Consider the following 144,179-nt stretch of genomic DNA (forward strand, 5'->3'; position numbering starts at 1 on the left):
GAAATTAGGTTGGGTCCAGGAGGTACTATGTTCTAGGCAAAAGGCAATCTCGAGGGGGGTAGCCATCATTGTTAAAGCAAATAAGGGGATTAAGGTTCTGAAATGGGACACTGATCAGTCCGGTAGATGGCTGGTGGCAGTCCTCTCCATAGGTAGTTCTCCCTATACATGCGCAGTGTATTATGGTCCTAATGAGGACAATTCCAGTTTCCTTCTGAAATTAGGGGGTATGTTATTACAACACACTGCGCCGGTAATATTAGGAGGAGATTTCAATTTAGTTTTTGATAACCAGTTAGATCGTACTTCAAGAGTGAAATACCGTGTGCCGAAGAACTCTTTTTTAGCTCTTAGGAATATCATAAAGGACTTTAATTTGCAGGATGTATGGAGAGCTAACTATGGAGCTGTAAGAGAATATTCTTTTTACAGCAAAAAATATAAACAGTATACAAGAATCGACTATTTTTTGGTAGACCGTGTTTTAACGGCAGACATAGTGTCGGTATCTCATATTCCAGCAGGTTTTTCCGATCACTCAGTGGTGGAACTAGTAATTAATTTTAGGACTAGGACCATAGAGGTTAGATGGACTTTAGGCAGAACACTCTTGCTGGACGAGGAAATCAAATCTAAGGTTAGGGAAAGCATCACTGAGTATTTCCATTTCAATATAGGTACAGGCACAGAGCAATTAGTTTGGGAATCCTTTAAGGCCTACTTGAGAGGTATATTGAGTTCACAGATGACTTATAAGAGAAGATTAATTAAGAAAAGAGATACTGATGACCTTGAAGTTATAAAAAAGAAAGAATTACAACTACAGGCAGCAGCCCTCGCGGATAGGGACAACATCCCGAGGTTGGAAAAAGAACTCTTAGAACTTCAATCAGGATTTAAAGCAAGAAGCGATAAAACAATTAAGGACAGGTGGGAGGTTAGCAGACTGAAGAATTTTAAGTACGGGGAGAAGTGTGGTGCTCTCTTGGCCTGGAAGTCGAGATCAGAGAGGAGTATGAATAATATTGACTCATTAATCCAGCGGGACTCGGGGGTATTGTTAATGGAGGAAGAAGAGATTAGGGAGGAAGTAAGAGGGTTCATGAGGGGGTTATATCAAGAAGATAGCTGTTGTGGTGTCGAGGATGTGGAGGCTTGGTTAGGCTTGAGGGATTTGCCCCATCTGTGTGAATCGGATAAGACTTTGTTAGCTAGTGAGATCTCAGAGGGGGAGATAAGGGTGCAGCTGAAGAAGATGAGTCGAGGGAAAGCCGCTGGCCCTGACGGCTTGCCGCAGAGGTGTATGCAGACAACTTGGAGGAAATATTGCCCGTGCTCATGACACTCTTTAATAGAATCTTTTTACAAGGAGGTGAAATTCCCCCTTCATGGCTGGAGGCTACTATTGCCCTAATAATAAAACCAAATAAAGATCTTCAAAAGATAGAGTCGTATAGACCGATATCTCTCTTAAATTCCGATTTGAAGATGTTCTCTGGAATATTGGCAACTAGATAACCAAAAGTCATCAAGACAATCATTCATACAGATCAATGAGCTTACGTTTCAAGTGATTGGGGCAATCGATGTAGCAGAGGAGAGAGGACTGCCATTCACCATTGTAGCGATTGATGCTGCTAAAGCATTCGATCAGGTCAATTAGGTGTTGCTATGGGAGACTATGACAAGTTTTGGGTTTCCTTCTATTTTTATAGAGGGAGTTAAATCTTTATACAGGAGCCCCCGGGCCAAGGTTCTGATTAATGGTGGTCTGACAGACTGGTTTAACATCTCCAGAGGTACGAGGCAGGGCTGTCCCCTGTCTCCTCTCCTGTTTGATGTATACATCGAGCCTTTTGTCTGCTCCCTGAGATCGGACTCCGTTATTACACCCTTCACAATGGGCGAGTTAGAACTAAGAGTTAGAACTAAAAACAGCTTTATATGCAGACGATCTCCTCCTCTATACTGCTAACCCGGCTGAGGCTATTCCTAGATTATTTAAATTAGCTGAAGACTTTGGCAGGGTATCAGGATTTAAAATTAACAAAGAAAAAACTGATATAATGAGTTGGAATAGCGCAGCTCCGGTACAGGGGGCCAAACCAAAAATTAGATATCTAGGTATACACCTTACACAGAAATTAGAGGATATTTCTAAAACTAGCTGGCATACAGTGGTGAAGGAAGTAAGTAAATTATTAACCAGGTGGGGGGGTCTGTCCCTGAATATTTATGGAAGAGTGAACTTAGTTAAAATGACCATCCTCCCCAAAATAACTTTTTTGTTTAATTGCATACCCCTAATATTTAATCCCAAGGATATTGCTAACCTCCAAGGGAAGATCGGATCATTTATTTGGGCCACAAAATCTCCTAAGATAGCTTGGAGGAAATTGAGAAGGGGGTTGAAGTTGGGAGGCTTGGCTTTACCTGATCTGCTCTTTTATTGCTATGCCTTCCAGTTTAACAATTTTCGAATACTGGCCAATAAGCTAGATTCCTCTTCGCACGGCCGGCTTTTTCAGGCAATGCTATCGGACAAGCCTCAAGGTCTTGAATTTTTCCTCTATAAATTTGGGGACCAAAAATTTTACAAAAAGGTTTGTTTGAAGATCTTACAGGCGGCACTTAAAATCTGGCAGCACATTCGGAAGGTTCTGGGGATCCCCTACTATAACACACAAGCTCCAATATGGGATTCCCCAGGTACTCCTGACTGCTTGTTGGATAGGCTGGCACAACCACTGAAGGAAGCAGGCTTGGGAAAGTGGGGGGACCTCTGTGTTAACACTCTGCTCCTGGATTGGGAATCTTAACTAATCTAACTGGTGGGTCCCTCACAAGATTCAAGTATTACCAATTGTCCTCATGGTGGGAAGACAGTGCTGGGGAAAGGATTAGGAGATCCAGACCCTAGATTTTATCAGTAGAGGGAGAGGATGGAAGCGGGAGGTCGCCTTCTGGTATAAAATTTTGGTGGATGCAAAAGATAGTCTGGATTCTGAAATAATAAGTCTTTGGGGCAATTCCATAACTGAGAATGGAGAGGAGCTACAGGAAGTCTGGCCTGATGCATTTACCATGTCACAAAAGATAATCAAACCAGCAAACCTCAGAAGAAATCACTTATTCACTGCTTACAGGGTATATTGGACCCCTGCTAAACTATCTAGGATATCATCTGAAACTTATCACTGTCCGAGGTGTAACCTTCCGGCAGCGGACGATTTACACATGTTTATGGATTGCGCAGAAATTACCAGCTACTGGAGGCACGTGTGTGATTTCTTGGAGGAGGTTTTATTAACACCAATTACCTGTTCCTTCAGGTTGATTTTCTTCAGACTTCCACAGGGGTACTTAATGAATAATTCAGCCACACAGTTTTTGTTTTATGTGGTGGTTATTGCCAGGAGGGAAATAAGCAGAGAGTAGAAGTCTAAGGCCCCCCAAAGATTTGCTGACTGCTTAAAGAATATTATAATGATCAGCCAGTCGGATAGGGTGTGTGGTGGAGAGAGTGCCATTAAGATCTGGTCTGCGCTAAAAGATTGGTCAGAAAAATAACTAAAAGTCCAATGATTATGTCAGAGGTTTGTGGTCCGGTCCTCCCTGGTAAGAAGGTAATAGGGATTTGGACAAGGAGACAGCCTACCTCTGGGTGATTTCGGTAGGCTGCGCACACAATCCAGGGGCGCAATCTAAGTGTATGCGTGCGAAAGGCTCTGAGATATCCCATCTAGAGCAGATATCTTCTGGTGGCATGTATGAGGACAAAAAAAAAGAAAAAAAAAAAAGAATGCTAACGACATGCTTTGCCACTTTCAAAACGCAGGGCTGCACCATACTTGCAAAAATATGGTACAGCCAAGCTTTTCCCCCTGCGCTGGCACAAACTTTAGCTGCCTAGCGTCAACATGGCACCCTTGCACCACAGTGCAAAGGTGCCTGTGATAAGGGGAAGATTGTTTATGTGCAGGAACATCCCCTTTCCTTCACATAAATAATGTTTAAATGCTGTTTTGTAAATTCTATGTGCACACATAAAAGTTGCACAACTGCAATTTTTTAATTATTGTTTATGTGCAAGAAGGGGGACCTTCTCTTCACTCTGGTTGGTTATTTGAGGTCACTCAGAGCTCCTCTGTGAAAAACATCCCCATAATTCACTATTTCTCATCTATAATTTTATATTTAACGTATGTTGATTTATTAAACACTATTGTTATGCTCATCTCAAAACTTAGACAGACAGCGCCACCATGTGGTGGACTGTCGTTGGTGTCTGTGTTGAGAATTAAGTGCCAGTGCTAACCACTGGAAACCACTGGCTCAAATTAAGTACTGATGCTCTCTCTGATGGTAGAATGTTGCATGTTCCATGTCCAGTAGACTGGTGTCAATTTGTGAAAGGGGCTGTATGGAGAGCAGAACAGCTCTTCAAGAGGCTATACTAGCATAGCTTAATCCTGAAGCATATATGATAAATTAATACAGATTCCATACATTTCTACATGTACTGTCTGTTATTGCGCACATTTAAAGAACTGGCTAAGGGCATGCAGACTGGGACATTTCAAATAAATGCTCACACGAGTTCTCTAAAATTAACAGACTGGGACGTTTTAATTAAATGTTCACACAAGTTCTCCCAAACCAACAGTTTATTTACACACAAGTAACATTGAAGGATGCAACATTGTTCATAACGGACAATACAGATGCGACATAGTTATTGTTTGGAGCTGAAGGGGCAGGACCATCTGCTAGCCAATCAGGATACTAGCCTGTCACTAGAGATCAAAAAAATATGGCTTCTGAGTCGCACATTTCAGGGGGATAGACTCAACGCTGGAATGCAACATTAAACAGGCAGACTGCACACAGAGACAGAAACGAGAGATTTTGCTGCATCATGATTCAAGTTTTCGCAGCTACAGACACAAAGACGAACACAAAAATTCAATGCCCCTCATACATTTTTTTTGTTGCTGACTTTTTTTTATTTGTTTTTTCTTCTTTTTTTTTGCTTCCCACCCTCCCCTCACATTTTGTTCATATAACAGGCATGCTTTAAAATTCCTTGGGTAGGTATGGTGCTCAATAATAAAACATAAACTGTCTTGGTGCCTGGTTGGCTATGGATAAATATGTTATAATCAACCTTCTGTACGCCTTGGTGCACTGCCCCAGACTGGGGCACAGAAAACTTCTGATCCGTGCCATGTACAACATGTTCGAATAGACAATGTACCCCATAGAGGTCAGGTTCAGCGTAGTGTTTTTTCAGCACATAGGGTAGGCACTAGTGACGTTATTTCGAAAACCTTTTTCTAACACCTAACCAAGGTCAATGTTACAATCATTGCTTTTAAGCATAAGGTGGTGGGAGTAGTACTGAAGGCAGATTTGGACTCAATATTGTTTTGAAAGCATTCAGTTCATGATTTAAGCATCTGGGGTTGGAGGGGTAATATTTTTATTTTGATCATTTGGGTGGAGTCACTAATGGGCTAATTTGAAAATCATTCAGCACAGCTGAAAGAAGAACTTGCACCCTAAAAGTGGAACCAGTATATGGTCTGTGAATGGGGACAACAATGACATTGAAAACCTATACTGTTTCCTAAAGTTATTGACTACTGTCCTGCTCATCTAGAAGCATAGCTTTCAGCACATGGTGTGAGCATGCAGTGACAGCCTCATTACCAAATGGATTATTCTGGGTAAAGATTCTTAGGAAATGTAGTTTTCTTACTTTCTTTGTGGTTTTCTTTTGTTGAAAGATATCTTGACAACTGGTCAATTCCTCCATCTGACAGATGTGCATGATGTGCATTTGCAAAATTGATTTAGTCTTGATGATGGGCAAATATCTACTAAAATACATGCCCTCTCCACCCACCACTGTGAAAGAATTTATGGAATATAGTGGATGTGAGGATAAACCTTGAAACGTGTTTTAAAATGAGTTTCTCAGGTTTATTTGTTTACTGAGAACATCATCACAGAGAATTCCCCATTACGACCCTGTACAGAACACTGCTGCCTCAGGCTAGGTTCATGGTATACAAATACCATTTAGATACAATGAACTCCACAATGATTTTAGATAACATTATTTTGCTGCAAGTAATTGTTCTGCAACAAAAACAAATTATCACCCAAATTCACTCTAACCTTATCCTGACCGCTTACCTTACACTAACTTATACTATAACCTTTGCACTAACTCATAACCATATTCATAACCTTGATGAAGTCTTATACTAAATCTTAATATGGCCCTACACATTAACTTAGCCATCAGTTTTTATCTTCTCTTAATTATAACCCTGATCATACCCATCAACCTAATTTTAACCTTTAACCTATCTGTCACACTGTCAATAACTGTAACTAAAACCATGATTGAACTCTTTACCTTACCTACACCAAAAATAACCCACTTACTTCCATGTTTAAAAAAACCCTGTTCTAATGGCTTAAGGAAACTGCTCTTTGAAGGATTTTTCATTGAGAGGGAGGGATTTCTCTGTAATGAGTTTCTGGTCTTGGTCTTAAGGGCATTGAGAGAATTCCTAACAAATGCCCCAGATGGGCCAAGATAACTGGTAAAGAGTTCAATGAGAGGCACTCAATGATCGAATGCCTGCTGTGCTGCCTGAAATCATCCTCCAATATCAACTTGGAGTGCAAGTCACTCTCAACGAGCAGGGCCGGACTGGGAACCAAAACCGGCCCCGGCAAAGTGCTCGGCGGCCCCCGGGGGGGAGGTCTGAGCTCTTTGCCGAGGCCGGTTTTCGGCCGATTTTGTTGCAGGGCCGATTTTGCAGCTATGCTGCATAAACGGCCCTGTAACAAAATCGGCCCCCAGGGGCCCAAAACAGGCCCCCACCCTTGCGGCGCACCGGGGGAATGCCTGGAGCCCGCAACGGCCAGTCCGCCCTGTCAACGAGTGACATCATGCCGACACGCTGGTCCCTCTTTTTTCCTGAACAAGTGGTAGGAGCGGATTCAGCATGCGAGCAGGTCTAGTGTCCTGCGATGTGAAAGGAAGTCTTCAGCTGGTGAAGTGTGGTGTGGACACACCAACAATATTTCTTTTTGGGTACGTGTGTATGGCACATTCACATGCTGAAACGTCACTGCTTTTGAACCTGACCCCATAAAGTGTCCTCGCAGTAATAAGGCAATGCTGTTTAGACATGACCAACCCTTTGGATGCCCCCAGGGGTGCTTGGTCGCTTTTTGACCAGACTGCCCCCCCCCCCAAGTCCCTATTTATTGGGTAGGGACCCATCAACATATAATATAGTATCTAAAATACCTAGAGCAAGAGATGGGTGATCAAGGATGAAAATGCAACAATTTCACTAGACCTTAGCTCAAACTTGCTTGAATAACAATTTTATGGGATTGAAAAACGAAATTATTGTGTTATTTGTTTTTTTGCCCCATCCTTGGGGATATAAACTGAAATATTGCCCAAAAAAATAATCGTACCCCCTTCTAACTTGATCATCATTAGAAAAAAAAGTCAACGTGTTTACGCAATAGAGTTGGTCCAATTATTTAGTTCAATTTATGAGCTGGATGTGATGTAAGACAGAAACCACATCATTGCAGCAGTGGTGTACAATCCTCATGATCCCTCAGCAGAATTTCGAAAAAACATGAATCGCTGCATGGAATCACCATTCGGATCAGAAACTACTGGGGGGCTTTTTTCCATTTGACATATTTGAGGAAAGACATCATAAGACAGGTTCTCTGATGACATCAACAGGCAGAATAAAAGCTATAGCTGAGCAACATTTTATAGCCGCTCGGCGACTGTAAGTGAAGGATGCTCCAATTTGCATTGCGTTCCCTAATTCTTGAAGGGAATGTCTTTTGATTGAATGTGGCCATCTCCAATCACATAAGAAACAACACTTTTCAAACTGTAGACCCCTTCCCTTTTTAACAAAAGTTAATAGCTATTTTTGCCCTTTTCACGGGTCAATTGCTCTTAAATATTTAAATACATAAACACAGCAATAAATAAAATATCAGTAAATAAATACATGTAAAATGAGGAAATTAGAAGATACCAATGATGGAAGGAACTAGGCTGTGCATTGGAGTGACAGGTGGGTTAATGGGTAGGGGCAGAAGAAGAAATCACCAGCACAGCCTAGACCCATAAGAACAGGTGGCGCTAGAGATACATAGAGCAACCGCGCGCACAGGGACCCCAAGACGGGTACTAACAGGTGAGCCACACACAGGTCTGAAAGATTGCTTTTCCATGCTACTATTTACATAGTGCGTCATGCAGTATTCAAGATTTTTAAATTTTCCATATATATGTGAATCTATTTATATATATTTATATATGTGTCTATATATATACATTGTATTTATTTGTAAAACTAATCGCATCCACACACACACACACCAAAAGGTCTTCCAATTTGGAATCAAAGGAGTCTCAAATGGCTTCAGTTTGCGTTTTACCTTTTTGAATTTGTTTTTTGTTTTTTGTTTTTTTGTAAAAAATAAATACTAGCACTAATGAGTCGATGGCGCTAAAGTCATAGTCTCTGCCCCTTAATATTGCAAGTGGCCAGAAGGATGCCACGTCTTATATGTTCCAGGCTGATCCTCTGGCTGAAAAAATTTGGAACAGCTTCCAGGAAATGCCAGCGAAAGTCTATCAGCGGTGCAGTCTCATGGCGTCCTCTCAGCGAATGAGGCAAGTGAAAGATGAAAAAAAAATAGCCTTGTTGCAGTCTCCTTTATCTGTTGCACACAGGCATCGAGGCCTTATTGTTCATTCCACCCCGTGTTCTGCGTCACGTATTTCTTCCCCTTCGCTCTTGCTCATCACTCTGGCAGCTGGCTATTCTATCCCTGTGATCCCTTCTCTGTTTACACACAAGGGCTCGTGCGTGGTCCATTTGCTGAACGTCCCTGCCTCTGCAAGCTGCAGGATTTGCAGCAGGAGCCCCCTCGCCAAGTTGGTTTCTCAGTAGGCTGGTGCAGTCTTTTTAAATCTCCATTCTCACAGCGCTGCCACCTTGTGGCAGATAACACAACTGCAGCATAGGAACTGAGCATGCATAGGATGGGGCGGAGACACGGCACATGGCACACCCGCCCAACAGGGACTCGGAAGGTGTCGGTGTAAGTGGGGTGTAGGAGAAACGTCACTGGCAGCAGCACATAAGACAATGACAAGGCCTCTACTCATGGTTCTCTCCCCTAGGGACAGGAAGGGGCGCGAGCCGGCAGTGGTGTTTCCTCTACTTTCATATTAGCCTACAAGATGACAGCAGTGCTTCAGATTGCATTTGCAATACAGAAATGTGAGGAATGTTCTCGAAGCGGTAGTGATGCCTTTGTGGGTTAATGCGCTATTTTCCTCGGCTTCTGTCCCCCCTCCTCCCACAATAGATGTTGATGTTGATGAACTCCTTCTGTGGAAATTACTGACAATTTAGATCAGTCACCGAGAGTTCTCATGGGGGCCAAATTGACCCTCAAATTGTTTCGAAAGTTGCATCCCCAGCCCCTCAAAGACCCATGACGTCCTCCTGTGAGTTACAGCCCCCCTCGCATCGCTGGAGTGCACAGGTTCTGCGACTCCAGTGCTCAATATTCCAATATTCAGTCTAAATGCACTCCTTCTGCTGACTCCAGTGCTCAATATTCAGTCTAAATGCACTCCTTCTGCTGACTCCGGTGCTCAGTATTCAGTGTAAATTGTAAATGCACACCTCTGCTGACTCCAGTGCTCAATATTCAGTCTAAATGCACTCCTTCTGCTGACTCCGGTGCTCGATATTCAGTGTAAATGCGCCCCTTCTGCTGACTCCGGTGCTCAGTATTCAGTGTAAATGCACCCCTTCTGCTGACTCCGGTGCTCAGTATTCAGTGTAAATACACACCTTCTGCTGACTCCAGTGCTCAATATTCAGTCTAAATGCACTCCTTCTGCTGACTCCAGTGCTCAATATTCAGTCTAAATGCACTTCTTCTTCTTACTCCGGTGCTCAGTATTCAGTGTAAATGCACACCTTGTGCTGACTCCAGTGCTCAGTATTCAGCCTAAATGCACTCCTTCCGCTGACTCCGGTGCTCAGTATTCAGAGTAAATGCACACCTTCTGCGACTCCAGTGCTCAATATTCCAATATTCAGTCTAAATGCACTCCTTCTGCTGACTCCAGTGCTCAATATTCAGTCTAAATGCACTCCTTCTGCTGACTCCGGTGCTCAGTATTCAGTGTAAATTGTAAATGCACACCTTCTGCTGACTCCAGTGCTCAACTTTCAGTCTAAATGCACTCCTTCTGCTGACTCCGGTGCTCAGTATTCAGTGTAAATGCACACCTTCTGCGACTCCAGTGCTCAATATTCCAATATTCAGTCTAAATGCACTCCTTCTGCTGACTCCAGTGCTCAATATTCAGTCTAAATGCACTCCTTCTGCTGACTCCGGGCTCAGTATTCAGTGTAAATTGTAAATGCACACCTTCTGCTGACTCCGGTGCTCAGTATTCAGTGTAAATGCACACCTTCTGCTGACTCCAGTGCTCAATATTTAGTCTAAATGCACCCCTTCTGCTGACTCCAGTGCTCAGTATTCAGCCTAAACGCACTCCTTCTGCTGACTCCAGTGATCAATACTCATTGTAAATGCACACCTTCTGCTGACTCCAGTGCTCAATATTCAGTCTAAATGCACCCCTTCTGCTGACTCCAGTGCTCAGTATTCAGCCTAAACGCACTCCTTCTGCTGACTCCAGTGATCAATACTCATTGTAAATGCACACCTTCTGCTGGCTCTCTTGCTCCCTATCCGTTGAATAGACAGATCTCCTGCCCACTCTAGTGCTCCCTGTCCAGCACAAACTCATACATTCTGCTGGCAGCTGCGGTCTGATGCACACACACACTTGCTGACTCCTGCTATTCCAGTCCATTGTTAACCACTACCTTTGTTTGTCCCAGAGGCCCCCATGCAGATTCACTCTCGACTTAAACCGATTCTGGCGCTCCCTTTCTATGGATACCCCAAACACTGAGCTGGCCTTGATGCCATAGTCCAGTGTGCATCTGAACATTCTGGTAGACTTGTACCCTAGAAAAGCATTAACCCTCGCATCCCACTACCTCTGAATGCATTACTGGGTGCAACCCATACATTCCACCGGTCCCAGAGCCCCTATACGGTGCTAAGTCTACACAAGAATGTAGGCAGATGATAATATGATGGTCTGGGGCTCTCCCCTAAGCATCGAAATCTCACAATGTGGTGCGTGAATGATGACAGTGTAACCACTCAAACTCTTTGCAGCCTAGCGTCCCTCTAGGCTCCCAGAAATGGCTTCATGGGTGGCTTATTGGGCCAGGTGTATCTCTGTGGTGGATTGGAAAAACGATGCCGTAAATTACAATCTGGGTAACTTTCCCAATGGAGGCCATATCTAGCCTGAGTGTGTCCTATACCGCGTCTCATCTTTTATTCACCAGCAGGCCAGCTCCATCATATAGTCTCAATAACTGTGCACACGTTTCTGCGGTTGTATAATAGTCTCACTTTTGAAGATGCAAAGCTGTGTTTCAGCAGTCTCAAATATGTTTTGCGTTTTTTATGAGTTTGTATCTACTCGCCAGAAGGTCACAATTGATGCTCCTAAAGTCAATCGGGCACCACATTCTTGTTGGCTCCCTAGCATGTCTCCAAGTCTCACCAGCCTTGCTTTGCATGCCGCGCGGGTCGTTAGCATACATCATGCCATGGTTCCAGTAGCTTGTGCCCTGGTTATAGCATCGCATGATTCTTTAATATTAATAAGGAGTCGAAAAGAGCACACCGAAACCTCCTGGTCATGCCTATGCATCTGGTGCCTATGTATCTTTAGAATGAGGTTGCTAGCACCTCAATGGACGACTGATGACCACTGCCATTTCCAGGTCCCAACATGGAGACTCGCAAAGAAAGCTCAGATGACCCTGACCAGCAAATCCCAAAACAGGCACCCGTCACCCACAAACCCAATAGCATGTACATCTGACTCCATTGTTCTACGGTTGACTCAAGTGATGTTCATGTCCATGAGTAGGGATGAGCAGGACAACGTAGACCATTAGAAGGGGCTAATTTATGCCAAACTTCCTAAAGCCACGAGAGTGGTCTTGCTGGGAAGAGGAAAGCCTAATGAAGGGAAACTTCATGCTGATCCGGAAGTCCTAATGCAAAGGTACACCAAGAAGTGAGTCATTCTTCACAAACACACTTTGGAAAGTCATTCTACACCCCCCTCTTATCCAATCTTAATATACTTTGTTCTGATGCACTTTTGCAACCTCATATCATGCTTGCGCTGTTTGTTAGTACTCTAACCAACAGGTATTACGGTTACCCATGGTATTAGTAATACGTTTACCAACCCTGAACAGATGGAAGGCTGAGTTGGTCTTGACAGGATCCACGCTTGTAACCTACATCTCACAGCAGATGTGAATGGGAAGAACTAGCTAAGTGAGCCGTTTTGATGTTCAAGTAGTCAGTCGTCCAGACGTTTTGGACATGTGAGACATTCTCATAGGAAGGAAGTATGTGACCTTATAAATCTTATAGGGCACACTGCTGACCTGGAAGTCCTAAAGTCGGCACATCTGACCTGAAAGTGAGGACCACACTCCTGACCCGGAAGTCCTGAAAGTAAATGCACATGACCTGGTAGTCCTAGCATGAATTTTCATCTGACCTGGAAGTTGTAGAGTGAAGTCATAACTCACACAGCAATTTCCTTGCACACACACATAGAGCACTCAACTCCCAATTTTACAACTCTAGAATGAGGAGAGTAGAAACTTTGCAAAAGGACAAGCAGTAGCGTATGTTCCATAGTGTCTGCTTTCTGCTCTTTGGGCCCCTGCTGAAACACCTAGGAATAACCCTACTAGCAAGAATGGCATCACGCTTTGTTTGCCCAGCCTTCTGTGCCACCAAAAGGAGACACTCTATGTTCTAGTGGTCTGGAACTTTGATTTCTGAAAAAGTCTTAAAGTAGTCAGGTAACACCAGATCCTTAGGTATTTCTTCTCTTTTTCGAAGGTGTTCAGCTCACCAAATTTTTTAAAACCACTTTGTGTTGTGTTTTCTCTCAAACAAAGTCAGACAGTGCTTCAGATACTTCAAATTTCCCATTGGAAAGCCTTCCCGGAAGGACTTCATCTTGGATGTGTGCAAATAAAAGGTCAGTGCTTGGGCATGGATGAAAGCCACCCCTCATGAGAGGTGTCCTGGTTGGGTGGTCGATTCTGAAACAAGCACAGTGTATCTGGTCAACTTGGATGGTTGGGCTGTCTTGAATTATGTGGCACATGATGCGGCAGGGGAGAGTTCAAGAAACAAGAAGCATTGCCATTTAGCAGGGTCAGTTGATAGGCTTGGGTCAACATAAGTGGAGAGACGAGAGGGAGAACCTACAACGGGAAACATTCTAGAACATGCCGCTAAGTCTTCCGCTCCTTGTGAAGAATGGATTGGACAGCGCCAACCTGCACCAGGTCCACTTGACTCCCTCTCAGAATCTGTCCACTCTCTTTAAGCTGGAATATTTCATAATCAACACGGAAAAAAACTCTAACTTTGCATAACTGAGGTATCAATAGCTCTGGGTCGCTTAAATGTCTTTTAGGTTATGCTGGACTGTGATGTTCTACTTTTTGGCGGAAAGTGCCTGGTCCACCTCCTCTTCCGGCTTCAGTGGATGCCACTGTGCAATCGGCCTTCTGGGGTTTGCCAGCATGTCTGACCAATGGCGGAGCTCTGTGCCCGAGGCACTGCAACCCACAAATATCTTCCCAATTGCTTCGTTCTTGCCCAGCTTGTCATAATCCAAGACGGTGATGACCACCTGAACTTTCTGCAAAGTGAAAAAGAGAGAGTTAAGCAAAGAGTAAGTTCTGCGTTACCTAAATAGGATATTTACTTAAATCACTTTACAATAATGGTAGGAAATCACAGCAATCAATGTAAAATATCAAACAATGGGGGCATGACTAAGTCGTGGAGAGAGAATGTGAAAAGAAAGAGGCATGTGCAGAAGATAATGTTTCACAGAGATGTTGAATGGATCAGGTTTGAGGTAGAGGGAGGGGAGACACAGTAAGCTCACGCCAGATGCCTGGCTCTGGCTCAGCTTGAGGTCCCTTTGGATAATTCAGCCCAAAACAAGCAGGCTTTCACGTATCTTCCGCCTGCCACCCCCACCTAACCTTAGGAGCCAAGAATTAAAGACAAGGCAATGACTTTTGATGTAAAATGGAGAAAGGAGTGTAAGAGATACCCACTGTGTGACTGAACTGCACATTATGAAACCAAATTCATCTCGGCTTCTTCACTTCAACAAACTGTGTGACCCAATGCAAATATGTTATTTCCCAGAGCCTCCTTTTTCTTTATTATTACATATGAGAGCGCACAAATGTGTGAGTTCAAGATGTGTGCTGTATGAGAACCTCTTGTGTTTGATTCAATGGGCTATAATGTGGCTCCATGTACAATGGGAATCTAGACTATGGGTACACACTGCCTATCAATGAAATGCAATGATGTAATCTGGTGGACTAGTGTGAAATGCTTCCACATTTTAAAGAAATCCAAACTTTGGAATTTTGTAGGGACTTTTTCATATTTTTACATGCTGTTTGTTGCAGGATATATGTGGCAAAAAAAATCAAGGCTCGGCTCATGCACAGGCTCTTGGAGCCAAGACAGGCCTTTGTCTCTGCTCCGGCTCAGCCCTCACTGTTAACTTCTTGGCTTGGCCACCTCTAGTTTGAGATAACCAAATCTCAAAAAATAGGGTTTGATTTATAGTTTAAACTTTAAAGGGAAAAAATATTCCTCCATTTCCTGAAGGAAACTCTAAACACGGAGTGCAACACACCAGCTGGATGTCTGTGGGAAATCAGAGACATTGGTGGCTGTGCTGGTGCTGTTTACCTGATAGGCAGGTGAGCAGAGACAGTCAGACTCCGTAGCTGACTTGAAATGTGATCTGGGGGCTGGACCAGTTGGGAACTCCTTCGATTTCCTCAAAAGTGTGCCGACCTTTTCAGGTGATTGCTTTTAATATGGACGCTCTGATGCTTGACCCGTAATCCCATCATTCTTTGTAGGCCCGGACACAATGATGATAAATGATTAAAAAAATACTCTCTACTTGTTTGTACGACCGTACGACACGGGTAATTACTTTACATGCCTTTGCCACACATTTTTAGCGCACATATTTTTACCAAGACTATGCATTTACAACGTATGCCAATACCACACATTGTTTTTTGATTTAAAAACAATGTATTTGCGTTGGGTGACCCCCAACTTACTGTGGTATTGGCATGCATTGTAAATGCATATTCGCTGTAAAAATATGCGTGCTAAAAAATGCCTGGTAAAGCAGGGGCGGTGGGTGAGATTTTAAAGTGGGGGGGCGGAAAGTGATTTGCATACAGCACCGTAGCGAGCGAGCGCAGCGAGCAAGCCCGAACCTCAAAAGGTGGGTTTGGGGGCGTTTCCCACCCAAGAAAATTTTGAAAAAAAAGAAGAAAAATCGTGCATTTTCAAGCAAATTTGAGAAAGCAGGAAGGTTAATAAAGACTGTTCCCATGAGGCACAGGCTCAGACTGATTTGCATATAGCCATGTCTGAACTGGGGTGGCAGAGTGGGCTAAAGAATGGTGATGGATTAAACCCAGATCTTTTAACTGGGTGTGATTGTTTGATTGGTTCAGATGCCCCGTCCATCACCACCCCCTTTTGTACCGCTTTTGGCCGCCATAAGTGTGGCAGGGTATGCTCAGACGTGAGTCCCTTCCTCACTTTGCCACTGGATTCAAGCAAGCCGGGCTGAAGAAGGCTGCAATGCCAGAAACCGTTCCTCGGATGCTTGTCTCCGGTCCAGGGAAGGCATGGCTTGGCAGTTCGGGCTGGACTGTTCCCATGAGGCACAGGGTCAAGACTGATTTGCATATGGCTGGGTTCAAACTGGAAATTATTAAGCAAACTCTCCATTCTTTCCTATGGGAACAGATATCCTTGCAATAGTTAAAAACGAAATTGGCAGCATTTCACTATCAGGACATGCCACACACACCAGGGCACGTCCTACCTTTCACATACACTGCACCCTACCCACAGGGCTACCATGGGCCTACTTTAGGGATGACTAACATGGAGGAAAAAGGAAGGTTAGGGCCTGGCAAGTGGGTGCACTTGCCAAGTCGACATGACAGTATTAGACTGTACACATGTACTGCAATGACAGACCTGAGTTACATTTACAGGCTACTTATGTGGCTGACACAACCAGTGCCGCAGGGCCTCTAGCAGCATTTGATTTACAGTCCTGGGCACACACAGTGCACTGTAGAAGGACTGACTAGTAAATCAAATAAGCCAATTATGGAAACACCAATCCATAACAACAATTTACAAAGAGAGCACTTTGGCACTGGACAGCAGCAAAGTGCCCAAAGCATCTAGACCAGCAAAACGAAGTCCAACACACAGCAAAAAAAAGAGGATTCAAAGGCAAACATACAGGGGAAACCCACGCCAATGATGCCAGGTCTAACAGGCCGTATTTGTGGGGACAGTGTGTGGTCAGAAATATCCATATCAACAGATATCCCAATTTGGCTATTCTTTTTTGTCTCTGTAATGGGGGCATTTCCCCGCTATGTTTCGCTTAACGACCATCTGACCCAACGACACCCATGTTCTCTCTTTACTACCCAAATCCCGTTGGTTCACATATGTTTAGCAGACATCTTTTAGCCTCGGGTACCAGTCTCTCCCCCAGTACCTTCCCCGTGCATAGGACGACATCACTCCAATACCAACTAATGTGCAAGCACTCCGAAATAATATGTAAGAATGTGCCCTCCTGGCCGGACTGCCTTCTGCAACTATGATCTTCTCTATATCCCATCATGACCAACGTTGGCCCAGTGATGCATATGCTATGCAATATTTTCAACTGCACTTTTAGTTTAGATTAAATTGCTACCTCCTTGGGTGATGCCAGTGCTTCCAGCCAATCCTCCACCTCCAGCCCGACAAGTCACCCTCCCATTTTTTACAGAGCTGCGGAAGAGGATCTGGTGAGTTGTTGATCAGTTTTGAGTAAGTCAAGGAAGTTGCTTTTTTGGGCATATACCCATCAAGAAGGCTGTCCCTGAGAGGTGAGGCCTCTGGAGGGGTTTCTCTTTTGGCGGATCACTGAAATAATATCGAGGGACAGAATATCGACCAACAAAAATATCGTTGACAAAATATCGAGAGACAAAATATCGAGTTTCTATCTACAAACAGGTAAGTACAAAAATATCGAGTTAAAAATATCGTTTACAAAAATATAGTTGTAAAAAATATCGACTTTAATAAAAACAATGTTTAATTACATTAATATAAAAAATTAATTACTAAAATATACTTAACAATACTTAAAATAACTTTTAATAATTAAATAATTAATGAAAGTAAAAAAATAATATTTTTTTAATCATATTTCTTAAAACATATATATATAGTAACAAAATTTAATTAAATAATAGCCAATATTATTAACGTACAAATACAATAGAGTAAAAATTACTATTCCCACTCCAGTGGGTGCAACAGTAGGGAAAGCGTTGGATAGCGTAGGGGTTAAAATTACTATTCCCACTCCAAGGAGTGCAACAGTGGATATATGACGTTACAACGCAACTTTTACAACGCACTACCATTACAACGTAAGTATTGGTAAGTATATAATAATGTTTATAATTTAAATTATTTAAAATTAATTTAATATAATTTAATTTAATTTAATTTCATTAAATTAAATTAATGTAAATTTAATTTTACTTTATTTTTACACTGTACCCCTGTACCCCAAAAACCCAAAACTGACCCTGAACCCTAAAAAAACCCTTTACCCAAAACCCCAAAACTGACCCTGAACCCTAAAAATACCCCTTTACCCAAAAACTAAAAACTGACCCTGAACCCTAAAAATACCCCTTTACCCAAAAACCCAAAACTGACCCTGAACCCTAAAAATACCCCTTTACCCAAAAACTAAAAACTGACCCTGAACCCAAAAAATACCCCTTTACCCAAAAACTAAAAACTGACCCTGAACCCTAAAAATACCCCTTTACCCAAAAACCAAAAACTGACCCTGAACCCTAAAAATACCCCTTTAATTTAACATAATTAGCAATTAATCAATTAAATTAAATTAATTACCAATTACATTTTAAATAATTAACAAATATTATTTAATTACCAATTAATTAAATATTACTACCAATTAATACATTTACGTATTTAATTAATTATAATTAAATTACTTCCCACCCTATTCCCCTATAAACCCACAACCCGCTACAGGAAATAAATTATTTTAATTTACATAATTAGCAATTAATCAATTAAATTAAATTAATTACCAATTAAATTTTAAATAATTAACAAATATTATTTAATTACCAATTAATTAATTATTACTACCAATTAATACATTTACATATTTAATTAATTATAATTAAATTACTTCCCACCCTATTCCCCTATAAACCCACAACCCGCTACAGAATAAAATTACACAATAATTAAAAAAAAATCATTAATTAAAAATAATTATAACATAAAATGACACTTTTCACACATATTATAACATAAAAACACTATAAATATTTAAATATTATTTAAAAAACGATATTTTTTACTATCTAGATTATATACTTGGATATTTTCACTTTCTATATTATTTACAGTCGATATTACTTCACTTACCTTAAAAACGATATTTTGACTGTCGATATTCTGTCCTGTCGATATTTTGTCCAAACGATATTTAAAACTCGATATTTTGTCCAAACGATATTTTGGAGTCGATATTATGTCTGTGCACCTCTTTTGGCACATCGCTTTCCCAGATTGGAGAGTTTGTATGGCTTGCGCTATTTCTTCCTGCGTGATGTCGTTATCCAACTAACCTAACTATTTGGCAATGGAGGTATTTATGGTATATGGACTCGGACTCTGCCGCAAACTAAGGAAACCTACCAAACCTAGACATTTTTTAAAACTAGACGCACCAAGTGGTCCAGTATGGTGTGTCTTGCAGGGATCACATTATGTTTTCTTACCCACAATGTCCTACAAACTTTAAAACTTTATCTGGAATCACACATGTTCCTTACATTTCTGAGAGAGCAACTTCTGGAACTGTGTGGACTAACAAAATTCCTAAAACCCAGCATATCCACACTTCTCCTGATAAAACACTACCATGTGTGTGGCTGGGCCTACCAAGAGTAACACAAAAGGCTCCAAAATGCAACATGGAGACATCTACATTTCCTGTAAGAAAATTACCTGTTTTGGGAATAGGGGTAGCTGCAATATTTGTACCCGGACTTTCCCATCACCCAAAAAAAAAATACCAAACCCAGACATTTCTGAAAGCTGGACATTAAGGTGGGTGATGGTGTGACTTGTGTGAATTTCAGTATGTTTTCTTATCCAGAATGTCCTACAAACTTCAAACTTTGGCTGAAATCCCACTATTTCCTCACTATTCTGTGAGAGAAAGTTCTGGAATCTGCAGGAACCTACACAATTCCTAACACACAGTGTTCTCACATTTCTTACACTAAAAACAGTATCTGGCTAGTGTGGCAGGGCCTACCACCCGCAGAACTAGATCACACCAGCAGCCACTGGAAGACAATATTAACTCCCATGTTCCCTCAATTAAGCTGGTGTTTGTTCCCTTTCCAGCTCTGCCTCTCAGGCAGAGAATTATGCTGAGAGGGCAGAGGTATACCCCGTGGCACTCATCACAATTGAAAGTAGACACCGAGATTCACGAGGGCTCTTTTTACTTTGTTTTGTTGTGACATCAGTATACACTGCGTGCACTGATGAGCCTGGGACAGTCTTCTTTCTCCCTTGCGTCTCAACTTTAATTTTCAAAACATAATGCATCTGGTGTTTTAACTAGAAGCATTTTCTTTTCTTGTGCAGCCATCAACATTTTCCTGAGGCCTGCACAGTAAAGGGTGACTGCATTTCAGAGGTTATAGTATTTTCAAATATTCGAGCGAGCAGTATGCAATGCAAACAAGGAGAACACTGACTTTTTATTTCGAAAAGTGAGGGAAACAAATATTTCAGTGGTGCCAAAACAACCGAAAACACATTATATTTGCTTTATGTGATGCATTCAAGGTTACACTGCTAATTTATTATTTCTTAATCTTAATGTTTCCCTTTTTCATTTGAAATTAAAACAATGCCAAACCCCCACCAAAAAAGAATTGAACTCTTTGATATAACAGTGCCATCCGACGTATCATTATAAAAGAGTGTTATTTCACTTATTTCATATGTATTGTCACTTTTTATACCACGGTGCACAATATGTTTGTGCATTACGTTTTTTTAAGTTTTGAAGAAAACCCACATATGATGTATTTTGAACCCATTTCAGGCAAGGTTTAACCGTTTCCCATTGTCACGCAAATACCAGCGGTAAACGCATTGTTAAAAACGTGTGAACGTAAACAATAGGGGTATTCTATTTGCTCATGCCACGCTACGTATTTTAATAACCAATTTTGGGGAAATATTCAGCAGTTTCTAATGTTTGATATTGGGTTCTTGATTTAGCCCTTGATCAATATTATGCTTATATTAACGTAGTCACTTTGAGCATTCACCAGCGAATTCAAATGTTTGATGTTGGGATTTGCCTCCTGATTTAGCCATATGCTCTAAATGGTCACTACTGGGCTTCTTTTAACTTTGTCATTTTGAGCATTCTGATTCAATGTATCATTTAATATCATATTTTTGAAGCCTACGGTATATTTCAGTACTTCAAGATATTGTGAGGTCTGTGTAGATGGTGGCCCTAGTGAACTATGTGCAATTAACCATACCTAGCTACTGAGAAAGAGTCTTCTCTTGGTCCATCAATCCTATCTTTAGATGAATTGAGGTCTATGATGTACGTAGGTTCTTGGATGTATACAGCCCACCAACCTCTGCACATTTTTAAGTGCCCCAATAATCAACACAAACCAATGTCTCCAGTCAAGATTTGGGTATGGAAAAATATTTTGAACACGAGTGCAGAAACACATGCACAACATATTAATAGATGACAGACTCTTCTCAATGTTATTGGAAATAGTAATTGATAGATACTACAACCTTAAGTATGCATACTACCATACAGAGAGATACATTGCCCATTTAAGGTACATCTATCCCAATCCTCTTGGGAGATGGGGTAGACCCTTTCAGTAAGCAAGTGGCAGGCTGGGTTCAGTTCACGTTACCATCAACACTAGTTTACATGCTCGCCCTAACACTTGCAGGTATCAGACTAGTTGATGTGCAGCATGGCAATCAAACAATTGTGTGGCACAACAAAGGACCAAAGCTGAAAAGACTCTACTGGTGCTGGGTCTGCAGCAGTATTACCTTATAGTTACCAGGTCATTCCATGTCATTGTTTAACAAAGCAGTACATCCTCTGAATCATGTTCTTCATTTGCTTTCAATTCACCCAATTGGGCAAACACACTTGACAGCAATAATTTGTAATGGGATACTACTGGAAACCAGAAAACCTGCCAAGATGGAACAGTTTGGCAACCCTAGGAGGGGACACACGCCTAGGCCTCCATCCTAACTCCTGGGTTAGAAACTGTCGAAGACACAATATCTTTTATGTTTAGCCTAGGCCCAATATTACATGAATCACATTGTCCTGCTACAGCACTGAGGGAGTAGCACAAGGGGGTACCATTCATACTGGGGCAGTAGTATTTCAGATGGCCATATTTGTCTACCACAGAAGGGATTCTCATGCTTTTACAATAACTTAACTTGCTGATGGCCACTACTTCTACAGGAATAGTATATTTGCCGTGGCTCAGTGCTCACAATGGACACAAAGCAGTCAAGAAATGTTTGTAACGCAAATATAATACTTTTGGAGTTTCAGAGGAGTGGTGACTACTAATTGCTTTGTGATCACACACATTTTTCCACCGCATTTCTTGAAAGACGAGATCGTTTAACTATAATACGCAGGGAGACGGGTGGCTTGAAGCTGTTATATCACCCTGTGATTGAGCAAGGGGTGTGATGGTGTGAAGTGTATGGCGCCCGTCATCTGCATTCAGGTATTAACTGTGCGCCCTCTGCAGCTTCACTGCAATGACAGTCCCCCCTTCTACTAGAGAGCACGCAGCTGACATGAGCTGCTCAGCGCGCTCGAGGCCTGCTGGTTCAGGATCCCATACATGTGAGGAAAAATACCCTTGATTTTTCCAGACGCTTCTTGTAAAACAAAAGTATTCCACCCAAAGGTTCCTGCTAAACCAGTTCACAACTTTTTAGAATTTTTAATCAAACTACTCTTATTCCCCTCAAAGCAATCAGGTTCCATCCACCGTTTTTTTTCTCCGTTCCTCTTATTTGGAAACTTATCTGCTTCTACATTCATCTTACCGAGAGTCGGAGGTTCTGGCCTTAATCTTGTCTAGGCTTCAGTACTGTACCATACCCCGGCACTGGACACACAACAGCTCCTCGGTAGCTCGGCGGGGTGGACCGGTAAGGGAGTCTGCTCAGATTTTCTCCCCGGCTCCCCTCTGTATTTCAGCGCGGTGGGCCCCAGCCAATCCTGGCGCTGCATAAGCGCCAGGATTGGCTAGGGGGGCACACAGTCACTCGCCCTGGCGCCTTCTCAAAAGGACGGGGCCCAGCAAAAGACACACCCCTCTCCCTCTCAGTCAACTTGACGAAGTTGACGGCTAAAGCGCATGCGCGGGGAAGTTTCCTCCTGAATTCCTCATGCGCAGCCTGAGTAAGTGGAGTCAGACACTAACCCAGCCCCACCCCCTGCCAGACAGTAACCCAGCCCCATCCCCTGCTCACTCCCTATTCCTTTGGGTCTGTCCCAGTCGGAACACCCGATGAAGCGCTGCATTTAATTATTTGCTGCTCTCTCTCTGCTGCAGCCGCAGGTGCGTCCACCAGGTTTAGTGGGGCTACGCCCCTACGCCCCAATGGACGCACCGCGGCTGTGGTAAAGGCACAACAAGGTAAAAACCTTGTTGTAAAGGCTGTTTCCCCTCTACTTTTATACAACAAATTGTGTACGGCTCCCACAAAAGAGCGTATGCGCAACCCTTGAGTTCACAAGCTAAGTATGGCGTGTGCCTCTGGAGTGTGACACTTGTCACTTACATAGGTCCTCTTCTTGACCTTGAACGACCCAGTGCTACCAGGATTATCATTTAAACATTCAGGCGTATCAACTCCCACAATGCAGACTTAGAAGACACCATGTGAGCCGAGGTGCTAAAGATATTGCATCCAATTGCCACATTTAGCCCTACTTAAAATGTTACCAGGTTGCAGTGCTAACAAGGAAACCACACGTATTCAGAAATGTACATCAACACCAGACTTCTATCAAGAAGCTTTTGGGTTTGAGAGGTGCCATCGTGAGGGAGAAATATGGAAACTGTTCTAGAGGTCCCTGTTGCTGTGTTATGGCATCAGCCAAGTTTCCATGAATCCACCCGCTCTTCCAGCAGAGGCAGATGGTCGTCCTTGAATGAACACACCCTTTTGTACATTTGGTATTTTCCCTCTCTTAGTACAAGGGAATATCTCACCTGTATCTGCTCGAAGGGAATCTCAAAGCTGAAGGACTCATTGAAGTAAGGGTTGAGTGTCTTGCTTTTGACAGTGGTTTTCTTCTTCTTCAGCCGCTTGCCATTCTGCATCAGGTAAATCTTCACGTAGGGATCTGGAAAGAAAAGGGTGTAGGCCTCTCAGTTACATTAGGTATACAGTTCTCAGATTGCCATCATCTTTCTAAGGAAGCTGAGTTGGAAAGATATAGTCCCCAAATTATCCTCATAGCAGACGGCCCCAGGCAGCTCCAGGGCTGCTAAGAGGCCTTGCTGTGCACTGATGATAGTGGGGATTGTACTTTTCTAATGCCCTACACCATAAATGATCTATTCCCATTTTGTTTTACTTGTGGTAACATTGAAACTACTTAAGATTAAAAACAGTATAGTGCAATATTACTATGAAGACTAGACATTTACATTATCTAAAAACACTTTCATTCAATGTAATCTTAAAGCTAACTTAGTCAAAGTGAGCTATGGCTCTGGCTCAAACACGCAATACCACTGAAAATCAGCAGTTATGGTTATCAATGCACACAAACAAGCCAAGACTCACACTTCCCACCATGTTGTAATCTTCACTATTTTTGTGTGTTTGGTCATTTTGAGATTGGTGTTATGAGGATGTTGGGTAGTGCAAGATTGGTGTGTGTGTTTGGTGTGTTGATAACGATAACTCATGATTCAAGTGATTTTACATGTTTCAGCCAGAACCATAACTCACTTCTTAACTTTGTTTATTTCAGTGCATTTCTTTGATTTTCTTTTTGTTGCACTTAATTTCCAATTCTCCTGTTGCGAACGGTGAGTTATGGTTGGTGGTGCTGGCTATAACTTTCATGATAGCCAGAAACCGGTCCTTGGATGCTTGATTCCGGTCCAGGAAAGACATGGCTTGGCAGTTCGGGCTGGACTGTTCCCATGAGGCACAGGGTCGAGGCTGATTTGCATATAGCCATTTCTGACATGGGGTGGTGTGGAGTGCAAAAAAATGATGGATTTAGGCCCAGATCTCTGTAATGGGGTGAATGTATGACATTGTTCTGCATTCTGTCCATCAATTGTTGTTTTTGCATTTGTCACCCGAGTGGGATGGGTATGCTCAGACGTGAGTCCCATGCTCTCCACACTACTGGAGTCAAGCTATCCAGGCTGATGAAGGCTGATAGCCAGAAACCGGTCCTTGGATGCTTGATTCCGGTCCAGGAAAGACATGGCTTCGCAGTTCGGGCTGGACTGTTCCCATGAGGCACAGGGTCGAGGCTGATTTGCATATAGCCATGTCTGACCTGGGGTGGTGTGGAGTGCAAAAAACGATGGATTTAGGCCCAGATCTCTGTACTGGGGTGAATGTATGACATTGTTCTGCTTTCTGTCCATCAATTGTTGTTTTTGCATTTATAACTTTCATATCTCAGTGATTTTTGGTTTAAATTCATAACCATAGCTGTACATTAATTGAGATTTTTAAGAGACATTTTGAGGTTTTTAAAAACATATGTTGAGGTATCATAACCAAAGATAACCACAACTTCATCGAAGCCATGTTTTTTCAGTTAATGTTTAGTTTTTGTTGATCATATATGGCATCCAAGACCCACTATATGATCAGCTCTTATCTTGGGAGGTCTTCACTGTCTTGCAAGTTTCCGTACTCTGAGACCCATATTTACGAAGCTTTGGCGTTGTCCTTGCGTCATGCAAGGGGACAAAAAGACAATACAATGGAGTCAGTAATATTTACAAAGCCACATAAGGCTTGATTTGCATGGACTTGGATGGCTTTGTAAAGAAATATAACGCAAGGCAGCTGCTTGCATTGCCTTTCATTACATTTCAACTTGGGAGGCGTTCCACACATGGACCATGGATGTTATCATGCATCCACCCATGGATTTCACACATTAACAGATTTACAAAGACTTGTACACCTAGGAAGTGAGGTGTAACCAGGAGAAATATCATTGGGGCATATTAGCAAGAACCTTGTTAAAATTATCGCTGTTTTAGCGGCAGGAAACTGCCGCTAAAACGGCGATAATGGGCTTGCTAATATGCATTATAGAATTCCAATAGAAGCCCAGGTTAGATGTCCTGCACATCTTCATTTACAAATAATTACAAAGACATTTGCACACCTTGGGAACGCAGCCAGGGATCTCAGGGGGGCATGTGCCACACAGTTTAAAGCCCTCTGCTCTAAGGATTGTTTTTGTACAAGAAGGTATCCCTTCCTGCACAAAAAACCTGCCTGAAGAGCAGGCACTCTTGTGGGGTGCCTGCATTGGCGTTAAGCTGCATACAGTGCATCAGCATCAACTCTATATGTTCTGCCTTTTAGGTGTATTTCTGCTTTGTTTTATTCTATGTCACTTTTATTCACTTTCGTCCTTTGCTAACTTGTCTTTATTTGCTCCAAATCCTGAAACTGCAATGCATTATCACCTGGGAGGGCATCTTGGTACTGAGCAGGTGCAAGTCTGGCACACCTAGAGCCTAGAGGGACTACTCAAAAAGCCAGGTCTTCAGCTTCCTGCGGAATTCGGGAAGTGAGGAGGAGGCTCTGGTGTAGCCGCAGATGGATCCATGCTTTAGGAGAAGGCTCAACAGCTGGATCTGGTTTTCTCTATGTGTGGGATTTGTGTAAGTAGGAGTCTGGATGCGCGGAGGTGTCTGGAAGGTTTGTGAAAGCCGATGCGTTGTTAAGGTTTGCTGGTCCAGTGTTATTTTGTGGTTTGAAAGTGTGTGTGAGGAGTTTGAATTGTGGTTGTTTGTGAATGGGGAGCCATTGGACCTCCTTCAGGTGTGGTGTGATGGGAGTGCATCGTGGGAGGTTAAGAGTGATTCCAGTCGCCGAGTTCTGAATGGTCTGCAGCTTTCGGGTGAGTTTTCTGTGATCCCAGCATAGAGGGTGTTTCCGTAGTTCAGCTTGCTTGCGACCAAGGTGTGCATAACAGTTTTCCGGGTGCTGATTAGGAGCCATTTGAAAAACTTCAACAGCATCTTCAGGGTATGGGAGCATGAGGCGATGACAGCATTGCCTTGGGCGGCCCTGTTGAGTTTGCTGTTGATGATTATCTCGAGGCGCTTGGTGTGAGTGGTGGGGTTGGGAGCCAGACCTAGCTCTTTTGACCAACAGGTGGAGCACCACAGTGATGTGCTCTTTCAGATGATCACAAATTCGATCTTGTTTGTGTTGAGCTTTAGACAGTTGGTCTTCATCCAGTGGGTGATTCTAGTCATTAAACTTGATCAGTTTACTGGGCTTTTTCTCAGCGAGGGACAGAATGAGTTGTGTGTGATCAGCGTAGTAGAGAACGTTGATATAGTAAGAGCAGATGATTCTCACTAGAGGGATCATGTATGTGTTGAAGAGGATCGGGCTCTGGGAGGATCCTTGCAGAATTCTTCAGATGAGGTAATGGTCATTCGAGGTGTACGGTGCCAGGTTGGCTTACTGGGTCATTCCAGTCAGGAAAAAGATTCATTGGAGTGCGTGCATTATGTAGGCACTGGATGAGAAGGGAGGGGGGAGTGGACTGTGCTAAGGCTGTGGAGCAGTCCAAGAGAATGAGAGCAGTCATGTCTCTACTGTCCAGAGTTATGTAGATATTATCTGTGGCAGCAACGAGGGCAGTTTCCATGCTGTGGTTGGGTCTGAAAGCAGACTGATTGGTGTAATTGGTAGTCGTTGAGGTATTCAATGAGGTGTCAAGGAGATAGGTTTGTAGTTGGTGAGCGTTGAAGGGTTCGCAGAGGGTTTCTTCAGTAATGACTTGACAGTTGTGTTTTTCCAATCATCTGAGAAGGTTGCAGAAGAGGTGGAGGCATCCAGTGTGAGAATGGTGCTGATGGGTTCCAGTCTTCTGGAGTAGGCATGGAGAAGACAGGGATCCAGTGGGGCCCCTGAGGGGATGTACTTCATGGTCACAGAGGTCTCATCTGGGGAATGACAGTCTGTGTGGTTAGCATTGATCCTTTGGATAAGATCAGGATGCGTTTGGAGAGGTCTGTCATGTCCATTTGCTGGCTGAAGTTTCTGTAAATGATGGTGATTTTGTTGCTGATGAATTGAAATGGATTTTTGCAGAGGTCCTGCAGGGGAGTGATCAAGTTGGAGATGTTCGATGGTTAGGCGAAATCCTTCACAATGACAATATAGTTCATTTTGCACATCATTTTTCTCACTTAATCACTCTTTTACATCCTATGATAACATTTTATCATATTTTTTTTATGGATCATTGATTTTACGTAATGAGTGGAATCTTTTCCACTATTCCTCTAAGATGTGAGGACTACCCTGAAGAGTAAATACATTTATTTATTTTTTGAAAATGTGTTTATTGAGTTTTCTATGCATGTCTGACATATAAGAATGTGATACACAGGAGTAGGAATCCCTGGGAAGGGGGGGAGGTTGGGGACCTGCCATAATCAGCCCACAAACAGAAGCTCAATGACAGATATAGGAAACATAAGAATAAACAACACAACTCCAGGGTTGTCACATGCCCACAGTAGGTGCGGGTGAGAAGTATGGCAATAACAATAATCATTACATTTTCTTATGTGGGGTCGGAGGCAGGAGGGGGGAAAAAGAGTGGAGAGGCAGGCGCATTCACAAAAAAGGGGGGAAGAGGGGAATGCACACCAAACCATTCAATTTCTGAACTTACAATCATTGCACAGGTGCCGTAGCTCATGTGTCTCCTCCCAGTCAGTACTGACCGCAGGGCAATAGTATGTGCCAGTGGGTCCCATGAGCTGGTTAGGGGTCAGCTGGGCTGCAGGCAGCATGGACAGGTCATATGGTTCTCCCTCCGATAACCTGTCGCTGGAGACGCCATGCAGGTTTGTAATCATACTGCCCCAGATCTCAATGTCCCGCTCTGTGTTACCATTTGTATGGACCCTCCGGAGCCTACATTCCTCAGCTACCGCCCACTCCAGGATATCTGATACACATTTAGTCCATGACGGTGGAGTTGGACTTGCCCAGCGTATAGCTATGTTTCTCTGGGCTAATCTAAACCCTAACTGGGCAAATTTGTACTGCATTTTTCCCCCTTCTTGGGGAGAGGCAATAACCCTAACAGACAGTGACAGATCGTAAGGTTGGCAGTCACAAGTGTTACCATGTGCACCTCACCCAGTACCCCTTCCCAGAACGGGTGAAGCAGGGGACAGATCCACATGTCCGAAATCCGCCAGTATCACATTACAGCGAGGGCATCCCGTTGGTCTCTCTGGGTAGACCCTGTGCAGGCATTGCAGTGTCAGGTAAGCTTTATATATATAATAGAATTGCGTCAGCTGAAACCTGGCATTACTAGCCGCCTCATGTACCTGTGCCAGGGTCCCGAAGAGTAACTACATCATTTTTTTTTTTTTTTTATGTAAGACGTTTATTAGTAGCATAGAGCAGTACACAATGCGGAGCCTACAGCCCTGGGGGCCGGCTGCAACACTTCAATGCATAGGAGAAAAATAAAATAAGGAACCGAGAAAAGGGGAAAAGGAACAAAGTAGTGAGTGTACATACCTCTACTGACCATAACACCAGGTTAATTGGCATTGATTGCGTCATATGCATTCTGCATGCTCACTGTTCAATTACACATTCAAATGACGTCTCGTTTTATCTTTTTTAGAACCAAAGAAGTTAACTCTGTAAACTCAACAGTTCTTATCCGTTTGTCCCTGAAAGTTCGCTATAATGTCAGGGTAACTTACTGGTATTTGCTGTACGGTTATTCATGGTAGTCGCGGACAGACCCTGTGAGTGTGTCATGTGGATAGAATTCGTTGATGCGTGAGTTTTCTCTAACCGTACAGAGGTGTATATCGCCTACATAGAATGGTGTGCTTCTACCAATGATCAACGCAGTAGGTAAATTGTAACATTAATAAATAGTATAGCCTAATTGCACACTGAGGAGTTTTGACTTCCATCAGGAATAGTAGCAATGAGGTTTGAGCAGATGCGTTCCGCGGTGATGCAGTATTGTGCTGGTCTTTTGTATCTTCGTTTGTAGGTTTACGTGTTCTCAGGAGATTGTGCATTGGCGTTATATGGGAGGTGGCATGTATGTGTGTCCCTTACGTGTGTCCACCTCATGTCTAGCTAACATAACGTGATATCGTTCAGCACGTCGCATAGTCCGGGGTTTCGAGCAGGGTATGCGTCTAGGCCCCTATATTATTACATTCAGCATCGTGTCTTGTATGGCAGTTTGAACCTGCCATAGCCATGTCCCAAACCGGCTCCAATCGGGGAATAAAGAACCCAAGGGGTAATCAACCATGAAGTAACAGTACTGATGTGTCAGGTGTCGTCACGTGTGTCCCGAGTGAAACGATTATGGAAGAAATAGCTGTATATACGAGATTGGAAGAATGGGAATAAATGAGGGGATATTACGCGGAAGAGCAAGGGGGGGAAGAGCGTATCTGGGGGAGTGTGGTTGTGAGAAGAACCAGGAGATTGTCGTGTCATGTCATGTACTGTTGGAGCATCGCGTGGGAAGGGTGCCCGGACCTGTGGCTAGCGGGTGGGAGGTTCGTTACAAGCTTTATGCAATGTGGCGGGGGGGCCAAGCTCCTACTGTCTTGCAGGCACCGTGTCTCCATTGCCTCAGTCTGGCGGGCGTCATGGGGGGGCATCGTTGTCTGAGGCCTTAGTGTTTCCACACCTACTCTACATGTGTCACCCCGTATGTGGTAGTTTTGAAGTGAACCCTCTGGTCGGGCCTTCCGTTGGAGGGAGCCCAATGTGTCATTCCAGAGTTGCGCAATTGGGAATTTTCTTAAGCCCGCTATTTGTAGTTCCACGCTTTCCGCCCTAGCCCAGTTGGTGAAGGAAATATACCAGTACTTAGTGTGTGGTGGTTCCTGCCTTTTCCAGTGCTTAGTGAGCAAACGCTTGGCAGTGATAAGGCCTAAGTCCCAGAACCTGGCTTGTATTTTATTCAATTTGTTTCTTTTGTATAACCCTAGAATGCAAGCTTCCCATGTGTGTGGTAGGCCTGAGCCAGCGCTGTGCGTCAAGAGAGTTGTCACCTCATTCCAATATAGAGCGAGAGATGGGCAGTGCCAGATCATATGTAAAATGTCCGCGCCTAGCAGGTCGCAACGGGGACAGGTAGTAGTATTGACCCTGAAATATCTATTGATTTTGTCTGGCGATAAATATGCTTGATGCAGTATGTAAAATTGTATTGTTTTGAAACGGGAGTTGCGTGGGATATTCACGGGGTTAGCCAGGATCATGGCCCACTCCCTGTCTGTCCAGTCCCTCCCTCGGAGGGCCGCAAATTCATCTCGCAGCGGCTGCGTGGGCCGCTGTGTGTGTATGAGGAGGGCCTGCGCCAGCCAGTGGATGATGTGGGAACCGTTGCCCATGACATGTAGGTATTGCACTAGGTGGTGTGTCGGCAGTTCCTCCTGCACGTCTCCCCAGGCTTCTGTGTAGGCGCGTATAATGGACGCATGGAGTAGGAACGGCCCGGCTGGTAGTCCCGTACCCTCCACCAGTTCTGCAAATGGGAGCATGGCTCCATCCGCATAAAGGTCGCCCGTGGTGTCCACCCCAGCCGTGGTCCAGCTCTCCAGGATGCGCAGTGTCACTGTTCCGCTCCTCCTGGGGGTACCCAACAGGGGAAGCACGGGGACATAAGGTTTCGTTTCTCGGGTCAGTTTTAGGCTACGGAGGAAGCATTTGCGGGCCACTGTCACATGCATTGGCAACGGGCGAGGTCCCTTAGTCAAGGGGTGAAACAGTGCACATACTTGCGTGTGGGTCCACATGTAGTTGGCAGTAGCGGTGTCGTCCAAGTGTGCGCCGCTCAGCCAGTGCGTCACCCATTGCAGCTGTGCCGCCAGATAATATAGCTCTAGGTTGGGGACCGCTAACCCTCCTTCTGCAGTCGGGGCATAGAGTTTTGCCAGTGCTACCCGAGGGCGTCCAGTGTTCCAAATCAGGTTCCGTATCAGTGATTCTAGGTCACGGAATACCCTGGTAGGGACATATAGCGGGATGTTGGTGAAGTGATAGAGCAATCTTGGTAACACTATCATTTTGGAGAGCGCTTTCCTACTGGGTACGTTCAGGGGCAGCGTCTTTGAGAAGGTCATCTGGGCATGCAGCGAGAAAATAGCACGCATCAAGTTGCCCTCCAGTATGCTCTGTGCATCTCTATAGATGTGCATCCCAAGATATTTAAACGTAGTGGGATACCAAGTAAGCCTGACACCCCTGAGGTGCACGTTGCATTCCTGTGTGTCCGAACTGAACGAGTACACTCCGGACTTGGCCCAGTTGACCCTAAGTCCCGACACCTCCTCAAATGTCTGGAATAGTTCCGACAATAAGCCCGGTACTTCAGCGAGGTCACGTATATACAGAAGTAGGTCGTCCGCGTAAAGCGAGACCACGTGCACGCCGTCAGCTAGCGGGATTCCCCATCCCACTCCTCTCGACCGCAACAGCACCGCTAGGGGCTCTATGGCCAGTGAGAAGAGAAGAGGCGACAGGGGGCAGCCCTGTCGAGTCCCTCTGCGCACCTGTACTGGCTCCGAGAGCAATCCTCCCGTTCGCACTCTCACACTGGGCCTTTGATAGTGTAACCCAACTATGTCAACATACGCATCACCCAGGTCGAATTTGTCTAGCACCGCCCTGAGGAAGGGCCATTCCACGGAGTCAAAGGCTTTCTCGAGGTCCAGAACTAGGCATCCCGATCTCGGCCAGTGCAACGTGGCGGCATCCTGTATTCGGAAGAGGCGGCGGATGTTGCGAGAGGTGCTTCGTGCAGGCACAAAGCCATTTTGATCGCTATGGACCAGAGCCGGGACCCCTGTGGCTAAACGTCGGGCTAATAGAGAAGTGAAAATTTTATAATCGGTGTTTAACATGGCTAGAGGCTTGCAGGAGCCCATACATGTTTCACCCCTACCGGGTTTTAGGAGCAAGACCGGGGTGGCTTCATTGAGAGTGGCTGGGAGTGCCGAGTCTTCTATTGCGGCATTGTACACTTTGAGCAATTCCGGGACCAGGATTTCCGAGCATGTTTTAAAAAATTTGGCGGGGAGGCCATCCGGGCCAGGTGATTTGCCGTTAGAAAGAGCGAAAATAGCTTCGCGCATTTCTTCCGGCTCGAGCGGCGCCTCTAGGTCCCCTTGTTGTGCACTCGTAAGGGATGGCAGCTGAATACTTGTGAGATAGTCTGCGATGACTTCTGACGTGACTCTCAGCTGCGACCTGTACAAGACTTGGTAGTGTTGCACAAAGGCCTGATGTATCTTGCTCTGCGCATACACTACCTCCCCCTCCGGTGTTCGGGTGGCAGACACCGGTGCTGTACGGTTCTCCTGTTTGACGAGCCAGGCCAATAATTTCCCGGGCTTATCACTGTATTGATGCACACACGCAGAGTGGGCAGCGTAATTAAGGTGGCGTAATAGCTCCAATAGTGTCGCGTGCTCCTCACGGGCCTCGCACAGCTGGTCATCTGCTCCCGTCACTGCTTCCTGCTCTCGTTGGAGCAAGTCTGTCTCTACCCGGCGCAGGTCAACCTCCAGCCTTTTCTGCATGCTCCTCTGTGTGCCCAGGCAGTGTCCCCTGACTACAACTTTGAAAGCGTCCCATTCGATCTGTGGGGAGGACGCCGTGTCTGAGTTGTCTGTGAAGTATTGTGCTACGCAGGCCTGTAGGGAGTCTCTAAAGGGGGCATCCAGTAATAGGGCAGGTTGTAATCGCCATGTGGGGATAGGCGGGTGTGGGCGGTCCCAGGCTATGTCCATTGTGTGTGGATGGTGGTCTGAGTGCGTTCGGCCAAGGTATTGAGAGTCCGTGACGTGTGGCAGTAGCTCCGATGTCACCATGTATCTGTCTAGGCGTACATGTAATGCGTGTGCTCCTGAATAATAGGAGTATACTTTAGTGTTGGGATTATGGGCGCGCCATGCATCTTGTAAGTCCCACTGTGTCGCCCACTGGGTGAGTGCCCTCGTTGCTCCTAAAGAAGAGGCATCAGGCCTGGGTGCGGCCAAGCGGTCTAGTGTAACATCCAATACGGTATTGTAGTCACCCCCGAGAATCCAGGGGACTCCATGCCAAGGCGCCAATTTCTCCAAAAGGCGTGCCTGGAAGTCCCCCTGATCTGTGTTGGGAGAGTAGATGGACGCCAGAACCACGGGCTGCCCATCGATGCGGCCGTTCACTAGCACATACCTGCCCTCCCGGTCAGTGTGAGTGTGTGTCGCAGTGAAGGGAGTGCCCGGCTTCACCCATAGTAGCGCCCCGCGGGCATATGAGGAGTACTCGGTGGCATACAGTTTTCCCCTCCATCTGCGGCGCAGTGCGGCCACTTCCGCCTTGTTTAAGTGTGTTTCCTGCAAGAGTGCGATTTGAATCTGGTGCCTTTTCAAGTATGTGAGTATGTGATAATGGCACGCTGGCGTGTGCATGCCCCTAATGTTCCAGGTGCAGATTTTTAGCGCAGACATTTTATCAATTCGGGCAGTCTCCCCCCCTGTCCATATGCACTAGCCGGTCCCAGGCCCATTGCAACTCCCCACCAATTACTTCCACGACCATATCCATATCCATTTATACACTCAGCACATCCCAGGAATACATAAAATGTGGGGGAAACAGTCAACAAAAATAACCAACTGTGGGTGAACCATATTTGAATGCCAAAAGGGCAGTAGCGAAACATGCCACCGTCCATACTCTCAATCGAGAGGGACAACCATTCAAGTCTAGGGGGTATCATGTGCTAGTCACAGTCTCGGCGGCTTACTTATTTGAGCAAAGAAGGAAATCGTTGTCCCTCCCCGGGCCACATGTTATATGCGTCTTGCAGCCAAAGTCATTGCGCGGGGATATGGCGCTGCCTCCTGTGCAGGGGTCTCGGTCTGGCCAGCCATGTAGGGGGAAAGTAAAGCAGGTCACATCTCCCAAGCCTCTGGCATAGTTAGTTCCCTGTGTGTTAGGGCCAGCGGGCAGTGGGGAGGAAAGGGGGAGGACCGCAGGGTGGCCCCATCATTACAGTACCTTTTCAGCGACTATGTGACTGGGGTAATACTCACTGCGTCAATGTTCCTCTGTCCATCTTAGGGGCAAGGGGAGACACTCCTGACGCCGCCCAGCTCCTGCGACGCCTCAGCATCCATCCGGCCCCCCATCGCTGTCTCCGCTATTATAGCAGGGTTTGCTAGGACTCCTCGTGCATATTCAGTGGAGCAGGTCAGCTGTCTGCGGTGTGATATCCGGCAAGTCCACCGAAAGCTGAGAGTCCGGTATTCCGTAGATGGCCTCATCGTCGCTTGGGACTATCCGCGGGCTGGTGTCCTGCGCGACGTCAGATGCTGGAGAGCTGCTCAGCTGTGAGACCCTTCGGAGTGCATCTCGTTGCTCCTGTAGAATTTGATCTGCTGGCGGGGAGCGGTGTGACGTGCCTCCCGGGCGACGGGTCTGCTGGTCCCTGTTTCTGCGACGATGTCTCGGTCCACGTGTCCGTGGTCCTGTCTCATGGCCCTGTGTTTGCCTGGGGGCCGTGTCTGTGCCACTGTCGAGCCAAGCGCTGACTTCTTCAGGATTATTAAAGAAGTAGGTCTTTTCCTGTGCCACCACTCTTAGCTTCGCGGGAAAGAGGAGGGAATATTTGAGGCCTGCTGTGTGGAGTCTTCGTTTTACCTCCAAGAAAGAGTGCCTCTGACGTTGCACTTGGATGGTGCAGTCCAGGAAGAACATCACTGTGGCATTGTCTATACGAATCTCCCCAAGCCTTCTAGCTTCCTTCAGGACCGTGTCTCTGTCCCGGTAGTTCAGTATCCTAAGGAGTAGTGGTCTTGAGTTAGAGACCGTGGGAAGCAGTCTCGTGGGTACGCGGTGCGCCCGTTCCACCACTAAGTAGGGTGAGAGTGTGTTTTCCGGCAGCATGTCCCTTAGCCAGTCTTCCACACGTTGGGCAGGGTTGTTGCCCTCCCATTTTTCCAGGATCCCTACGAGTCTGATGTTATTGCGTCGCGCCCGCCCTTCCGCATCCTCGGCGCGGTCCTCCAAGAACTCCACTCTGTTCAGGAGGTCCTATACTTGTTTATCCGTTTGGGTGACTTGGGGTTCAATTTCCGCCATAGTTCCCTCTATTGTCTTGGCCCGATCAGCCAGCTTCTTGTGGTCGTCCCTCAGGTGGGTGAGATCTATGGCGACGCTGTCGATTTTGGATTCCAGTGAATTTCTGGTCGATTGGAGCGACTCTTCCAGGCACTCCATGGCCGCGAGCACGCTATCCAGTCTCGTGGTCACCTGATCAACATCCATCTTTTTTAGCGATTTATCAGTCGTACCTTTCGGGGGGGGGCACCTCCAGTTCCAGTGCGTGTCCTTACCCCTCCGGACATGAGCAGAGCTACCTGGCTATCAGTCCCGCCGGGTCTACAGGAGGATGCGACGGCTTTAGGCTCGTGATCTTGCGGGGTGTTGGTGATGTCCGAGGTTGGCGGGACAATGGGGTGTGTGGCTGCCCCAACGCAGTTGGCCAGTCGGCATCACACGTGTCTACACCGACTCTCCCTTAAGCAGGCAGGTGCATCAGCATTAAGCAGCAGGCGCCAATCATCAGCTCTGACTCTGCTTGTGTTTCTGGCAGGCAGCAGGTCTCACGGCAGCAGGCTGTCCATTGTTAGCGGGGGGTCCTCGTCGGGTCCCCGGTGTCCTCTCCTCGAATTGCCTCGGGGGGGGGGGGCGGGCTCTCACCCGTTGCAGGAATGGCGTCTCAGCGTTGTTGCGTTTTCTCCAGGCGCTTCGTACCCCGCCAGGTCCGACGTCTCAACTCAGCGCCCCCTGTGGTCTCAGCAATCCCAGTCCCTCAGTGGATGCTCATACCAGTGACCCTTTCCGGCTGCCGGTCAAAAAAGGCACCGGAGGGGGGGGGCCCGCGTTGACTGGCCCCAGGCGTTGTCTCTGTCAGCAAGATGTGCTCCGCACTCCCGTAATGGCGCTCTCGTGGGCCTTTAGCGCCTCCCAAATGCGGGTCTTCACGCCCGATCCAGGTTCTCCGCGGGCCCCTGATGTAACGGGTCCTGTTGCGGGTGCTGTAAGTTCTCGCCGCGTGCTTGCGGCCGCTCTGTGACTCCCGGTGAGGTGCCCCCTCTCCTCCGGTGCTGCGCTCCCAAGTACCCGCCCCCAGTAGTGTTCTGGGGGTGCCCCGCGGACCCGGTCTCGGCAGTTAGTAGTTGGGCAGCAGCTCCCCCGGCCGGGCCTCTTACCCTCGCGTCGGGCGACTACAGCTGATCCGGTCCTCAGTCACCGATTCAGGTGTTTGCCTTTCTGCTACCTCTCGTTGACGCCGCTGATACCGTCTCAGGGCAGTTGGCGGGCCTCCCAGCCCCGTCTACGGCAGGCGCAGAGGTCGGATCCAGCAATAGGCAGGCCGCGTGTGTGGGCCTGCACGACAGTTCAGACCACGGCCTTGCGTTGGTGCCTCAGCCGGCCAAGCTTCAGGAGGCCCCGCAGGAGTCCCTCAGGAAAGGTCGGTGCTGACCGGTGCGGACCCTCCGATCAAGATTTGGCCAGCAGGGTGGTGGTAGCTGGATAATGCTCCGCCTGCAATTTCGGGCGGCTGTCTGGAGAAATGACGGAGAATCAGCCCAGGGAAGGGGAGCTTGACACGGAGCTCTACCCTAGAGCGACCGTCGCCATCGCGTGCCTAGCCACGCCCCCCAAGAGTAACTACATCATAATAGAGTTCCAGCCACGTGATGGGCTTCATTTCAATACCTTACAGAAGATTGTCAGTCTATCTATATTTTCTGTAATCCCAAACCAGCATTAACTCTGATGCTATGTTAGTGGATACTTAAACCTCAATACTTCTTTGGGGGTCCAACATACTTGTTTCTTATTCTTTGCTCTTTAATGTTAACGTTTTTGCCTTCTGCTTCTTGAGAAGGTGTCATCAACAGCCTCATTTCTACACAGTCGCTGAGCCTTTTCAACTGGCTGTGTTGGACGCCGAAGGTACTTTTTTATTGTGTAATAAAATGTATGTTGATGTATATGGAAAAATGTAACAAACACAAAAAGGGAATTGAAAATAACAAACTGCTGTCTAGGGTAGTGTCAGCTTAATGAACGTATGTTGTGGACTTGTGCAGTGTTGGAAATTTGCTCCTCCTGCAGGGTCACCCCAGATATTTTTGCCTTTTTTTTCTGAACCCTAGTTTTGCTGGCTGTAGAACTCTGTGCACTTTACCTGGTAACATCTGTGTGCTCCTCCTTTTAACATGGTAAGATTGGTAAACACCTGAGTGATTTATTTAATGTGCCTTCAAGTCCGTAGAATACGTTACCAAGTGTAACCAGGGCCTGTTAATTAAATGCTATCAGTGGCCCGCAGCGCTTATTGGGCCATCCACTGCAGTGGCACAGCAAAGCATGTCTTCAGGCCTGCCACTGGAACCTGACTGTACAGTTTTAAACTGCAAATTTGACAGGCCAAAATAACCCCCTTTTGACAGGCCTAAACAGCTGCAGTTTCTTTATGAGGGTTGGGGGAGTTAGGCATGCCCAACTGCTGCGAGCCACACTAAATGTGAAAAATAAAATGACAATGAAATTATTTAATTGCCATTTTATTTTTCACCAAGGTGCGCCACATCCGCCAGCCTGCCTCCGAGCCAGGAGAAATGCAGGGGTGTCCTCTGCTGCCAATTGGCAGCGTAGAGGACTGGAGCAGTGGCTGACTGGATGCTTCAAAGTGCGCATGTCAGTTTGGCTGTCTGGCTTATGACGGGTAGCCTGACATGCGTACTTTGCAGCTCTTCAACCCAGCCATCTTAGACAGCTGGGTGGAGAACGGGCGCAGACCTTCAAGGTCTGACAGAGCAAACAGCCAACCCGCTCTTCAATCCTGATGCTTCACTCATGCTGATTAACTGCATTAGATCAGTGTCTGGATTGGTTAGGAACTCTTCGTGCAACAGACTGCAGAAGAACACTGAGAAGGATGCGCAGCCCATGGGTAAGTGCCGTTGTATTTTATTTATTAGAAATGTGTTATAAATGTAAGTGTAGTGGTTATGTTTTATTTTTGTAGTTAGTTAGTGGTTATGTTTTTATTTGGGCTTTTGAAGGGGGGTTTATTTTGGGCTTTATGAGTAAGGGTGTGTTTTGTTTTTTGGGAAGCGGTGGGGTACTTCGCTTGCCTCACCACTTCCAAAGGCTACCAGCCACACCTGGGCCTAAACCTTCCTTTTTAATATTAATAAGTCTACCGTAAGTCAACCTTAATGGCTATAGGGCAGGGTGCATGGTATTTAAAAGTAGCACATGTAAACCTTCAATGTTAAACGTCCTTACAGTGAAAAGACCCTATATGCTATTTTCACTGTAGCAGGGCTCGCTGTTCCACAGGAAAGCACTGGAATACAATATTATGTTTAATAAATGTAATTTTTGGCTCGAAAAAAGCAACAACATTCATTTTTGGACTTTTTGAAATATTTATCACAAGCCCAATTCACTGGTGAAGTAGAATTTATAATATTTATTTTGGAAAAGGGACTCTTAGAAATTTACCTTTCATTTGCCTGAAGTCCCTGGAACCTAAATCTCCATTCTTCCCTCCTACTTCTTCCAGCCAGTAATTAGCATTTGAATAGATGGGATTGAGGTAAGAACTTTCTGCCAGGAGCAACAATAGTCTGACCTGAATGAGCAGCGATGTCCCATCTGAACCTGACTGAATGTGCAGAGTAGTGGTGTGAGGATCTTTTTTTGACATTAAAGTTTCACATTTCTTCTTGAATGTCGCTTTCTGCTTGACAGGCCTGCTGGGGATTTTTAGATATCACTTGGGGTGCACTTCCCTGTCACAGGCAAATGTTAGCGGACACTTGGGCAGTCTGCTTATATTATCTCAGCGAGACAGGCCTCAATCACAGTACGCCTCTTTTTGATATGAAAGTGTCAAAAACTGTTTGACAGGTCTTCTGGGTTTACACCTAACATTTGGAATGCACATCACAAGGAGGAAAATAGAATGTCAAAACAATTTGTATGTATCCACTGTCTTGTTGGAGCAAACTTAGCTTCTGTTTTAACAGACATCTGCCTCTGAGGTGGTTGTCAATACAAGACCTGCCTCAAACTATATGTTACTTTTAGATATGGGGGGAAACTTGGATTACCATAGTACAGTCCCCCACACAACCTCAGGCCTCAGCACAAGTTTAGTGTGGCCCACGACTTCTACTGTCTTGAAAATGGCCAAAGTGGGTAGGATTAGACCCAGGAACCTTTACCTCATTGTTTAGGGCATCTCCAAGATAATTCCCACCTCCTAGCCCGTGCCAGGCATAAACATGACATCTGAATGGCACCCACTGCTGATCACTCCTGGACCCGAAGAAGTTCATAAGAGAATTGAACTTGCTCTTTGCAACCTGAGAAGAACCTTGGAGGACTGAACCTTTTTTCTCTCTATCTCTGACACCGAAGTGGACCCTAATGGTCATTAGGCTGACCTACTATTTAAGCTACAGGGATACAACACGCTAGAGGAGGTCTTTCCTGCAGCTATCCAGCTGATCACTGACCACTGGATCTGAAATGGACTCTGCCTGCAACCCTGTGAGACTCCACCAAGGTCCTGTGGGGCTTTAGAAGTGTACTCCAGTGACGTATTGAAACTTAAAGGACTAAAGACAGAAGAAAAAATCGTGGATCAGGATGAACCTGGTTAATGTATTCGACCTCAACAGTCCATGTCAAATTGCACTTAGGACCTGTTCTACCACATCTGTTGATTATCATTGGCATTTTGTGCTTCTTGGCACTTTTTCTACTTAAAACTTTAGAAGTTCATATCTCCAGCTCCCCTTATTGTATTTTTTGTCATTTTGGTATCAATTTGGGATCTTTATTATTTAGCATTTCGACTATATTACCGTTTTAGTATTGCATGAATACTTTATACATTGCCTCTAAGTTAAGCCTGTCTGCTCTGTCCCATCCTTCCAGGGGTTAATCTCATGTTTCTTTAGTGGTTCACCCTGATGAGGATTGTGATTAATACTTGAGGTGGATACTTACCCACCTGAATTAATAACCCAATCTCTTCCATAGAGCATAAAAACAAGATGGCCTTTGGAGTGTGGGGGAGGCTTGAAATGCAAAAGAAGGCAGCTATCTGTTTTTTCATGAACAAGTAGCTGAAACCGTCAGCATTTTCTTAGAGAGTAGTAGTGTCCTTTAAGGGCTATCTTTGATCCATGAATTACAGTGCGTTGTTGGTGGTAAGCACTGCAGTGGTTTTGTTACTTACATTCACCAATTATAGGGACTCTTCAGCAAGGTGGATATAATCTTTTGAAATGCAGCACTTGGGAACGTATTTGGCTCTGGGTTGACGACAGTGGATCCAAGACCTGCTGCCCCAATTTTAGCCCATGTTTCATTGCTTGACACACAGTGTGAACTTGGGTGCACAGCTTTATCTCATTAGCACTCTGGCACGCTGCTGTGCATTGGAAGCCCTAAGAAACTGCCATGGGTATGATCATAAACTATTCTCTACTACATCTCTAATCTAATGCCCTTTTTTGGACCACACATGATGACATAGGCCTAAACATTGTCAAACAAACTCTGACATATGCACAGTGATTTTCAATTTAACCTGTTCCGTGCTCGTGACGGAACCACTCCGTCACGAGCCACAGGCGTGCAGTGCTAGTGACGGAGTGGTTCCGTCACGTCGCTCCGCCCACGCTGCATCAATTCCGCGCCTGCACGGCTGAATTGATAAGCGGGCGGGGCCATGACGGAACCACTCCGTCACTAGCACAGCGTGCCCGCGGCACGTGACGGAGTGCTTCCATCACGAGCATGGCGGAGCCGCGACCCCCCCTCCCCCTCAGCGCCACAGCGGAATTACCGCCGCGGCCAAGGGGTTAAAAAAGTTCTGGTGAACGCAAAATATGAAAAACGTCATCCATGATAATGTGCAGTTGAAAATAAGCATTTATCATGTGAATATATATGACAAAGCGGTCACCTCTTTACTGAAAGATTCACCTTAAATTCAAGACTGTTGCTGTGGGGTGAATGTACCTCAGGAGTACGCCCTTTTATGTTTGATGGTGTATTTTGTTGGAGTGTGAAGCCAGTCCACAAGATACACTTTGATCTGTTTGGGCTGTAGGAGCCCACAATTACACATATTGCAAACTGTTGGCAGAGCATTATCACGTGGATACTTGTTAATGCAGAGTAATTAGACAGCAACAGAGGGACTTGTGCATTCACTCACATATTCATAAATTACTTGGTTGGTACAGTTGGGGTATGGCGGCAGATGGTTCATGCACGCGTTGCCGTTAGAACACTCACCCACCACAGAAGTGAAGGCACAAGGCTGAGCGATGGCGAAATCAGGTGGGGTTTGTTGAGGGCTGCAGTGTTTAAGTAAAAATGTCATGGTTTTGCTGATACGGAGCTGGAGGAAGTGCAGGAGTTAAAAGACATGGAACCTTTCGGTGGCAAGCCACTTTGGATGAGGAAGCGGCGTGTGGTGTGCAGTGTGTGGCATCACCCTGGTGTTCCAGGTGAGAATGCAGCACCACAGGGAGCCAGGACAGGTCGGCCTGCACCTGCATCTTATGATTGCTGGTTGAAACTGCAAGAATTTATATGGCTAAAGTTTAAAAGAGTAGGAAGGAAATTATATATTTTGTTTAAATCCAGCTAAAACCCAATTTAAACGCTTCAGTAGGCCTCAGTTCACACAATGGACTTCAATTTTGTGGCTGCGGATATTTGTAATTGTAGCCTCAACAATAATCTTTGCAAAATAAAATACCAGTTTCTTCTCTGTGTACTACTCAATTTGGAAGAGGGGGGAAAAAGATCAAAGCGGCCACAGCATGTGCACACTTAAGTGTAAAACCACAAATGCCAGCGCAGCCTCCTTTAGCCAACCTATTCTAGCCCAGAAATTGAGGCAAAAGGGGCTGGGAAAACAGAGGGTTCTGGCAGCCGGTCTGAAAGCGAGAAAGGGGCAGAGACTAAAAGTGGTGAAGAAATTTCAGATTTTCAAATATCTTGCTCCCTCTCCACTCTGGAAGGAATGGAAAGTAACAACAGCATCTTGGGTGTCAATTCTGCGGTATGTGTTTCCAAGAATATCATAAACCCCACTGCGCGTAAACAGTATCTTCTTTTATTAAAGGAACATAAATTGTGGCATCAACAGAAGCTCAGGTCTCAATAACACGTCAAGAAGCTAAGGCCATAAACCAACGGCCAACTTTTCAGGCCATGACAGCATCTCAGGTTGATATCTCCCAAGTGATAATGGAAGGTGAAAACAGGGTAGATTGCCAGGACATGCAACAAGAGCTGGAATCTGGTCAGTCCATTAAAAATATGTTTGACCTTATCCTTGCTGAAATAAAAGAATTACAAACAACACAGTCTCAGCAAATTGCACCATTTCATGCGAGACTGACGAAGATCGAGGAAGCAATGGTTAAACTGCCAGAGAGAATGACAGAGGTGGTAGGTCGAGTCTACAGCTAAATTGATACATTTTGTCTATGGAACAGGAAGTTAAGCAAATTGGGAAAACAGATGTTCTTGAACGTAAATTGCAGGATTTGGAAAATTGTAATAGGTGCACAAATCTTTGAATAGTAGGTGTTTCTGAAGGAAGTGAAGGTCCTCATGTGCAAGACTGGGTTGATTCCCTGTTGAAGAATGCAATTCCGGAGTTAATAGGGGATCTAAGTATTACAAGAGCTTATAGGGTACCTGCTCAGCGCCTTTCGAATGCTAAATACACTTGCACAATATTAGTTAAATGTTACTGACTTTAGAGTGAGGGAGCTCATTCTGTCTAAAGCCGTAGAAAAAAAGACTATTTTGGCTCAAGAAGTGCCTCAATTAAGAATCTTTTCGGACATGACTGCTGCAGCAGCACGGAAGGGCAGAGACTTTGTCAGGATGATTGGTTCATTCAAAGAGAAGGGGACACAAGTGTCTATTATACAACAATCTAAACCTCAAGTTTTAGCAAAAGGCCAGCTTTCTCTCTTTGCAGATGCAGAAGAGGCTCAGCTGCATCTACAAAGCTTGTCTAATTAAGTTGTAAGCAGTAAGAAGTATAGATCTGAAGAATGCTGCACCTGAATGCATGAATCATTTTGCTTCTTTAGTCGAATTAAGGTATATGGGGTATTTTGCCAATCTAGAGACAGACCCAGGGTTTTCAAGAGTCATGTATTAGACTTAGTGAAGTTATTTAAAATGACGAGCATATCTGGTTATACATGGTTTCCTCGTACAGCCTTTCAATAGTGATTATATGGTATTTTGGGGATCTGGATCCAGGGCCCGAGGACCTTCGGACTCTCTGGAAGTATGAGTGTTAAGGGGTGCAAAGCCATGGCACACCAGGGGGTTCAAAGATGAGAAAGAGATTGTGTGGGCTATCCTCACTCAGGGTACATTGGGAGGGGTTTGTTGGGGTTGGTGGACACAGATTTATAGCAGGGGAGAAAAATGAGAGAGTTCACAACTATCCTTTACACTTTGGCTATGTTGGAAAGAAATTTGAAATGATGCAATTGCAGTAGAACGATTGGTTGAGAATGATTATGGAAGATTACAGGTCTGCAAAATGTTGTATTTTTATACAAAATGGTTAAGGAAGATTTCAAATGTAAAACACGTTATGTACTGCATGATGCACTTTTGCTTGCTAGCCTAGGTGCTACCCCACGTGGCTTTTTTGTCTAAAACTATGCACTCAGTCACTTTCTTTTTTACAAACTGTTATAATTAATGTGAAACAATGCACTTTATTCTTAGATGGATTAGACACTTTAGTAAACATTGTGCACGTTAAGTCGCGGAAAGTGCTGAGAAGAAAATGTTATATTGTTTGTGAGGGAATGTGCAATAAGGTTAGGAATTATTAAACACTGTCAGGAAATTGGCAATAGATTTTTAATATGTGAAAAGACAATATGGTCCAGATTGTTAACTGCTCTATAAGTTAAATTGGCAGGTCTTTGCTGCTACTGTGATTTTAAATGAATTTGCATAAGGATTCCATATGAATTGTCGTCTTAAATGTCAATGGCCTCAATTACAAAAGCACATCTCAGGCTGTAGATAAGTGGGTGAGAAGTCACTCCTCGGATATTGACCTTGTTCAGGCGACGCATTATATGGATAAAAGGGAATCTACATATAAAATGTTTAGATATTGGGCAGGCTTTCAATATGTGTCATCTGCAAACACCGCCCATAGAGGGGTAGCAATTTTTGTTAATAAGCATTTCCCTTTTCAAATCACTTTCTCCCAGTCTGATACAGAAGGCAGATGGGGGTTAATTAGCAGTTTACTTAATAATTGTAGAGTCACTACAGCCACAATCTGTGCACCAATCTTAGATAAGTCAGTACTTTTGTTAGAATTATACCAAGCATTGCTGTGTATTCCTGGATTTGTGATTTTAGGTGGTGATTTTAATCTTCTTCAAAATCCGAAGTTAGATTCATCTTCTGACAGACGCAAGCAGAATAAACCACAAAATGCGAGTTTACTGATGGAATGTATGCAGGGACTGGATCTGATAGACGTATGGAGGGAAAAACATCCAAATAGGTGGGAATATTCCTGTTTTATAAATCTGCTGCCAGATTAGATTATATCCTCTTCTCTCAAAATGTGAAATGAAATAGTTGTACGCTCATCCAGAATGGTATTTCGGACCTAGCTTTGATAAAGATAGAAGTGCCAGGGATACGGGTATTAGGAACATCTGAGAGATAATTTTTTAATAAGGTAATTTTGTAAGATTAAGAATGGTGCATAAAATTACATAGTGAAATACATTTTTTCAGATTAATAATAATACAACAAGGATAGAGATAATTTGGGAGGCACTTAAAGCAACCATACATGGCTATATAACTTCCAAAGAGATAGCACAAAGCAAATGCATAAAGGCGCAAAAGTCAAGGTTAGAATTGGATGCAAATCTGGCAAATGTGCACTATTTACGTAATAAAACTACTGCTAATAAACTGGCATTCAGACAAGCGAGAATGTATATACAGGAGTATTATTGTGTCAAAATGTATATGAGGCGAGTGACTTTGCAGGTAAAGTTTTAGCATGGCAGATATGGGAACGTCAAGTGCAGAATAGAATTTTATGTCTTATAGATAAGGAAACAAAAGTTCATATTACAAACTTTACGCAAATAGAGGGTAGATTTTTTAAACACTATGAAACAATATATAGTGCACAACAGGGTGTGGATGTTTTAAGACTCAGGGGTGTCCTTACAAGCTCCCTATTTCTAATTTACAGTCAAGTCAACCGCAAGCCCTGGTAGCTAACTTCTCTCTTAAAGAAATTGAAGATGTAGTGAAATCATTGGCTAACTGAAAGGCTTGTGGAGAAGATAACTTGCCGACTGAACTGTATAAAATGTTTCCATCTGTTTTAAATCCTAATCTTGTAAAATTAGCTAAACATATTTTAGAAGGGGGTGAAATCCCTGCATCATTCCGCACTGCAATTGTGGTTAGCTTTTTGAAGAAAAACAAGAATAAGGAAGATGTCAATTCGTACAGACCTATAAGTCTTTTAAATGTTGATTATAAGATTATAACTAAACTTTTAGCTAATAGAATGAGTAGTATTTTAGGCTCTGTAATACATCTGGATCAGTGGGGATTTGTACCTGGGAGACAGATATATTTAATATAAATTTTTTCATTGAAGCTCTAACTTATTTTTCACAAAATAAAATTCCAGCTCAGTTTATGTTATCAGATGCAGAAAAGTCATATAAAGGAGCTTCAGTGCAAATAATGATCAATTCTAGCAAAAATTGGTACTTACAAGGTTAGCAGAGGTACTACACAGGACTGTCCTCTGTCACCTATACTCTTTGCCCTTTTTATAGAGCCATTAGCAATAGCTGTCTAAACTAATGTGAATATACTACCACCACTGAAAGTGAAGACTAATATAAAATTATACGCCAATGACCTAGCACTGTTTCCTAAACCTGATACAGAGAACCAAAAGAGGGTGTTTGACATTTTTTAAGAATATCAATTTGTGGAAGGTTATAAGATAAATAAATTAAAAACAGAGATGTTATCACTTTTTATCGGATGTATGACGTTACAACGCATACTTTTACAACGCCTACCTTTACATCGCAAGTTTTACAACGCATACCATTACAACGCATAATGCTTTTGGGCGCTGGATAGTGAATAGTGAATAGTTTAATTTACTATTCCAACTCCAGTCCCCGTGGATAGTAGGGAAGGTGTTGGATAGTACATTAAACCTATTCCCTATCCTAGAGCGCCCCCCAGCGCTATGCGTTGTAATGGTTTGCGTTGTAAAAGTTGCGTTGTAATGGTAGTTCGTTGTAAAAGTTTCGTTGTAAAGGCTGTATACCCTTTTTATCGCACTAGACACTTTACTAATTGAATTTCATCCTTTAGTTCACTCAAGGCCCAAGAGGTATTTAGGGATATATCTTTCAGAAGATGTTAATGATTTATATTCTTTGAATTATGTTACCTTAATAAGTAAGATTAAAGGGTTGTTCGCAAAATGGACTAATTCACCTCTTTCAATAATGGGCTGTGTTGCTTTGATTCAAATGTCAGTCTTACCTTTGCGCATTTTTTTGTTTGCTGCTTTTCCCAATGCCATACAGATTAAATTCTTGAAAGCGATGATTTTCTCAGCTTTTCATGGGCTGATAAAATGCCTACATTGGCAATGGATACATTAGGCAGGCCAGTGAAAGGTGGAGCGCTAGCATTTCCCAACATGAAGGGATATTATTTTGCGAATTTTGCACATACTACATATAGGTTTTTTCAGACTCCAGACATTAATCTGTTTGATAATTATTTTTTATTTAGAATTGTTCTTTCAGGAATATGAAATTGTTGATTTATTACACCTCACAAGAGTTCCTAAAAAAGTGAGATGTAAGATTGTACAGTGGACCATTGAATGTTAGGAGCAAATGTTTAGGCATTATGATATCCCTTTCATTAAGGGAGTGACATATTTGACAGAATGTTGATTCTAGGTGGGCGAGCAATGATATTTGTACGATATGGGATTTTCTAGATGTAGTAAACTGGAAAAATTGGAGGGAAATTGAGCCTAGTATCAGGTACTTTAAAGAAAGTATGCAATGGCCCTTTATTAAGATTAGCTATTTTTTACAGGATATAGATTGCTGTGGTATTTTGGCCACTTTGGAGTTAGAAGAGGACCTGATAGAATCTAGGGCTTTCTGATCTATTAGTTGTTGGGTTGCCTTTCTGTGAAAAAACAAGGATGATATGGTCTACGAGAAAGCCCGTGATAAATGGCAGTCTAAAGAAAATCTTCAGATTTCTGTTATAACCTGGGATAAGACAAATGAGTTTAAGTTTACCCTATTAAAGGTGGTGGACAATGTCTTGGGGTATTCATCAGATTTCAATATTAGCCTTCTGCAAATAAAGAGATTATATATTATCGTTCTAATAGCTCGGTCATTAAACCTTCAAAAGTGGTGATCTGAAGAAACTCCAAAATGTCAACATTGGTGGTCCAAATTATGTAGAAATAGCGAATCTGATAGAGAGATTTGTGTTAAGATCAGGATATTATAGGAAATGTTTAGACATTTGGGAGACATTTGGTTAGGATGACTGTATAGGTTATATGTGCATTATAAAATCATGGCTTGTTTTTTATCAAACTGGGGGGGCTTTCTTGGTTTAAATCCATGCAAGTTAAATATATTGCATTATTTCTGCTGTTTTACCAATCAATTTTCTAGAAAGTTTTAAAAGATTGTAATGATGTAATTACTTTTTTCATGTGATTGCTGATTATGTAATTGTTGAACTCTCCCAATAATAAAAAAAAAAGTTAATGCAGAGTATTCCAGATAACTCAAGTACTGCCCCAGACCGGTGCAGACCATCCCAACGAGAATGTGTGTCCACTGAGAGTGTGCCTTTGTTTAACCCTGAGAATGAGTGTCTGTGGTCCTGTGTCTACACTGCTTGCAGAAATTAGCATCTCTCTGGACTAAGGGGCAAGTATCTGGGAGGCCAACTGAAGCCTAGTTGGTGTAGCTCAATTACAACAGTTCTACCCCTAGAAGTACTAGCTCCCAGAAGCCTCTGCCTTCGGCTCTAGGTTTCCCACAGCTACATCCATGAATGGGAGCAGAGAAGCTGTCTTCCTTCCCTCTCAAAGTGTATTGTATTGCCCCTTGAAAAACTCAGGGTGCGAATTGCAAAAGTATTTGCGCACATAAAGTGAACTGCGCTGTGAAATAACTGTTCTTTCTGAATGAAGAATCCCAATTTTGTCTCGTGCAATCAGAACTGTTGAACTTTTAGGCAGTGAAAGTCGACTTATGGCTGCAGAAACTCTACCAGTTTGGGAGGCTTGCTGCCTCCTCAATTCTGCTAGCTGCAAAACTGGAGCGTGTTGCGGGGTGCCAAGAAACCGATGGTGATAGTGCGCGTTATAAATAATTTTTAAAGTAAAGTAAAGTAAAGGTGCAGTGCCTTAAAATTGCTGCATTCACAAGTTTAAGATAAGGTGGTGGGATTCTGGGCATGGCATCCGGCAAACCCAGATGAACACATATTCACACACCTCTTGCAATAGATTCCCACCCCACACACCGCTTGCAAAAGATTCCCACCCCACACACCGCTTGCAATAGTTTCTCACACAACACACCTCTTGCAATAGATTCCCACCCAACACACCACTTGCAATGGATTCCCACCCCACACACTGCTTGCAATAGTTTCTCACCCCACACACCTCTCGCAATAGTTTCTCACCCCAAACACCTCTTGTAATATATTCCCACCCCACACACTGTTTGCAATAGTGTCTCACCCCACACACCTCTTGCAATACTTTCTCACCCCACACACCTCTTGCAATAGATTCCCACCCAACACACCACTTGCAATGGATTCCCACCCCACACACTGCTTGCAATAGTTTCTCACCCCACACACCTCTCGCAATAGTTTCTCACCCCAAACACCTCTTGTAATATTTTCCCATCCCACACACTGTTTGCAATAGTGTCTCACCCCACACACCTCTTGCAATACTTTCTCACCCCACACACCTCTTGCAATAGATTCCCTCCCAACACACCACTTGCAATGGATTCCCACCCCACACACTGCTTGCAATAGTTTCTCACCCCACACACCTCTTGCAATAGTTTCTCACCCCAAACACCTCTTGTAATATATTCCCACCCCACACACTGTTTGCAATAGTGTCTCACCCCACACACCTCTTGCAATACTTTCTCACCCCACACACCTCTTGCAATAGATTCCCACCCACACACCGCTTGCAAAAGTTTCCGACCCTGGAAAATAAATTAATTTCAGATTTGTGAATAAGGGGGGCACCCACATCCTTAATCAATTAGGCGTCTTGGGGATGCTCTTTCTTCAAATTTGAGAATCATTACAGTTCCAAAGGCACTGTGCATTACCTTTATGCACACAAACTTTTTCACCCGTTGAAAAATATGAGAGTACATTTTGGGCGTTACAGTACTCCAGGAATTCTACGAGTGTCAGAATGTCTGTATTAACACATGGTTTATTAATGAATCACTAAAAAGTTGAAAATGTGCCCAAATTATTCTGGTAATCCTATGGCATTTCTGGGTTTAGATTTGCAGTTTTAGGAACTTCATTGGTTATATATTTGGCAGAGGCGACGTCTGTCTCCTGTCCTTTTCTTAAGAAAGAGGAACAAGAACATAGAAAGAGAAAGAGGAGTAAATAGGGAAAAAGAAAAAAATATGTAGAAAAAAGGACAGAAAGAAACATGAACAAGGGGCAAAAAGCAAGAGGGAAATGGAAAGAAAGTAAACTAGAAAGAAGGTTGGGACGTTTTTAAGAGACTATAGAAGAAATACAATAAGTTGGAAAAGAAAGATGCAGAAAAAGGGGAGTTAATCTATCAATTACTATACAGGAGCAGAAAATACGATGCAAAGAAAGTTACTACGTAAGGAAGGAGTGAGAAGAGGAGTGAAGGACACAGGTACTCCATTGAAAGGCGGAATAAGAGGGAGAAAAAAGAGGGAATTAGAGAGTGCCGGATATGGGAATAGGTCATGGATAAAGGCTATGGGTAGAGAGAGTCACAAGCTGATAGTCACAAGCTATGTGACTGGTGAAAAAGGATTGTGATTGAGACATATATATCGATACTTTTAGTGAAGGGTAGTAAATGTGAACTCTCATGTACATCAGATGTGTGGGGGAAAACAGGTCATGTATTGTAAAGGTCTGGTTTAAATCAAGGGTAAAGGTGGAGAGCTTGCAGTATGTGCATGTCGATTGCAGTCACAAACTTGTTAGACTGGATGGGCCTGAAATAAATACCAGACAACAATGGTACAGCAAACACAGGACTAAAGCTTGACACTGCATAGTTTTCACTACTTTAACGTGTCTAGTTAACTGTGGGCACTACATTATCATCAACTGTCTGCAGACTGGACGTTTTATGTCCCCTGCTTGGAATGCCCAGTTGTTGTTGCAATTGGATAATAATTGTTGTTAAAACACACACACACCCATTGCCTACACATCATCAGACTCCAAGGACATGCACTCCGTGGGATCTGCTCCGTCCTGACTGGAAGGAACGAGCCAGTCACACACCTTGGACGCCAGGACCTGATCTACAGAGCTCTGAAAGGATACTCCCTCAGTACGACCCTCTTCAACACATAAATGATCCCTCTAGCCAACATCATCCTCTCTCCCAACATCAACGTCCTCACCTACACTCATAACACACAACTCTTTCGCTCTCTCACGGCCAAGCCGCCCATTACCCCGATCAAGTTCAACGCCTGCATGACTGAAATCGCCCGCTGGATGATAATGTTGCAATGTTCCACCCAAGTACATGAATATACGTGTGTTCTCACATGTGCTTCCACAGGCTGTGTTTTACATGAGTTTTATTTATAGAGTCCTATGGTCTTGCATGTCTCTCTTATTTCGAAGCCGCACCACCTTCCAAATATGTAAAGTCAAATCATTTCATATAGAGTCCTCTGGTCTTGCAGTTTGAAAGGGGGAAGCGTAGCCTTTAATGCCCAGTGCAGTGCCTTTAAGTCGGACAGAACTAAACAAAGTCTCCAAACAGTACAGAAAACGACATTTTATTTGATTAAGTGGAAAGGATACACTGTGACCAGCTTGCTTTGATCCACGCATATTTAAGGACATGTGATCCCTGCACTTCTTCTACTTACAGAGAGAAGACACTTCCTCGTGCTCAACTAAAGCAATCCCACAACGAGAAATGAATTTAGTTCAGCTCAACTTCTCAAATAGTTGAATCCCAGGGTACTGAACTGTATCAGGTCAAGTTTATTTTTGCCACACTATTTACTCTGACGGCTGAACTTGAGCCGACGCACTGCAGCTCAACAAACAAACAAAACCTTTGAAGATGCAAGGAAGCGTGCCTGAAGCATTTTATCTTTCTGATGCCATAAAGTGGGCCAAGAGCAAAGCAAGCCAAATGAAAGACTGCACAGAAAACAAGGTCACATTCATTTTTTAGGGTACACAGAGATTTGCCAAGAATCGCAGGCTGTTGAGTCGATGCCAAGACTCTTTCCGAAGGCTTAAAGTGGGCCAAAAGCACCACAGGCCAAACGAGAGACTGCAGAGGAAAGACAAAAACTGGGAAACCAATTTGGGCATGAACATCGGCTCAACAGCCTGTGATTCTGGGCAAATCACGTCATCTTTAGGGTACCTTAAAAAATGTATGTGACCTTATGTAATGTAACCGGTGCACAAGTAAAGTCATCCATTACCTTCGGGTCGAATTCCCGCAATATAAAACTACAAGAAAAAAATATGATGGAAGGTGGGAAGGAGGGCAAAAAACAAGATGGAAGTCAGGTGATTTCATGCAATGAGGAGGAAGCAACGATGGGGAAGCAACTAGAAGAAACACAGTAAGAATAAAGAAACGCGTACATAAATCATAGCGTGAGCAGTGGATGGACAGTGGAGGGACAGTCATCAAACTAAACCAATTAGCACTTCCTCCAAACGAAAGAAGTGACATCAGGGCATGCAGATGAATTTTGAGGCAGCAAATAAGAGTAACCATAAAGGCAACAACTGTTAAGCACTGACTGGTCCAAGCCACCTATTGTAAACAATACTCCCCTCACAGTGACAGTACATGTGCTAGCAGTAGGCAAGACCTAAAAAGAAACTTAGGGCCTTATTTGTGAGGCTTTGCCACAGTTTTGCACTTCCGTTGTGTCACTTTTTGTGACGCATCAAATGCGTAAAATATGCCTCCTGTTGTGCCCTATTTACAAAGTGATGCATCTAAGCAGATGCGTCACTTTGTAAACCCCTACGCTACATTATGCCTGCGTCAGGTATAATGTATGCAGGCTGGGCATTCCCAGGTAAGTAAGCCTTGTAGAAGTGACGCAGTGAAATCTATGAGATTTCACTGCGTCACTTCTAGGGTGCAAATGCGTCAATATCTTAAGCCTGCCTCACAGCAGGCATAAGACCTACGCAGGCCCTTTCACATGGGAAAAGACACATTGCTGGAGTTGCGTCACTTTTGTGACACACTCCAGCAATGCGTCACTTTTGCACCTACAGATACGTCAGAAATACTGACGTATCTGTAACTCCTTGCGACATGATGCGTCATACAGTAAATATGACACATCCATCATGTCACAAGGAGGGCGCACTGTCACTTCTTATAAATGAGGCCCTTATTGCAGTAACACAGAAAAGTATTGATATAGTTGAAGCAGGGTGAAAACAAGAGTGCACATACACTTCTATTTTAAAAGAAAGGTATTACAAAGCTTTACAGAAAGGCAGAAGTAGTCTGAAAACAAAGGAAAATAATGTGAAATATTGTTTTATATGAATGCACTGACATCAAGCACGGTGTATAAGAATATTGTATTTAAACCCCTCCCCTGCTGGTGACGGAACCGCTCCGTCATCAGACACGGCAGCGCTGTGCTGATGACGGAGCGGTTACGTCACGGCCCGCTCGGAGCGCCTGCGCGGCAGCGATTCCGCGCCTGCGCTGAACGTTCTTAAGAGCGGGCGGGACCGTGACGGAACCGCTCCGTCATAAGCACAGCGCAACCGCGTCTCGTGACGGAGCGGTTCCGTCACGAGTATGCAAGCGCCGTGCGGCCGCCCCACCCCCTTAGCGCTGCGGCAGAATTGCCGCCGCAGCAAAGGGGTTAAGAGCAGCATGGAATTTGGTGGGGGGAATCCCACTAGGAGAGAAATTGAAACTACATGCACTCTGAAGGAGTGCTTAAACAAAAATAAAAAAGTAGTTCCCTAAAAGCAGGCAGTGGCAGCAGACTGCAGAGAAGCCAGGCAATCAAAAACATCGGTAAAGAAGCCATGCTTCATGGGAGAGACAAAGAAAGAGTGACAAGCTGTGACACAAATAAGAAGCAGGTAAATTAGTGACAAGAAAGCCAACCAATGGTAAGCAGTGGGCTGGCTGCAATCCCCTGTATGTTATTAGTAAGTTCACAATATGTCGGTAGGCTCGACCTAAAAAAGAGAAATTGGACTAAAAAATACACTCCTTTGCTCAATTGCTTACAAAGGTTTATGAGTACATAGAGTAGTGGTGAAACCATCAACAACTTCGGGAAACAATCAGAGCAGCCTAACACAAAATATTTTATAAATACCCCTTCAGGATTGTCAGTAAAACTGATGGCTTTTTAGGTACTTTATTTGAAAAGTGTACCATAAAATGGAAAAGCTGACACTATAATACACATACTCAACTCTTTTCTTACTTAAAATGGTTTGGATCAGCCTCCTTCAACCATTAGCTTTTTTGTGCTCCTCAACCTTTAGACATTGCCTTGAGACATTGTCAGTCACTGCTTGGATAATCCCAAAGGAGTATTTTAGTCTCACCACTTTCCTATTGGCTGTTTGTTTATGCCCTTCCACCTACAATGGAATGCACGAGGGACTATATGACATTGAAAATGAGTTAGAAAGCAGTCTGATAGCACTTGGAAATGAGAGCTAACAAAGGCATCTGAAAAATAGATGGAAAAGCAGATATATGTTGCTTTATTATTTGTACATTTTACAGATGCATTTGTTTCCACTTGTTTTTAGTGCTGCTGAATATAACATAACGTGTATTTGTAAAGCGACGTTACCCCCAACGGGGTATTTTGGCGCTGAATAACAGATGTTTATTATTACCCACTCAATGTTACTAATTTTATCGACCTCATATGGATGAAGGTTGAGCGGACCAGCCACTAGGTTGAACACAGGCCTCTGCAGTGGTTGCATTAGTCCACAGAGCACCAGACCCTATGAACAAGGGAATGGAGTTCCCTGAAGGATTATCGCCCTGTCACCCTCCCCCTCGCCTCCTTCCCCGCCTGCAATGCAGGGGCATATGTTACGCCCCTTTATTAAATAATTAAATAATTTAAAATACAGAGGGGCTTTTTGCGAAGCTGGTCGTCACTTTTTCCAGCTGCGGTCGGTAGGGGAGTATCTGCCGGGGCAGTGACGTGGGAGTGGCATGGTGGGGGTTAGTAATGTATGTATAATGGAGGTTTGCAGGTAAGTAAACATTTAAATAAATCAAACAAATTTTGTTGTGTGCACTGCATCCCCAAATGCAATGCAGTGCGCGCAACGAAATTCGTTTGATTTATTTAAATGTTTACTTACCTGCAAACCTCCATTATCCATACATTACTAACCCCCACCCTGCCCCTCCCCCTCCCCACGTCACTGCCCCGGCAGGTACTCCCCTACCGACCGCGGCTTACTTTTTCCCATTTTAAAAGTGTCGTACCAGCGGCGCAATGGGCTTGTACATAAACCCCAGATTGTCTTGAAAATGTATCAAAGCCCAAATAGAATATAATTGCAGTAGAAATTATGCGAGTTATAAAAAGGACGAGACAAACACAATTTTGCCAATATGAACAAGACAATTCCAGGGATTATTAGTAAAGCATAGAAACCGCATCCACAGCTTCGGCTGTGTTGTGCAAGGCCTCTTGCGCCACCTTGCGTTTGAAAGCATCTCTGCACTTACCGGACAGTCCTCCGACATCCATCTTTTTCAAGTTCTTGGCTTCTAGGATGTTAACGGTGAGTTTCCCCGCAGTGGGCACGTACCGCAGCGATATGCAGATGTCTCCGAGTTTCTCGGGCTGTTGGCGATGAGCAGAGAGAAAAGTACTGTAAATAGATTCCACCAGCCCCTCTTCTAATCTGGGCACTGCTTGGTGACAGGAAGCGGGCGCTATTAATTTTATCGCTCAACGTCAGGGATGTCAATCCAAAGTAGGTCCAGTAGGGAAGGTAGGTCCATGCAAGATTTTCAGAATAACCACTAACTGTGTAAATGAGTTTTAATTACATTGACTGTGTGTAAATGTACTTATCAAGAATATATGGAAACTCTGGCGTGGTCCCGCCCTCCTGGTTGGACTCCGGCATTCGTGCTCTAGGTATCATGCCCAGCAGCCCAGTGCAAGGAATTCTCTCCCCTGAGAACCAAGAGACATTTTTCCGCCAACCAGAGTTGGTGGTCTGTGATGCCCTGCTGACGACCACCTAGGTAATGGCTTGGGCCCTCGTTACTATAAGTGGCCTCTTTGCTCTGAACTGACCATCGAAATTCTGAGATCAGTGGTAAACTGTGCCTCTCTTTACGAATTAACGAGAAGCACGACTCTGAATTATGCAGGAAACTGCAGTTTTCTAGGTGAACTCCCAAGAGCCAACTCAGAATGGGTCGGTTTCCCCCCCTGTTCCTGTAACAGTAACTTTGGTAGTGGGGAACTCCCAGACAATTCATAGTGAGGGCCCTATAATTGTCTAGCCATAAAGCCAGACCCAGTGATGCTAGTTAGGGCAACTTCGCAGCTCGCTAATGGTGGCACCATAGGAACCCATTCCACAACATATGAAGAATAAAATATACGAGCACTTTGTATTATATGAAATATGAAAAAGTACTTGCTACCCAAATGCCATTTTAATTCCTGATTCAAGCCATGTTAGAAACATCAAGACTAGATTAGAAAAAGAGAAAATAATATCCCACTGTATTGTGAATCACATATTTTTTTAATGAAAATGTTTTCTTTGTAGGTGGATCACTGCTCTACGCTGTAGTGCACATAGCTATGTCAATCTTTGGCCTCTCATTCCGTAGTTACACTTTGCTTGTGGAAACGGGATTTTTCAGTTTCTGCCTTCATCTCTAGCCCCACTTTTCTAACCACTTCGTTTGAGCAACACATACAATCAGCTTATGTTACACATGTACATCACACCTCCTTTGTTTCTGTGACGTAAACACATTTTCAATGTGAAGAAAGTACAGTTTTTAATATGGGGAGACCAAAACATGTTTGAAAGGTGCCTCAACGTTTTTACACATACGTTGAGAAAGGAATCAGCTTTTCAAGTTGGGCATTTTCCAGACTCCAGTTTGGGTAATGAAATTAAGGCAATATTGCTACTTAAAATGTGAGAAAAACATAATGATTATCTTGGATGTGGTTTTTTGCACATATCCTACCTCTTTCGTTTGCAATTTACCTGTTCTTTCTGCCATATAAAATACTTTACATAAAGTCTACTTTCCATTCCTTAATTATTTCTATATTTGACCCAATATTTTTGTGCTGTTCTTTCTATGACTAGCCTCTTATCCTTTTTATCACTTACCCCTTCTTTCAATCCCTTAATTCATCACACTGCTTTTCAGATCTATTTTTATGTCTTTTAATTCTGTTGCTTACCCGGACTTTCTATGACTTACCTCTTCTTTTTCTGCGCTCTGAAGGTCGCGCCACTCTTCAAAGGGCTGCCCAAGGTCCACAGTGTTCATGGGCACCTTCACCTCACCGATGATGTCGTGCTTAGAAAATCGATCAAAGTCATAGATGGATAGGCAGAGCGTTTTACCGCCTAGCTCCTGGTATGGGATCTGTGAAAGAGACAAAATTCAGGGCACAGTGAGTAACTACAAAGAGACTTAGACCCAAAGGGTACCCCCAGAATGCACTTCAGGTACCAGAGACTGTCTGACAGGCCATGACCTGCGTGGTGACTCGGGGGCATATTAGCAAGGAACCTCGTTAAAATTATCACCGTTTTATCGGCAGGAAACTGAAGCTAAAACGGCGATAATGGGCTTGCTAAAATGCGTTATAGAATTCGTATAGAATCCCAGGTTAGATGTGCAGGACATCTAACCTGGGATTCAATAGGAATTCTATAACGCATATTAGCAAGCCCATTATCGCCGTTTTATCGGCAGTTTCCTGCCGATAAAACGGAAATAATTTTAACGAGGTTCCTTGCTAATATGCCCCTCAGTTACTTCAGTGTGTGCCTTCAGTGGTAGCTTGACAAAGACCAGTTTCAATCCGTCTTCCAGAGTAAATACAGCTTGGTCAGTTTTGTCTACATGATTAATAATTTACCTATGTGCGGATTCCAAAGGGTTAGGTACACACCGAAATATGCTTGATAATAGTTACAAAGTACTGACCCAAAATATGTTTTCTGATGTTTCTACTATCTCCCTCCCTATAAACTCTCTTACTGAACACTTCCATCATCATATGCATTTCAAATGTTTGTTGAAAAAGGAGGGTAAAGTTAGCAAACTTCACCAACTTGTATTTGGGAACATTCTTCAACCAAATCTGTCAAATGATTGCTATTGGATATCCTTAAAAAAGGACGTTGCATGAATCACTCAATATCTGCTTTAGTGGATAAAACTGAGCTATGTTTAGCAGGAAAATAGTCGTATAAACATTCTGTTTGTATGAAAATTGTTCCGCAAACCAATTTTCATAGGGCAATTTTCCTGGAAACATTTCTGCAGAAAAGGTTTATCTTCTCCTCTGCCCCTGTCAATCCAGTGCAAAGATAACATGTTAATAATGCTGCGAAGCACAGAAGTCAAGAACCTTGTACAGCTTCTTGTGAAGTGATAATTTTGCACTGTAATAATCTAGATTGCTTTGCAGTAGATATTGCCAAAATGCTCAAGAAAGCCATCAACCAACAGCTCCCCTAATACCAGGAACAAAACCACCTACTCGATGCCTCACAATCGGGATACCAGGCCAACCACATCATTGAGACCACTCTGATTGCAGCCACAGACGACATCAAAACTCTTCTCGACCGCGGAGGAACTGTGGCCCTGATCGATCTCTCTGCTGCGCTCGACACCGTCTCCCACCACATCCTCATCGACAGACGCTACAACATCAGCATACAGCAAAGCACCCTGAAGTGGATTGCATCTTTTCTCACAGGACACACACAGAGCATCCGACTGCCCCCTTTCAACTGCGCACCTAAGGACATCATATGCAGCCTATGCCAAAGATTATCCCTCAGCCCCACCCTGTTCAATATCTACATGAACCCCCTCACAGATGTTGTCAGATCCCATGGACTCAACATAATCTCCTATGCAGATGACACTCTGTTTATCCTCTTGCTCATCGAAGACCCCACCACCAACACCAAAACCAATATCTGTAACGCCCAATGTAGCCATTTGGATGAGAGACAACTACCTCAAACTCAACTCTGACAAAACAGAAGCACTGATCTTCGGGAAGAGCACCTCCATGTGAAACCACAGCTGGTGGCCAGCAGAATTTGGACCAACACCCACACCGAAAGACATTTTGTGAGACACACGGTGGAACCATGTCAGTTCACAGTTCTAAAATCTTCTCGACTATATCATGAATAAACCATTCTGGATGTCTCTTAATTTTAAGCTTCCCAAATCCTGCCTTAAGCATGCACAGAAGGGGTCATGACGCAGAGAAAAGTAAGACTTTCAATTTACACTGCTTCAAAATCACTGTGTCCTGCTTCTGGAACAGAAGTGTAAGTTTATGTGCATTGGTTTATAGCCTCTATGGAGAACAGACAATGTTTCATGAGCTTCCACCAGGGGGCAGTATTAAACTATGCTCTGTTGTGAATTTAGGGCCAGATGTTCAATGCAATTTTGTGGCTGCAAACGCTATGAGATGTAGTCTGTGACCGCAAAAATGCTTTTTACAAAGTACTAAACCCATTTTAAGAGTTGGCAATTTTTTACCGATTCCTAAAATTAATGAAGAAATGGATAAGGAATTGCTATTTGGAAGAGGTTTGTTGCAGGAGTCTTTTCCAAATAGTGATTCTATCCATACATATCCAGGGTTTATGTCCAAAACAGTGGTTGTAACCCATTAAAATGTTACCGACCCCAAGTCTGCAGGAGAGTGTCTAACCCATTTGTAAAAGCAAAAGGGTTGTTTTGTGAGCACTTTCCCTTTGTGCCTATTAAAAAAACATCTTGCTGGGGAGTAGGAGGCAGTGGACCATTGTCTACTCCCCAAAAACTTTCATAAAGTATAAAACTTGGGCTGCATTTAAACAAACAAACAAAAAAAAAGAATGAGAGACATTGTGGTCGGCTGGCCCCAGCAGGCCACTATCCCTGTGATGATAACCAGTACTAGTCAGCCACAATTTGTGGCCTACCTCATAAACTTTGAAGGGGGTAAGTTGGATTATGACCAACTACTCTTTGGAATTTCGACTTACTAGTAAATAGGTTGGTTTGTAAAATTCCACACTGGTTGCAAAAATACTAGTTGCAATTTGCAACCAGTATTTTGCGACCAAAGTTTGGCACATCTGATCCTTGGCTCCTAGATTTTATAGAGAAACAAGTAAACACCAGCAAGTGTCAATAGAATATGTCTGAAATATTCAAACACAGGTTGCCAGTTAATTAGAGAGGTCCTGATGTACTCTTATACAGGATCACTCAGGTCCTGCTGAAACCAGCTCTGCCCCAGACATCACTGGAGCTTCCACTGTCTTCTCTAAGGTGAGAAGGCCATGATGCCATTCATAGAACTTTGTTTAGAGCAACAATTGCTATTGAGTTACAACCCTCTTTTCATACACAGATGAATAAAGCCCTCCTTTCATTTGAGGCATTCGAACCTTCCTCGCACGTGGTAATGGAAACCAAGTATGAAAGTTAAAGAAAAAAAACGTTCTGCTCTCAAAATCCATGTGGGAACTATGACTCCAACGCAAACTGCATCAAACATGAGCAATGAGCTATGACAGCCTTTTGGCGCAAGTGTTCTATAGTTTACTGGCCAATTAAGGAGCTTTAAACACAGACAGAATACAATTCATTACCCTCAAGAGTTTGAATTCAAGCATTTTTTTACTTTCTAAAGTGTCCCATCTGCTTAGATGGTCAGCATACACAGACTCAAGTCAAGAGGATACTGCAGTGGTGAAGTGAGTAACCCAATTAGGGAAAGTCAGGCAAATAAGAAACCTAAAAAGCCCTGAAGTTGGAACTATATCTTATCCTGAATTCTCTAGTAACTAGAGGAAGGCTTTCATTCTAGGTTGGTGGAATTTAGCAGACATTATTTTCATCCCATGGTAAATCAGATAACTCACTTTGCGGGTTTACCCTGTGGAGAAATTACTGCCCTATCTGAGTTTCACATGAGGGATTATTTGCTAAATCTCACACAAGATTGATGCATATTTTTCCTCTTTACAACGGCTTTTCCCCACACAAAGAGCTCAAGGTTACATCTGCAGTGCGTATCAAAAACAAGCGAGGGTCCCTGAGTACAGCAATACTAGGAGAAGGAGGCAGGGAGCAAATTCAAACAAGAACACAAAACCTCTCCTAGAGAACACACTTAATCTATAGGTAATATATCCATAAATTCATATATATCAACATTGTCCCACACAGGAATATTTATTTGAAAAACATATTTCTTATTTATTTCTGCAGTGCGAACATGTTTACAAAGATGCTGATTTGATATCAGATGCAAACAAACCCAAAATTAGATTTAGACTTAGTGTTTGAATTAGGAAACTAATTGTTAAGTCATCAAGAATTTAGGATGTGTCACCCTAGTAATTTGTCAGGGAGCAAGACACAGGAGTACCACTACATACCAGTTCAAAAATCGAGAGGGTCGAAGTCACAGACAGCGACCAATTTCTCCAGTTGAGTGTAGGTAATTTTTCTCCAGATCATACAATCTTTGTATTCCATAATCTCTATTTTCAGGTAGCTGTGGACTCTTCATGATTGTAAAGTTCATGGCAATAATCTTCAAGTCCATGAAGGAGAAAGAAACTCCTGGCAACGATTTTATTCCTCTGACAGCTATCAATTCTTCTTGGCTACCCAGTTTCAAACATACTTATTTCCCGTACTCCGCCTGAACAAATTGAAGACATTAACCCAGCACCACACCCGGAGAAGCAGGTTAATCATCATGAATAAAAATACTTCTCTAGTTCTGTTCCCTTTAACAAACAGTACCACTCCGGAAAAAGAATATTGTTCATTTATCTAAAAGTTATTTCTAATCTAAGGGAAATCCTTGATAGTAAAGGCCTTTGAACAATCCTCTTTAATCTTCTCTGATTTTCCCCAAATTGGACAAGGATGCAAAGTTGAAGTCTATCCTTGGACAATCCCATCTGTTGTTTTCTATAGATATATCATGACCTCTGTAGGAGACTCCAGGTGGGTCCATGATGCAACTGAATCCAACAAACAATTGCCATTGTTGAACCCTTTCTGTTCTGGGCAGTGTATTCAGAAATAGGTGGTGGGAAGGTTGGGGTGGCAAAAGCCTTCTTTTCTTTAGTGGCTCCATCTTTGAACAGACTCCACTGGCTGCTGCTACACATGGTAACCAGATTCAATGAGTCTGAGGTCTTCTAATGCCTACCTGGTTACCATTACTCCCTGTAAAAAGACTATCTACCATGGTGGGCAGTTTTCTTAAATGGCATCTGAGATCTTGAATGCCCTTACTTTGCTTGTCTGAGCGTTGTCCGATATAAGTCACTTTAGAAAGCATATGGAATTACATTTATTATCAAGGTAGTTAGATGTTGTGTTAGGGTTGCAGTTAAAAAGCTAGCACTAAGAAGACATTCCTGGTGGCAGTGCTCTTTACAAGTCTCAAAGCTTTGACACAACATGAACAATTTTCAACTGCAGTGAGGGGTTTATGACGCCTTCATATACTTGTATTCGGTGGTCTAAGGTTTTGAATAATCATGCTGGGCAGAGAGCCATCAGGGAACTGACTTGTGTGCTTGATATGACCAAGGGGGTGTGATCCAAAGCATCCTAGAACTGGACAGCACTAAAGAGTAACACACAAAAACAAACACCTGGATCTGAGAAGAGGTGAAAAGGAAGAACCTAGCTGAACAGAGATATTCCTTTAAAAGGACGAATTCCCTCACTCACCAGAGGTGGCATGCTTCATCATTGTGATTCTCCTCGCACCATGACAGCCGATCACAGTGCGGGCTACAACTCCCTCTCTGAGAAGAAGAAGCTCTTTGAATGTTTTAGGTGAGCAAGTAGAAACCCTTTTGTGAGCTAGAGAGTGGTGAGGTACGGAGTGCATGCAACAAAGGAGGATAAAGTAATTAAAACTGACTCCAGGACAGGCGTACAACTTTATTCATGCGTGCCTAGGTCAGGGTTCAAATGGAGAGAAGGGGCACTGCAGTGGTCAAGTTACCCTGCTATGATGTGTCGCTAAGTACTCGGTACTAAGTATGACCAGCTGTCACGGTGCGAGGAAATCCCACTGATGAATCATGCCACCTCTTGTGGGTGAGGAAAATCGTCCTTTATCCCAATTCAGCTGGGTTCTTCTGTTTTACCTCTTTTCAGACCTAGATGTTTCTTTTTGTGTGTTAGTTATATGAATTAGGAGTGATTACCTGCAGGCCTATAAATCTCCTCTTTGTGTTTCTCAGCACTAAGAAGTGTCATGTACTGAGTTAAAGGTTGGGGAAGTGGGCCCTGGATCACGGATCTCTAATCAACCTCTACATTGATCCAGCTGATCTTTTACGAGAAGGATCAGGAATACGTGGAGTAGTATACGTGGAGTAGTATTAAAAATGGGAACAGTAATGACTGCAAAGCCACTGGCTTCAAAAACCACAAAGAATCTGTTTTTGTGGATGGTATGCATTGAACTATACTTTATTGAAGATTTTCGTTGATGTGCCACAATTGCACAGCACTATCCTCTCTGGCTTTCTTTTAAAAAAAAGTGATTTACGATCTTCCATTGACTACCCGTCTACTTTCAGAGCGTTTGCCAGTTTTTAAAGAGATTTATTTCCTCTAGTCCTGCTGTAAGATAGCAAGTAAAATTCCTTAACATTTTTTGGGGTTCCATATCTAGCAAGGGGTGGTGATTGTTTTAACCTGAGTCAATGAGCCCAGATTCTAACGTACAATTTAAGACCACCCAGGGTGTTGAATGTACCTGACATAAAAAAGGTATTGAAAAGGAGTCGGTCACCATTTGTTGGTTGGCCCAACCCTTGACAGTAGAGGGGGGAATGGGAAAGCCATCATCTCTTGATCTAATTACCAGACCAAGTGAATGACCATGAACATGTGTAGGTCTAATCATTCACTGACTGAATGCAGGCCCTCCATATTTTGCAGTAGCTTCTCCCGCAGCTGGGATGCTGAGTCACACAACAGTGGCAAAGAGGTCATCCCTAAGCTGAGCAGGGATACTAGATCTGAGAATGTTTGGCAAAGTAACAGCCCAATTATGAATGGGCAAAAACCAAGCGAAATTTACAACAAGCTCTTGAGAACACTTGGAATTTAGTAGGGGAAATGTGCTATCACTTGTGTGCCAAGATTTGATAGTGGTAACAGTACATTTTAAATACCACTCTGAAATACACACTGGCCTAAGAAACAGCTATCAGGTTCCCAGATCCGCGAACTAGCCTGGAGCACACAACGATGCCTTTACTGTGCCAGTCGCACACTTACTGAACATAAGTAGTTCCGCGTGCGCCTCAGTATGCACACTCAGCTTCATTGTTTGTACAAAGAATACACCAGTGCTGAGTAGTATACAACAGGAAAATCTAAACTTGTAGTTCAAACTCCAAGAAAACTTTTAATGAGTCCTCTCTTTACAAGATATGGTCTGGAACATTTTTCACTACAACACCACCTACAGCTGGGTTCTTTCGAGAAGTGATAGATGTCATATTGTGTCCTGTTCTTCTCTATAGTTAGATGATCGAGCAAGATGATGCCAGACCAAAGTAAAATTGCTGTGCTGAGGCCATAGTTGAGAAACAAACAACATTACTGAAGAATGCCACTGCTTAAAATGCTTCCGATTCTTACAGTCATCCATAACTGCCCTGAACTGCCTTCTAGAAATCATTTAGCTTTTTAATGCCAACATTGAATATATCTTCAGAGTGAGGGCATTTTCATAATTGGCTTCAAGAGAAACTACTTTTTAAGGTTTCTAAAACATTTAACACTTAAAAGTTTCAAGTCAGGTTTCCAAGCTTAAACATCAGACCAATTGAATGAGTTTTTCTGTTGGACAGCAGGTCTCTGTTTCCAGACACACAGCCTTAAGTGTCCATATTTTCATGATCAATTCTGAAATGTAGTAACAGTCCATAAAGAACGCTGTTGAAGTCCCTGCTGGATTACAGATGGAAATCACTTTGTTGAGTGTTTAAAAAAAATCTTTACCAACATTAATAACCTTTGAACTTGCCAAGATGATGTAAAGCAAAGAGGGAAACAATCTACTAAACCATTTTGAAGGAGAAGAGATTCTATTTTGGTAGAACTGTCCTGCAAATTTCAACTGTAGGTGCATTTTTATTAAGTTTGCAAACTGTGTCACATTTGTAAAGCATTACCAATGTAAGTATAAGGTTGCACAACTGTAGCCTCTACTCACTGATTGAGCAAAACTTGTACAGAAATGATGGCAAATCAGCTGTTCCAACATTATTTCTCATTTCCTAGAGGAACATTTATTTAATTTGCACACACAAGCCCAAAATATACATCGATAGACCCAAAACGTGTTTCTGTGAAGAATGCCCATAAGGGGGCTCCTTGTAATTGAAACTGGCAAGAAAGAACAAAGTGGAGTGTTAGCCATGGTGTTCCAAAATTATGAAGTGGGATGTGAAATATCATTGACCTTTGTAGGTACTGTTGACTTAGAGCTCTTCACCTGTGAACCTGTTGTTTTCTACCCAGAATCTCTTCGACTGCTACCCTACTTCTTCTTGGGATGATATTGTGAATCCTATCTCCCAAGACACTGTTCTCTATGTACTGGCCAAGGAGAAGAACATTTGTCTTCCTCAGCCACCTCTAATCTAAGGGTATTTGCATGCTCATCAGCAACTACTTCAAGGGGACTTCAGTTTCCATGATCCCAATAAGGGACTAGAGGTTTTACTTCTCATAGTTCAAATAGTTTAGAATTGGAAAAGGTCATCCATAAGATTAAAGGCAATTACCTTCTGGATTGCTGAGCCTTACACACTCTGTACACTATTACGCATAATGCCCCCCTGGCGGACAGCCCTGCTGGATATGCTTCCTCTTTCTGGTAACCTGTGTCGGAACCCTCCTTAATTCCTGAATATATTGTTGTCTATAATAATACCTGTACTTGCCTTCCCTGTATTTCTAAGAACCTTCATAGTACTTGCCAGGACTGTATATTAGTCTTTATTGTTGTTTTGCTACTCGCTAATTCCACCAAAGATGTATATTTGATGTATACTCCGTGACATTGCTAAGACTATGGCTTTATTCTTACTGTAACTTTTGATGTATTGACTGTATATCATTGATAGCTTTTGGTTGCTGATGCATTAATTGTATATCATTGACAGCTTTGTTTTTCTTGTTTTGTAATAAAAAACGTATAAATAAACATTAAAAAAAAAAATAATAATAACCTTTTGGATTGCTTACAGTCTCTTAGAAAATCCGTCCCTCAAATTTCCGTCTAAGAGTTTTTCAAGGAGACGGAGCATTTGTCACTCCTGGTGCAGCCACTGATGGTCTCTCTGAGATACTGTGCAAGCATCCCTTGCCACTCATGCTCTCTCTGAGATACTGTGCAAGCATCCCTCGCCACTCATGGTCACTCAGAGATACTGTGCAAGCATCCCTCACCACTCATGGTCTCTCTGAGATACTGTGCAAGCATCCCTCACCAATCATGGTCTCTCAGAGATACAGTGCAAGCATCCCTCACCACTCATGGTCTCTCAGAGATACAGTGCAAGCATACCTTGCCACTCCTGGTCACTCAGAGATACAGTGCAAGCATCCCTTGAGGTTCCGTGATTTCGAACCAGACTCCATTTTGTTTGAGTTGTTCGTGACGCCATTTTTGTGTTGCCCTCACATAGGCCTTGGACGTAACCGAACGAACAAAGTTGCATGGGCCTCATTGTTTATGTATGCATTAACAGGCCCTTTTCTGACTTGTGAGTGAATTGCAAAGACGCTGACCCCGTCACCTGAAACTGACCCTTTCACGAAGCCAATTTCTCTGGCTGATCGTTGTCTAAAATTGCCAATCAATGTTCAGGATATCGTTAAATTTTAGTTTCTTGCACATATCTTATCCTACTCAACATCTGAATTGTTTCTTTCCTTACGACTTTTCATTACATGGATAGAGCTTTCAATTATGGGTTTGTCCGGCTTGTGGAAATTGAATTTGGGACAGTCATAATAATTACCTTTTGGGTTGGGTTACTGTAAATTGGGTTTTTGTTAATGTGATACTCAGTTAGAAAATGTGTCCTATTGGTAAGTATTTCGCAGTGGGTGTACATTTATAATGAGAATATAGTGTATAAAAAGAGATGTCTTGCTCTACGAAAATTGAGCAGTCTCCTGAGTTGTACACCGTGTTGTTTTGCTTGGTTTACTGTTACTAGCTGCAGCTAATAAATTTGATTTTTGACACCATCCAGAAGTATTCCGTGTCTCTGTATTCCAAGACAGGAGAATCCGAAGACTTCGGGTGTGTCCCTGGCACCGCTGGGTTCTAAGAAAACCCGGTTCTTCAGTTGGCGCCCAACGGTGGGGCGACTTCAGCGGTACCGGTCCAAGCCTGAGGATCGTGAGGAGCCACGTGAGGAAATTTTGGAGGAAGGCCGCCACTTCATTGACCCCTGCATGTCGACGTGGACCGAAGGTCTTTTCTGCGAGGCTTCCCGCTTTCCGACGGCTACGAAGGACTGCTGCCCTGACTGTCGCCCTCTCTTGGACCCTTGATTGATCCTTTGTAAAGCGAGACGATAGACGGTCTTCTGGTGGCGTGACAGATATTTTGGTTAAGTATAAGTGGGTTGCTCCCACAACTTTGTTTTGGTTCTTGGTTTTGATTCGGATGTTGCAATAGCCGAAGCCGAGGGGCTCGTATATTTACGAGTGTATCGATAGTTGATAACCCCTTCAAGTTTGAAGCTAGATTAGTGAGCTATAAGATGCCTGGTCTTAGCAAAATTAGGAAATGGTTTAGTTGTGGTTGCAACAAGGATTCCCGATTGGAGGATTCGTGTCCTATACCTCCGGTTGGAACTCCGACTTATGAGCTCTATTCAAAACACGGAGTGGGTCCTATTACTTATAATGAAGTATGGGTTCGCTATACGAAGAAAGATGGTGTTTTACGATGGCCCCAACATGGTAGTTTCGAATTAAATATTTTAGATAATCTGGAAGTTGCGCTATTTAGGAAAAAGCCTGGCCGGCAATGTTTGACTCTTTCCGCCTCTGGCGTAAGGAAGCCAAACAGCGAGAAATTAGGCAAGCAAAAAGAGATAGGAAAGATAAGAATATGTCAGTACTACAAGCTGCTAGGCAGTTTAAGGAAGATGGAGAAGAGCGTGCGAGTGAAGTCTCAGATAGACAATGTTGTATGCCATCGATAAATGTTATCCGGCCTTGCCACCTTCTCCTCCAAAAGTGATTGAAGATCCTGAAAAAGATCCTTTGATGTCTCATTTACTGAGATTGTCACCCCCTTATGTGCAGGGTGCTACTGCACCTCCATTACCCCCGGTTGTTCCACCCTTTGTTGTTCAACCTCCTGCTGTTGTTCAGCCACCCGGTGCTCCACAGATGGTTTTGCCTCCTACTGTGCAACCCACTCTAGGGTGCCAGCTTTGCTACCAGCTTTGCCTTAAACTCCTTTGCCTTCTACTTCTGTATCTTCAACTCCTACTGTTCTTGTCCCTACACCTCTTTTGCCTCCTAATACTTTTTCTCCTGTTCTTATGTCTGCTTTTTCTCCTTCTGCTCGAAAACGAATGACTGAGACTGTTGCTAATCTGTTGTCTCCATTGTTTGGGTCACTGAATATGACCCCTGGAAGATGTTGCTAATGTTAATCAGGGTATTCAGGGTGTACCGGCACATTTTCAGCGAGTTTGGGTACATGTTCCTTGGAAAAGAGCAGAGGTCTTGGCTCTTAAGCAGACCTTACATGACCCCCGTAAGAATCCTGCCGGTTATTATAAGGAGTTGTCTCAGACAGTTGAAGCGTGTATTATGAATTTAGCTGACATAGATATGTTAATGGGTAATGTAGTTCCTCAACCTTTGTGGGCGAAGATTCGTCATGAGAATCATGCGCAAGAATTAGGAGATACGTGGGCTAATATTGTTGCTGCAGATGGTCGGCAAGTAGGAGGTGCCAAACCTGAGCCCTTAGTTGCAGAACTACCTGGTAGGATTATTAATTTGATGAAAACTATGATGCCTTCTTTGCGAGTGAATTGGGATAAGTTAGCAGCATGCAAACAGAAGAAAGACGAGAGTGTATCTGATTTCTTCACTAGGTTTGAGGAAACGTTTATCAATCATAGTGGTCAGGACATGAGTAGGAAGGTGGTCAAAGGTTGTTCGTGGACAAATTTGTCTTTAATTTGCTTCCCGAACTTTCTAATAAGTTAAAGGACTCTGAGAGTTCATGGGCTGTTTCTTCGTCGGCCCAGATATTGGCTACTGCACAATATTATGAGAATAGGGATAAAGATGAGAAGGATAAAGCAGAGAAGAAAACTAAAGATCTAAAGACGAAAGTTCTTTTGCAGCAAGCTTATCCGCCTCGTCAGAATCAGCCTCAGTTTCAGCAACCTCCACAGTTTCAGAGATTGTTACAGAAGCCTGAGCCTTATGCTCCGCGATCCTTTCCTGGTCCTAATCAGTGTGCTTATTGCAGAGAGGAAGGTCATTTCAAGAATAGTTGTCCGATTTTGCTACAGCGTACGAATGGTGTAACTGGTCAAAGAGGTCGTGGTGGTTTCCAACAAGCTCCTAGGGGTAGGGGACGTGGTGTGTTTTCCCAGAATGAGCGTTCCTTTCCCCCTCAGAATTCTGCGAATTATTTTGACAGACAGAATGTTCCGAGTGGTCAGTCTGCACAGTACTATGTTGAGGATTATTGTATGGAGAGTGAGAGTGCTGGTTATAATGATAGTTAGGACAGCCATGGGCAAAGTGAGGGAGTAGTGTCAGTTCCAGTAGACCAGAGTGGACCTTATGTTGAAGTGATTACATCAGGTGTGGCAGAACCTTTTCATTTGGATACTGGTGCGACGAAGAGTTCTATCATGCACTCTAAACTTCCTGGCGCACCTTTGTCTGGCTTGACCAATGTTTCCGTAGGATTTTCAGGCGCCTCAGTTCGTAATCCGGTTTCTAGTCCTTTGTCCCTTTCTATTGGTCCTTGTGAATTGGAAGCTCCACTTATTCTAACGACTGGTTGTGGTGAGAATCTGTTGGGTTTGGACTTGCTGAAAAGACTGCATGCGACATTGCATTGTTCTCCTTCGGGAGTACATCTTACAGTGGGTAAGAAAGTGATTTCTCCGATGTATTTGTCTAAAGATTGTCTTCCACTGGAATTGCGTTCTCTTCCTGATACACTTTGGGCTACAGGTCCCAATGATGTTGGTCTCTTGCAGATTCCACCCTATGTTGTTACCCTTAAGTCGAATGCTAGGCTACCTCGTATTCCCCAATATAAAATATCTAGCAATGGCGAGAGAGCTCTTCTAGCAATTATTTATGATTTGGTTGAGAAGGGTGTAATTGAAGAAAGTAGAGGTAATGTGTGTAACAGTCCTGTTCTGCCTGTCCTTAAGCGTACTGATGCTTCTCAGCCACCTATGTATCGGTTTATGATCGATCTTCGAGAAGTGAATAAGATTGTGGTGCCACAGTTTCCTGTTGTCCCGGATATTACTGCTTTGTTGACTCTGATTCCTGCTACGGCAGCCTGGTTTTCTGTTATCGACTTGAAGAATGCTTTCTTCAGTATTCCAATTGCCGAGGAAAGTAGAGATATTTTCGGCTTCTCTTTAGGAGGCCGTAGCTTCCAGTTTAAGAGAGCTCCTCAACGTTATTGTGAAAGTCCCTCCATCTATAGTCAGGCGTTGAAAACTCAGCTTGATGATTTTGTGTTGCCTACTGGTGTTACTCTTATCCAGTATGTTGATGATTTGCTGGTTACTGCTGATGATGAAGAGATTTGTAAAAAGGCTACTCTTTCTTTGTTACGACATTTGTCTGACCTTCATCATAAAGTGTCACCTTCCAAGTTACAGTATTGTCGACAAGAAGTAACCTACTTAGGTCATCTCTTGTCGAAGGAGGGAAGAAGGTTGACCCCAGAACGAATTCAAGCGATTGCGCAAATGACTGTACCATCCACACAGAGAGAAGTGCGTGCTTTTGTAGGTATCACCTCGTATTGTAGGCAATGGATTCCCAACTTTTCCTTGCTAGCGAAACCTTTTTTGGCATTGACTCTTAAAGATACTCCGTATCCTCTCCCTTGGTCTGATGATTGTCAGAAAAGTTTTTCTGAATTACGTGATGCATTGTGTTCGGCTCCGGTGTTGGGTACTCCGGACTACAGTAAACCTTTCACATTGTATGTTCACGAGAGAGAAGGTTGTGCATTGTCAGTGTTGACGCAACAATTTGGAGACAAGCAGCGTCCATGTGCGTATTTTTCAGCGAAGTTAGATCCGGTAGCTAAAGCGTTGCCGAGCTGTTTGAGAGCTACAGCGGCAGCGGCTGTTTCTATCCGACAGTCTGCTGGTTTGGTATTGGATAACACGCTGATTGTGATGGTTCCACATGCAGTGGATACTTTATTGAATAGGTCTAAGACACAGCACCTTACTAGTGCGCGTATGTCAGGTTATGAGTTGACGCTTTTGGCTAGCCATGTTCACATTAAGAGATGTAATCTGTTAAATCCAGCTACGTTGTTGCCAATTTCTGTAGAGACAGATGCTCAAGAACAGCATGATTGCTTTCTTCGGACAGAGGAAGAAACGAAGGCTAGAGTTGATTTGAAAGATACTCCTCTTACGAATGTTGATGGTACACTATGGGTAGATGGTTCGTGTTTCAAGCTTCCGAATGGTGAAACGACTGCGGCATATGCCGTCACAACTTTACATACAGTTGTTGAAACAGCACGTATAGCACAGAATTCAGCACAAGCAGCAGAGTTGATTGCATTGACTAGAGCATGTGTGTTGTCAGAAGGAAAGCAAGTGAATGTTTATACTGATAGCCAGTATGCGTTTGGTGTTGCCCACAGTTTTAGGCGTTTGTGGAGAGAGAGAGGATTTCTTACTTCTCATGGTACGAAAATACAGCATGGGCAATTAGTGAATGAGCTTCTCGAATCACTTACTCTCCCAAAGCAGATTGCAATTGTGAAGTGTAGTGCGCATAAGAAGGTTGTGGAGGATGTAGATTGAGGAAATGCGTTTGCGGATGAAGTTGCGAAGGAAACGGCGAAAGACATGATGAGCCGTATGTATGTTGAAGGCCCTGCTAATTGGGTTATGGCTGATGGAATGTGTGAAGACACAATAGAAAGTGTGAAGTCAATTCAGGCTGAAGCTACGGAAAAAGAAGTGAGTACGTGGAGAGAAAGTACGGGTATGTTGGATTCGACGGGTTGTTGGGTTAAGTTGTCGGAGCACCAGCGATGGTTGTTGCCTGACGCGTATGTGTTCCCAGTGGTTACTATGGCTCATGGAATGGCTCACATTAGTTCGAAAGGAATATGCAAGTTGTTGGCTCCAGTATGGTAGAATGCTGGAATTCCTAAATGTGCTGAGAATGTGGTGAAGCATTGTATGATTTGTTTGATGCATAATCCTGGAAAGGGAACTCCAACTCCAGCTGGTCATTTTGCTCCTCCAACATATCCGTTTGAAGTGATACAGCTAGATTACATTCACATGGAGAGATGCAACAATTTGAAGTATGTCCTTGTGGTTGTTTGTGCCTTTTCCAGATGGATAGAGGCTTACCCCCTAAAGGATAATACTGCCTTGTCTACAGCCAAGATTTTGCTCAAAGAGTATTTCACTAGATATGGTTTGCCGAGAATTGTATGGAGCGACAATGGGAGTGAATTTGTGGGCCAGATCATGAACAAAGTGTGTGCGGGTTTGGGTATCAATCAGAAATTCCATGCTGCGAATCACCCCTCGTCTGCTGGACTTGTCGAGTGCTATAATGGCACCTTGAAGCTGAAGCTAGCTAAGATACAAGCGAGCACTGGTCTTACATGGCCAGATGCCTTGCCGTTGGCTCTTTTGTCAACAAGGACGACAGTGCATTCTCGTGTGGGACGTAGCCCATACGAAATAGTTTTTGGTCGTCCAGCGAATGTTTGGGGTGTGCCTCGTCCTAAGAAATATAGTGACATCGAGTACCCTATGTTGGTGGATTACTTACATGACTTAACTGCTAAATTACGTGTTCTCCACCAACAGGTCTAGGACAGTTTGCCGACAGCTACTGCAGATCCAGGCCATACGATTCAACCTGGCAATTTTGTCTTGACCAAGAATTTTCAACGAACCAAGAATTTGGAACCAAGATGGACTGGACCACATTTGGTCCTTTTGGCCACTAGTACTGCTGTTAGAGTAGCTGGTAAAAAAAACTGGGTGCATGCCACCCATTGTAAAATAGTTCCTTTGCCCCTACCGTATGATAAGTGGGTGAGGGATGGTATAGCCGACTCTGAATGTGAAAGGATTCCTAGATTTGTACCTTTTAGTGATGCACAATTGGTATGGACTCAGTCAGAACGTGCAGATGACGAACTTTTGCAAGCTGCTGTGCCATCACATCGAAAGTTGAATACAACGGATCCAGAAACATTTTTTCAAGAGCAAACTGTGCCTGGTAAAGAGCGCTACAATTTGAGACCGAGAAAGACTGAACCTATGGACAAATAAAAATTGAATTTTTTCATGTAGTCAGTTACACCTTTTCAGATCAAGAGACTTTTTTTCTTTTTCTTTTTCGAGTCACCATCCGGACTCAGCTGCAGGGTCGCGGTACAGCCGTAAGGGGTGAGCCGCGTATTGACATAAGGTCTGTGGTTCATGGTCATTAGTACGATCTTGACGCACACTTAAGTGAAGAAGGTAATAGCTGTGAGCAGCACGTTAGAGGATGGAGTCTCTTGAGTCTGATAAGGGTATTAAGAGAATCAATTTTAAAATGAGAATGTGTACATTGATCCGTAACAAATGTTTTTTGATACTGTGTTTTCTAATGCTTTTGAATATTACGTTAGCTTGTGTGGGTTGGATTGTTTATGTTACACAACAGACGCTTGCATCTACGTCCCAACCTACTCTTTCTTTCTCTACTGTTTCCCACATAAGTTTCACACGTTGCCTGAACATGAACAGACACGAAGATCAGAATTTGTGAACAATTCGTTCATACAGATGTTGCATCAGCATCAGCTAGTCGTAAATACCACAAATTGTTGGGTGTGTGGTCTTATGCCACATACGACAGACAAGGGAATGCCATATTTGGTTTTGCCTTTTTCGCCTAATGGGTCAGTATGGGCACTCCAAGCAATGTTTATCTATGCGAATAAAGCATCTCCTGTACGTTCCGTCAAAGATAATGCGAGTAATAATGTCTTCATACAGGGAATAGTAGATATGATCAGAGATATTGATGCGTATAATGCTGTCCCTAAAGATGAGGTGCGAGCATATGTTGGTTGGAACAAGACTGGATATAGTATTAGTCTAACAGAGAAGGAGAGACGAAAAAGGTCTCCCCCTATTTGGATTGTACCCCACCGAGGTCATTTTTGTCTGCAAGGTAATGATCAGAATCCGAGAGCTCAGCTTGGTGAGAGTGTGTGTGTTCACACCTATGTCTATATATCCCAGAAATCTCCACCTTTCGTGCCAGCTAAAGGCACGTATTTTGTTTGTTACGACAGAGCATATACATGGTTGCCTTCTGATTTTTCAGGCACATGTTATGTGGCATTTTGCTTACCCCTACGTATACTGCTGCTTTCAATTACCATAAGACAAGATATGATAGAGGTGTTATCGATGCGAAAGATACTGTCGCACAAGAAGTTGGAGACTTCTTTAAGGGTTTTCTGCCCTTTTGGGGTCCTATGGCTAATAGTAGGAATATTTGTCAGCTCACAAGAGTGGTCGAGGCCACTATAAATGAGACTGCAGGTGCCCTTAGCAATATTACAGCTGAGCTTCAAGCGGATCGCCTTATGACATTACAGAACCGCTTTGTTTTAGATATTATACTTGCAGATAGAGGTGGGGTATGTAAATTGATCGGGTCTAGTTGCTGTGTTTTCATTCCAGATAACGCCCCGACAGCGTACCAAAACATCTTGAGGTTACATAAGTCCGCTGAGTCTATACATGTAGACGAAGGGAACTGGTCATTGAAAGAATGGTTTTGGGAACTGCTGTCCAAATGGGGATGGAAGATACTGATGTTTCTTGGTATGGGTTTAGCAATCCTTTTCTCGTGTTGCTTATGCATCCAGTGTGGTCCCGCCATTTGTGGCCTTTGTGCTACAATCTGTGTGAGAAGACCCGTCCCGAGAGAAGCGAAGGATAATAAGATGATGTTACAGCAACACCTTGATGACCTGATGAGAATAGACATAGACCTGGATTCAGATTGACGTGAGTTTAGGTCATTGCCTACATAATGGCAAAGGGAGGGGCTGAGGTTCCGGGATTTCGAACCAGACTCCATTTTGTTTGAGTTGTTCGTGACGCCATTTTTGTGTTGCCCTCACATAGGCCTTGGACGTAACCGAACGAACAAAGTTGCATGGGCCTCATTGTTCATGTATGCATTAACAGGCCCTTTTCTGACCTGTGAGTGAATTGCAAAGACGCTGACCCCGTCACCTGAAACTGACCCTTTCAAGAAGCCAATTTCTCTGGCTTATCGTTGTCTAAAATTGCCAATCAATGTTCAGGATATCGTTAAATTTTAGTTTCTTGCACATATCTTATCCTACTCAACATCTGATTTGTTTCTTTCCTTACGACTTTTCATTACATGGGTAGAGCTTTCAATTATGGGTTTGTCCGGCTTGTGGAAATTGAATTTGGGACAGTCCTAATAATTAACTTTTGGGTTGGGTTACTGTAAATTGGGTTTTTGTTAATGTGATACTCAGTTAGAAAATGTGTCCTACTGGTCAGAATTTTGCGCAGTGGGTGTACATTTATAATGAGAATATGGTGTATAAAAAGAGATGTCTTGCTCTACGAAACTTGAGCAGTCTCCTGAGTTGTACACCGTGTTGTATTGCTTGGTTTACTGTTACTAGCTGCAGCTAATAAATTTGATCTTTGACGCCATCCAGAAGTATTCCGTGTCTCTGTATTCCAAAGAAAAAGGAGAATCCGAAGACTTCGGGTGTGTCCCTGGCACCGCTGGGTTCTAAGAAAACCCGGTTCTTCACCCTCACCACTCATGGTCTCTCTGAGATACCGTGCAAGCATTCCTCATCACTCATGGTCTCTCTGAGATACTGTGCAAGCATCCCTCGCCACTCCTGGTCACTCAATGATACAGTGCAAGCATCCTTCACCACTCATGGTCTCTCTGAGATACTGTGCAAGCATCCCTCACCACTCATGGTCTCTCTGAGATACTGTGCAAGCATCCCTCGCCGCTCCTGGTCACTCAGAGATACAGTGCAAGCATCCCTCGCCACTCATGGTATCTCTGAGATACTGTGCAAGCATCCCTCGCCACTCATGGTCTCTGAGATGCTGTGCAAGCATCTCTCGCCACTCCTGGTCACTCAGAGATACAGTGCAAGCATCCCTCGCCACTCATGGTCTCTCTGAGATACTGTGCAAGCATCCCTCGCCACTCCTGGTCACTCAGAGATGCAGTGCAAGAATCCATCACCACTCATGGTCTCTCAGAGATACAGTGCAAGCATCCCTCACCACTCATGGTCTCTCAGAGATACAGTGCAAGCATCCCTCGCCACTCCTGGTCACTCAGAGATACAGTGCAAGCATCCCTCACCACTCATGGTCTCTGTGAGATAATGTGCACGCATCCCTCGCCACTCATGGTCTCTCGGAGATACTGTACAAGAATCCCTCAGCAATCATGTTTTCTCAGAGATACAGTGCAAGCATCCCTCGCCACTCCTGGTCACTCAGAGATACAGTGCAAGCATCCCTGCCACTCCTGGTCACCCAGAGATACAGTGCAAGCATTCATTCGCCACTCATGGTCTCTCTGAGATACTGTGTAAGCATCCCTCACCACTCATGGTCACTCAGAGATACAGTGCAACCATCCCTCACTACTCATGGTCTCTCTGAGATACTGTGCAAACATCCCTCGCCACTCATGGTCTCTGTGAGATACTGTGTTAGCATCCCTCGCCTCTCATGGTCTCTCTGAGATACTGGGCAAGCATCCCTCAACATTCATGGTCTCTCTGAGATACTGTGCAAGCATCCCTCGCCACTCATGGTCACTCAGAGATACAGTGCAAGCATCCCTCATCACTCACGGTCTCTCTGAGATACTGTGCAAGCATCCCTCACCACTTATGGTCTCTCTGAGATACTGTGCAAGCATCCCTCACCACTCATGGTCACTCAGAGATACAGTGCAAGCATCCCTCGCCACTCACGTTCTCAATGAGATACTGTGCAAGCATCCCTCACCACTCATGGTCTCTCTGAGATACAGTGCAAGCATCCCTGCCACTCCTGGTCACCCAGAGATACAGTGCAAGCATTCCTTCGCCACTCATGGTCTCTCTGAGATACTGTGTAAGCATCCCTCACCACTCATGGTCACTCAGAGATACAGTGCAACCATCCCTCACTACTCATGGTCTCTCTGAGATACTGTGCAAACATCCCTCGCCACTCATGGTCACTCAGAGATACAGTGCAAGCATCCATCACCACTCATGGTCTCTCCGAGATACTGTGCAAGCATCCCTCGCCACCCATGGTCTCTCTGAGATACTGTGTTAGCATCCCTCGCCACTCATGGTCTCTCTGAGATACTGTGTAAGCATCCCTCGCCACTCATGGTCACTCAGAGATACAGTGCAAGCATCCCTCATCACTCACGGTCTCTCTGAGATACTGTGCAAGCATCCCTCGCCACTTATGGTCTCTCTGAGATACTGTGCAAGCCTTCCTCGCCTCTCATGGTCTCTCGGAGATACAGTGCATGCACCCCTCACCACTCCTGGTGACTCAGAGATACAGTACAAGCATCCCTCGCCACTTGGTCATTCAGAGATACAGTGCAAGCATCCCTCACCACTCATGGTCTCTCAGAGATACAGTGCAAGCATCCCTCGCCACTCCTGGTCAGTCAGAGATACAGTGCAAGCATCCCTCACCACTCATGGTCTCTCTGAGATAATGTGCACGCATCCCTCGCCACTCATGGTCTCTTGGAGATACTGTGCAAGAATCCCTCAGCAATCATGGTCTCTCAGAGATACAGTGCAAGCATCCCTCGCCACTCCTGGTCACTCAGAGATACAGTGCAAGCATCTCTGCCACTCCTGGTCACCCAGAGATACAGTGCAAGCATTCATTCGCCACTCATGGTCTCTCTGAGATACTGTGTAAGCATCCCTCACCACTCATGGTCACTCAGAGATACAGTGCAACCATCCCTCACTACTCATGGTCTCTCTGAGATACTGTGCAAACATCCCTCGCCACTCATGGTCTCTGCGAGATACTGTGTTAGCATCCCTCGCCTCTCATGGTCTCTCTGAGATACTGTGCAAGCATCCCTCAACATTCATGGTCTCTCTGAGATACTGTGCAAGCATCCCTCGCCACTCATGGTCACTCAGAGATACAGTGCAAGCATCCCTCATCACTCACGGTCTCTCTGAGATACTGTGCAAGCATCCCTCGCCACTTATGGTCTCTCTGAGATACTGTGCAAGCATCCCTCACCACTCATGGTCACTCAGAGATACAGTGCAAGCATCCCTCGCCACTCACGTTCTCAATGAGATACTGTGCAAGCATCCCTCACCACTCATGGTCTCTCTGAGATACAGTGCAAGCATCCCTGCCACTCCTGGTCACCCAGAGATACAGTGCAAGCATTCCTTCGCCACTCATGGTCTCTCTGATATACTGTGTAAGCATCCCTCACCACTCAGGGTCACTCAGAGATACAGTGCAACCATCCCTCACTACTCATGGTCTCTCTGAGATACTGTGCAAACATCCCTCGCCACTCATGGTCACTCAGAGATACAGTGCAAGCATCCATCACCACTCATGGTCTCTCTGAGATACTGTGCAAGCATCCCTCGCCACTCATGGTCTCTCTGAGATACTGTGTTAGCATCCCTCGCCACTCATGGTCTCTCTGAGATACTGTGCAAGCATCCCTCACCATTCATGGTCTCTCTGAGATACTGTGCAAGCATCCCTCGCCACTCATGGTCACTCAGAGATACAGTGCAAGCATCCCTCATCACTCACGGTCTCTCTGAGATACTGTGCAAGCATCCCTCACCACTCATGGTCTCTCTGAGATACTGTGCAAGCATCTCTCGCCACTCACAGTCACTCAGAGATACAGTGCAAGCATCCCTTGCCACTCACGGTCTCTCCGAGATACTATGCAAGCATCCCTCACAACTCATGGTCTCTCTGAGATACTGTGCAAGCCTCCCTCGCCTCTCATGGTCTCTCGGAGATACAGTGCATGCACCCCTCACCACTCCTGGTGACTCAGAGATACAGTACAAGCATCCCTTGCCACTTGGTCATTCAGAGATACAGTGCAAGCATCCCTCACCACTCATGGTCTCTCAGAGATACAGTGCAAGCATCCCTCGCCACTCATGGTCTTTCGGAGATAATGTGCAAGCATCCATCGTCACTCTTCGTCACTCAATGATACATTGCAAGCATCCCTCACCACTCATGGTCTCTCAGAGATACAGTGCAAGCATCCCTCGCCACTCCTGGTCACTCAGAGATACAGTGCAAGCATCCCTCGCCACTCATGATCTCTCTGAGATAATGTGCACGCATCCCTCGCCACTCATGGTCTCTCTGAGATACTCTGCAAGCATCCCTCACCACTCATGGTCTCTCTGAGATACCGTGCAAGCATCCCTCGCCACTCCTGGTCACTCAGAGATACAGTGCTAGCATCCCTCGCCACTCATGGTCTCTCTGAGATACTGTGCAAGCATCCCTTGCCACTCATGGTCTCTGAGATACTGTGCAAGCATCTCTCGCCACTCCAGGTCACTCAGAGATACAGTGCAAGCATCCTTCACGACTCATGGTATCTCTGAGATACTGTGCAAGCATCCCTCGCCACTCATGGTCTCTCTGAGATACTGTGCAAGCATCCCTCGCCACTCCTGGCCACTCAGAGATACAGTGCAAGCATCCATCACCACTCATGGTCTCTCTGAGACACAGTGCAAGCATCCCTCACCACTCATGGTCTCTCTGAGATACTGTGCAAGCATCCCTCGCCACTCATGGTCTCTCTGAGATACAGTGCAAGCATCCCTCACCACTCATGGTCTCTCTGAGATACTGTGCAAGCATCCCTCGCCACTCCTGGTCTCTCAATGATACAGTGCAAGCATCCCTCAACACTCATGGTCTCTCTGAGATACTGTGCAAGCATCCCTCGCCACTCCTGGTCACTCAGAGATACAGTGCAAGCATCCCTCGCCACTCATGGTATCTCTGAGATACTGTGCAAGCATCCCCCGCCACTCATGGTCTCTGAGCTACTGTGCAAGCATCTCTCGCCACTCCTGGTCACTCAGAGATACAGTGCAAGCATCCCTCGCCACTCATGGTCTCTCTGAGATACTGTGCAAGCATCCCTCGCCACTCCTGGTCACTCAGAGATACAGTGCAAGCATCCCTCACCACTCATGGTCTTTCTGAGATACAGTGCAAGCATCCCTCACCAATCATGGTCTCTCTGAGTTACTGTGCAAGCATCCCTCGCCACTCATGGTCTCCCTGAGATACAGTGCAAGCATCCCTCGCCACTCATGGTCTCTCTGAGATACTGTGCAAGCATCCCTCGCCACTCATGCTCTCTCAGAGATACAGTGCAAGCATCCCTCACCACTCATGGTCACTAAGAGATACAGTGCAAGCATCCCTCGCCACTCATGGTATCTCTGAGATACTGTGCAAGCATCCCTCACCCCTCATGGGCACTCAGAGGTACAGTGCAATCATCCCTCACCACTCCTGGTCCCTCAGAGATACAGTGCAATCATCCCTCACCACTCCTGGTCCCTCAGAGATACAGTGCAAGCATCCCTCACCACTCATGGTGTCTCTGAGATACTGTGCAGGCATCCCTCGCCACTCATGGTCTCTCTGAGATACTGTGCAAGCATCCCTCGCCACTTATGGTCTCTCTGAGATACTGTGCAAGCATCCCTCACCACTCATGGTCACTCAGAGGTACAGTGCAATCATCCCTCACCACTCCTGGTCCCTCAGAGATACTGTGCAAGCATCCCTCGCCACTTATGGTCTCTCTGAGATACTGTGCAAGCATCCCTTGCCACTCATGGTCTCTGAGATACTGTGCAAGCATCCCTCGCCACTCATGGCTACTCTGAGATACTGTGCAAGCATCCCTCGCCACTCATGGTCTCTCTGAGATACTGTGCAAGCATCCCTCGCCACTCATGGTCTCTCAGAGATACACTGCAAGCATCCCTCGCCACTCATGGCTACTCTGAGATACTGTGCGAGCATCCCTCGCCACTCCTGCAGAAATTAATTTTCCAGTCCTGTGCTAAATTTAAGGATTGCACTAACTCATCAGGATTTATGAATTAAGAAAATCGGTGTCCCAACACATTTACATGAGGATCTGTGCCAAACTCAGCCTGCTATAAGCAAAGGGTTCACTGTAGTTCTGTGTAGCACCTGTGAAGAGGCATCAATAATTACCTGGGGGAATGTGATTCCCAGTATTTACACAATTCCTAAATATGCCGGCATGCCTACACAAATAAACCTGCTTAACACAATATAACACAGAAGACTTTGTCTTACCTTGAAAACGAACGTTTCATTGAAGACAGGATTCAGGGTCTTCCGATGCACTTTGGTTTCAAACTTCTTCTTCTTGTCCGGAAGGAAGAAGACTTTGACGTAGGGGTCGGAAGTGCCTCCCATGTCTAAAGCTGGTAACTCGGTGGCCTGGATTACTCCCACTGTCATCTGTCCAAAGGAGGAAACAGAGATGATCTTAAGCTCCCATGCACTCTCCTGTTTTACAGGCAGCTTTGCAGGAGGGTACAGGAATGCTTCGGTGTAACTTTGCTAATTTGAGGATAGCAGCAGATGAATAAACCTTGCCTGCTCTCTCAAAGTATGCGTCAGAGGTGCCTAAATAGGGTTAACTATGCGTATCAATAGCAGTAGTACTGAAGTCATTGCTTTATCTGCATCTCTGTTGTTTATATTAATATTGTATAAATACATTAATGGACAAAAAATCAGAAATTGAGTCTGATCATATGTTTCTGCATGGATTTGATTCCCACTCAACCCGTTGGCCAGCTTAGAGTAACGCATGGTGCACAGGCCTCAAGATTCAACCTTTGGGGAGCTAGGACTCTGGTATGTTGTAGGTATGACACAAAAAATGCCCACAGGGGGAGTATACAATTGTGATCACCCCAGTTTTACATGTAACAGAGTTAGAGATAGCCATTCCGAAATTATAGCTAAACTGCTCAATTTGGAGTTAATCGTGTTTTGAAAAAAAATATCCTATACATCTGGCATAGTTTTATGAATCAGCATGAAAATTGGTAGTTAAATGATAATTTTTTATAGCATTTCAAATTTCTTACAGCTTGGTCAAGGATGATAATCTAAACATATAATTTGCCAGTCTAAGTTCCAATGTTGGCTCCGTACTACAACAAAAACGTACTCACTGTGGTTCTTGGCCCGTCCTCAATATCTTCTGGACATAACCTGCAGCCGTGGCCAGCCATCCCAGGGTGTGGCCGTCAGCTGCGTTCCTCACATATTTCCCTTGCCCGCAATTCCTTTTCCATTTTTTGCACTTTTTCTTTGGTCAAAATTCCATGCAACAAATTTGTTGATTAATGGAACTGAATTTTGGTACTCTTGTTTAAATGTGCACCTCAAATTGTGCACATCTGTCTGCAGACATTGAACGCAAATTTGTTGATTCCAAAATTAAAATACATTTTTGTTGGGGTAGCTAAGATAATTTGACTCCTTTCTAAGGCCTGCCTAAACCCTCGATAATATGACACAATGCCCCTGCCTTACACCAAGAAACTGTGCAAACATAATCATATATCCCTATGTATTTGTAGTGTCCGGCCCCAAGGAATGCAGGCAGACACAGTGTGTTGTAAATATGGACCTCTTTATTGTGCGTCCTCACTCTTCACTTTCTAACGGCTATCTCTCTGTTTGGTCCCCCAGCTCCTCCCTTTCCGCCCGCCCTCGTCCCTCGCTCGGGCAGGTCCTAGTGCCTGACCAGTGTGGTCACTGGTCACTTGCATCGACACCATTACATCTCCCCCCCTCTATGAATAAACAAAAGAAACACGATAATGTACGCCACAGCAAACAGTAAACTATTGTCTTTAAAATTCTTCGATAAAGCGAGACGGTTTCGTGATCACATGTCTGGGGCGTGCCTGGATGTTGGGACTGTGGCGCTCATTCTCATCTGCAATCTCCATCAGTAACTGGCTGTGAGTTGGCAGTGTCTCTGGGTCTCCCGGCTCCAGTTTTGGTTCGGTCAGTAGCTCCTTGACATTGGGGCTGCACTTTTTGAAGTACGTCAAATTTCTAGTAAGTCTTTTTCCATCAGTCTCTGCAGTGATCATGGTTCCCTTTTGGTGGATCACTTTGAGTGGAACCTCATGGTATCGGCAGTCGGTCTTCCTGTGCTGCTCTTGTCATGCAAGCACCCAGTCTCCCTCTTGGATTTGAGGGGGAGTAGCATGGCGTCGCTCATCGGCATAATTCTTCATCTTTTCCTTCTTTATCTTGTCTCTGACCGCGATTTCCTCATGATCAGAGTCGAGATCCGGTTCGTGTGCTGTCATACTCATCATGGGTATTCTGGTGCGCACTGGTTGTCCTAGCATGAGAGTGGCAGGACATTTGCCTGTGGTGGAATGAGGCGTTTTGCGATACGCTCGCAATACTTCGTCGAGTGCTGTCTGAAGGCTCTTCCCGGTGAGTTCTGCTTGCTGGATGGTCTTCTTGATCGTGGCCATGAAGCGTTCGATCATTCCGTTGGCCTGCGGCCATAGTGGTGTGATCTTGCGGTGGGTGAAGTTGAGGTGCCTAGCAAAATCAGCGAAGTCATGGCTGTTGAACGGAGGCCCATTGTCTGACTTCACCACTAGGGGGATGCCCCATGCGGCAAAGACCTCCTCTAGGATCGGTATGACACTTGAGGCTTTTGTGGATGTGCACAGTTGTGCGATGGGGAATCAGGAGTATTCGTCCATGATGGCTAGGACATACTGGCCTGATTTGATTGGCCCAAAGAAGTCAATGGCAATGTGTTGCTAGACGCCCTTCGGTAGTGGAGACATTTGTAGTGGTGCAGGGGGATCCGGACGACTTACAAGTTGACATTGCGGACAGTCTTTCAGGGTCGTTTCCACCATCAGGTCTAGTGTTGGGAACCAGACTCTTTCAAGGAGTGCTCTTTTTGTGGCTACTATGCCCCTGTGTCCCTCATGTGCCAGGTTGATGACCCCTTGTCTGAGTTGTCGTGGGATCACTATTCTGGTGTCCCGTAAGATGAGACTATTGTCAGCTATCGATAGTTCTTCATGTACGTGCTTGAATGCTGCCATCTCGTGGTTGTCTTGTTCATTGCTTCTTGTGTGTCTCCAGCTGTTCGTTTGGATCAGACGTTTCACCTCTTGTAGGGTGACATCCGTTTGCGTCGCTTCACAAATGGCCTCCAGCGGAACGGCCGGAGGTCTCGCTTGGTCTACTACGAAGTGAATGTATTCATCCGCGATTGATTGTTCTGATTTGTTGGATCTAGCGGGGTGTCGGGACATGTAGTCAGCGGGGTTTGCGTCTTTTCCTGGCTTGTGAATTATGGTGTAGGTGTACTCTTGGAGCCGTAGGCCCCATCGCTCTATTCTCGGTGGCATTTTCGCTCGCGGGTTTCCAAATATCGTGATCAGCGCCTGGTGGTCAGTTATCAGTGTGAAATGTTTTCCAAAAATGAAAATGTGGAAATGTTCACACGCCCAGACAACAGCTAGGCTTTCTTTTTCCGGCTGTGAATATGCTCTCTCCGTGTCCGTTAGACTTCTGCTGGCATATGCTACTATGTGCCGTTGGTCTCCTTCTCTGTCATACTGCGCGAGTATGGCACCCAATCCTACAGGACTGGCATCCACGGTTATCTCCGTCTTTCTTTTCGGATTGAAGTATGCTAGGTTCTTAGCTGATTCCACAGTTCTCTTGATTTCTTGGAATGCCCCTTCGCACTGCGTGGACCACTGAAAGGGCTATCCTTGTTTAGTGAGCATCCTTAGCGGGTAACTTAGCGTGGCGTAGTCAGGTATATATCTTGAGCAGTAGCTGGCCATGCCTAGGAATGATCGTACATCGCCTACGTCCTCTGGGCTTGGTGTGTCGTTTAGTGCTGCTACCTTTTCTGGGTCTGGTTTCATTCCGCTTCCAGAGAATAGGTGTCCGAAAAATGTTAGTGTGGGTTTGTGAAGTTCACACTTGTCTTGGTTGAGTGTGAGGTTTGCTTCCGTCAGCGCCTGACAGACTTGATTCAGTGCTTTGTTGTGTTCTGCAGTCGTTGCTCCATAGACGAGGATGTCATCGCTGTAGTTTAGGACCTGTGGAATGTGGTGTATTGTTCTTCTGATGGCCTCTTGGAATATCTCTGCTGCTGATGACACCCCGAAGCTTAGTCTTTTGTATCTGAATAATCCAAGGTGTGTCGAGAATGTTGTGATGTATCTTGACTGTTCGTGCAGTTCTAGCTGATGGTACCCTTTGTTGAGATCCAGTTTGGAAAAGATCTTTGCTCCATTGAGGGAAGTGATCATGTCACTGATGTGAGGTCCTGGATGTCTTTCTCTTTCTGTTGCCGTGTTGGGAGCCCTCATGTCTACACACAGATGGACTCGGCCAGTTTCTCCTTTCTTTGGGACCACCACGACCGGGGAGACCCATGGAGTTGGTCCATTCGTTCTCTCGATGATGTTGGCTTCCAGCAGGTCTTGGAGTTCCTTCTCCACAGCTTCTTGCAGGTGGAACGGGATTTTTCGGTGGTGTTGCGCCACCGGCGTGACTTGTTCATCTATATGTAACTTTATTTGGCAGTTCTTCATTTTTCCCAGGCCTTGAAAAAGCTTGGGGAACTTCCGGATGAGTGTTGGTTTGTCAGTGACCCTGAATAAGATGTCCACTAGTTTCAGTCGCTCAGCAGTTGCTAAGCTCAGGAGGCATTCGGCTTCAGACCCCTCGATGACGTGGATATAGGCTGGTATTGTCCGTCCTTCATATGACAGTTCGGTCTCAAACTTCCCAAGACATGTTAGTGGCTCCTTGGCCATCCACGTATACACTCGTACGTGGGCATCAGCTAGCTTGGGCGGTGATTTCATACGTTGGTACTCCATTACTGGTAAGTAATTTAACGTTGCTCCACTATCTAGCACAAACTGTGTGGAGTGGGAGCCAATTTTTATGTCTAGACGCTGGTACTCTTTCAGCTGATCAAGGTCAGCTACACCGTAAAGATATTCCCTTCGAGGTCGGGGGTTGGGTGATGGGGATCGAGATTCTCGTGATGACGATCGCCGAGATTGACATGTCCTGCCGGAGCGGCAGCTGGATTGTGACGACCCAGTAGATGAGTCTCGTCTATCCTGGACTGCCCTGACGTGATGACGACTGTTTGAGGGTTGGTGTCGTCGGTGTCTTCCCCCGAGGTCACTCTTTGGTACTGCCCCGCACATGCTTTCAAAATGGTTGTCTCTACCGCATTTCCGGCATTGTTGTCCTAGCGCTGGGCATGCGTCTGCGTGCGGGAAGTCGTATCCGCATCGGTAGCACTTGGGTTGTCTGTCTGATCGTCCCTTCGTGTGACTCTGGTCTTTGTGTCCTTTGTTTGACTGGTGGTGATGTCTCTTGGATCTGGAGGACCGAGACTGTGGTGGAGACCGTCTCTGCTCTTGTTGAGACTGCGTCCTGTAGACCTGTTCTCGTCTCTCACTTTTCCCAGTTTCCATCCTCTTCGCGTGTTCGTCAGCTTGTTCATCTACTCTCGTCATCTCTACGATATCATCCAGCGCGTAGCTTCTCTTGAGTAGCTTGCGTCTCAGTGGCTCGGAGAGACAGCCTTCTATGACTCGCAGTCGCAGGGCGTCCTCAATTGAGAATTTGTCGAACTCGCAGTGCTTCGCTAGTCGTCTCAGACGTGTTACGAACGCCCCCATTTGTTCACCTTTCTCTTGAGTGGCCAGGTTGAAGGTATACCGCTCGAAGTCGATGTTCCTTTTGTGTAGGAACTTGCTGTCTAGTGCTTCACGTACTTTGGCGTAGGTCTCAGAGGAATCTTCTGGCAGTTCTTTTATGATTCGTCCCCCTTCCCTGCCAATCAGGTTCTTGAGAATGAGCAGTTTCTCTTCGGCGTCCGTCACCTTGGACGCCTTCATGAAGTCCTCAAAATCTTCAATCCACTCTTGCCATCGGGGACCCATGCTCCCGCCGGATTCAATGACAAGGGGCTCAGGACGTCGCAGGAGGGATGTTCTCAACAGGCTTGCGGACTCTGAGTCGGGCATTGTGCGCTCGTGGTTCCCGCCTGTTTTTTTTTGCAGTCTTTGTTTGTTACTTGGTTGCACTCACCAGTGCTTGTTTGTTACTTGGTTGCACTCGCCAGTGCTTGTTTGTTATCTTGCTGCACTCGCCAGTGCTTGTTTGTTACTTGGTTGCACTCACCAGTGCTTGTTTGTTACTTGGTTGCACTCACCAGTGCTTGTTTGTTGTCTATTTGCCTTTGCCAGTGTTTGTTTGGTTCATGCCAATGCTTATTTGTTATTTCAGACTCCTTGCCTGACTACAAAATGGCCGCCGATGACCCCTCGCAGGGGATTGGTCAATATTGCCTGACTTCAAAATGGCCGCCGGGAATCTCGTTTTGAGCGAGATTTCGGTCGTTTCTGCTCGTTTCTTCGGCGGGGGGGGGCAGTGAGGCGGCGATTTCACTCACCGGAGCCGTGGTCCACCGCTTGAGTCAGGAATCAAGGTAGGGCAATTTCTTTCACTTCTGCCGCCGAGGTGGGCACTCGGTAGGCGTTTTCTTTGTCTGTGCGATATCGCCGCCGAGGTGGGCACTCGGTGGGCGTGTTCCTTCAGCTGCACGCTACCGCCGCCGAGGTGGGCGCTCTCGATAGCGCGCTTCTGCCGCCGAGGTGGGCACTCGGTGGGCGCTTTTGTTGGCGCTCTTCCGCCGCCGAGGTAGGCACTCGGTAGGCGCTTTTGTTGGCCCTCTTCCGCTGCCGAGGTGGGCACTCGGTGGGCGTTTTCTTGCAGCGCGCTCGAGCCTCCAGACGTGGGGCGAGCTCCGGCTCAATCAGTCGCCGGTTGCTGTAGCCGTCCACGCGGTTACGGTCCTGTACCTTCGTCGCCAGTTGTAGTGTCCGGCCCCAAGGAATGCAGGCAGACACAGTGTGTTGTAAATATGGACCTCTTTATTGTGCGTCCTCACTCTTCACTTTCTAACGGCTATCTCTCTGTTTGGTCCCCCAGCTCCTCCCTTTCTGCCCGCCCTCGTCCCTCGCTCGGGCAGGTGCCTGACCAGTGTGGTCACTGGTCACTTGCATCGACACCATTACAGTATTAGAGCAGTATTGTTCCATCTATATATACACGCTTTAGTATGTAACAATATAGTCTATAACCAAATGTGGATGCTGTTTCTTATTGATCTGAGGTGTCATTCAGCCTCAATTACGCTTGCTGAATGTCATGGCTCTAGTAGCCCCGGAAGCTATTTTATTCAGGTACTACATTTGCTCATTTCTGCACAGCATAATCGCGTTTCCAGAGCTGGCGCTGGAAACTGGATTTTGGGAGAATAATGGGGCTAGCATTGTAATTTATGAATGATCTCTTCTTCGCCTCATGCTTCCTCCAGGAACGCTGCACATTAGACAGGTTTATGCCAAAACTCAAATGTTTCTGTCAAGTGATTGGGTTCCAATGACTTGTATTCAGATAAACATTTATTAACTCTACTAAATTTCATGTATTTTAGCATTAGCTTTCAACTGACTTTTCTAGGGCGAGCACTGGTCAGTTGAAATTACAATTGCCTATTGATGCTTTGTTGTGCTGCTGGCTGTTTTTACATTTAGGACAGAACCCATCCGAAAGCCCACAAGTCTACTTGTGGGCTTTCGGATGGGTCCTGTTCTATTTTTAATAAAATGTTTCATGCTGGTGTCCATGAACCTGCCAGATATTAATGGAGGTCACAAAATGAAGACTGGGGCAAAATGTTAGGCTATGAACCAGCAACTGCAAAAGTTTCAAACAACTTGGACCATAGAAAACTATGGATGGGTGATTTCTCTCAAAGTACCTGTAATTGCGACAAAATTCACAAGAGCAAACAGCTGCAGAGATGGGAGACGCGTCAGTTCCTGAGACCCTGAGGAGGCATTGCAACAGTTCTCATGCACGCATGAGAAGTGATGCGTTGTGTCCGTTATGTAGGGGGAAGTGATGCGTCAACTCCATGACAATTCTCGTCCACTGGTTATGCTTCGGGAGTACTTGCTGCACAAGTACAATGTGTGAAAATTCGGGATGCGACAGCGATCGATGCGGCGTCGGATTCGCCAGCCATGATCCCTCGATGCGTCAGCTCTTGCAGCTGTGACAGGTATTGCATTGGTTTCGGCAGCGGCAGGGAAATGCGTGGAAATTCTTCTCGCACCGCCGGAAAAACTACAGCAAGAAGAGCGATGTGTCGATTTTCTTGTAGTTGCGTTGCTTTTCGAGCTCCCAACAGCAAAAACAACCGTCAGAGGCCTAAGACAGTCATAGGCACCTCCTGGCAGGTCAGAACTCCCAGCAAGGAAGTTCAGGGGAGCTGGTATTGAAGTCTTTATGTCCCTGAGACTTCAAAACAGGAGGCAAGCTCTACTCAAGCCCTTGGCGATCTTCTTTGAGCAGGGGACACAGCACACAGCCAAATCCTCCTCCTTTCCTAGGCAGAAACAGATACTGCAGGCCAACCCGAGGCACACAGCAAAGGGGCAGTACTTCTCCTCAGTTTCTCCAGCACTTCTCATTGGCAAAGTTTCTTCTTGATTCCAGAATTAGTCTAAATTTCAAGGGTCTGGACTCCACTTTTTATAACACAAATTCCTTTGTTTTCTGGTGGCAGAGAAGCTCCTTGCCCAGCTTAAACCAGCTCTGTCCTCTCTGGTGCAGTTGCCTAGTAGTAGGTGGAGTCAGCATTGTCCAAGGCAGACCAGCCCCATTCAGGTGTGAAAGAAATCTCCTCCCCATCTCTGAATGCAGCCCAGGTCTATTCATCACAGCCCTGACTCACCCAGGAAAGGCAGGACATACCACATTGAACTCCCCCACCCCCACGGTGGCCGTCTGAGAGAATGCATATCCCCAGCTCCTGTCATTCAAAAGCCAGACAGTCAATCCACAAACCAGCAGATTCACACAGGATGGCTAAGCAAGAAAATACCCACTTTATAAAAGTGGTATTTTCAAACACACAATAAAAAAATAATCTTTACTAAAGGATCTTTATATTCTGAGTTCAGGCATACAACAATGTGTCTTTCTATCTTGTCCCAATGGGAAATTATATGTATACAATGTTACAAATTAACTCTCACATTATCCTATGGGGCAAGATAGCCTTTCAGTGGTGAAAAACTAATATGGCAGTATTTCACTATCAGGATATTTCACACACACCAGTACATGTCCTACCTTTCACTTACACTGCAACCTGCCCAGGGGGTACCTTGGGCCTGCCAAAGGACACCTGACATGTTAGAAAAGTGAAGGTTAGGCCTGCCAAGTGGCCGCACTTGTCAATTCGACATGGCAGTTCAAACTGTGCATATACACTGCAGTGGCAGGTGTGAGATATCTTTTCAGAGCTACTCATGTGGGTGGCACAATCAGTGGTGCAGGCCCACTAGTAGCATTTGACTTACAGGCCCTGGCTCACTCAGTGCACTTTACTAAAGGTTTACCAGTTAATCAAATATGCTAAAAATGGATAACCAATCATGTTCATAATTTACACAGAGAGCATATGCACTTTAGCACTGATTAGCAGTGGTAAAGTGCACAGAGTTCTAAAACCAACAGCAACAGGCCAGGAAAAAATAGGAGAAAGAAGCAAAGAAGTTTGGGGAAAACCTTGCAAAAAGGGTCAAGCCCAACAGAGACCATACACAGCAAGCTTTGGAGGAGGTAAATAGATTACATGGGAGCATGTTATCCACCAGATGAAGTGTTCAAACATATGCGGTGAGATTGACATCCTAAGAGTAGATGACACTATTTTAGGTCATCAAAAACAGCACCCTCCTCTCAAGGATACTCAGACATTGTGAGGTATGCAAATTGATGCAACCTGTCCTTGCACAATAAAAACATTCAAGACTCTTCCAACCCTGTGCCCTGCTTTACACCGCGCAAGACATGGTATTATTGAGAAACCACCGCCCCTTCCTTACCTCCATAGTTGAGGCCTTTTTCAGAGAAGGATTGCGTGTAAGGGCTATACAACTAAAGTGTGCAGTGCTTCATAAACCAACTTGACAGATAAAGGACCCTCTGGGGGAAGCATATTCTTAACTTTGACCTTTGTACACACAAGATACTTAAGGAGAGAGCTTAATTTTCTGACTAAGCAACTACCTCCCCAACTCCCTCCAACCGTGGGCGCCCAGCATGTTTCTCCATTCTTAAGGGATTTTCTACCCAACAAGATTAACAACGCTTGTGGTCCTTAGCGCAAGGAAGTTGGCAAAAGCAATCATGAGAATGAAGGAAACATTTTCTATATGAAGATGTATGAGCTAATGCTACGCTTTTTCATCAGAAAAAATATATTACAGCTTTGGGTGTGTTGCAAAATTGTTCTGTGCTGCCTCAAGCCAACAGTCTCTCGCGCGCTGGTTACCTGATTATTTTGAAAGTCGTAATCCAAGGAAAACTGTAGCTTGCCAAGTTTTTCCTCCTCCTTCTCCTCTTCTTCTTTCTCTTCTCCTTCCGTCAGGCCTGTTTCTGCGTCGTCGTCATCATCGTCCTGTTTGTTCTATGGAGGGAAGCAGAGTGGAGACGCTTAGCGAGAGATCAGGCATCCCCATCAGAAAATAGGTCTCAGCCTAGCTCTTCCCAGCTACTGGTCAAGTCAACTTCAATTAGTGGCTGCACAGCCTTGCACACGCCTCGTTCATGCTGGGCTACACTCTCTGACCATACCCTTGCGAACCACAGAAATGTTGATTGTATTGGGTGCACTGATAAGGGTCTGACTCGTCAGATTTTAAAACTCAGTTAAGTTTTCAGTACATCCACATGACTGCAGAGGACAAACTTACCATGAATGAATATCAGTGTAGATTGTTAGTAGACTTGTTAGCAATTCTGAAAACTTCACTGGGTTTGAGCATTGGTTCGATCCATGGCGCAGCACCATATAGTAGCGATGTCCAAGAGGGTGAATCCATGCCAGATATTTAGAATAGCCATATAAAATAGATTTTCATACAATGGTTGCCAGAATAATCTGGCATGGGTCTGGCCTTCGTACACCTTACCCCTACATCATTGTATGTAATCTACTTTTTGTTTTTTCACGATTCCTTACATAACACTCTGAAAGATCTATTCAAATTCCAGAGTCCGGTTCCACCCACTACAGTAAAATCTAGAAATCCATATATTTTTGTAACCATTTGCTGGTGTGAAGGGGGCCGTGTGGTTACAGCCCACTAGGAGAAACAAATATATGTTTCCACTTCTGAAATGCTATAGGACTCGTCATACACACGGATCATTTTGAATAATGCTTTGTGTGGGTGCTAGGTCGCCTTCTAAGCACTTAAACTTGCAATCGCATTCATGAGAGGCAAAGGTAGAACATGCCTAGAGCCATTCAGTGCGGCAGTCAGAAGTCAGGACGTAAAGAGGCATGCCTTACTCCAACCCCCAGAGCTTGAAATATGACGTGAATCCTACAAAGCAGCAGTGGGCGCATGCAGAGGTTGCCCTCCTCCCCACCTGAGTTAATTGGAATGTAACTGCATATTCACATTAGCACCTGCATCTCTGAGCCATGTACTGCAGCGTCCATTTTAAGAGGAAGCTTCTAGAATGCTAAGCAGATTTGGAAGCGCGTCTGAGGAGCACGGTGAGGAGGTCGCAGACGTATCATGCAGTTGAAATGAGGTAACTCTGAACTCAGTTTTGGAAGCGCTTATTCTGACTAGTTCGCAGCATGCTTAGCATTCTGTGGAAACCCTCGTAACAAGGAGGCTGTGCTGAGCATCTCAGAGTTGCAGGATTTAACAAGCAGTGCAAAGTGATCTGTAGAGGAGTTAGAATGTGATGTCAGATGCAACATGGCAAGTGCACAATTGTTTTGAGTTCTGCATTGTCTTTTAACCTTTAGACCTCTAGGTCATTCTTAAGAATTGGACAAAGTATTATTTCCTCTCTTAGTCGGCGGGTTGCTTATGGCCATCACCCACCCCGGCCTTCGAGACAGAAGGGAAAGCAAGCATTCAGAGGGACCTACCGTGTGCCGCCAATCCAGGGTGGTGAGAAAACACGAAGACAGAACAACACAGAGGAACACGGAAAGCACAGAGAAGGGGAAAAACAAGGAAATTAAAGGGGGACACAACAAAACTCACTACTAATAGGTGACAGCTGATGGCAGTGAGAAACCGACAGACACTAGCCCCTGGAAAGTACTGAGAGAGCGCAAACTGATATAAATGTATGAGTACATCACACTTACCTATAGTAAGCACAAGTCATGATGAGAAATGCCATGAGTGCTAATAGTATCTGAAATTATATTCTAAATGTATAGCTAATATAGAGATTTAAGTAGAAGTGGAACTAATACAGAAATGTGTGACATTATATGATTTTATTAGACGTGATTATTTTGAATCTATGTTGTGTAGCTGTTAACATATAAGATGGTCTGTGGTAAAACGCAGAACGTGGTAGGCCTCAGGGCCAGAGCTGGAGCTAAAAGGGAAGGTGTTTCTTTTCACGACACAGATTGTTTAACGTTTTTGGTCATTGCATTAATGGGCCATGATTTAGAGTAATGTTTTCTAAATAATAGAATAAGAGTTTTAACATGCTTTAATTAAATGAAGAAATTGAATGCTATAATCATAATGTGAAATATTGTAGGCCTGAAATGTTTTAGCATTGATTTACACGTACATGTCTGGGCTGAGAAATGTTGCAAGCCTTTTTAGAAGTCTATGAGAGTTGGGTTCTTGGCGGCAGATATCTGTCTGCAACAGGAAAGGGGGGATCCAATTATAAGTGAATGAATAGAGGTCTGTTCAGTAGACGGCCCAGACATGGAGGAGGGTTCTGGAATGTTTAAGGGGTATCAGCGGGCCGGAGAAGAGACTGAGAAGCAAGGTCAACTCTAACGTCTGAGGCCCAATACAAAGCATCATGGAAAAAGCCTGAAGTTGCACCACGTGAGAGGCGTTTCGCAAGGGGCGTCTCAAATGTTGTTGACTGTTTTGTATTAGGGACAGCACCCCTGGGTGGAGTTAGAGCAGAGACCTGAGGACCCTTTAGAGAGCGGATGGGTAGGCAGTGAGGGGTCATGACTGGAGAATTTTAGGTTTTCACCAAGAGACTTAGAGTGGGTGACTTCCCTTGGGGGTCATTCATTGCTGACACCTTTGTTAGGTTGGGATTTGGTTAAGTAGGGATACCATCTAGAACAGGGTAGGGACGCCTAACCTGTGTTTGTTTTCCTCCAACCTAAATGAAGGAGAGATATGCGTCTATGCTGATAGCTTTGCTATTTTTAGAACTTGTGTTAGTGATTTCTGTTGCTCGTCTGAGGGCTTTTCGAGAGCACATGTATGTAATTGGACCTGTGTATCTCGTGAATCTCATTCTGAGATGCTTGTATTTGCAGCTCATTATATCTTTACAATAAACTTTTGAAACCTAGAAGTTGTCCGTGATCTTTGAGAGTAGAGTCCTTTCTTGGGTGAACTAATTTGCAGATAGGTGTACTGTTTCCTTCCAAGACAGGCAATAAAGGTTCAGTCGACCAGATCGAGGTTTGGATCAATAGATATAAGGTATCGATCAAAATCTCGCCCTTTCAGTTGGTAGCTATAGAGGATGGTTGCCTTCTTGAGGACGGTGACCTAGGCCAGGTTAGCTTACCCCAAGGCCCCTAGAAATCGATGATCGGAAGAACAGCCCGCAGATGAAGATCCGGATGACGTGAGACAGAAAAAGCAGCAGTATCAGAGAGAGTGAGTATAAAGGGTTATGCGTGTTAGATTGCGGTGTTTTGTATTGTATCTATGTTGTAATGTCTGGCGGAGTTGAATGTCTGTAGAGTGACTGTGGAACAGGTTGTGAGCGCGCGCAACCGGTGGAAATCTTAAGTTCAAAGAGAGCTTAAGTGGTTCGGGTGTATCGGACACCCAGAGTAATTGTCAACTAGTGTGAAGGGGGTCATGAGGTACCATTGATCACCCGAGAGACCGAGATAGGGGGAACGTAAGAGTGAGTGCGTGAGTAACGGACGCTGGTCGGAAGTTACTGTGTGTGTAAGTAACCTATCAGAGAGACGATAGACATCTCGTCAGTTGTGTTGACAATTACAGATAGACTGTGGACGTACAGTCGAGAGAAGTGACCGCTTGGTCGGAAGTAGTCATTTTTCAGTGTATGAATGGGACGCATGCATAACCGGGAGACGAGTTGAGAAAGGAGGGGTGCTGCTGCGAAGCGGAGAAAAGAGACGTCAGGTGGTGTCGCGCAGTGATTGGCTGACCGGAGAAAGACCGCGCTGTGATAGGCCAGCTAGCGAACACGTCATACAGGGTCGCGACGTGATTGGCCGACAGGAGAAAAACCGCGCTGTGATAGGCCAAGCTAGCAAAGCCGCGACAGGATTGGTGGATTGTCATCAGGAAGTAAACAGAGTAGCGAGGCTGGATTTTGTGCGCATAATTATGAAGTGTTTTAAATGGTTGAAAGCGCTGTTTAAGAAAGAGAGGAGAGGATCGTATGAAGGGGAAGAAGCCCCGCCGGAGGGTACGCCAGCTCGTTATATGGCAGTAAATGTTGGGTTGCATACGATCCTTTGGATATCAGAGTGGAGTAAGATTACTGAAGGAAACGAGGAACTGACGTTCCCGAAGTACGGGACGTTCAGATTAGAGGTGTTACATCGATTGAAATCAGTCATGACCTCAAAGAGACCCTTGCCTAGACCAACCCAGTTTGAAGCCCTTGAAGCATGGCTTAGGGCAGCGCATGAAAGGAATATGAACAGACGACAAGAAAGGGTGAAACGCTCGGTAAGGGCAGTACAGGATGCCAGGTGGGATGCGGATGCTAAAAGATGGAGAGTGCATAATTTGGAAATAAATAAACTGTACCCAGTGTTAGAGGCGCCAGTAAATAAAAGCCCCATAGAAGAAGATGACGAGAGCGAAACAGAGGACAGCCTGATAAACAGATTACTGACAGACAGGCCACCCCCGTATAATAGAGCAGGGGGAGAGGTCGAGAATACTGAAGGAGAAAAGGGGGGCAATGCAGGAGAGCATAGACTGCTTCCCAGTTCAGAGTGGGATCCTGAGCCAAAGAAAGAGTTGCTCCAGCCTAGTCAGGTGCAACAGGTGGTCGGTAGGTTTGTGGTACAAAGAGCGCCGGAAACGGAAAGCGCCACATCCTACCCATTACCAGATGCACTACAGGTACCTGTTACCATAGGTCCTATAATATCGATATATGACCAAGAGAGAGCAAGAGGGGAAGAACGGAAACGGAAAGACAGAGAAAGAGCAGAGCAGGCAAGGAGGAACGATACCACTAATTCCCCAAGTCAGATGCCGATACCCAGAGAGTGGAGCACCCCGATGCACACAGCAGGGGACCCAGGAGGAGATCCTGGGGGCCCCAGATGGCCAATGGATTTGAGGGGATCTGGACGAAAGTCCTTTCAAGAACTAAATGAGTACATGAAGCAGTGGGATGAGGCAGTGAAGGCTCAAAAGTGCATCAATGCTGCAGAAGCAGAAAGGGAAAGTCAGGACAGCAGAGCACGAACTCACTGCGGGGCTGGGGAGAGTAGCCCGGAGTGGGACTGTAGAGGGAGTAGGGGAGTCACCCATTGGGCCCGAAATGGAGGTAGAACAGACCTGGAAAACGGGGGCCCCGGGAATGGAGGGGTGGCGTGCCCAATACTCAGTGAAGGGGAGAGGAGAGCGCAAGAGTACAGGAACAGCTTTAAGTGTCCACACTGTGTGCCTGGCACCAGAGAACAGAATGGGAGTTGTGAGAGGTCGCACCATAGTCCCTGTGATGACAGAAATGAGCGCAGCCCAGGGAATATGGGGAACCAGGAAGGATCGTATCGGATACTGAGCGATACGAGGCAAAGGGAGTGTAGCGACCAGAGGGAAAATAACAGAGAGATGTGCGGTGAGAGGAGAGAAGAAGACGAGAGTGGGCAGAGAGAGAGTAGGGATAAAAGGCCCGTGTTCCATCACCTTCCAAGATTGGATGGCCGAGCATGGGACCTGGAGAGATGGGAGCAAGGGAGGCCACCCATTAATTCTCCTGAGCCCAAACGCAGAGCTCGAAGTTGGGATGGTAGGGAGACCAGTGAGCCCCCTTCAAAAGACATATTGCGAGCTGAGATAAAAGCCAAGAGACTTGATGTCTCCAGCTTAAGGTCAGATCTGGATGACATGGTAGATGGTACCCTGCCTTTAGAAAGAATGGAAATGTATGAACAGGATGAAATACTGTATATGGCAAAGGACATCACACGAAAGGCGAGAGCAGTCCATGAGAAGTTAGTCGAACTAGCAGGCAAATATATGGTGGACTTGTCAAGAACCAAAGCATTACAGGGTAACCACAGGCTACATTACTCAGATCGAGATCTAGATGAGAGGAGAACGATTGGGCTGAAAACACACATAAGGGAACTGATTACTGGAATAAGGACATGGAGGGCACTAGATAAATGGGAAGAGAGGTGGTCCAAGAAAGGGACCGGCAGAAGAAGCATGATTGGTATAACACCAGGACAGCAGGGAATAGAAGCTTACCCTTTGCGTGAAGTTGCCAATGGGAGCTATGTACATGTCCCTTGGAGTAGGGGAGATTTAGCTGCTTTTACCACATCTTTCCCCAAGTTACGAGAGAGCCCCGTGGAGTGGTACAAGCAGGTCGAGAGGTTTGTAAAGATCTCAAAAGTCCTATGGATAGATCTGAACACGCTGTTTGACATTGTAGTACCAGGGGATCTGTGGACAGCATGCAAGGTTAGCGCTGAGTGGCCCACAACGGAGCCAGAGAGAGATGCTAGGACTAATGGGCCGTCCGAGATCGTGATGGCAAAATTTGAGAGAGTGATGACTTGGCTGAAAGAAAAAGTGCCAATGCAAGACATAGATTGGGTCAGAATAGACAGAACGAGACAGGAACCCAAAGAGACAGTCCATGAATATTACGAGAGATTGCTGAAGGCGTTTAAACAGTATAGCGGCTTGGACGTAATGGATCCAAAGGACATAGGGCAATTCGTGTCCAAGTTCGTCCTGGGACTGAGACCGGATATTAGTTTGATGATTCAGCAACACTCGATTTGTTGGCAAAGTAGACCCCTAGATGAAATACTGAGATATGCCAGGTACTGCTGTGATGAGGTAGACTCCAAGGCTAAGAAACTAAAAGAGAAGCTGATGGTGGTACAATTGCAGGCAGCAGGAAAGGGGGGACCGCAACACCAGCAGCAAGGGACAGGTACAGGAGGTAAGAAGCAGTACAGTCAGAACAAGGGTAATGAGGAGAGTACTACCTTTAGACCCAGAGTAGACATAGCTACCTTGAAGAAAACGACTAGGTGCCACCAGTGCAACGAGTTGGGGCATTGGAAACGCGAGTGCCCTTACAATGTAGAGATAGGAGAGCAAGAGATAGAGGAGGAAGAGGTCCAGAGCGCACCTATGAGAGGGGCGACGCCATACCAAGGAAAGGTGCTCAAAGGGGGGGGGGCTCCTCCCCGAGCCCAGTTCCCGCAACCTCCTCGAGTAGGGAGTATGGGTAAGACCTATAGACAAATGCCCCTGTTTGTGGAAGGTGAAGAATGCTATTATGTGGACCCATTAACCGGACAGAGAGTGGAAAGAGAAGACTGCACCCTTGGGGCAGCCTTAGAGGTAGATCAGAGGGGACCCTATGTGGAAGCAGAAGTAGCAGGGTGCCCTACGACATTTCTGGTGGACACAGGAGCCACTAGATCCACGATCAGATCAGCTGCAGTTCCAGACCTGCCCATGTCTGGAGAGACCATACAGGTGGTAGGGGTCGCAAACAGGAGAATAACCAGCCAATTGACAGAACCGGTACAGGTGAAAATAGGGAAGTACAGCGATGAGCACCAATTTGTGGTTTGCGATTCAAGCCCTGTGTGTCTGCTAGGAAGAGACCTGTTGTGCAAATTGAATTGTACTATATATTGTACACCCCAGGGAGTGGAGGTATTGACTAATGATGATGATGCAGATTTCAAAGTTGCAAACTCAAGAATATGTGTGGAGCTGTACCCTACTTTGACAGTAGACGAGCTTCCCTGGGATTTGAGAGAGACAGTGGCATCAGAGGTATGGGATTTCACTGGGGAAGAGATTGGATTGGTCAAAGGGGTGGACCCAGTGAAAATTGTAGTGAAACCGCATGCTGAGTTCCCAAGAACACCCCAGTATAAATTGACTCCAGAAACGATTGCAGGCATAAAACCCGTGATCGAGTCCATGATTAAACAGGGAATACTGAAAGAAATCGTGGGTAGTCCATGTAACTCCCCGATTATGGGTCTGCAGAAACCAAATGGGAAATTTCGGATAGTGCAGGACCTTCGAAAGATTAATAACATAGTCGTTTCATGTTGTCCAGTGGTACCGAATCCATCAGTGATACTGTTTCAGATTCCATTCCAAGCTGAGTGGTTCACTGTGATAGATCTTTGTCAGGCTTTCTTTTCGATCCCTTTGGACGAAGATAGCCATTTTCTTTTCGCATTTAAGCTGGAAAATCGCGTCCTAACATGGTGTCGTATCCCTCAGGGGTATACAGAGAGTCCATCGATCTTTAACCAGCTTCTGAAGAAAAATCTTGAAAGTCTAGTGCTGCCCCAGAAGTCAGTTCTGGTCCAGTACATAGACGACCTCCTTGTGGCGTCAGAAACAGAAGAAGCTTGCAGGGAAGATTCCATTGCTTTGTTAAATCACCTAGCTGCCAATGGGCACAAGGTGTCCCCGGGAAAATTGCAGTACTGCCTGACAGAAGTGCAGTACTTGGGACACAGAATTGAGAAAGGCAAACGAAAGGTGTCACCAGACAGGATAGAGGCGATCATGAAAATGAACGCGCCTCAGACACAGAGAGAGGTCAGGATGTTCCTAGGGATGGTGGGTTATTGCCGACAGTGGATCGTGAACTTTTCACTGAAAGCAAAGCCCTTGCAAAAACTGACGCACAAAGAGGTGAGTGATCCGGTACCATGGGACAAAGACTGTTTGATGGCATTCTTACAGCTGAGAGAGGACCTGTGTCGTGCTCCGGCATTGGGAATGCCTGATTACAATAAACAATTCTTTCTTTACTGTTGTGAGAGAGAAGGTTGTGCGTTGTCTGTGTTGGTCCAAATCCATGGGAATGCCCGTAGACCAGTTGCTTATTTTTCAGCTACTTTAGACCCAGTAGCCGCAGCGTTGCCCGGATGTCTCAAATCCGTTGCTGCAACGGGTGTCAGCATTGAGAGATGTGAAAATATTGTTATGGGGCACCCGTTAGAGGTGTGCGTGCCACATTCTGTTGAACTGTTGATGACCAGGACCAAAACACAGCATCTGACCAATAGCAGGCTCACGCGCTATGAGCAAGTTATTCTTGCTGCAGAGAACGTGACCCTCAAGAGATGCTCTGTTTTGAACCCTGCTACCTTAATGCCACTTCCAAATGATATTGATGATGATGATGAATATACAGACCATGACTGTCTCGATGTGACTGAACTATGCACCAAACCCAGACCCGACATTGTGGATGAGCCACTGACGGACCCAGATGAAGTTTTCTTTGTCGATGGCTCATGTGTAAGAGACGAAGTTGGGCAGTTGAGAGCAGCTTATGCTGTTTGTACAATTGAAGGAGTTGTGGAAGCAGGGTGCCTGGAAGGAGTACACTCCGCTCAGGTAGCCGAGATTATTGCCCTAACACGTGCTTGCTTAGCAGGCAATCAAATTCGAGTCACCATCTACACCGACAGCCAATACGGGTTTGGGGTAGTTCATGATTACGGGCAGTTATGGTCTCAAAGAGGGTTCATGACTTCTTCAGGCTCTCCCATTCGCAATGGAGAGTTTGTGCGCTTGTTGTTAGAAGCATTGCAATGTCCAGCAAGTATCGCAGTTGTAAAGTGCATCGCACATACCAAAAATGAGGACTTTGTTTCGAAAGGCAATAGATATGCTGATGAAGTTGCGCGGTATTGCGCAGAACAAGGTTACTCTTTCACAGAGGTGGATGTGGGTGGAATAAATGTGAGAACTGAATTAGCCATGATACTGGAAACTGTTGATACTTGGGATGAATTGTCAACCATGCAAGAAAATGCTCCTGATTCAGAAAAGGAAACATGGGTAAAGGCAGGATGTGTAGTGGGTGAGACTCATTTTTGGGTCTCAGCAGACGGCAGAGCAGTGTTGCCCAATGAGATGGTGAGTCCAATGGCTAGACTCATACATGGTCCCGTACACTTAGGGAGAGATGCTATGCTGAGAGTGTTTAGACAGACTTGGTACAATCCTAAGTTTAGAATAGCAGCAGAAGCAGTGTGCCAGCGTTGTGTGACCTGCCAGCAGCTGAATGTAGGGAAAAGAACACCAGTTGCACTAAGTCACATAGGAAGGTCTGGAGGTCCATTCAACAGAATGCAGATAGATTTCATTGAAATGCCAAGATGCAACCGCCTCCGCTATGTCTTGGTGGTTGTTTGTGTGTTCTCCAGATGGGTTGAGGCATACCCTACACGTAGGTGCGACACCCTCACAGTGGCTAAGTTACTGCTTAGAGAACTTATCCCTCGGTTCGGGGTGCCGGCCTTTTTGGAATCAGATAGGGGAACACATTTTAACAGCGAGCTTGTGAAGATGATTTGTGTTGCACTGAATATCGACCAAAAGCTCCATTGCAGTTACCGACCAGAAGCCTCAGGAATTGTGGAACAAATTAATGGCACGATCAAGTCCAGAATAGCGAAAGTTTGCTCCTCAACGACCCTGAATTGGCCTGACGCCCTGCCATTGGTACTCATGAGCCTTCGTAGTACCCCAGACAGAAGAACAGGGTTGTCACCACATGAGGTGTTAATGGGGAGAGCAATGAGACTGCCATCTATTCCAGCTACTGCACTGTTAAATATCACAGATGATATGATCCTGGACTATTGTAAGGGGCTGTCTGACGCCATGCGTTCTGTGTCCCTTCAGGTGCAGGCTGCAGAGGTTCCAGCGTGCCAGGGCCCTTGCCATGACCTGTATCCTGGGGACTGGGTCCTGGTGAAGAAACATGTGAGAAGAAGCTGCTTGGATATTCGTTGGCGTGGGCCCTACCAGGTTATCCTGATCACAAGTACAGCTGTAAAGGTGGGAGGCCTGCCCAACTGGATACACGCGTCGCATACGAAAAGGGTTCCAGCACCTCTGGAAACAGCTCCTCTCTCGGATGGACGTCCAGCTGAGGACCAAGAAGCCATAGAGGGGGCTAGCCAAGCTGTAGAGGTGCCAGTGGAAGCAGGGAACGAGTCTGACCAAGCTGAGGACGGTCAGTACAACAGCGAAACAGAAGACGCTACAGAAGGAGAAGACAGCTGGGAGTACGAGTCTGACCCTGACAGGTCTGAAAGAGAGCGAGAACAGACCAGAAGGAGAAGGAGTAGAAGGGCACGTGGAGAAGCAAATTGGCCGCAAAGAAGAAGTTCTAGCCTGAGGTCAACTCCAGAAGCAACCCTTCCTCCGATATCAGAAGACTCAGACCCAGAAGAAGGTGCTCAGGGCGCTGAAGCACCAGACCGAAGAAGGTCAAGAAGAGTGCGTGTGCCTAACAGAAGATACTCCACACCTGAGTGGACATATCTGGCGACAAATGTCTGTGAAACCGGAGACAGGGAGGATCCGAGCGGTGGTGGTGTCCAGTTCTGAGCCCATTATCACCGTGGAAATACAACTGTTGGTACCCGGTGTCGAACAAGAAGGGTCACTAACATTCGTGCTCCCCAGACCTCCCCGCCTCAGCAAGTTAAAACACATGTTTCTTACAGAATTGAAATTCCCCGACTTTGGTACCACGATAACAGCACATGAAGAGCATACTCTTCGCATGGAAATATTGAACTATGCTATTGAAGCTGCAACCACAAATCTAATAGTCGATTGTTAAAGGACTTTGTAAATAAAGCAAGCAGAAGAAAAGAAGATTACCTAGCGCCCAGGAAGCAGAGAATTTTAGGGAACCCCTTGAGTGGATGGAGAAGGGCTAGGGTTGTCTTTTTGAACTGTGAAAGGACTTTTTGCGAAAAAGGCTGTCAGCCTCCAGCTGTGTGGATTCTAAAGACAAAAAGGGATTGAAAGAGACTGTAAAGGAACGAGAGGAAAAGAACTTTTTTTGCAAAGAGAAAGGGAAAGCTAGATTGTCTGACGAAATGGAGGCCGGCACCCCGAACCGCAGAGCTAAATGTATAATAGGTACACTAATAGTAGGAGTGATAATATTAATAGCTTTAGTGGTAACAATTTCTTATGTAAAGGGACATGAGGAAGAGGTAAAGGTAACTGATGCGAATTCTGTAGTAACACTTACACCCACTGTTGCAGGTGAGAAAAGGGAAAACACTCAAGAGAAAGCGTTATTGGCTGCAGAAGCCCGCAGGTTACATGTAGACGAGTCCCAAGGAGACTTTAGGTCAAATGCTTATGCTAAACTTTTGTATGAATACGTGGATGCCATGGAGGTTAAGGATTGCTACGTCTGCATGCAGTTGCCTGCGTCTGTAGATGAGGGAATTCGATATCATCACCTCCCTCTGACATATGGCATTACATGTAGCTTATTGCTTAGTATATTTTATGAGAGAGATAGTTTTGAATACTATTTCTCCAATTATGATTCTGTGTTGCCAGAAGTCCCGAATTATAAGCAGATGAATAAATGGGATTACTGGAAGAGTGAAGACAGATTGGCCAAGTTCTTCATTCCTTGGATTACCTTAGATACTTCACATGCCCGTAGAAATAATCTGACATGCAAGGTGTCAGAAGTCGAGAAAAAGTTCATAGGGCAGGTGGATGATCGTTACAGGAGACAAAAGATTTTGAAAAAATCAGGACAAGGGAAATTAGATTGGACCGAGGAAGAGAAGTCACACAAGAGAAAGGGTAGTAGTGGTCCAATAGCTTTAGATAAAGCGCAGAAAGGAAAGTTATGTCTTCACCGAGCCAAAACGTATTATGAAAATGTATACGTGGGTGAAGTTGACTGTGAACATGCTTTTAATTTAGAGTACTACACTAAGGATTTCCTGAAGGGAATGCAAGTAATTCCAAATGTGTATTTTGTATGTGGAAGAAATGCTTACGTGAGACTACCTGACAACTGGTATGGATCATGTTACTTGGCAATTGTCTTCCCCAAAATATATCATGCACAAGACTTATTGATCATTGAGGGCCAGACATCATCGAGGGGAAGGAGAGATTTAGGCGATGCAGAAATGGTTGGAGATGTCTTTGGAGCTATGTTCCCTCTTTTGGGAATAATCCTTAATGATGTTAAAATTAGACGACTGGCAACAGTTGTCGACAGGTTGTCTGCCAGCACTGCTCAGTCCTTAATGCTGGTAGAAGGAGAGATGCAATCGATAAGGGCTATGGTTCTTCAAAATCGGCTTGCATTAGATGTCTTATTAGCAAAAGAGGGCGGAGTCTGTAAGGCTTTGAAGGTTCAGGAATGTTGCACTTACATTCCAGACCTTTCAAAACCCCTTGAGAAAGTTATTAAGAACATAACTAATATACACAAAGAGATCGAAGACTTGAGTAGAGAAAATGTCTGGGAAAAGGTGGGCCACGGAATGAGTACAGTTGGAGGGTGGTTTTCCACCTTAGGCAAAAGCTTTATTTGGTATATCCTAAAGCCTATCATCATAATATTGATCTGTGGGATAATATTGTGGGGATTGGTGAGGGTATTCAAATGGTACAGAGCAAGAAGGTCAGAAAGGGCCCAAAGAGAACAGTTGCAGAGATTGGCTGCCATACAAGATAATCAGTACAGGAGCCTGAGAGCTCTGGAAGCGCAGAGAATGCCAGCAATAACTGCAGTTTAAATGTTAGTGATGACCCCGAGAGGTCATCAAAGGGGGGAACTGAGAGAGCGCAAACTGATATAAATGTATGAGTACATCACACTTACCTATAGTAAGCACAAGTCATGATGAGAAATGCCATGAGTGCTAATAGTATCTGAAATTATATTCTAAATGTATAGCTAATATAGAGATTTAAGTAGAAGTGGAACTAATACAGAAATGTGTGACATTATATGATTTTATTAGACGTGATTATTTTGAATCTATGTTGTGTAGCTGTTAACATATAAGATGGTCTGTGGTAAAACGCAGAACGTGGTAGGCCTCAGGGCCAGAGCTGGAGCTAAAAGGGAAGGTGTTTCTTTTCACGACACAGATTGTTTAACGTTTTTGGTCATTGCATTAATGGGCCATGATTTAGAGTAATGTTTTCTAAATAATAGAATAAGAGTTTTAACATGCTTTAATTAAATGAAGAAATTGAATGCTATAATCATAATGTGAAATATTGTAGGCCTGAAATGTTTTAGCATTGATTTACACGTACATGTCTGGGCTGAGAAATGTTGCAAGCCTTTTTAGAAGTCTATGAGAGTTGGGTTCTTGGCGGCAGATATCTGTCTGCAACAGGAAAGGGGGGATCCAATTATAAGTGAATGAATAGAGGTCTGTTCAGTAGACGGCCCAGACATGGAGGAGGGTTCTGGAATGTTTAAGGGGTATCAGCGGGCCGGAGAAGAGACTGAGAAGCAAGGTCAACTCTAACGTCTGAGGCCCAATACAAAGCATCATGGAAAAAGCCTGAAGTTGCACCACGTGAGAGGCGTTTCGCAAGGGGCGTCTCAAATGTTGTTGACTGTTTTGTATTAGGGACAGCACCCCTGGGTGGAGTTAGAGCAGAGACCTGAGGACCCTTTAGAGAGCGGATGGGTAGGCAGTGAGGGGTCATGACTGGAGAATTTTAGGTTTTCACCAAGAGACTTAGAGTGGGTGACTTCCCTTGGGGGTCATTCATTGCTGACACCTTTGTTAGGTTGGGATTTGGTTAAGTAGGGATACCATCTAGAACAGGGTAGGGACGCCTAACCTGTGTTTGTTTTCCTCCAACCTAAATGAAGGAGAGATATGCGTCTATGCTGATAGCTTTGCTATTTTTAGAACTTGTGTTAGTGATTTCTGTTGCTCGTCTGAGGGCTTTTCGAGAGCACATGTATGTAATTGGACCTGTGTATCTCGTGAATCTCATTCTGAGATGCTTGTATTTGCAGCTCATTATATCTTTACAATAAACTTTTGAAACCTAGAAGTTGTCCGTGATCTTTGAGAGTAGAGTCCTTTCTTGGGTGAACTAATTTGCAGATAGGTGTACTGTTTCCTTCCAAGACAGGCAATAAAGGTTCAGTCGACCAGATCGAGGTTTGGATCAATAGATATAAGGTATCGATCAAAATCTCGCCCTTTCAGTACAGTGAGTGAGTGAGTGAGTGGTTATGCCAAGTGCCAGTGACTTACACATTGCCCTCACTGGTAGATTTCTTTGGACCCTCACCCAAATTTAGTATTCATAATAAGGGGTCTCGAATAGCAGGATATTTGCACGATGCCCTTCTTCAGTGGTGTTTGATAAATTGAAATGAACTGTACCGTGCCATGAGTGGCGAAGGCTAGTGGGTTGGTGGTGCTGTTCCTTTTAATTTGTTTGATACCCTCTGGTTACCTGTGGCATTCCAAGTCAATTCAAGCACACCATAATGGCCTTTGAATCCCTTTAGGGCACACAGTGGTAAATCTATGGATCTAAAGAGGTGTGCAGCTGGCTGGGCCAAGGGTATTGAACTTAAACCTAGGAGTAACTCCATGCTTCCACGTGCTGCAATGGACTGGAAATCCCTCTCAAATACCCTGAAGTGCACACCCCGTCTCGGACTTTCGGGGCATTACAGGTTCTGCCTGATTGATAGGTTTTTCCATATTTTGAATTGTATGTGGTTGCCGCCTCAAAAAGAGGCCTTTTTTAAGTAACAACTACAAATGATGATGATCCACACATTTTGTTGCCTTGCCAGTACTGACGTTCTTGCATCTTACAACAAAATTATAGGGAAGTTTAATCTCATAGAGTCTTTAAAGACAGGCAAGTTCCAGGAGGTGCTTGAAGAAGTGATTTGTGAATCTAGTAATTTCTAGTGTAGACTTTGCGTGGCCAGCTGGTGGCAGTAATGGAATGAGAGGGAGGGTCTGTCGTTTCTCTCAATGCCAAACACAGAAATACAGAGGGAAAAGCTACAAGGAGGTCAACCGTATCTCCCAGGCGCGGACCCCACAAAATACAAGTACACATCATCACAATCAACGGAAAGGGAAAGAAGCGCGTACGTGGTGAGCAGCAACAGATTAAAAAAGGAAACGAATATATAAAATCCACCAATAAATGGTAATTGGCGGATTGAATTCCAAAGGAACATTTTCGTTGTGGATGGGATGAAATTGTGATATTTATCGTCAATTTTATCCAGCATGGTTGTCGAAGTGCTTTACATGTCAAAGTAGGCACATTGTGCGGAGGTGACATACCCTTAAGATGATCTTACTAGGAATGACATTAGTGAATTACAATGAATATAAAGGAACGGCAAGGGTCAGAACAGATGTTACAATTTTTCTTACAGCATCAACAATACAAGTCTTATTAGGGTTCCAGGAAACAAAATACTAAACTCTGACATTACAAAAGATGTTGAAGCCCTGTATCATTGGGAAGGATTATTACCCACTACTGGAACGTAAATATAAATTACTGTGCAACAGCACTTAGATCCCCGCACGCCATGTGTAACTAGATATGAATTTTGTAAGGTACTACAACAAACAAGTAGATACATGTGATGAGGCTAGTGTTTGAATGGTAACGGCTAAACTGCATGTATCCATTGGGTGATGGAGTTATAACTAGTCTGTATTACATAACGGCCTACATTTTTAGGGTAAATATGTTGCAGCAGAGCCAGCAATTTCCTATCGAAATTGAGTGTTTCTGCAATACCATATAAATGGTTTAAGAAAGCAAGAACCGCAGATACGGAATAACAGACTACCCATTATTGTTTGCAGAAAGAGGCAGAAGAATCTGACCGTTATCATGGACAGCAAGTGTGCCAGCCAATGATATGCAAGAAAAACACAAAATGCTTTACAAGACTCCATCCAGGTCTTATATGAACCTCTTTCTCTATTCCTCCAATTATTTTTTGTGCCATACATTGCACAGTCACTTCTCAAACAGCTCACCGTTGGCAGCCAGGTAAACAGCTAGGGTGCTTACGTGGCATGGACACATCACACTGAAACTCGACAAAGCAGCTGAGAGTTAACAGGTCTTCTCCAGTGGTGTAGGGACCCTCCAGAACTCCCTTCATGAAGGTTCTCCCAAACCAAGATGGCTGCTTTGGGTCTTCAAAAGCATTCACTGATGTAATATCAACGTTATGTATATGTATCACCCGGCCCAGGTTGTGAAACAAGGTGTCAGAATTTTTTCAGTACAATGTTGGAGAGTTTTTTTGATTGTATGAGAGTTATTTTTCAGTTTCACAACACTGAGACACTATCTTATTGCGCCTTGGCGTGTTCATGCCCCAGTCAACAGACTCTATTAGAGGATGCTGACATACTCAGACAGAGGTAACAATACGCAGACTAAGTTTGTGGATAACTTGGAAGACTAGACAAGTTTCCACTGTTTCCTGAACTTGAACCATAGAGCCGGATCCAGCCCCTCAAGGAACCATTTCCAAGAAAATAGCTTAAAGCCTTTTTAATACGGGTTGAAATTTCCTAGGAAAAGGCAACCGCTTTTCTTAACTCTTATGCAAAATAAATAGTAATACATTCATATTTTTGATGAATACATGATACATGGTAATTTTTAATACACAAGTCGTCATTATTATATAGGAGGTTTGAAGTATATGTGGTTGGTGGAAGCCTCGGGTCCAATACTAGCCTAAAGGGAGTTTTTTTTGCGTTGAGTTCCTGCAATGCATTAATTATTATATCATTATCACTATTCAAGAAAAAAATTATGTAGTTTTTTGTTGATGGATAGTACGAAATATTGTTTTGATTAAAGAATTTCGAAGGGCTGTTGCCAATTTGTTGTGTATAACTTAAGAATTCACCCGTTACTGCAAAATGATTTCTCAAATAAAATCTGTAGTTTTGCATCCAGGACTTCCTCTGGTCTTTATGTTGTACCAGAAACATGCAGTGGAGTACTACTCAGTACACAATCATTGGCAGGTGGATTATCTATATTTTTAAAATGAGGTCTGACTATCAAAGAAGTTGCCACTTTGAAATTCGTTGGTGTAGTACTTTCAGAAACAACTAGTATAGGCTGTAACCAGCTCATGTATGGGGTATGTGTTAGTTGCAAATATCCAAGACCGTCCATATTTTCTAAGAATTCTGGAGTATTTTCAGAGTTTTCTGCTCAAAAGTTGAGGTCTCCTAGAAAGAAAGCATGGTGCTAGTTCGACATCACAGATGGTTCCATGTCTAGGAGATCAGCTGGGAAAGATGAGATTTTTATTTAGGACGGTGTATAGGATAGTCCACGTTATTGGAGATTTCACAAATACATGTTAGAAGGAATTATACTGTTGACTCTTAAGCTTGTTTCATGTGAATTACCATGTTTAGTGTTGTACAACTATATGTTTTCATTTGCTGGTATTTTTTTAACCAGCCTTTATAATACCTCACCAGGTTCTCTAACACAGCTGCTTGGCAGAGTGAGCACTATATAAAAACTACAAAAAACATTTTGCAAAATTGGTATGCTCTGAATTTTATTTCAAAAGGCTTGTATGTGTATATTAATTAAATTATTGTCAGTCATCCCTTGAGTCGTGGGTATGATGACACTAAGAGAAAAATAAGTTAAACACCACTTCAACAAACAAAGTATTGTTCCTTACCTCTAACATCCGTTTCTAGTTTCAATGCCTACCGATACAAGTGAAAGATGTCTTCTCCTCTCTGCTCAGTTCCAGTGCCTGATAGTGTTAGCCATAATCCAACCATAGCAGGCACTTATGCACTCATAACTTCCAAAGATATGGAACACTCTACCCCCAGAATGCAAGTTTAGTAGTTGTTTGCTGCTTTACTGTCTTACAGAGGGACCTACAAAGCAATTTAACTCAATTTTGCTCGATCTTTCTCTATTTCCATTAACACTACTTATCTGTTACTGCAAAGTAATGCCATCCAGTATCGCTGGGCAAGGTTTACAGTAAACAAATAAACAAAATAATGAATGAATTAACTTCGAAGCTTACCAAAAATCACAAGCTGAGTGTTTGTTACAGGTCTTGCAGTGCCTTTCTCTTAAAATCCTATTCCTTCAACCCGATCAATGTTGGAAATCTGATATATAAGAAGCTGAGATCCTTCTCAGTATTGTCGCTACAACCGATATTGAGGATATGGGGGGTGGGTTGGTTCTGAAATTACTTTTAGAACTTTGAGGCTCGTAGTAAGTTTCAGCTCATGGTCAGAATGTCCTGGTAAAATCTAGGCTTGCAAATCGCATTGTCATGTGGGACAGAACCGGGAATTACAATATTAGGGTAGAATCTAGGTAGGAAACTATCACTAAAGTGTGATGTTTGAGCTGGAAATTACGATGTGAGGAAAGCTTTGAACAAGGAAATGGCTAGGGGAGATCGAAGACTGGAATGTTTCATATGATTACAGGCTTTGACATATAATTGCTGTGTGGGTCTGGGACTTGTCTTGGAAATCGCTTTTACACTAGGGCTTACAAAGGGAATTACCATGTGAGGACACACCTTGGTCCCAAAGGTGAGAAATTGACTGAATTACTACCCAATGGTTATGCTTAGAGAAGTAGTTATGAAATAAGGACAGGGCTTGGATGGTGCATTACATAGCATTGATAAACATAAGCTGCCAACTTTTCAACAAGCCTTTTCTTTGTTACACTACATCCGGATGCCATCGCCACTTCATGAAATCCTGGCCAGAGGTCTATTTAAAATTAGAAAATCGGAATAATTGAAGAGGGGTGTATTTATGCTTAAAAAGTTAGGTGTGATCTGCTCTGGTCATTCTTGTGAAGAGAACATTACAGAAGGCAAGGGGTCTAGGAGGAGAAGCTGCCGAGGGAAGAGGTGTGGTTAGTTTATTGGTAGAAGAGATGCACAATATAAGGGGTGGCTACCAGCTTCTACTTTCATTTGAAGAAGGATAATGAGTGTATAGATGTGTGATCTAACCCCACGTCTAGAGGAGCGTGGGCATGAAGATGAGAGTAGTTGCTCTTCTGTCTAGAAGAGTGTAGTGATGGGAAACACAGTGCACGGCCGCCTCCCTACAGGAGTGTGGATATGAAGAGTGCAGCACCTGCCTCCAGCCTTGAGATGGAGAGGGCAGGCCCTGGCCCTGAGATTGAGAAGCATGGGGATGAAAAGGAAGGCACTTGCCCCCTTTACTTGAGGAACATGGAGATTAAGAGAACAATATCGAGGAATGTGGGGATGGCGGAGACACTATTTGCCCCCATCAAGTATAGAGAAGCATGGGGATGAAGGTGACAGAAGCTGGCTCCCCATATAGAAGAGTGTAGGGATGAAGAAGCAGTACCTGCTCCCCCAAATAGAGGAGCGCGGGAATGAAGAGGACAGTACCTGGGCCCCAGCGTTCTTCATGTCCTTCATGTTCATGGCGTTCTTCTTTCCCTTGCCCTTCTCTTTCTTGTTCTTCTTCTTCTTGCAACAGCACTTCTTGCAGATGCAGAAGCAGCAGGTCAGGAGCAGCAGGGCGGACACCACAGCAATGGCGATGATGGCCCACGGAGGCACTGTGAGGCGAAGGACCAGAGAGTGAGGATGGAACAAGAGGCGGCTAGAGATGGTACTCGTACACACAGGAGGCATCGCTTGCATAAGCCTGGCAACTACAGACTACAAACTTCACACCAGGCCGACACACAGGGGTTATGTTTGATTGGAGACAGTGCAGCAGGTAGTTTCATCGCGTGTAACGCTTGTTGTGTCTATTACAAGCTATGGAAATGCCCCAAAATAAATCATGTGTACATAGGGGCAGAAATTAATATGCTCTATGTGCACGTTTGTGCATCTTATGATAATTTGTGCATGGATATGGTATGTCTCTGTCTGAATGCGCTTCTAAAAACCAATACCTTTGGGCTGTATTAAAGTTTGCTAACACTAGTCACTTCATATGGCTGAAGGTTGGAAATACGCATTGTGTTGGAATGACCTGTCACTCCAAAATTGTATTAGTATTTGTAGCACAGAATGTAATAATGTTGCATGTAATATTCCAGTTATTCCAGTGCTCTGTCAAGAAGCTTACACAAGTGTTTTATTGCATGACATGAGGATGTTCAAAGGATTTTATATAAACCAAACAGCCATTAGCTCACACAAACATCACGCATGCGTGCAGATGGAAGCCTCAAACTGCAGAATGTTGAGAGCAGATGGTTGGATTGTGAGGTGCCCTTAAAGAAGAAGTATCGACCCTCGATTCTCAAAACTTACGTGGTATCTTGTCGATGGTGTTCATGAACATTTTTCGGATCATGTCTCCTTGACTCGACCCCGGAGACGCAGACTCCGTGGAGTTGTCCTTGGGACTGGTTACCGCTGGCATTGTGGTGTTGGGCTCCAGGGCCACAATGGGCGCGGACTTGTGGGACCACGGGAACTTCATCTTGAGCGGAGGACTCTACCTGAAATGAACAAGGTGCAGTGTCAGACTCGGAGACCAGCAGACAAGTAACAGTGGCATTCACACTCAGGGCAACACTGAGGATCCAGGATTCAAGGTGACAAAACGACTCCGACATAGAATCCAAACTCTAGTTCCGCCATTTTACAGGTATATGATAATCTACCAAACACAGCAATACTTAGAGGTGTGACGTGTGGGTGATTTTTATTATAAAATGGTTGGTTCTTATACAGGTCACCACAAAGCCACACAAATGTGGGGTTTTGGTCTGCGGAGAGAATCTTTGGGAGATGCTACAAAATACTGATGCAGAGGGCGACAATTAAACACACAAGGACCCGCTTCAACGAAATGAGAAATTGCAAAACAAAAGACCGCCGTCACGTAGGGACCAGACCCCTCCCTGCCTTATGGGTGCAGCTATGGTCGCAGAGTGAAGCTGGTTAGCCTACACCTGGACCTGAGGCTCCGTCTTCCCTTTTGTAACTAAGTCTGGATTTATCTATTTATTTTATAAAGACCAGTGTGTCAACTTTCAGTCATTTCAGAGCATACTGGTTAGGTGGACTGGCTTAACATCTTTATCGGACAGTGGGCCTGTGATCTTTGTCTAGGCGGAATGATTTTCTGCTGGGTTTTGTGCAAAAGTTGCTTTCAGTCTTCTGATTTCTTTGCCGTTCTTTTACCTTTTTCCCTGTGGCACATTGATTGAAGATAAGCATTGTGCCCTAAGAAAGTTCACAGGCTCACTAGTCAAGAGTGAAACATGTGTCTGCTAACATCTTTATGCAATAATATTTAGTCAGGTACTCCTGTTGATGTAGCCCTTTCAGAGTATATAACAGTAATTTGTTAAACTCTCCAATGGAAGAAAAAAAATAATTGTGAATTAAGTAGAATGCTGCTCTGGCAACTCTATATGTCAGCATGTTTACAGACTCTTCTGGCTGCCAGGGCCGGCTCTCGTGAAACAGCATCATCCAGCAAAAAACACTGATTTACAAATCGTCATCGAAAACATAGGAGGCACTCATTCCTACTTGTGTCAGGTGGAGGTGTGAGAGTGAAAGTCTATTCAGTCCCAGGGCCGTTTCATGAAGATCTGCATTCGCAGAGGGTAAATTATACGTGCCACGTTTATGCAATTTCACTTTCCAAAGTGCCCACATTCTACGTAGACTTTCTCAAAGGTACTGCACATGCTGGAGGCAGTGCGGCGCGGGAAGGGTGTGTAGTGATGGCCGCTCTCGGGGGCAGATTATCGAGAAACTGACCCATCTCTGCATTATAGCAGAGATGCGTCAGTTTCCTTGCGCCATGCAAAAAAAACCTTGCGCCACCATGGATGTGTCATTTTTAAAATGCGGAACACCATGGCGCAAGGATTGACAGATCGGTCACGCATCTGTTGGAGCAAATGTCATGCATTGCTGGAGTCGTGTAGCAAGCCTTACACAACTCCAGCAATGCTCAGGAAGGCCTACACCTATTGTGCTGCGTCATTCCTTAATGCCTGCTTCAAGCAGGGGTAAGGTTTTGACGCAGTCACATCGTAGAAGTGGCTCAGGGAAATCTTGTAGATTTCATTGCATCAGTTGTACCAGGCTTGCATGCATCGGAACGCCCACTGAGCATACATTGTACCTAACGCAGGTATAATGTGACGCAAGGCTTTACAACGTGACGCATCTCCCTAGATGCGTCACGTTGTAAATGTGTCACAACGTGGTACATTGTTTACGCTGCCCCTGCATCACAAAAGTGATGCAACGGCAGCGCAAGAGTGTCACAAGGGGCTTGTATATCTGCCCCTCGGTTTCTACGCTGCTTTCTGCAGCACATACAGTAACCGATTAAATGTATATGCTTTACAATGTGCAACCACTAAAACAGGCGCACAGCCATGCTCTCTGCAAGTGCACACTTTCAAGAAACCGCCCTTGGTCTGCATAAGGAGGGCCATGAACGTGCAAGGCTGTAGAAACAAATCAGCAAAGCTTTTTGGAAAACCCACAGCTTCCAGGCAGTGAAAACCGATTTCAGTTTGAGTGAGCCGAGGAGGAGGATTTGGGATTGTTGCTTCTAATGGATACAATGCTTCCGCTGCTGGCTCTCTGTCCCTGAAAGAACCCTAGTTCCGGAATTACATTAGTGTTGACACCGCATGAGTGTACCATCCGCATTATTGATGACCTCGCTGCAGCTGCAAATGACTGCTCTTTTCCACATCCGATCTCAGACCATATAAATAAAAGTCCTTCCGGCCCCTGTGCTGAGAACCAGCAGGGCTTTTTTAGGGACTATCAATGCGGGCCCATGGGGCTGGGGGGACTTGGAAGGGTCTGCGGCCTTTCATTTCCAGTTGCTGAAACTGGTTGTTGTTGTTGTATGACTCCAAGATTACAAGAGCATTCAAAGTTGTGATACCACAGAGGAGGTGAATGGCAATGCAATATGTGATCTTACGCAGGGGGTCATCAGAGACTCTCCGTTAACAAAAATGTTTTCAGTTAGTTTCTTTGTTTTTGTTATGTTCTGTTTTGTTATTTTGGCCCTTCCCATCGTACCAAGTGGGCAGGGCCGGACTGGCCATAGCGGGCACCGGGCAATCCCTCGGTGCGCCACACAGGTGGGGGCCGGCTTTGGGCCCCTGGGGGCCGTTTTTGTTGCAGAGCCATTTTTGCAGCCTAGCTGCAAAATCGGCCCTGTATCAAAATTGGCCGAAAACCGTCCCCGTCAAAGAGCTCGGAGGCACCTCCAACCCCTCGAGTGGGGAGGGAGGGGCCGGCCGAGCACTTTGCCAGGGCCCGTTTTGGTTCCCAGTCCGGCTCTGCCTGCAAGTGGGCACTGGTCAGACCTTTGTCCATGCACTGCGCCCCTTTCCCTTCAGCCACAACCTGCAAGGCACAGCCTTTGACCAGAGCCAGCCAGGTGTATAGAAATAGCAACTGAAACCAGTGGACGTCACTAGATATCAGAGATCACTGCAAATATATCACTGGAATTCACCACTGGAATTCTCTCCATAGCAGTTTGGTAGAAATCCAAAGCTCCATGTGTCAATACCTGAATCTGCTTTAATTGGGATTTCTGCTAAGGAAGCGCAGAACCCCACCCTGCTGCAGGCAAAGGTTGCATGTAAGATGCAGTACTGGCAAGCCCATTCACACCCCTCCCCCCCGCTCCGCTTCATCAACCTCTACATGGCTTCAGCAGTTCCACCAGAGGAGTCAGTGCACTATCACGCTAAACAAAATGCATGCAGCATCTTTGTCTTCTCAGCAGAGCTGTCACTGGGAAAGCATTGACGGGCAGTACTGACTCGGAGTAAGGCAAGCTAGCTGTGAGGTGGTAAGGAGACACGAGCGACAGCTCTCTGTAGAGGTCAGTCGTCAAGCAGCAGTCAAGCCGAGCATGGGAGCTCAGGGGATAAGGGAACTCTGGTCACACAGAGGAGCGTGGACCAGAGAAACAGAGGAGGTACCAGGTGCTCAGAGCCTGTCTGTGTTGGAAGAGGTCTCAGAACAGGAGCAGGGATTTGGAATTTCCAAACAATGCTTGCCCCTGGTTGCCCTGAGAGGCCTCTTGTGGGTTGAGGACATATTCCTTTGCCACATCGAAATGCTGCAACAGACCTCAGGCCCCTTTTTAGGTCGAGCCTAGGGCAGCGCATGCGCTACTCTAGGAAAAGGACCTCTTGAAATCAATCTGCACTTTTTACACGCTCGTGCGTGTGTTTTTTTGTGCTTTCTTTCTATTGGTCTTAGCGTGCGAAGGAAGCATGCAATTGGGCAAAGGCGGGTGATGTCCCACCTTTGCTAGGAATTGTAGCTGCCCAGGGCCTATGGCTTGCTGTCACGTGCAGCGGCGCACTGTGTGTGTCATCTGTTTTTCACGTGCAGCGGCGGGCACAAGCAGGCACGCAAGCACCACTCCTGGGCTTTTTATTTCTTTATGTGCGCTTTTCTCGAGCGCCGGTAACTGCTGAGAATAGCTGCCTAAAAGACCGATATAAAAGCACTTCTCGCGTACTCTTTGCGCAAGTGACTGCTAAAACTTACATTTTCAAGAAGATAACTGCACTCTCGGATGGCACATGCAATAATCAGAATTTGCACATATCTTTAATGGTGTGTTTCAGAGCCCTGAAAGCAAGAATGCCAATTGTGTGAAATGCCCCTTGAAACACGGAGGTGTCAATTACATGACAAATGCAAGATGGCTCTACCAGTTGAACCCTCACCACTAAAATCTGCAGTGAGATATAGATTGCAAGTCTGAATCCTGACTGAGCATCCCAGCCTCCTGAACTGTGGTTTAATAGTAACAAAAACGGCCATTTTAAACCGATTGCAGCGCCTGGAGGCACTATATAGTAAGGCGCTAGGAACTATATAAACACAATTTATCCTCATTTAATTGAAGAGATGCAGAATAATTGGTTAGTATATTAGAAACGCACATAACATCAAGAGAGAGTCGTGTTACTTTGTCTGCATTTCACTCTTCATACTAGTGAATGACTTCAACCACGCACACACTAGAATTGTTCTGTAGTTTCCCAACTAGAATTCAACTTGTTTTAAATGTAATACCAAACACAGGTGTATCGGACACATTGCCACCCTTTGCTTTTACCTTTTTAGGTCTCTGAGCCATTGAACACCATAGCATAGTGCATTGTGTTTAATTTTCGAGAAGCAAAATGTATAAGCTGTGTGAAGTAAGGTCTCCTATTACACCGTAAATCAGGATGACGCAAGAAGTCATTGTAGAAAAAAAGCTGCTATCATGGGCTTCCTAGCCTTTACACCTCTCGTCTCAACACCTCTATGAAGCCAATTAGGAGAATGACCAGAGTGGGTCCTCAGAGATCCCCGAGTTCTAAGTGTCCACCGTGGCAAAAGTTAACGCGGAGCTTTACTGCAGCCAGACTTTAAAAGGAAACTCACACTTAGCATTTTATTTTAATTTGAAGAGTCTGCTCTATCTTCCCCAGACTCACTCACATTCTAGAGTGTATTTGTATGGCCTATTTGCAGCAGTATATTCATTTGCAAACGGAAATCATTACTCCTGAAGCAAACAAGCATTGGCATAGTCAATCGGTCTTGGCATTGGGCGTTCCTAATTGCAGAGATGTTCCGAGAGATGTTCAGGAAAAGACCCTGGCCTGGGAGCAACAGAAGCATATTGCGAGAAATGGTTATAACACCTTTTTTATTATAGCTTATAACTTTTAAACATGCTGCACAACATTCACAATATTATACACATATTAAAAACGTTAACAAAGCCCATAGCTCTGTCAAAACACTTACAACGCCCCAAAGGCGAGACCTATTGGCTATGCCATTGTTTGTTGAGGTGTGCTCTATATTCAATGGCTAAGTTGAAAAAAAATAAGTGATGGGGGGCTCTTGTCTGGAGGCATCTTGTACTGGCACCTAAAACAGAGCCAACTACTAACCATGAAAATGGGGAGAGGATGTGGCATAATGGCTAGAGCTGGCAACTTTGGAGCTTCGGAACAAGGGTCGAGTCTTGATGGCTCCACATTCTTTTGCTTCTAAATACTTTTGTTTCTACAATAATGCTTTCAACAAAAATCCAAACCATTAATAGCCTCTGTTAACAATAATAATATGAAATCGAGCAAACTTTCAGATTCAAAACGCTGGGCCATATGTACGAAATTTACATTTTGCATTTCCTAAATAGTGAATCCCAAGAAATCGCTATTCACGAAATGCAAAATGGAATGTACAAAAATAGAGATTTCCAATTAGTGATTCCTAAGAGTAGGAATCGCTATTAGGAAATCGCTATTTGGGAAATGCTAAACTATTCGCACCTATGGGCCTTTACAAATGGTTTTGCATTTCCAAATTTGCGATTTTCTATTAGGAAATCACAAATTAGAAAATGAAAACCAAGGGTGCCTATGGGCCTAAGGCCCCACTTGATGCACTTTAAAAAAAAGCGATGCACATGGAAAGCGCACAAAAGCCCAAGGGGCATGTGTGCTACGTGACACTATACAAAATGCATTTTGGGTGCAATTTTTTTAATTGCACATGGTTAGCATAGACTTGAACTACTTTTTTTTCTTTTTTGCTAAGCCCTCCACGAGAGTGCATGTGTTTTCTCGCTCTCTCATGTGTACTTCTTTCCCTGACAAATACCCATTTCTCTCTGTGTTGCTCTCTCTGTTGTTTGTGCTGAAACCACTCTCCATCACTTGTGCTTCTACCCCACCAAACTACCATGCTCTTTGCTTTTTTCTCCATCTTGTGTTTCTCGCCCAACCCTATGCTGCTTTCCCTCTTGTGTGCTGCTTTTCTCACCCCCTGTTTACTCCCTATTGTTTTCCTTACTCGCTCCTCTATTGCCCTCCCCACCTTCTCCTCCATTGTTTCCCCACCCTTTGCCATTATTTATCTATTTTTTTTATCAATTTACACATATTTTGCAGGGCCTGGGAGCTGCCATTTGCTGTCAGGCCCCTCCACTACCTAGAAAGCACATTGCGCAAATGAAATGTCATTCTTTTCTTGACCTATCTAAATGTTGTCCTTCATTTTAATTCGGTTTCTTTATTTTTTATTTTTTAAATGATGCCTGCATCATTCCATAGGTGCCCATGCCATCCAGACTTGTCAACATTTTACTACTGAGTAAAAATAAAATCAGGGTAATGCATTTTTCCCATTGACATACATCGAAACCGAGGCAATTTTAGGTGGAAGGCAGGTAAAATAAATCTATGTGTGTCTTCAGATTGGGCATCTACCGCCTGAATTGGGTCTGTTGGCATGCATGGTCATCACGCATGCACATGTGAGTTGAGTTGAGTTGAGATAAAATTTCTATAGCGCTACTTTGCCCATAGGCGTCAAGGCGCTGAGGATGGAAAAGCTGTGTGAGGGGAGAGCGAGGTGAGCTGGTTAATGGTAGGCCTCCCTGAAGAGGCAGGTCTTCAAAGCCTTTCGGAAAAGAGAGTGGGAGGTAAGTTCCTTGATCTCAGCCGGAAGGGTGTTCCAGATTTTAGGAGCACGGAAGCAAAAAGCTCTGTCGCCCAATCTGACTTTGTTGCTTTTAGGTACAGACAAAAGATATTTGTTGGCTGAGCGGAGTGCCCTGCCGGGGACATAAGGGGTCACCAAGGGTTTAATATCTTCTGAGCCAAGCCCGTGCAGTGCACATAATGTACAGAAGGACGTGGCTAGCAACAGCAGTTTTTTTTGTTGCCAATGCTTCACGGCATTGGCAAAAAGCCAATAGCACGTTAAGTGAGACCTACTGACTTTGCCAATGCTTGTTTCTAAGCAACTTAAGAAGATAAGTGGTGGTTGTGCGACACACACACAGCTTGAGGCGTTTAAAATAAATACGTGAAGCTGAGAATCTCAAGGCTATCCATATTCTCACACCCTTATAGGTACGGTTTTTTCTTCTGCTAGTTTTAGGTAGAGTCCGATGTGAGGCTGTCCACTTTACATGAGGATTTTTTTATTTTTTTATTAAAAAGTTTAAAAAGTCTATCTGTCAATTACCCTGGTCATAGGTCTGATGACATCACTTCCTGTGATGTGTTTTAGGCGCTCTAAGTCCTGTTTGTCATATCGGCCGCCCCTGTTTTGGAAAACGTCGACACTGTTCTCCAAAATGAGCTTACCGTGTGGGTTTTGCTGTGGCATAACTGAATCTCGCCAGGCGCCGCAACGTACCCACTGCATATTACATCAATATGTCAGCGGGAGCGAAAATAGAGCAATGTGAACTTTCTGCATTCTAACTATTCATTGAAGAAGGAAAGAAACAAATATTTTATCCCATCCTTATTTCAAATTCAATGAAATAATCAAGCAAGCGTTCGCTGGGTCTCTTTTCCCTTCAGGACAAATCCTTATGGAATACTGTCTGCTCATTAATGATAGATGTATGCGCACTGAGGGAAGTTCTGCTGCTCGCTCACTTTGCAGGGGGGGGGGGGGGGGCGATACAAGCGAGCCACCCCTCCCACTCAGATCTTTGAGAGGCATTGCAGGAAACAATACTCCCTGCCTCTTCGAAAGGGAAGACAAAAAACTACTGTGACTGTCTCACGTTTAATATTAACAGCTTTCTTGTTGTCTTTGAGTTTCATGAACTAATATTGGTAACAATTCTCCTAACAGTGGGCTCACAATGATAACAATTTTGCAGAACTGTTTAGTGCATTTTTAGGTTTCACCTGCACAGCGCTTGCAACATCACTTGTAATGAAAGCAAACATCTTAAAAGGGGCTTAGAGTCTGCTCATTGCTTACCTTTATCTACCATTGGGATGGATCCCACGTCACTCTAGTTTCCTTGCTTCCTATTGGCCAGTGGCTCCACCTGGTCTCCAGCTTCTTCCTGGGCTTCGAAGTCTTAATCCATGCAGAGGAGCCTGGACCAAGCACAGGTTCCTGTGACCAGTGCCCTTCCACTGGCTGCAGGTAATTAAAAAATAATTCCACATGCACTCTAAAATGCCTGCAGTCCCTCTCGTTCACCGCGCCATTGTTTTTAACCTACTACTGCTGTTGTTTTAAACCTACCTCCTCCTGCTCTACATTGTTTCTAACCCACCCGACCAGTTGTTTCTAAACCCCCACCTTCCTCCCGCTTTCCATTGTTTCTTACCCACCCCAATGTTTCACCCTCCCGCCTCTTCTGCTCTCCATTGTGATTCCAACCCCCTCCCTTGTGTTGTCTGATGTGCCATTGTATTTTTTTTAACATCTCAGCATTACTGCTTCACTCTTTACCTTATTCAGACTCTACGCTCTTCCAAGCCCAATATGGGGATGGGTGAAACAGGAAGTGTCACAGAAGCTGACGAGCAGTGGCGTAACAAAAGCCCCCTCCAGCATGGCAGGTCCTTTGCCTGAGAGCTCCTAACTGGATCCAGAGACTCAGGGGCTCCTTGCATGTACTTTGGAGGACGGCCCCCTCAAGTTTAGTTACGGCATTGCTGCTTTGCCGAGGCCCCCATAAACAGCATACAGTTTTTAGTTTCTCATTTATCAACCCCACATCTGTTCTGGAAGATATGGCCTTCCACCCCAGAGCTCCATGCAATAGGCTCTAGCTGGAGTTCCTGGGACTGACGCAGTGCACAGCGGCAAGGATGAGAGGCGCGAAAGGAGAAGCGGCCAATGGGTGGTGGCTGATAAATAAGTTCTGAATCCTCCCAATGGTACCCTCCCCTGTACAGTGACAGCTCCTCCACTATGGCGGAGGAGCATTCCCCCACCCCCCCAACTACCAGCAGCAGCAGCCGCAAAATTAAAAAAATTAAATGATATTAAAGCATGTTTATTATCTTTTCATTTTTCTCCTACCTTGGAGTCTGAGGGCAGGGCCATGAAATTGACAGGCACGAGTGGGGGGAGTGATAGGTGCACTGTTGTCAGTGCGCACAGCGGTTTATCCGGCCATCTCGGGACGGCCAAACCGCCATGCGCAGTGAAGCTCTCTCTAACCCGACCTGCGTTGCCGGGTTGGACACAGCAAGCGCATGCTCACAGTCTCCCTGGGAGGACAAATCGAGGGTGTTCAGACCAATCTTGCTGCTGCTGTCATGCTGTGAGAGTAGTGTCAGGGATGGCCGCAGGGAAGTTTGGGAACCGTAGCCTGCAGTGGAGCCAAAAGAGCAGCGATGCGGTGGGATTCAGGTGTTTCTTTATAATTTGTTTTATGTTTTGTCCCCCCTCCCCCCCTGTACCGCCACTTTGGCCCGGCACCAGGTGCGACTGCCCCTGTTGTAAATGCACTTACTTTTGCTCATACCCAGTGTGTTTGCTAGCACTTCTTCCGCAATTTCCTTTTGCTCTTTGCATCTCCATTGTAAAACAGTGCACAAACACGTTATGTCACAAAGCCAGAAATTAAGAGCAGTGACCAACGATGCACACACTGTTTGCTGTTGTATGCTTTAATGGATTGATTGATTTTAAAACTTATATAGCGCTTACTGTCACCCCACAGGTATCCTGGTGCTTCAGACTACAAACTGAGCCACGATTGAGTAGGTCGCACCTGCCAGAGCCTAAATAGGGGACTTAAGCTAGGCTTTAGGAAAGAGCCAGGTTTTCAGGTTTCTGCGAAACTCTAGCAGGGCGCTAATCTGTCTAAGGCTCTGGGGAAGTCCATTCCACAACCGAGCGCCAGCCACACTGAATGCTGTACCTCCTAGCCTGGCCCGTTTGAACCTAGGCACCGTAAGTAGGGCGGCACTGGACGATCGAAGCTGCCTAGTGGGTTGATACCAGGAGAACCTTTCTCGCATAGGAACAGGCCCTAGCTCATGTACCGCTTTAAAAACCAAACACAGGGATTTAAAGCGAATACGTTCCACCACTGGTAGCCAATGCTGCTCTCTCAAAGCCAGTGTGTCGAGGAGCAGCATTGCCAGCCAAGGGCAAGTTTAGCTGCTGCAGACTGGATTCTTTGGAGCCCCTGCAGAATGTATAGTGGGGCCCCCAGATACAAGGAATTGCAATAATCCAGCCTGCTACCCACTATACTACTTACTACCAGTGGGCGCGCCTCTATAGGTAGCAAGGGTAGAATTTGAACCCACTGCTGCTCATTATCTGTCACTATATTCACCAACTAACTCTTTTTCGGAGCCCAAGGGACAGGCCAGGGTCTTTCATCCTGTTTGTCCAGTATGAATGTGCCCCAAGATGCGCCTATTTTCAGCTACCTGGATTATGAAAAGCTGGGTGTATGGCTTGGGACAGTCATAGGCACACATTCGAGGCCTCAATTACCTAGTGCTCATGAAGTCAGAAGCATGCTTCTACAAATTTACAGCATGCTCACAACACGCCTGAGATTTCTGAGAGTAAAGCTGCCCTCATCCCATTGCACACCTTTTATAATGTATCACAAATAAGTACATTTGAATTATGAAGAATGACATTGGCGCACAGCATCTTAAAGCAACGTTTTATATTCCGTAGCTTGTGATTTTATATAACAGCTGTGACTCATATTGATGCATGAATTTTTTAAAATGTAACTTCACATTCTTCTTAAAACATTTGCTACTTTAGAGGTAGATGGTCTTTAAAGTGTATATATATATAATTTGCATGCATGTGCGATATACATTGCAAAGTTTGTCCCTCAGCTATGACTGCACGATAAGGTTGTGGTAGCCCTCCCTATGATGAAGTCACCTCATTATTTAAGTTAATTAGTAACTCACCTATATTTTTATAACTTGTTATTTGTCCCTGATTGATTAGAGGGCAGCTTAGGTGCCTAGTGCTCGATGGTAGGAACTATATAAAATATATAAGGGAGTGGCTTATCCACGGGACTGGAGTTTGGGCGCAGGCCCATTTCCAGGCCTTTTCCTTGGATGATTAAGAATAATGGCGTCCCATGGGCTTTGCCTCGATGGAGCTGCTCATATACCGTGTGCCCAGTGCTTTAAATGGGCTGGTACTGTACGGTACTGAGTACCTGCACTTCTTCAATTTGAAATAGAGAGAACTTGCACTTCTCAGCACTACTACAATACATTTAAACACTGCCTGGACCCCACCAGTAATGTTGTGGCCCTGGGTCCCACCAGTAACGTTGTTGCACTGGGTCCCACCAATAATTTTGTGGCCCTTGGTCCCATCAATAATTTTGTTGCCCTTACTTACCTTGCGCTCGCCACATCGCAGCCCATCGCACCCCAACTCCGGAACATCATCAACACCTCCTTCAACACCGCCACCTTCCCGGAGAGCTGGAAGCACGCCGAGCTCAGCGCCCTCCTGAAGAAACCTACAGCGGACCTCAAAAACTTCCGCCCCATCTCGCTCCTCCCTTTTCCTTCTAAAGTCATCGAGAAGATCGTCAACAGACAGCTGACCGCCTTCCTCGAGACGAACGGATCCCTCGACACCTCGCAGTCCGGCTTCAGAGCCAACCACAGCACCGAGACCGCCCTCATCGCAGCCACCGACGACATCCGGACCCTGCTCGACAAGGGGGAAACAGTGGCCCTCATCCTCCTGGACCTCTCCGCTGCGTTCGACACTGTCTGCCACCGCACCCTAGTCCAGCGCCTCAGCAACATCGGTATCCAAGAGAAGGCACTGGTGTGGATCATCTCGTTCCTCGCCGGAAGAACACAAAGAGTCTGCCTCCCGCCGTTTCGCTCCGAGGCCACCGAAGTCATCTGCGGCGTCCCGCAAGGATCTTCACTCAGCCCCACCCTCTTCAACGTCTACATGAGGCCTCTTGCAGCCATCGCACGCCAGCACAACCTCAACATCATCTCTTACGCCGACGACACCCAGCTGATCCTCTCCCGCACCAGAGACCCCGACGCCGCCAGAACCTGCCTACACGAAGGGATGAAAGACGTCGCCGAGTGGATGAAGGACAGCCGCCTGAAACTGAACTCGGACAAGACGGAAATCCTCATCCTGGGATCTTCGCCCTCCGCCTGGGACGACTCCTGTTGGCCCCCAGCCCTGGGCACCGCACCCAAGCCAACCGACCACGCACGCAACCTGGGCTTCATCCTGGACTCCTCCCTCTCGATGACCAGACAAGTCAACGCCGTCTCCTCATCGTGCTTCAACACCCTACGTATGCTTTGCAAGATCTTCCGCTGGATCCCGACCGAGACCAGGAAGACTGTCACCCAGGCACTCATCACCAGCCGACTGGACTACGGAAACGCCCTCTACGCCGGAACCACAGCCAAGCTACAGAAAAGACTCCAGCGCATCCAGAACGCCTCCGCCCGACTCATCCTGGATGTCCCCCGACGCAGCCACATCTCCAACCACCTGAGGAACCTGCACTGGCTCCCCGTCGACAAGAGGATCACGTTCCGGCTCCTCACCCACTCACACAAGTCTCTCCACGACCTGGGCCCCAAGTACCTCAACGACCGCCTGACCTTCTACACGCCCACCCGCCAGCTACGTTCGACCAGCCTCGCCCTCGCAGCCGTACCACGCATCCGAAGAGCCACCGCCGGTGGAAGATCCTTCTCTTACCTGGCTGCCAAGACATGGAACTCCCTCCCCATCCACCTTCGGCTGACCCAGGACCATCTCGCCTTCAGGAAACAAATCAAGACCTGGCTGTTCGAGCAGTAGCATACCCCCTCCCCCAAGCGCCTTGAGACCCTCCCGGGTGAGTAGTGCGCTATACAAATGGTATGATTGATTGATTGATTGATTGATCGCCGACTTGGTGATGCGGCAAGCGCAAGATAAGTGGTTTATTTATTTATTCCACATTACTTCACCTGTCGTCTGTTGACTTCCACCACCCTTCCGCCCCGCCTACCACTCTTACCTGTGCAAGCCGCTACTGACATCAACCACTGATGCAAAGACAGATACGCTGCAAAGGGCTGTCCTACACAGATAGTGCCATGAAGAGTCCAGGCCCACGTGACCCGCTGCTTCAAAGCCTCCGGCCCACCTGCCCTGGCCGTGCAGTGCTTCTCGTTCATATTGAACTGCATTGATCAGAAGGTCAATTTCTCAAGCCCTCTAATGAAGAATGGTCAATTCTCCTAAGCACTGGCTTCTAAGAAGCAGCCCCTGATCACTTCTGACACAGGTCAGATGGTGGTGAGAAGCCAACCAGAGGCGGTATTTACTGGGCCCCCCAGAGGAGTCCCTGGTGTGTCTGAGCTGCAAGCTTCATGTCAAGGAGGCCTGGGCTCCTTGTTGGTTTCAGAGGCTCGGTGGAGTAAAGCATCCACAGCAGAAACCTTTGGTCACAAGTTGGATATGGACTGATCAGTGTTTTATCCCTCCGAGGTTCATAAAATGAACACCGGTGACTTGGATAAGGAGCAGCGGCCATACACCCTGAGCATGAACAGCACCTTACAAACACATGTTATGTTAAGTTACATATGGGCTGTGGCACTTGCCTAAACTGTGTGATTCCTGTTCTCTCTCAGGGTCTGAGATCTCTAATCTGCCACAAAATGGGAGTCTGCGGAGTTAGTCAGTCAGCGGTGCTGGCCAGGAGTGAGGAGTGAGGGATGAGGGCAAGGGTGTCCTAAAAGTCTCTGCAGCCGCAAATCCTCCTAGAAATCCTGTAACCAGGGTCTGATCTACCTGGGGAAGTATCAACCCCCCCCCCGCCAATCAGCCTCACAGAAAAATGTATCTTTTCATTCGTGTCTGTTTGTGGGCACATGCAGTGTCCGAGCTGCACTTTGGAAGACACTGCCCAGTTCAGAAACTAGGACTATGTGCCACTTAAATGATCTGGTGGCATTAGATCACAAAACAGGCGATAAGGCATGATAGCAGTAGGAAATTAACACCTGCCTTGACCTGGTGCAAAGTCGGGCGACAGCCTGCACCACAAAAGGGAGCCCAGCCAAGAGCCACACCAGAAGAACAACAAATGCCATGGAGTCAACTAACATGCAGCGCGGAGCCCCAAGAGGGCAACAACACCCACCGCCACCACCCCCAGGATCCTCTCCCCCCTGGACCAACACTGAGGCAGCGCAGACAAAGACAACGACCCTCAGAAAACACACCAACCTACAGACCCAACACCAGAGAATGTCATTGCCCACTACAGGCTCAAAGGGACAAACATCCTCCGCATCCTGACCACCATTGTCCACAGGCTGACGGTATCATAACAACGGACAACCAACATCCCACCTCAGACAAAGCTTCTGGTTGTGCTGCACGTGTTGGCCTCTGGTACCCTCCAACCAACAACCGTCTGCGTTGGAGGAGTCACACAGCCAGCCGAATCCAAGTCCCTCACAAGGGTCATGGATGACACCATCAGCTTGGTACCCCACTATCTATACTTCCCCCACACTGTGCAGGAACAGCCGGAGACCAAGCAAGACGACTATGCCACAGCTGGCTTTCCGCATGTGTTCGGGGTAATTGACTGCAAACATGTCCTACTTGTGCCCCCTGGCAACAGGGCACACAATAACCGCAACAGAAAGCGCACATATTACAACAATGTCCAGGCAATATTGGACCACCGGGGAATCTCCACCAACGTCGTCGCCAACAATCCAGGCAGTGTGCATGATCCCTACATCTTCCGATAGTCCATCATCAACCATCGCTTTCAGGATGGCACCCAAGGACATGCACTGCTCGCTGGCAAATACCAAATAAACACACCACACAAATCAACTCCACTATCATGCAACTCACAACACTGGGAATGCACACATCACAAGCTCACATACAACATGCCAAACAACATGCACACCCACCAGACATGACAGCGCAACTTACTGTGGGAAACTGGACCAGCCATGCACACAAGCCATCAAGGCATGGCACCGCAACCACAGAATAGCAGAATGTGGGATTAGGTGGGGAACAGGCATGTGCGAAGGAGGCAAGTGACCCATGAATGAAAATGTACACAATGCCAATGTGGCGTGGATGTACTGGACAGACTGCAGTATGCAGACCACACACATTTCCATGTCGACATACACCGCTGGTGTTTGGAGTGTAGTGGACAGTGGACGCCACCATTTCACCTCAGCCAGTGGGGAAGATCACGGAAATGTAGCTTGTTATGTCCCCCCGTAAGCGTGAGCGGAGTGGGCTGGCCCGGCGTATGCCAAGCCAGTGTAGGAGTGCGAATAAAAGGCATGTAACTCTGATCGTGGTCCTCTTCCGGAATGCCCAACGTGTCTGCCAGGGCGGCGTCCCTCACCCCGCCATAAGGCCGTCACCGTCGCCGTGAGCGGGTTGCCTGCGATCCAGTGCACCTGCTGCACTCCGGGACGCTGGTCCCCGAACCAGTCGTGCCCACCCCTGCGTACCCAGGTCGAAGAGGTCCCACCACGTGCTGGTGCAAGCTCCAAGCCCGAGGCCCGCGACCTTGGCAGCCTCCTCCAACCATCACGGCCCCCCGACACAGGCCTGCAGTACTCCTTTCTCGTCAACGTACTCCACCGGCAGACACAGCGGACAAGTAGGTCACACACATTTGGAACTTGATTACACCATGGCAGAGAACATTAATTATGGCTGAGTTTATGTCACTATAGTCCCTTCGATGTGGTGACACCAAGTCTTTGCATAGCATCACAACCACACGTGTCTGTGGGCCCACGCAGACTACTGCCCTCAGCCTACGCTTTGCTCGAGTAGGTCTCACAATTGGAACTGAGCATCGATTTTTCAAAGGCAGAGTACATATCATTGCATGCAAGGAGAGGTGTAAGAGGATGACTCGTTGCAGTAGGGAGGAAAAAGGATCATTGTTTCGGAGGTGATCGAACACTACCGACAATGGCCCTGGTGTCACTAACTCTGTGCCTCGTGAGCCAATGACACGTGGCTGTGGGCCACTGCTGACTGCTGCCTCCTGCCTACTCTGCGGTTGAGTAGGGCACAGAGTCTTGCTTTAGCAATGAAGGAGCTCATATCATTATACCGGCATCATCGCAGACTGCATCCCCTCTCAGCCCCAGTGCCACTAAGTCTGTTCCCCGACATTTATGGACACTCTCTGCTCGAACCTTTCATCCTCATGTAGGTGATACTGAATTGGTGGTGGAAACAAGGCTGTAGCATTCCACTCCTCCATTTGCTGCTTCCGGACAGCTACTGCCCTCTGCATCATGCCCTGGAGGACAGCCTCCACTGTCCCCCATGACCTTCCACGAACCGTCTCCTTGGACATCGTCGAGGACACGCTCAGTCTACGTGGACCTATCTCAGTGGACCGCAAGGAACCGTCCCGTGGCAGTGTGCCTGTGCTGGCTGCTGTGCATCCGGGGCCACTAACTCTGTGCAGCTCAAGTCAAGGACCTTGTCTGATTGAATATTGTATGGCCTCTGAGACGATGGCCTTGGGGTCGTCAACGCCATGTGTCTGTGGCCCTGCGCTGTCCGCTGCCTCTGGCCTCAACTGCAGTCCACCAGGGCTCACACATCAAATTGAGTCCTGACTGGCCCGGATGTCGCATCACCGCAGGAGGCACACGCCACCATCGCCAGGACCACCTCCAACCGCCATCTGCCAGAGTTGAAACAGTGGTACTGGCAGACTAACAGAGTTCCTCAAACCTGTCCTGGATGCCATCATCTGCCTGATACCCTGCTCAACACTCCAGGTGCCACTAACTCAGTGCACCGCAACCCATGGACCGTTACTGATTGAGTTCTGTGCTGTGGAGAGGTTGCGCAGCAATGTCACCTCAGGCAGCGTGGGAGACCTGGGACGTTGTTGAGGAAGATGATGCAAGTGTAACACACCCCACTGCATGTGCATCAGGAATATCCCGAAGAGACACAATGCTAGACATTTTCTTCACATCAGCGCGTTCAGCACTAGTACCCCAACATAAGTGCACTGCAACTCATGGACACTTATGTTTGCATTTTGGGTGACCTCTGTACTCGGTCCGCTACCACCATGATGCTTCGCAGTTGTTTATGTTATGCTGGAGTTTTAGGTTTACGTTTTAATGGTGATCACTGTTCAAGTTGTTGCCAGCACCAACCACTCCGTGCGGGCTGGCTTCCGCTCACCCCACACACATCCTTCACAGGCGTTACTGTACATGTGGTCCTGCCAATAAAGGGGCCTGGCGCACGTGCCCGTAGCCAGTTCCACATACTATGTGTGTGTGTCCCTGTGGTAATGTTGTACGCATGAGGGCCCTGGGCCGGACGACATTACATCGTGCTGTGTACAGCGGACGCAGACATGTCCCTGCAGGCAGTGGGTTAAAGCTTGGACATGTAGCTTTGTCTTCACCTGCTCAATACGTAAGAGGAGTGGACTGGGTCATCGTGCACAGAGCCAACGTGGGTGTGTGACTGATTATTGCATGCCCCTGGGCGTGGTTCTGTATTGGGAATGTGCATATGCATGTGTCTCTGTGGCAGTGTGGGTCTCCTTTGTGGGGTGTAGGTGGTCCATGAAGGGTATTAGACACCCACGTATGTGATTTGGTTAATTTTCAATGGGTTCGGTGCCCACCCGCACCGGTTCGACCACCTCCTTTTGGCAATCTGACACCTTGCATTGGGATGCCATGTGTGGGTCGGTGAGGTGTTGGGAGCCAGCCGTGCTGTCTGGTGCTTCCTGCTGTGTGGTCTGTGCAGGGGCTGGGTTCTCCTCTATGTAGCTTGGCTGCCCTGGTCCTGGTGGTAGGTTGCATGGGGTGTCCATGGCCTGTTGTAGGGCGTCGGTGTCGAAGGTGTGCTGGTCCTCTTCGGCATCACTGATGAGTGGTCTCCTGTGCTCTGCTGGAGGTGTTGTGTGTCCCTATGCAATGTGAAGGTGAGATGCATGCTGACATTGTGTTGGTGCATTGTTCTTGTTTACATGCAGACTGTATGCCAATGTACATTGTGACTGTTTTGGAGGTGCTGGATTTAGATGCGGGACAGTGGTCATTTGGACTACATGACGGATGTGAGGTTGTACACGTACATTTCCATCTGACAGTTTCCTGCTCTTTCAGATGTAGTTGGCCTGTTTCTGAGCAAGTGCGGAGCCAGTTGTGTCCTCTGTTCTGCAGTGTCGGGGTTGCACATTGTACCACATTGTCGTCAATGTGGATGTGGTGTTATTGCTATGTGTGTGTGCTGCAGTGTGCCACAGGGATCAGGGACATGATCCAGGGTCATTGTGGGTGTGCAGTGTGCTATACATCATTATGCATGTGAGCCATTGTGCCCATCTCTTCCCGTCCCCCCCAGTCCCTGGTCATTTTCTTGCCCTGTTGATGTTTTGTCAGGTCCTCTGGATCTGTGTCCGGACTCCCAGCTCCTTGCACCGTCTACTTACTGAGGACTATGGCATCGGTTTCCTCCAGCTCCTCCTGTGATGCAGGACTCCCATCTCCTGTCACCGTTGCTGCCTTCCTGTTGGCAGTGGCTTTGAGCCTGGTTTAGATTTTCACATCATGCCAGCGCCTCTTAACCTCCTCCATTGGCCTCCTCAACACTATGACTGCATTCACAGTAGTCAGATTGTGGGTCAGTTGATGGTAGTATTCTGTCACCCCTGTGACGCTGATCTGGTTTTGCTGCGGACTGCACCCCGTCTTCGTCTCCCTCTTCTCCTTGGCCTTCCCCGACCCCGTTGCTCCTTGCTGGTGTTCTGTGGGGCTTGTGGGGTTTGCATTGGCCTCTGCACTCGGTCAGGGTGCATCCATGTTGCTGCTACGCACTTTGGATTGTTTTTGGTGCGTTGTTTTTGTTGCTTTTATAGTGCATTTTTCCACCAGACACTTGGGATTTGCAGGCCTGCCGCTGGTTTTCGCTGCTTTTTGTATCGCAATTGGCCTCATCGCAAGTTTTCTTGCATTAATGTTTCGCATTTTTGCAGCGTCGTGTTGACTTTATCATGGTCATTTGACGCGTTGTCAGGGGCCTATCGCATGGTGCCTCCGTGTTGTGAATACTTAGTTAACACAGCATAATTTTCCCGCAATAGACTGCGATGTTGAGTGTTGCGTTAAGTTACTTTTGCGATGGTTATCACACGTTCTTGAGAATGTACCCCAAAGAGTGACCCAGCACATCAGCCCTGGCAAGGAGGCCCGCTCCTTTTATAGTGGCTGTGCTCATCTGATTGGGCAAAGTGCCTTCACTCAGTGTGAGGCAGACAAAGGATGAAGTGGGCCGACTTATTGCCATGTTGTTTGCTGTGGTGGGCGAAAGCAAAATGTGAATGACGGCTGCACAAACCAGTGTATGAAGATGGCTGACTGAAAGCCCTGGCGTGTATGCAGTTGCATGTGCCATTTTATAATGATTTTTAGAGAACTAAAGGTTGCGAAACAGATCAAGCTGTCTAAAAACGGGAGGTGGATGTAATTATGAACTAGAAATCTGCTTCATGCACAAAAAGTAAGATGAAAAGTGCTGCAGGTGTGCTGAGCTCTGCCAGTAATAAGGTGGCAGTGATGTGACATGTTCCTGAGGCACAATTCACTGCCTGTCACCATGCCCAATTATCCTCGTACTTGGGCCTGTCATGCCAGCCCACGGTCCAGCTTTGCGCAGTTTGCTCTCAGAGCACATTCTGAGGATCCTTGGATGCGCTCTTTTGTGGCCCTTTCCAGTCCCTCAACGAATGAGCAAATCATATGCCATCTCCTTGTCATCACACTTCAAAGCACATACACTATTACTGAGAGCAGTTGTAAAAACACTTCTCTCTGACGTGGTGCAGGAATTGTGTGGCAAACTGACATATTCGCAATGATCGCTAGCACCAGGAAAGCTATAAGTGGAGGTGCTTGTTTTAGGGTGCAGGCTTTGGCTGGGAGCACAAGGTTGTTCTGTGCTCAGGATTGCCCAGGAATGGGCATAGAAAGACTATGTAAGATTCTGGAGCACTCTAACACGCTGTTGTGGTCCAAATCAACAAATAGGAATTATAACTCAGTAATGTTTCACTTTTTACTAGCTCTTATCGTTGTTGTAAAAATGTGGCCAAAAGTGTGCTCTGGAAATTGGTGGGGAGTCTGTGTGGCATGGGCAGTCAGCAGGCCCATCGATTAGAGGGGCTGAAGAAAAGCCATGGCCTCCCTCACCACTCAAACCCAAAACCCGGGTTTACTGTCCTCGCGCAATTGAGGGGCATATTTACAAGGGAAGTGGCGGAGTGAGGAGTTAGCCTTCCTGGCTTAATGCCTCTCTCCGCCACTTCAGAAACACAGGGCTGCACCATATTTACAAGAGTATGGTGCAGCCCTGCGTTTCCCCCTCGCCGGCGCTACACGTAGCAGCCTAGCGCCAACACAGGCACCCTTGTACCATAGTGCAAGGGTGTCTGTGTGCAGGGGAAGATTGTTAATGTGCCGGAAGGTCCTCCTTCCTGCACATAAATAATCTCTTATAAACAATCTTTAAATGCCGTTTTGGTACTTCTATGTGTGCTGTTTAGTGCAGCACACATAGAAGTTGCAAATCAGCATTTTAGAAAAAAGATTGTTTATGTGCAGGAAGGGGGACCTTCCTGTACATAAACAATCATTGGCCTTTTGCTGTTTTCATGTGTGCAGCACAACACAATACACATGTAAACAGCAAAATCGAGGAGAAATTAAACATTTTTTCTTGTTGCGCCAGGGTAAGACCAGGTTTTCCTTGGTCTTAATTCTGGCACTGCCTCCTATTTACGCCTCCCTTGTAAATAGGGTGCAGCGTCAGAATCAATGGGTGTTGCGGTTGACCTCCCACAGCAACACCCATTGCCCTCTCCTTTCACGCTAAGCATAGTGTGAAAGGGGGCCTTATTTATAAGGCAGCGTTAAGCCATGTTAAGTGGCTTAATGCTCCCTTGTAAATAAGGAAAAGTACCTATCACCACAGGAACGTCGTAAAAAGTAACGTTCCCGTGGCGATACAGACTTGTAAATATATCCCTGAATGCAGTTTGAAAAACTGCAGCACTGCACTGCACAAAAACGCAGAACAAACCTCAGCACCAGATTAACCAAGCGACACCAATTGATGACATGATTAGCAATGCTCACTCTAAACCTGGAATTCCTCACGAGGCCCAGCCTTGCACTGTTCTGCATAGGTGACCAAGTAAGATTTGTACTCGAGGTACACCCTCAAGTACAAATTCATAAGTGTAGTCAAAAGCACGTCAGACATGTAGGCTGTATGTTGTTGGGTAGATCACATGTTACAGCTAGGTATGTCATGCAATATAGGGCTTAACTCCTTGTTTATGTGGCTTTCACTTGGCATTCACATTGGTGGCAAATTCAGATCTACTTCTCCAGTCATATGGCGCGTGCCAAAAGCGATGTTTTCTTGTGTGGGACTCCACCAGACACACCTCATAGAATACATTAACGTCATTGCACAAAGAGGTTTGGTCTCCGCATGAGGGTGAACTTTTGGCACTAAACAGCTTTTGAGCATGAAAATTGTCCATCGCTGCTGTTGCAGTTATTTGCATCGCAGTGTGACAGTGCAAACATTTACTAAATTTGAGCCCAAGTGGATGAAAAAGAAGGCAACTGACACAGGAATATCAGATGCAGAAGGGCACATTTTGCCCCACTTCCTTCTGAGGCTGGATAAATGTAAATGTATGTGTATTGTAAAGCGCACTGCTGCCCTGAGGTGTCGTGGCACTGTAGACCGCTGGGGAACCCGTTCTGGCTATCCCTGTGAGATGGTCCCTACTGGGTATCTCCAAGGTGAAACCAGGCATCCCCAGCGAATGTGGGGGGCTGTTGTAGAGATGAGGCAAGCTAATGCCCAGAGTTGCCGAGTGTGATCCCTGGTTAGAGTAGGCACCGAGGCGAGAATTATCGAGTCCGCTGACCCTGGTCCACGACCCTGCCGCGTCGGGAATTGAACCCTGGTCCCGGGCCGTTCTCTGCTTCCGGGTCTGCCGCCTCTAACCAGCCACACCACTCCACACTAAATAAATAATCCCTCTCCAAAGTAGAACCGCAGTTCACTAACCTCTACCCTGTAACCCGTTGATATTATGTAACATTTTAGATTGACAAAATAGTATTGGCAAAACCCGTATGTCCCAAAAAATTATCACCCCCAAAAAGTGGGGCTTGGAGAGAGAAATTTAAATTAATGCTTCTCCTGAGGATAAAGTAATAGGTATGATGGGACAGATAATACTGAGAAAGAGGGCAAAACAACAATAATCAAAAGTAAGGTGCGAAAAAAAGTACTGTCGTAAAAATGGTGTTCGGGATTGCGAATGGGTCTGGAACAATGGAGCCTGGCAAAGTAGTTACCCTGGAAATGGCTCTGAAACAGTTGTTGGAGTGACTGTGAAAACGGAACAGCAATGGAACTGGCTCTGACAAGCAAACAATTGTGGCAGCTAGGCAACACAACAATGTTTGGGATGAGTATGTCAATTGAATAGAGACAGGAGTCATTCTGTCAAACAAACAATAGTGTGAGCTACTCTAATAGTGGAAAAGGGATGTGGTTACTGTTGCAACGGAAGCTGGTGATGGGGGCTCTGGCACACGCTCGGCTCTTTCAATGGAGAAACGTTGTGATCTGCTCTGGCATCGCTCATGAAAGATCTGAAAAAAACTGACCACATCAGCCCTACCCTGAGGGACCTCCACCAGTTGCCTTTGCACCCCTCCATTGTCTTTAAAGTCAGCTACATCATATACAAGGCCTTCCTTACTGGTACCCCGCCTATCTGGCTGACAACCTCACCATCTCTGCTCTCGACATACCGATAGCCAGGACATCGCACAATGCAAAGTGAATAAATGTGAGAACAACAACAAACAAAAAAACAGGCCTCCTCCCTCTATGCACACAGGGTCTGGAACAACAATATGTATCTACCATTTCTGCCATAGCCTTACTCCAAGAGCTGAAGACCCGCCTCGATACACCTCAACTTCTTGACAATTTGTAAACTTTTTTTTTTTTTACAAAAACTTTATTGTCAAGAAGGCAAAGAAGACATTTACAGTAACATCATTGATCAGCAGTTTCACATTACTACATACATTTATCAGAGAGACGGACAATTCCCAGTACGTTCTGACGTCCGAGTCTACTCTACTATTATGGATATGAAGGAAATAAACGCTATCGTGTTGTACAGATTCTTGCTTGTCAACATATCATAACCTGCTCCAGTTCGTAATTTGCCCACTTATAATATAGCAATTGGTTCTCAGCAAGTTCAACTAATAAAACGAAAATTATATCTATAAAAACCCAACTAATGTCATCATCACAATAGAATGTTGTATCCTTACATAGACATTTGTCATCTATTGCACATAGTCCGTACACTCGTTCAAAGGTGTTATCGTGTTCCCGCTCCATCCCACCACAACTCAGAGTTTCACACACTAGTTCGTCCCTCCTAATCCTCTTCTTCTTCCGATTCTAAGTCTTCGTCCTCCGGCAAGGGTGCACACGGTTCCCCCCTGTATTTATTCCACGGCAACCATACCTTATTCTATTTACGGGGACAGGCCCGCAGTACATACATCGCCCTCTCTTTTACCATTAGAAGGTCCATATTTCTAATCCAGCCATGCACCGTAGGCACTTCTGGAGCACCCCATTTCTGTGCAATGTCTCTTTTGGCCACTGTCACAGCCAACGTGACCCACAATTGTCCATACCTGTTCAGGTCAGTAGGGTCCCAAATGTTTAACAGGCATTTGCGGGGTTCTGGAAGGAGTGACACCTCAAGGACTTGGGATACTGTGCGCATAATTTGTCTCCAGACTTCCTGGATCAATGGGCAATCCCATAGTGTGTGGAGTAAAGTTCCTTCCTCCCCGCAGCCTCTCAGACAGAAGGGGTGTGGTGCTCGTTGTATCCTGTGTAGAAGTGTTCTGGTGTAATAGGTGCGGTGTAGGATCTTGAGCTGGACCAACCTGAACCTAGCCGAGATGCCCACTTCTCTTGGCGATGCCAGCGCCTCATTCCACTCTGTGTCATCCATGTCCCCTATGTCTCCAACCCATCTCTCTCTAAGTTTCTGCGTGGGGTTTGTCAGGTTGTTAACCAGTTTTTTGTACGTAAGAGAGGTCGCCTTCTGCTCCATAAATTCCGTCAATAACCTGTCTTCTAGTGGTGATGATTCCGGGAGTGTGGTGTCAGGTGGAATGGCTTGTAGTAGGGCGTGACGGATTTGCACATACCTGAATGTTTCATTGAGGCCCATACCATACTGCTGCTGTAGCTGTGAGAATGCAACCACCGAGCCCCCATCCCAAAGGTCTCCCACCACCGAAATCCCAATATGATCCCAGCGTGTGAAGCCCCTACTGGACCTTAAGTTCCCCAATGATTTCGCGTCCCATAACGGCGTCATTCTAGTGATTTTCCCCTTCCACCCCAGTCGAGATTGTGCTGTATGCCATAAGGTTGCCGTATGTAACGTCGGTCCAAGCAATTTTCGAACCTGTGAGTGGTTGTACAAGACTGAGAGCATGCCGTCCGTCCCCAGCTGCGACCAGTCCGCTTTATAAGCGGGGTCATCCCGCGGGACATGGATCCAGTAATTAATTACCTTAAGTTGGGATGCCCAATAATATAGTTGAAGATTGGGTAGTGCAATCCCTCCTTCATACCAACTTTTAACTAGTTTGACATGTGCTATACGGGCTGGGCCATTGCCCCATAACAGAGCAGATACCAGCGCAGCGACTTGTTGGAAGTAGCGTGGAGCCACTACATGCGGGGTGTTTTCTAACACATAGAGAAATCTAGGGAGAGCCATCATTTTATATAACGCTGCTCGCCCAAGGAGGGTCAGCGGCAGGGTAGCCCAGTACTTAACGTCCGCACGTAGACGCGTCAGAGGTGGCACCAAGTTCGCAGTGTAGAAGTCCGCCGCATTAGTGGTGATGAAAATGCCCAGGTATTTAAATGAGCCGGTCGCTAATTGCAGGGGTCAGTCAGTCCGCAATGACGGCTCCTGGCCCTTAAGGACGAATATTATGGATTTGGACCAATTCAGGGTGTAACCAGACGCTTTCCCGTGCTCATCGCACAGAGCCAACAGGGCAGGAACACCCTCATTGGGATTGGTCATGTAAATCAGCATGTCATCTGCATATAGAGTCACTTTATCCTCACATCCGTCCTCCCAGGCGATGCCCCGAAACAGTGGTGTTGCTCTGAGCAGAATAGCTAGTGGCTCCAGCACCAGCGCAAAGAGTAAGGGGGATAGTGGGCACCCCTGTCTGGTTCCTCGTCCCAGGGGGAAGGTCTGTGAAATGTGACCATTCGCCACCACCTGTGCCATGGGCGACCTATACAGCAGCCGTATCCATGCTATATATTTCGGGCCGAAGCCCATACGAGCAAGGACCGCAAATAGATACTCCCATTCCACCAGATCGAAGGCCATTTTGGCGTCCAGAGATAAAATGACTGCCTGTTCTGAGAGGAGATGTGCTCGCGCCAGGACTCCATGTACTCTCCGCAAATTCAGGGCCGTGCTTCTGTGCGGCATGAAACCTGATTGGTCGGGGTGTATTAGGGTCTGTAGATGCTTAATCAGGCGACTAGCCAGGAGTTTCGCTAGGATCTTTGCTTCCACGTTGAGCAATGAGATAGGTCGGTACGAGGAGCATGCCGTCTGCGGCTTGTCTGGCTTAGGAATGGCGACTATCGTGGCTGTGCGCTGGTCCAGAGGGAGTTCAGCCTTGACTAAACTCTCTTCATACATATCTAGCAGGGGTTTGCTCAACAGGGGAGCCGACGCTTTGTACCATTCCACGGGTATCCCGTTAGGTCCTAGCGCCTTGCCGGATCGCAATGACTGTATTGCCAATTGGATTTCATCTTCGGTTAAGTCAGTGTCTAGTTCCTGTTGCGCTTCTTGCGAAAGCTCGGGGACAGCAATGTGGTCGAGCGATGCTAACGCCTCCCTTTCTGTGACAGCCCGAACCGGTGTGTATATTTCCTGATAATGTCGTGCCAGGGTGCAAACTATTTGCTCAGGGTGTGTCTGCAGCTGGCCATCCTGTGCGTATATTCTCTGAATACCTCTGTTACAGCCACCCCTTTTGTCTAACCATGCCAGCATCTTCCCGGCTTTATCGCCCAAGTCACATACCCTGTGTGCGGTGTTCGCCAAGTGTCCCTTGGTAACCGTTGTAAGATGGGCCAAGTGCTGTTGTTGACTGAGGTGTAGCGCATGTGCAGTGGCAGGGGTGGGGTCGGCCATGTGCGCGGCGTTCGCGGCATGTAGTGCCAATTCTAATTGTGCGAGGTCACTTCTGGAGTCTCGTTTGTGCCCTGTGATAGCCGCTATCGCTGCGCCGCGCAAGACTGTTTTGTATGCCTCCCAGAGCACCGAGGGCGAGGAAACTGTGCCTACATTTTCTGTAAAATAGTGTGATGTGGCCAATTTAAGCTTTTTCCTAATACCAGGGATTTGTAAGTAATTGGGGTATATTGGATAGAGCCTGGCGCGCTTCCTCTCTTTAGTCGTAATGTGGAGGGATACTGGGGAGTGATCAGATACACCTCTAGGCAGGATCTCCAGTTTGTCCACCGATCCCAGTCCCACCCCCAAAAAGAAAAGGTAGTCAATACGTGAGAGACTGTTGTGTGTAGCTGAGTAGTGCGTGTATTGAGTCGCTGTGGGGTTCAATTGACGCCAAACATCAGTGAGGCCCAGCGCGGTCAGAAAACCAGGAAGCATGGCCGTCCCTCTCAGGCGTTCCCGTATGGGAAAGGTGTCTAACTGTGGGTCAGTTATGGCATTGAAGTCTCCCCCAATGATCATGTCACCCTCTGGGAGGTCAAGTAGAAATTGACCCAGCGCCGGCAGTGCCGTAGAGTGTAGCGCCGGTGGGATGTATACGGACACTACGTTGAGGGGTCTCCCTTCCCACTGGCCATATAGCGCCGCAAATCGACCCTGGTCGTCCCTCCTGCGGCTTTCGACCATAAATGAGGAGTTCTTCTTAAGGAGTATGCCGGTGCCCCTGGATCCCGTAGTGAACTCCGCATGTACCGCCATGGCATATCCCCGTCTATCGAGTGCTTTGCAGGTAGACCCAGCCAGGTGCATTTCTTGCAACATCACCAAATCAGGCCCGTGGCGTTTGATGGTTTGGAGGACCAACCCCCGTTTAATCTTGTCTCCTAGGCCTCTAACATTCCAGGTAAGTAGTTTTAAGGGGGACACCACTGTCTTCGGCAGGCCGCCGTCTGTGGGTGTGTCACTAGCTTGCTGGGCCATTCGGGTTTATGATCAGTGCTATTGAGGTGTGGAATCGGAGTGCAACACATATGCAATGTTTTGTGCTAGGGTACCATGAGTGTACAGCCTGTAGCAGGACCATGTGCCATATTGAAGTGGTGATGACTAAGAACAATAACCATAACAGTACAACCATCCCCCCCCCACCCCCTCCCTGCTTCCCTGCACCACGGACGAAAACCCGCCCGCTTCCCCAACTTGGCAGAGTGCATAATCCCATCCCCGTTCATCTTACTTGCTCGTGGGGTTGGTGAGACCCCTACAGGCACCGGCCGATGCCCGCCCTACTCAGCTCCATCAGCGTCAAGTTCCCAAGGGCCACAATATACTGTCCCTCTGGCAGCCCAGTCAACTCAGCCCCTAACAGGTTGTCCAGAGTCAAATGGGTCCCTTTCAAGATCCGAATCCAGTGCCGCTGCGCCCTCTTCTGTCGCAGGGCTTCTTGACGGGCGATCCGCTGGTTCTCCGCTGCGCTGGTGCCGTCGGTCCCCGGGCGGGCGTTGAGGTCGGCCCACCTGTCTCCATCCATCAAGCCACTCTCTAGCCACCTCCGGCGTGTCAAAGAACCACGATTTTCCTTCGGCCACAATGCGCAGCTTGGCGGGGAAAAGCATTGAGTACTGCAGGCCTTTGTCTCGCAGCGCTTTTTTCACATCCATGAACGACTGCCTGCGCCTAGCCACCTCTGCCGTGTAGTCCGGAAAGAATGCCAAAGTGGAGTTCTGAATTTTCACAGGCGGGGAGACTCTCGCCGCCTGTAGGATTGCGTCTCTGTCCCTAAAATTGAATAATCTGGCCAGCACAGGCCTCGGAGTGGCTCCTGGCTTGGCCGTTCCACCAGGAACCCGGTGCGCCCTTTCAACAGAAAAAAAGTGAGACAAACCTTTAGGTTTCAGCTGGGATTTGATTAGGTCCTCGACGTATAGGTCCATTGCAGCTTTACCTTCCGATTCCGGCAGGCCTAGGATGCGGACGTTGTTTCTCCGGGAGCGCCCTTCCTGATCGTCGAGCTTCTCCTGTAACTGTTTAGTGACTCTCTCCATGCGCTCCTTGGCAACTTGCAGGTCCGAGGTGTCCTCGACGAGCGATTTTGTAACTACCTCCACTTGCGACACCCTCTCCGCCATTTTCTTGAAGTCTGCCCGAAGCAGAGTGACCTCGGAAGAAATGGAGCCCACTGTCGTTTTGACCTCGGTGAGGGTCCTCATAACGTCGTCCAAGGTCACCTTGGGAGCGGTCCCCGCTTCTGGGGCTGCTCCAGCCGAGTGGCGGCCGCCAGTCTGGGATTGTCCATGTTGGCTGTAAGCAAATTTGTCGAGCTTCGCCTGCGTCGACGTACTTCTCGTGCCCTTGCCGGCCATGCCGGCGTGGCGATGATGGAGGTAGGTGTATTCGGCTGTTGGGTCGGTTCTTGGCCCACGAGTCGTGCACTGCCTCCGGGCGTCGGGCAATCAATTGTGAGCACCACTGGTTCCAAGGGGGCGCCGTGTACTCCCCACAGGGCCCAGACGTAGCGCAGCCGGCGGCCGTGAAGATCAGCACCTCGGTCCCTGAGAATTTGCAGCGCGGCCCACCGCGTGGCTGGTCCCGTATTCTACACGCACCGCAGTGCTACCAAGCGCGGTGCTGCGGTGTGTCTTCAGTGGGTTCTTGTAGGGGGGGCTCCCTATAGATTGCGCCCGACCCCCTCCGTGCACCACCACATCAACGCCAATTCGGCACTGCCCGTTCAAACAGGGCGCCACACGATGTCCCCTCTTTGCCAGGGAAATGGGGCTCAGACGCGCCCCCCCTCCAATGCGGGGTGAGCCTCGGGTTAATAGCAGCGTAGGAGGACGGCAGGGCCCTCAGTGCAGATCTCCTCACCCCGCCGCGGAAACGGCGCGTCCGGCCTCCCGCTATCTCCAATATGTCGCCGTCCGGGATCCAGGGAGGTTCTCACTCCCGCCGACAGCCGCTCTGCCTCTAGACGGTGCCTCAGGCCAGTCCAGGTCCAGACAGTCCTTTCAGCCACACAGGGGGCACGCTCCGGATAGGTGGTGCGGTCGCCCACCCCTCGCGACAGAGTATAGCCGCGGCCGGCCAGCGTCACAGCGCCCGGGCCGAGGAGGATGGACTTCTGGCCGGGTCCGCCAGTCACTTCAGGCCGGTGCTGCTAGGCAGGTGCAGGCCCCAGTTCGCCGCTTCAAATTGTAGCAGTTCCCGGTGTCAGGTCACCACCGGGGTCGGAGTACTGAGTGCCGCTCGGGTCCCCGAGCCGATGTCGCTCCTTCGAGCGGGCTGAAAGTCGGATCAGGTACGGATAGATGATGCGGGCCGGTTTGCCTGGAGGAGCTCCCGCTTCAAGCTGCCACCATGTTCGGCAGTTGGCCACGCCACAATTTGTAACATTTAAAGGAATCTTTATACATTCCCGCACTCCCCTGCTCCATTGCTCTGGCTAGGTCTGCACTGCACAATGGCTGTCCAAATACTTCAATGCAGATATGAGCAGTAGACAATCCAACAACTTAAGTACCGAGATATGTACATAATGGTGGACAACACACCGGCAGGTAGACAACAGGGGTGGGGGTTGTGTTTCAAACACTCCCTCTGCATAAGAGGATGACATCCACGTAGCAGC

General features: G+C 45.7%; 1 protein-coding gene across 1 annotated transcript; it reads right to left on the minus strand.

Annotated features, from left to right (window-relative positions):
* Positions 1-13,519: 13,519 nt before the first annotated feature.
* On the minus strand, positions 13,520-113,743 carry SYT2 (synaptotagmin 2). Its single transcript, XM_078641245.1, has 8 exons — positions 113,614-113,743; positions 112,744-112,904; positions 92,519-92,644; positions 82,348-82,515; positions 57,779-57,946; positions 56,039-56,156; positions 23,766-23,899; positions 13,520-13,930 (listed from the first exon to the last, which is right to left on the minus strand). Exons 1-8 carry the CDS (start codon positions 113,723-113,725, stop codon positions 13,724-13,726), a joined length of 1,194 nt encoding a protein of 397 aa, XP_078497371.1. The 5' UTR covers positions 113,726-113,743; the 3' UTR covers positions 13,520-13,723.
* Between the last annotated feature and the right edge of the window lie 30,436 nt (positions 113,744-144,179).

The sequence above is a fragment of the Lissotriton helveticus genome, chromosome 5_1 (assembly GCF_964261635.1).
Source record: "Lissotriton helveticus chromosome 5_1, aLisHel1.1, whole genome shotgun sequence".
Classification (NCBI taxonomy): Eukaryota; Metazoa; Chordata; class Amphibia; order Caudata; family Salamandridae; genus Lissotriton; species Lissotriton helveticus.

Bases quoted from the DNA above. Each gene is read 5' to 3' on its own strand.
- SYT2 (XM_078641245.1), bottom strand. From the start codon at position 113,725: ATGCCAGCGGTAACCAGTCCCAAGGACAACTCCACGGAGTCTGCGTCT. The intron at 23,900-56,038 runs GTAAGTGCAGAG...TTTTCTTTCCAG, and splicing joins GGATGTCGGAGGACTGTCCG to ATCCCTACGTGAAGATTTAC. The intron at 13,931-23,765 runs GTGAGATATTCC...TTCACTTTGCAG, and splicing joins TTCCCTTCGAGCAGATACAG to AAAGTTCAGGTGGTCATCAC.